Raw genomic sequence first — 130,137 nt, forward strand, 5'->3', positions numbered from 1 at the left:
CTTTTTTACTCTAAATCTCCACTTTCACTTTCAGGTTTAAAAGTGAAAGTGTAGACCTACAGAACTGAGGTATTCTTCTAAATATCTTCGTTTGTGTTCTGCTGAAGAAAGAAAGTCATACACATCTGGGATGGCATGAGGGTGAGTACATGATGAGAGAATTTTTTATAAAATATTCCTTTAATATAATTTTTCCAACAGAACTGCTTGGCAAAGTTATATGAATATGGTAACATTTCAGTATTATATTATGCAACAAAGTACAACGTTATTACCATCTAAAATCATCACTGTACCAGTGAACTACAACTACGCAATTGCAGAGTTGTGTGAAACCAGCTGAGTTACTATTGCTGGAGGATCAGTGTTATTGCAGAAACACTAACAGTCTGCAAACTGCATGGCTCAGTGAGACTTCCTCATTGCTGAACTGACCTGACCTTCCCAATCTGTCAGTGGTCTCTTTTCCTGGCCTCCTCCTGCTCTCTCTCCCACTCCTCTAACTCTCTTTCTCCTGGAAACGCAACATCAATCATCCTCACTACACCTGACACCTCTGCCAACCCAGACAGAGTTACAGGAGACAGCAGTGTGACAATCTATACAATGTTTAAATTCAGTTTAATGCATGAAGTTTTTATGACCTCATATTTGAATTATGAATGTCATTTGACACATTAATTTAGTATGATTAATTACATTTAAAAAAATGTATGCATTTCATCATGCCTCAGGACCCTTACATAAATTCTGTAATATAAGTATTTTCCTAACATTAGAGCAATTTAAGCTTGAAGTACATGTAACTGTGTTTTTGCGAGCTGCATCAAATGAGGGCAGTCAGCGCACCTCAACAAACCCACAGAATGACCCTGATCACAACTGGTATTAAAATGTGTTTCAGTTCCTTTCAGTTGATGTCATAATGAAACAGACCCTCCCCTCCAGTGAAATTAATTTGTTGTATCAGCCAAAAACTAAAATCTTTCAGAAGTAGAGATTTTTATAACCATAATTAAGATTACTTTTTTTTATACGATGACTTGCATTAATGAATCATGCACAATAAAACGTGTATTAAGATTAAGGCCATTTTGTTTTCATGTTGACTTTAACATCAAGATTGGACTGAACTAATGTTTATACTGTAGACCACCAAGAAACACTTTAAAACAGCCAAAAGGCACAAGGACATAAAACATGTTCTAAGGATGTCAAATAAAAACTAGACATTCAAATAATTATTTATAGAATGTAAAATAAAAAAGCACATTCGAATGCAAAATCTGTATTAAAATGTTTAATTGTCAATCACTGACGATGACTTAGTGGAGGCCTTTGAGTCTTGCTCTCTTATCAGCGCCACGTAGCACAAGGGGCCGTTTACACAGAACTGGTTTTGCGCCCGTCTGCACTCTTTTCACGTTGTTTTTATATAGAAACATGCACTAGTTTTTAGCTAGAGTGCCGTGTTTTTAGATGCTGTCTGTAAGGCAAAAAAGAACGTACATTCTTCATAAAGTGCATCTCGAGAACCCTGAGTTCTGTTTAATGCGTTGCACAGCGTCTAGCTTTTTACCTATTCTCTTGTGCACTTGAGACAACGACAATTTAAAAATCTCACGATCGCTGAAGTCATGTTTTGCCCTAATTGAAATAATCTCTTTGAAGTTAGAATATAATTCGGATTTTGGTAATATTGAAGTGAAAAAATGAAGTGATTTTATGCACTGCACTGCTGCCACATGATTGGCTGATTAGATAATCACATGGATGATTGTTTATCTGTAGTGCATCCTTCATTAAAGTTGCTAAAGCGGATCAAAACAAGCACAAACTGTGAATCTGAATTAATGCTTCACTTGTGATGGCTTGAAATGTATTGAATAACAACTCATGCATCGTGATGTGGATCTTATTGTGAGGCAACTGGCAATAACCAACTCTGTTTAGAAGAGTTTTTTTTGTCAGATCAAGATGTTCTGCAAAAATTTGTGTTTTAATGAGTCTTTTTTTGACTTCCTTTTCCAATGAATATATCTAAATATCACTTAAAACAACATTTGCATTTGGTTTCTGAGAAAGAATCTTACTGCATTGTAACTGTCAAAGAAGTGAAACAATCAAGTGCCACAAGACACAAGACACTTATAGTCAATATACATTCTCTGTAAACAATTGTGCAGTGTTGCTTCTCAGGTAGTCTTTGAAAATGATTTTTAGATATTTTTACTGAGGAACAAGAACACAATATTTGCAGTGTATTTTTTCAGCGACTGAAAATATTTCCTGTACGTGTTAATAGCAAACAAATGCATCATCTTTGACCCCGGTGCTATTGTCGATGTTATAGATGTTATTTGCACCATACAGTATAGGGGCATTACTGCAGTGTGTTTATTGCTTTTATTTAGCATCTAAATACTGAAAATTTAAAATGGTTTTACTACAGTAACTAACCATAGTATCGCCATGGAATGTTGTAGTGAAGTCATAATAACACAACATCAAACATGTCTACTATATTAACACCATATTACTATAGTAAAACTATTTCTGCCTGTAATTCAGTAAAGGTCATTTAGAAGGCATTATTAAGAACATTTGTCTTTATTTTTAGAAGCAAATCAAAAAGCTGAATTGTCGGTTAAGAGCTGCAGACTAATCGTTCACCCAAATATTCGATTAATCATTCCAATTATAGTTAAACTTGTTGATTCTCAAAACTGCTAGTTGTATATATTATATATTAGTACAGATCAGAGATTCCTTACTAGGGGTGCGTACAAGTTGAAGTTTACATTCACCATAGCCAAATACATTTAAACAAAATTTTTCACAATTCCTGACATTTAATCCTAGAAAATATTCCCTTTCTTATGTCAGTTAGGATCACTATTTTATTTTAAGAATGTGAAATGTCAGAATAATAGTAGAGAGAATGATTTATTTCAGCTTTTATTTCTTTCATCACATTCCCAGTGGGTCAGAAGTTTACATACACTTGTTAGTATTTGGCAGCATTGCCTTTAAATTGTTTAACTTGGGTCAAAAGTGTTGGGTAGTCTTCCACAAGCTTCTCACAATAAGTTGCTGGAATGTTGGCTCATTCCTCCAGACAGAACTGATGTAACTGAGTCAGGTTTGTAGGCCTACTTGATCACGCACACTTTTCAGTTCTGCCCACAAATGTTCTATCAGATTGAGGTCAGGACTTTGTGGTGGCCACTCCAATACCTTGACTTTGTTGTCCTTAAGCCGTTTTGCCACAACTTTGGTGATATCCTTGGGGTCATTGTTCATTTGGAAGACCCATTTGTGACTGAGCTTTAACTTTCTGGCTGATGTCTTGAGACGTTGCTTCAATATATCCACATCATTTTCCTTCCTCATGATGTCATCTATTTTGTGAAGTGCACCAGTCCCTCCAGCAGCAAAGCACCCCCACAACATGATGCTGCACCCCCATGCTTCATTGTTGGCATGGTGTTCTTCGGCTTTCAAGACTCACCCTTTTTCCTCCAAACATAATGATGGTCATTATTGCCAAACAGCTCAATATTTATATCATCAGACCAGAGGACATTTCTCCAAAAAGTACGACCTTTGTCCCCATGTGCACTTGTAAACTGTAGTCTGACTATTTTATGATGGTTTTGAAGCTGTAGCTTCATCCTTTCTGATCAGCCTTTCAGGTTATGTCGATACAAGACTCATTTTACTGTGGAAAACCAGTAGTTGCAGTTCAGAGTCCGCTAAAAGAGGGCGACCAAGCTCCCACAACTCTCCAATCACTCTGTCCACCACGGCACTTCTAACACTGTGAATACATGGACACACACATCGTGCGATTTTTCATAACAAGTCAGGAGGTTTGAATCTATCATACTATAAGATTATATGCATACCATTCATTCTGTGCAATCCAGAATGTTGCCATGACTCCAGCTGCTGCTTTCACTGTTATGCCATCAGTCAATCAGATGTTCAGATCTAGTCCTGGAGCTCCAGTTATCTGCACCTGCCACTCAAATAAAGACTCGAAACCCCATAAGCACTCGGTTAGGCTGGCAGATGGCTGCAGCTGAAATCAAGAGAGGTGAAATGTGAGAAAGGAATCCAGAGATCACACATCACTCATTGTGTAAATATAACAAACTTTCATTATATGACATTATAGGGCAGGTTTAAAGGAATATTCCTGGTTCAGTACAAGTTAAGCTCAATCGACAGCATTTGTGGCATAATATTGGATTACATCAAATATTTATTTTGACTCGTCACTCCTTTTATTAAAACTGTTTTTATGTAAAAATGTGGGTTACAGTGAGACACTTACAATGGAAGTGAATGGGGGCCAATTTTGGAGGGTTTAAAAGGCAGAAATTTGAAGCTTATAATTTTTTTAATGCACTTGCATTAATTCTTCAGTTAAAACTCATGTATTATTTGAGCTGTAAAGTTGTTTTTTTATGGTCGCATTAGGGTTTCAGTGCTCACAGTATTACATCATCATGGCAACCAAACTGTAAAATTGGCTATAACTTTAAACAGAAAAGGTTAGTAAGTTAACACGTATACGGTTTAAATTTTGTGGCTATACTTTGAATCAGTGATTATTTTAACATTCACGGATAGGTCCCATTCACTTCCATTGTAAGTGCCTCACTGTAACACAGATTTGTGCTTTTTTTTGGGGTAATCAACATTATGCCACAAATGCTGCCGATTGAGCTTAACTTGAATTGAACCTGGAATATTCCTTTCAGCCTGAGAAATATCAATCTCTTTTGACAGATCAAACTTTAAATACAAGGAAGAGAGAAAAAAGACAAATGAGGAACAATGTTACTAGAATATCATCCATCACAGTCTTTTACGCAAGCATAATAGAGCTGTACAGCTGGAGAAATTAATGTACATTATACAGATTGCTAAACATGTCAGTCTTAACATGAAGAAAAACAATTATTTAAAATAATCCGATATGATACGAAGCATACAATTATGCTATAAACAGGGTTTGAAAGAAAAGTTTCAGGTAGGGTCAGAAAAGTGAATTATATGAATCTAACAATTACTGTTATACAGTGGGGTGCAAAGGTCTGAGATCATTAAAATAAAATATTAAATCATTAATAAAAATAAATAATTATTTTACCTTGCAAACATTTTATATATATATATTATACATACAGCTCTGAGAAAATTAAGAGACCACTGCAAAATGATTAGTTTCTCTGGATTTACTATTTATCGGTATGTGTAAATGAGAAAAAAATGGAACAAATAAACAAAATATTCTACAAGGTACTGGCAACATTTCTTCCAAATTACAAATAAAAAAGACAACTGGTCAAAATAACAAAAAAAGATGCCGTGTTTTCAGACATCCAATAATGCAAAGATCATATTCATTTTTAAATAACAATACTAATGTTTTAACTTCAGAAATCAAAATTTGGTGGAATAACCCTTTCATGCATCTTGGAACGCTCTCTCCCAGTCTTTCACATTGCTGTTGGGTGACATTATGCCACTCCTGCCATAAGAATTCAAGCATCTCGGCTTTGTTTGTTGGCTTGTGTTCATCCATCTTCCTCTTGATCACATTCCAGAGGTTTTCAATGGGGTTCAGGTCTGGAGATTGGGCTGACCATGACATGGTCTTGATCCGGTGGTCCTCCATCCACACCTTGATTGACCTGCTGTGTGGCATAGAGCATTGTCCTGCTGGAAAAAACAATCCTCATAGTTGGGGAACATTGTCAGAGCAGAAGGAAGCAAGTTTTCTTCCAGGATAACCTTGTATGTGGCTTAATTCATGCGTCCTTCACAAGGACGAATCTGCCTGATTCCAGCATTGTTGAAGCACCCCCAGATCATCACCGATCCTTCATCAAATTTCACAGTGGGTGTGAGACACTGTGGCTTGAAGGCCTCTCCAGGTCCCCTAACCATTAGATGACCGGGTGGATGATCGGTGATGACCAATTGTCATTTTCAGCAAATAAGTGCTCTAAATGACAATATTTTTTTTGGGAAATTGGGAGAAATGGTGCCAGTACTTTATAGAATTAAACAAAAATGTTCATTTTACTCAAACACATACCTATAAACAGTAAATCCAGAGAAACTGATCATTTTGCATTGGTCTCTTAACTTTTTCCAGATCTATCTATCCATTCATCCACCCATGACATGATTTATTTAAAATTCTCTAACACCCAATGTTATGCAACCATATAAAAGTCTCGTGTGATCAGTGTTTATCATTTCAGAGCATCACTGGACTGCTGCATGTGTCTGATTCTCCTGCACACTGACAGCATTACATTTACACAACACAAGACTCTTGCATTTAAACCAGCGCAGGCCTTGCTGCAACTTCTGCTGCTCTCACTGTCGCCTGACAGGCGGACCATCTCAAGAACAAAGACACGACCATGTTACACAAAATCCAAAGCTACGAGTCCACGTTCCTCTCTAAACAACAAACGTTGACCTCCCTATGCGGGCCGCCATTTTAACGGTACTAAGATGTCATAACTGAAAGAAAAAACGATTGGCCGAAACAGACCGAGGGAGGACGGCCTCAACCAATGAGATGCGAAGCCAGTCTTGCGTCACGAGCAGCCGCTCAATGCACGCACTGACAGCTACATGCACTGGATTTCCCCATGCCTAGAAACACACATTAAATGTTTAAGACAGACCTTTTACGGAGTCGTGAAAATGCAGCAGTGCAGGTTTGTAAACGGCACATTACATCTACTTCCAACCAAAGCACGTGAATGCAAAGGCAAAATATTTTGAAACAATCCCATTTCAAGAGAATATCGTCAACACTTCTGCCTAAATTAGCCTGCTATGCTATATTTCCTGTATGGAAATAAATCTCTCGCGTTACGTGTAAAGATGACACATGCAACCAAACAACACCCTATATACATCTCTACAAGACCGCAGATAATGATGCTGATTGAAATGAGCATATGCACAATAAACAACGCAGTCTGTGGAAACTGATGCAGAATCTGATGGAGTCAATAAGGAATTATTCATGAAAGTCAGCATTTATATTACACGAATTATCAATGACCAAATTTGTACAAGGATTATGCAAACTGGTGTTACCAAGACAAAAATTGCATTTTAGGGATCACAGGTGAATCCTCAAAACTTCCCATTTATAAGTTATTAAATGGGACAAATCTGAATTCAGCAAAAGGTACTGGCCAATAGCAGACATTTAATCTGATCAGCCACAACATTAAAACCACCTGCCTAATATTGTGTAGGTCCTCTCCTGCCACCAAATCAAGCATCTAAGAATAGCATTCTGAGATTATATTCGTCTCACTACAATTGTAGAGCAGTTATCTGAGTTACTGTAGACTTTGTCTGTTCGAACCAGTCTGGCCATTCTCCATGACCTCTTTCATCAACAAGGTGTTTTCACCTTGCCACTCACTGGATTCTTTTGTTTTTGGCACCATTCTGAGTAAATTCTAGAGACTGTTGTTGGTGAAAAGCTCAGGAGATCAACAGTTACAGAAATACTCAAACCAGCCCGTCTGGCAACAACAATCATCCATGTGATTATCTAATCAGCCAATCAAATTTCAGTTAATACTCACATCAACCATCAGAATGGGGAAACATATGATGTCAGTGATTTGTACTGTGGCATGATTGTTGGTGTCAGACGGGCTGGTTTGAGTATTTCTGTATCTGCTGATCTCCTGGGATTTTCACACACAACAGGCTCTAGAATTTATGGTGCCAAAAACAAAAATCATCCAGTGAATGACAGTTCTGTGGATGGAAACACCTTGTTGATGAGAGGTCAACAGAGAATGGCCAGACTGGTTCAAACTGACAAAGTCTACAGTAACTCAGATAACCGCTCTGTACAATTGTGGTGAGAAGAATATAATCTCAGGATGTTATTCTGTGATGCAGGTTGGCGATGATTTGGCAGCATGAGGGGGACCTACACAATATTAGACAGGTGGTTTTAATGTTGTGGCTGATCGGTGTATATTATATTATAGCTTTTCAGACATTTAAGTAGAATAGTTTTAAGCAGGGCACTTACAACCATAGACATTGAGGGGAACATGTCTCCCTGAATATTCATATTAGTGGTCTACTGCTATGGGTTTTATCGCATGGTTGATTACTAAATTATTACATTTGGTCCCCCCCATCCTGAATATGTGGTTACATCCTTGGTATTAAGTAGCCAAATATGGCAAGCTCATATTAATGTCTAATAAATGTGGGCAGCAATGTGAAATACCAAAGGTGTGTAAAGGCAGTTATATTACTATCATTGCCAAATTATGTTTGCAAATTTTGGCATCTGCATAATGCAATCAACTTATCCTTGTCCACATATCAAATTACATACACAATAAAATGGTATCACGCACAATCAGTCGTAATCTTTAGCGTTGTTAAGACTGCACTGGATGAGGATCACTGATGTTATATATTATTTTGAGATGTTTAGCTTGATATGTTTGTGCAGATTCTTTTCCTGACACATTTTTAAATAAGAATCCACTATACAAGGGGTTGGCAACCTATGGCATTAGTCTATTTTATTTATACGACATGCCACACCTGCATTTCAGTCTACATCTTGATGTAGTCCTTCCTCATGATCCCGCAGCATGGTTTCATGAGCTGAATGAGAGGCTAAACAAAAAGTTAAGATGTGACGAGACTGCAGTATACCCAACAGACTCGTGCAGCGCGTGCAAGCCATTCACGCATCACGAGCCGGCAGCGCTTCACTTTCAGTTAATCGCGCAAGTAAACGCGCTGCATTGACTCGGTCAAGCTGTGCGGATGACAGCCAACATTCAGTGTTTCATTTGTTTCTTTTTGCTTTCAGAACAACACGTGATGTAACAAGGAAAACACCACTATTATCCTTGAGATTTCCAACCCTGCATACAGGTACACCCTCCTTAAACCATGGTCACATTCACACAGTCTCATCACACTTTAATTGTGTTTAGACTCCTATTCAGCTGATGAAAACATGCTGCGTGATCACGAGGAAGGATGAAATCAAGATGTAGATTGGAATGAATGTGTGAAAAACATCACATAAATAAAATAGACTGCTCCTCTCTCGCTGTTGCTTGCGTGTTATTACAAGATTACAATGACATAATATAAGAAATATTCAAGATTCCACACAATTTTGTGATCAGTTATCAAATAAGCAAATTTGTGAGATTAACTGTTAACTCATTTTGTAACTCTGAGGTTTTCTTTCAATAAAGCACTTTCACAAGATGCTCTGTGATTCACATGCAGGATCATGATTATATCATGATTTTTTGGGTGTTGCACAAAATTTTCACTCAAACTATTATGCTGAAAATATAATTTGTAATGAAAAAAAATCAACGATTAAATTAGAAAAGTGCAAATTAGAAACATTTTCACAAGTGGACTCATACTTCGGAAAATCGCATACATTTGTCGGCACAGCCATTGACCAGGAAAATAAAAAAAATGGCACTCCATGTCAAAATGGTTGCAGACCCCTGCACTATACCAACCATGTGGCACATATGTCATTTAAGTTGTGGTGTGCAAACCATAATTAGTCCACAGTATGCTGTGTATAATGGAAGTGGTAGAAATAAACATGCACAACAAAAAGTAGAACGTGTTTACACAATTTCACATTTGCTTTTCGTTCAGATTTCCCATTAATCATCCATTTCATTACTGTAGGAAGTCTGCAGTGACCAAAAGAACAAACTCTGTATGCACTAAAGGTCAAGAGGTTGAACTATTGAGTTGAGTCAAGGATAACTTTCTTTCTAAAACAAGTCAAAATGGCATCTCTTTTGTGACTTTAAAGGTTGCTGTAAAACCCAAACGAACAGTCTGTTATTCTAATGATAGAATAATAGAATAATGTCCTTAAGGGTTTATAGTTCATTTAATTAATCCACCCAGACAGCAATCTCTTTCTTTGGTGAGATGACAGAATTACGTTTTGGCAGAAAATAATTATGTGGTGCAGTGACAATGTAAAGAGTGTCATGTTTGGACATAATACGTTAAATGTGTGGCAAAGCTACCTTTGCAAACATTGTAAAATGAGTGTGTATATTCCCTGATAGACTCTTTTGAAGTGAATGCAAATGTTGTACAAAAGACGACACCATATCACGCTCCTAAAATAATCAACATTTCTGAACTTCATGGAAAGAGCAAAGATATTTTGTAGTACTTTAAAGCACGAGTACTACAACAATATACAGGTTATATTCACATTAAGATGAATGTGAGATAAGTGAAATAAGATTTTAAAAGAAGGGTATCCATATTGTTGAGAAAGGAAGTAGTATTTGCTTTAGTTTAGCAAACATTCCAAAAGTGTCACATCATAATCTGAAAGTGCAACTCACAAATTCACACAGTTCAAACATTTGCACATGATAAAGGTTTAAATTTGTCATAATACTAAATCCAAGAGACAGTGGACTGACTCCTACGCTGAATATTTCAAGTACAGGGTGAAAAATGGTATTAATGAAACCAAACTGAAATTCTCCTCAAATTCCTTTAGATGCTATTTGTTCACAGCTGTGTATGTTAGAACACACTGGACATCATCAAGTTCTTAGACATGCAAGAGAAAAGAACTGTTGTTAAAAATTATTCAGGTACATTTGTTCAAGTATGACAGTATCTGTAAATAAAGTCTCCTTTCATTTACTTTATCGACATAATGCTTTTATTAATAAGAATACACGTGAGAACTCTGAAACTTAAGAAAAGCAAAGACGGAAGAACACACTCGGCAACTACTGAGCAGCTATGCCTTTAACACTTAGTTAGCTTATACTGTACGCAGTTTGAGACAAAATCTTCACATCTTGGAGAAGCTTGACAAAGTGACTGTATTTTAGCTTTATGCAGCATAAATATCTCTACAAGCCATCAAGGTTGCACAACAGTTTGTCTATGACTATAATGTTAATAATTGAATCACTCATAAATGAAGCAAAGTTTAAATCCACTGGTTCTTGCTCACAGTGAGAGTAACAAAGGTTTACAGATGAAAAACAGTAGTTAACAGCACAAACGAGTGTTTCACATTGAAAACGACAGAAAAGCAAGTGTTATATGGTGGGAAAGTGAAACAAACAGTTACTGGAAGGAAAGAAACAGGCAATTAATCTATTTACATGTAATCAGAGGAAAGTTATTTGACCACACACAACCATGCATCAAACACACCACAATCATTCTCTCAAATTACACCAAGTGGAATTGAACAGGATAACCACCTTTTGATTTCCTTCATATTCCATGGTTGTATCAGGAACTCCATATTCTTCTCCTCTTAGTTCATCCCTAAGTTATTTGAAACCTTCTCTTCATCTAAGAAGAGAAGTGCAGTAACGTGTGACTGCTATGGGTCAGGGCATGTGTATTTACATGAAGTTAAAGTCTCACGCTGCAATTTGCAGGTGATGCTATCTTTTACTATACTGCCTGTTCTATTTCAGGTGATGTAGAGCATGTTTAGCATTTAAGATGCTAATAACGAGGGGGCAAGAATGGTCTTTTGGATGGGTTAAAAGGGCCACCGCTAAAACTGGCAGCAGGGCGCTTTCCCCCAGGCAGGTGGGGCTCACGGTTAAGAGAGGGTGGTGGTAGGGGCAGGGACCCTCTGGAAAACTGAGGGGAATGCAGCGAGTGATGATGGTTTGATAAGTGGTGGAGGGGCTGAGGAGGCGAGGGGCGACACGCTCTCTGATTTGGGATGTTAATGGTTGGGCGGTTGGGGATAGACAGGAGAGGACGGGGTTCTCCTAATGGAGATGGAGTAGGTGTGGTTGGGGTAGAGGGTGATGGCGGGGTGGGGCTGAGACCTTCTCGAACTCTGCCCAAAAGTGGTGGGGGCACTCCAGGGGTGCCAGGACGATGAAGAGGTGGGGAGTGGAGGAGGGTGAACTGCTCTTTCAACATGCCTGGGCGAGGGGTTCTCCCAACAAGGAAGGGAGTTGGGGTTTGCTGCCTCTTTGAGGGGCACCACCACAGTTTCCATGCCCCACTCCGTCTGGACGGAGATTGGCAGGTGGGTAAGGCAGGATACGGTCTATGGGTACAAGGACACCACCAACCATAACGGTGGAAGTTGGGGAAAGAGGGAAGTCTCTTGGAGGTGGCGGGGCTTGAGGTATGGGTGGAAGCGGTGGTGGAATAGGAGAAAGTGAAGGGGGGGGGAAGAATGGAGGGGGAGGATGGTGCTGGGAAATGGCATGAGAAGGTCGAGTGGGGTCCTCGGTAGCATAGGGTGGTGGTGGGTACTGCAACGGGGGTGGAAGATGACCAGGAACAGACGGAGGGGCCAATCCCAACTCCTCAGAATTCTCAGAGCTATGGCTGCCAGGATGAGGTGTAGGTGGGGCTTCCATAAACTCCTCCTCTTCATACCAGGCCCCACCCACTCTAGAACAAGCACTGCTCCCTCTCCTCAAGCCTCTTCCAATCACACGGATGCTTTCCACTGTTTGGATGCGGTTGCCATAATCAAGGGTTTCGATTGGTGCTCCTTCATTGGAGGCCAAAGAAACAAGAGTCTCAATTTGATGGTAGTTCTCTCCGTTGTGAGCTGAAGCTTTCCTCTGCTTGTCCTTCATCCCATCTTCACCACCAATTGGTTTACGGGAGGCTGCACTTTTCCCTCTAGGTCCTTCCAGCTTTGCTTTTACTGTCTGATCTTGTGACATACAAGCTGATGGAGCGTTCAAACCCACTACTTTTTTCTTCAGCCCTTCTTCTTTGGTTTTGGTTATTGCCTTGACTGGTTTAGAAGCATTCAAGACCGCAAGTCTTGAGGCTGGTGGTGTGCGGTAATCCCTGTCTTTCCGTTCGTTCTCTCCAAGAACCTCACGTGGAGTGATTACGGCATCCCAAGGGTCACTGTGGTAGGCCGTAGGTGAAAGGTTAGGACTTCCAGGCAAACCTGCACTCTGGGGATCATTGACGATCTGAGGTGAGTCCATGATTTCATCTTGGGTGGGCGTGCTACCGCTCTCATCGCGGACAGGGGTGCCATACAGGTTGTCCCCTCCAACAAGGAGAGGGCTATTGCTACTCACATCATCCAGACCAAGTCCGAGAGCACTAAAACCAGGATTGCCCTGAAGGAAACTGTTGATCTTTGACTCCAAGCTAGGCACTGCCACGGTAGAGGCAACTGCCTCTTTCCCGCTTTCCTTCTCTCTTTCTTTTCTTTCTCGATCTCTTTCTTTTTGGATCTCCTTCGCCTTCTCCCACTCTCTCCCTTTCTCTCGCTCAGATTCTCGCTTGAAATTGTTGCCAGTGAGCTTCTGTGTCTTAGGTGCTGTTGGTGTAGTTGTGGAAGAGGTTACTACTGGGGTGACAGCTGAAGAGGAAGTTGTTGATGAAGAGGTAACTGTGTCTGGGGTGGTAAGAGAGCCTGAACGAGCAGTGTCTGGGGTGTTAAGAGAGCCTGAACGAGCAGAGGAAAGGAGAGAAGACAAACCTGCAAGAGAGAGATTTAAAAGATATATGTTAGGAAGAGCCATAGCATTTTTACTTTCAATAACCCCAGACATTTTCTACGAAAAATCTGACATGTGTTGCTTTTTAAATCAACAGTGCACCAGTAATATGTGTCCTACCATGCAGCTTAGGGCTGTGAGTCTGTGTTTTAGTGAGAACATTCAGGATGCTCTCGGGGGAGATATCCACTTTGGATAGGATGCTGGCTAGAGAACTGGATGAGGGAATGCTGCCAGGGGTTGAAGGAGGGGCTTTGGAAGAGGTGTGGTTAGATGGTGTGGTGGGTGTACCAGGGGAAGGACGAGACACAGGACTGACACCTGGGTGAGAAAGAAGGTAAGAGCCACACTCACTTTCATGGCATGGGCTACATTAAGCAAGGCAACAGAGCGTAACAGTGACTGCTCACTTTCACAGCGGCCTTGGTTCTGGCAGTACATCATATAGTGTATATTCCCTCATTAATTTTCTATAAGGGGATTTAAAATATTGCTCAACAAATGTTCTAAGCATTCAACCAAATTAATACCACAGAAAACATTTGCTAATATGTGCTATTGAACACACTCCTTTAGACTATTTAAAGTTACATTTCAGTGTAAATAATAAATTAAAAGATAAGCATGTTTCCTTCAATTGTTTCTAACACTTGTTTGTTTTTAAGCAGGGCCCTACTGAAATCAGTTTGATTTTCTTCCCCAAATCCTTTTTTCATTTTTTTCCCATTTTTTTTTCCAGAATTGCATGTTTTAAAGTTCATTTCATTATCAAAAAAAGTTCCTTAAAATTTGAAAAACTTTTAACAAGTAAAAATAGAACAATTACTTTTCTACATACCACTGCATTTTTTAACAATCTTTTATTCAGTTGAAGCACTCTTGCTTGTGATATATTGCTTAATTTATACCATTATTACAATCATTATTAATTAATCATCATATATTATTCTGTGATTTAATTATATAAAAATAACACTTCAGAGTGGATTAGTGCTCATCTCTATCATCTCGCATTCAATGCGAATGATTCTCATGGTCTGTGGAGTTTCCAGTGTATGAGCGGCCTGCTTCACACATTCATTTAAAGCTCATGCAGTTCATACGGACTAAGATTGCTGTATTTCACGGTTTAATAATCACACTAGGACATATGATGATTTGAATTTGATTAGTTGTGCATTTCAGTGTATAAAAGGTGCTACATAGCACACGCTCAAAGTGTGAGAGCATTTGAAAGCAGTCGTGTGTCAGGAAGACAGTCTGGCGGTACCGGATTGAGTCGGTGCTCAGTTCTACCGGTACTGTATAGTAACTGGTATAGTTACATCTTTTTTTATTTTAGTACTGACTTGGTACCGAAGTACCGGTACTTTTGACAACACTAGTTTGCATAGAAGCATACATAATCATACAACATCGAAGCTCATGGTAGGCCTATTTTGAAAGTATTCGTTATTATTTAGAGGGAAACAAAAGTCTATTAAGAAAATGTATGGGATTTTAACTTCCAGAACCCTCTTGTTGCACTTTGTAAAAATTCAATCAGTTGATCACTGCTTAGTAAAACTCACCTGTGGTCTTCATTGCATTGGAAAGAGAGCTGAGAATGGAGCTGATCTTGCCTAGATCCACATTGGCCAGGTTCACCTGCAGGGGGGAGGGGCTAACAACAGGGGCAGGTCCAGGTATGTTGGTGATGGGTGTAGTGTTAGCAGGGGGTGTCTGATTGGTTGCTGACCCAGATACTGTGCTTGTGGGAGGTGATGAAGTCTGGGGCGGTTTAGAAACGGTGATCTGGGAGATTTTTGTGGCTGCAGCATTTGTTATCTTGGACACAGATGGAAGGGGTGACTTCTCTTTCCTCTCATCTATTAGAAGAAAAAAGTATTTAATGGAAACAATACATTTGTGAAAATGTATTGTACATTAGCATAGGTGTTACTTTGCATATACTACTGGATACAAACAGGAGTTTCCAAATACAGTCCAAACACGTATGCTTTTTGTATGTGGGTGATTCTTAGGGGCACCTTTGTCAACATGAAATCCAGAAAAATTAAACTTCTACTTTCTGTTAAACCTTTACACTCTCTACTTGGTAATAGTACATATCCGAATCTCTCACCAGTATTTCCAATGTTTGCTGTTGAGTCCTCTTCCTCAGACATGTCCATGTCCTCAATATCTCGGTTGTCTCTCTGCTGCTCCAACCCTCGTCCCCCGGTACCCATGGCGCTCCTGGAGCCCATGGCATGGAAGGGTGACTCGGAGCCGGTGGGGGATGGGGCATCCTCAGAGGGCGATGGGACAGGAGAATCATCCAGACTGGGCAGTGTGGACTTCAGAGCATCCAGTTTACGCTTCAGGCTACTGACACGGTTAGCGAAAGAATTATATGCCTGTAGGATACAGTGAAAGTTCAGAGAAAATGTAAACAATATGAGGGTAGATGTTAAAAATTGATTAGTGGTTGATATGCCAAGATGTGGCATTCTGACACTGCATTAGGGAACAACCATGGCTGTTTGGCTGATTGACAGAAGTCAGAATCGCAGAAAGCACATTTTCTACTTTCAAATATTTTTGAGTAATTAGTGGTGCAAACCTCTGACCCAAAGTATTAACGACTCCAAGAAATCACTTAATTAACACAGTTTTTGCTGAAGCTGAAGTTGGGGTGGGAAAAATCTTAAGTGCTTGTCCTTTTAAGTAGCCAAAAGTATTCAGTTTAAAGGCATTTGCACCAGTGGTGATTCCCACATATAATACTCACACTACACTCCCAAGTCGGACTCCACTCACATCCGACCTATTGTAAAAGCGTGAATGTGCTTATGGCGATCTATGTAAAAGGGCCATTCGCCTCTCATAATGGCATCACCTTTGGTGGGCACAGGACTTAAGTCACAGCCATGACAAATTTTTAGCACTACAATACAATATAGACATCCTCAAATCTAACAGACATGGACTACAAGCCAGAAATTTTGATTCCATGGGGTCCCAAAAGTTTAGCATGTACATTACATTTTGAAAATTCATTTTTGGATAACTGTTGAGGAATATAACAGTTATAAAATGTCAAGGCTACAGAGCTGACTTACGTTGACGACAATTTTGACCTCTTTGTATTGCATCTCATAAAAGATGTCTGCGTTCCCCAGCGCCTCTTGCAGTGGGGGCCCAGCCTTCATCTGGCCCTCCAGGAATGTCACAAACTCTTGCAGTTTTGCACTTCCTTCCTCCAAGTCCTTGGAGAACTTATTTCCTCCTGCTTTATCTATGGATGTAAGAAAGAGAGAAAGGTAGAGTGTATTTGTACCTCCTCTTCAGGCAGTTGGAAAGGGTTGGTGGAAATATTTCTTCACCTTTCAATCTCTTGAGGGCTTCAGTGCTGCAGACATCCACTCTCAGTGCAGCTAACTGCTTCTCTCTCAAATCACTCTCCTCTAAAGAGCACTTATATGACACCAATCGCTCCATAAAATCATGGGGCTGGCAGAGATAAAAACACAGAGTATAAAAATATTAAAGGGCACCTATTATGGTTTTTCAAATATTACCTTTCATGTAGTGTGTTATATAGTTGTTTGTGAATGTAAAAAAAGTCTGCAAAGTTTCAAAAATCAAAGTGCGCGACAAATGGAGTTATTGACTCCCAAAGAAAGAACCGATTCTGAACACCTGAAACGAGTCGTTAGTAATTACCTGTTTACTTCCTGTAATAACCCACGTAATTTGGAAACAAAAAACCCACCTCAGGTCTTCATGGCTGCTCGTGAACAGCTTTGACCCGCCCTCAAACACTACACTAAGCGGTAGACCAATCAAAACAGACTGGGACATCTGACCAATCAGAGCAGACTAGGCTCTCTGAAAGGAGGAGCTTAGAATGAATCATTTAGTACGGATCATTGAACGAGTCAATTATTTATCTTCTTTATCTCACTGATGTATATCTGTGTAGGTTTATATGTATTTTTATATTTATATGTATTTTTTGTTTGTAAATTTTTTTATTTTATAAATTTGACTTTATTTTCTTTTTTTACTTCACCTGTACTTCTTGTCTTTATGTCTCAGTGATAGTATTCATACATTGTTGGATTTGTGTAATTTTGTACATCTCATTTCATATTTATATTGAACCTTCTGCTTTTCAATAAAAATATGTAGACTTCTCAGACAATTCCCTACCACACCCTCACAATATTAGCATGTTTCAGCACAATGTGTGGACATTTCAGATGACCCCTTACCCACCGTATAACATTTTTTAATTTCCATAAGAGATTCAAAGGGGGAAAAATACAGTGTAGAGTTGCTCACGGCAGGAAAGTGTGATATTCCGGTAGTGTTTTTAATACTTGTGTAGCTGGTACAGAACGAGTACTCGATTACTCGAGTGAACATCCCTGATTCATATTTTCAGATACAAATTCCAAATGCAAATCTCTCACATTTAGATCTAAGAAATCCAGATTGTAAACAAACTAGGTCAAGCAAAGCTAGGTTATCTACTTGTACCATTCAGTGTGTATATTAAGAAAATATCATTGGCCAAGATAAATAAATGCTGTAAAAGTTTTGCTCATTGTAGTTGTTTGGCTTGTTACCTTCTTGATAAATGTCACATGTCTAAAATTCTAATTAGCACAGTTTAGGTTCAAATACTTTAGTCATTGTTCTAGCTCCTGCTAGCTTGCAAAACACTGCTAGTTAAATTGTTAATTAAAATAAAGAGGCAGGACAAATTCTATTAATCCTAAAGATAGATCATGACTTACTACAAACTCTGCAACAATTTTAGACTTCAGGGCAGTTTTGGGGTTGACTGGGGCTGCAAAAAGAAGAAAAACAAGAGTTTTAATTATTTGAAAGAAATTTAAAAGAAAAAATAATAACAAATTGACATGAACAGACAACTGAAGAACTCTGTTTTACATCTCAGTTAAATGCATTAAAACTGGAAGGTGTGCAGCTCAGGAACTGACCAGGAGGAGGCTGTTCTTTCTCTTTTGCCTTTTCTTTAGCTTTCTCCTTCTCTTTCGGCTTTTCTTTCTCTTTCTCCTCCTCTTTCTTCTGCAGGTTGGCCTTCAGCTCAGAGATCAACTCCTCAGGATAAACATTCCTCTCTTGCCAAATACTGAAGATCCTGTCCACTGACTTACACACTTTAGCATCCCTTCACACACAGAAACAAACAGTAAGCTGAGAATTTCAATAATCGTACTTATACACACTTGTTATTCACTCACTTGACCAGCAGGGCGGCGTCTGGTAGCACGTCAGCGAAGGTGTTTCTGTAGATAATAGCGTTTCTCCTTTTGCAGTTCTGAATGACATCATTAGCAAGGTAGAAGAGATTGAGCCTGTGATTGGCATCCGCTGCAAAAAAAAGGAAAATGAGGATGAGTTTAGTTATGAAGCTCAAATATCATGATAGAACATTAGAAAGACAGATAGAACCTGCACATGCAACAGATGGTAACAACAAGGGATGGTTCAAGATGGTCCACTGGTAAACAACCATTATTATTATTATTATTATTCAATAGTAATTTATCTCTTTAATAATTTCTTATCTTGCTCATGGCATTGCTATTTAGTCCAGTTAAACTCAAGCCAACATTTTTTGTTAGTTTAGTGACAACAGCCTTTTCATGCAAAAAAAATACTCATCTCCCTTTCTGTCCATAAAAACCCACTCTCATGGGGTTATTTCAGATTTGTATAGTAAATTGTAGTGGCCAAACATGTATGTGAAATTACACAAATGTGCAATTAAAGTGAATCTGGGCCTTCAAATAAAATGCCACATAAATAATTAAATAATAACCATCACTACATACCACAGATAAAACAGCGTTCAGACTATTCATTTATTTCATTAAATCACAGCCTTCATGGTTTGAAAATAACACTGGGTCATATCGTAATTTCAATTTTATTTCGATTAATCATTCAGCCCTAACAAACACTATAATAATGCTAAAAATACTAATAATAATAATACTAGCTACATTGACTAAACCACAGTAATGAGAAGCCATCCATGGTCTTACCTGTGGTTATATATCGTTACAAATGCACGGTTAAAAAATGGTAGTAGTATGGTAAACAAAGGACTATAATGTCTGGACCTGCAAGAAAGTCTGGATACATTTTAACATGTGTAATATATGTTTTAATGATGTTTGATATTAGAAAACAAACTGCCCTGGTTTGACATCAGATATTCCTAAAGATTACTTAAAAATAATTAACAGCTTGATGAAAAGAAAACAATATCTGTTGACTAGGGAACTCATTGTTCAACAGAAACACAGCTCCAACTGACAAAGAAAAAAAAGACAAATAAATTGTATTTAAAAAAAGGTTTCAGATCCATAAATGATAAAAAATAACCAACATAATTTATCCAATGTAAATACTATATATTTTATATCGTAACATTTTGATTGTAAACTACGGTTGCTCGCTCTAACAAGTTCTGCAGAACTCCCCGTTGGAATAAATGGGACACGGTCGAGAACGGTGCGGTTTATGGCAAAATATCCTCATAAACAGAATGGAAAATATTCTTAAATGGGCTGGAACGAAGAGTGACATTCTAAGCCATATTATCTGATGCAAGTAAAATAAATTGTAAAATGACACCTTCATTTGATTGTAAACTGTGGTTTCACTTTGACACGCCTGGTTCACCGCTTGCGGATGAAGTCTCAATTCACTGTGCAGTAAATCGGCTCCCATGTTAACTGTGCCCAGGACACGCACAGCGTGTAATGAATAAGCGTGCACTGCTCCACTCAATCAGTTACTGTGCTAGGATGTGCAGTTGAGCCAAGCATGTATATATGCCCATTTTAGCCACAGAAAGTGGGGGAAAACAATAGTGACGTTTTGCCCATTGAACAAAGGTGCCTGGCAGGCAGCAGATGCCCAAAAACCACCCACAACGTAATCGGAGCCTGTAAGGCTGCAAAGCCTGCCAGGAAAAACTGGGACACCTTTTTCCTATAGCGTGAAGTTTCAGGAAGTAAGAAAAAATTGATTGCATTAATTTTTTGGATGCATTTAAAAGTAGGCCATTGATCACAGAAATGAACGCATTAAATTTCCCAGCCTAATTTTAAACCTTTTTTAAAAATGTATACAGTGTATAGCATAAAATAATTTGCTTTTTAATAAACACATTTTGATAAAATGCAGAATGTATTTTTACTGTTTTTAAAAGCACTAAATAGATAGATGTATCTTTATTGATCCCCCATAGGAGAAGTTTAGTTTGACACAGCATCAGCATACTTATGAGTAGATAACAGAATGAATAAAACATTTCCATAAATACCTATACAAATGTGAAATCAAAATATGAAATAAAATAATAAAACTATAACACTAAAAGATCAATAAAAAGAATATATACACATGTTTAAGTACTCAACATTTTATATACTCCACTACTTCCAATCACTAAATGACATACATATCCATTCGAATAACAATTACTATGAATAGTGGCGTGTGGTATTGCAACTAAAGTCAGTGGAGTGAGAGGAGATACTGGGTAACACGGTCCACTACAGACGTATAAAACAGCCATAGTAGCCTAGAACACACATTAAAAGACCTTTCCTATATGGCCTCAGTATTGTCTGACTGGTCCAATTTGATGTTAAATTGCACCCCAAGGAACTTGTATGTATCCACTATCTCCACTCCCTCTCCTCTTATATAACAGGAATGAAGGGCCTCTTACTACGTCGAAAGTCCACCACCAGCTCCCTGGTTTTCCCAATGTTGAGCTGAAGATGTTTACTTTCACACCATACTATAAAGGTCTCAATAAGATCACTATACTCCTCATCCTTATCATCTGTAATACAGCTGACAATGGAGGAGTCATCCGATAACTTCTGTAAGTGGCATTTTCCTGAATCAAAACTGAAATCAGAGGTGTAGAGAGTGAATAAGAATGGTGACAATACTGTTCCCTGCAGTACACCAGCATTGCATGTCAACACATCTGACAAGCAGCCTTTCAACCTGATATACTGCGGCCTGCCGGTAAGGTAGTCTGTAATCCATGCCACAAGATCCTGATCCACCTGCATCACAGAGAGCTTCTCAGACAGCCAGAGTGGCTGGAATTTGTTAAAAGCACTTGAAAGTTAAAAACATTATCCTCACAATACTTTGTGGCCTCTCCAGATGTATGCACTGAGAAGCATGTAACTAATAGCATCCTCAACACCAATATTAGCCTGATACGCAAACTGCAGGGGCCTAAGGTGTTGCAGAACCAGCCTTTCAAAGATCTTCATCACATGTGACATTAAGGCCACAGGCCTGAAGTTGTTGAGTACACCAGGGCATCTTTTCTTGGGCACGGGGACAATACAGGATGAAGCACTTTGAGCTGCATTTTTTTTATGAAAGGTGCTACACAAATACAATGTATTATTTATTATTATTAAATGTTTATTTATAAATATATTGTTCATTATTAGTTCATAATGCATTAACAGTTATCATACACAACTTTTAATATAAAAATTATATTAAAATATAATCGATTAAAATGTTTTAGGGCTGTTGATTTAACATGTTAATTCAGTGCGATTACATAAAATACTATTGTATAAATATAATTTTTATTTGAGGGGCTCTCTCAGTAAATATTTATCTATGCAATTAATTGTTTTTAAATCAATTAGTTCATCGGCATTAGGGTGTCAACAGTATGAGATTTTCATGGTATGATAACCGTCTCAGAAAATATCACGGTTTCATGGTATACGGTATTACACAATTACTATTATCAGTGAAAACAGAAGGGTTATTTATTTATTTGTGAACAAACACTATTATAATTGAAATGATTTATATTATTTTATATAAGACTCATTTTTACTGTGGATATAGATACTTGTCTACCTGTTTCCTCCAGCATCTTCACAAGGTCCTTTGCTGTTGTTCTGGGATTGATTTGCACTTTTCACACCATACTACGTTCATCTCTAGGAGACAGAATGCATCTCCTTCCCGAGACGTATGATGGAAATCATGAGCTGCTCAGTATCCGAAATGAAAGTGCAAATTTAAGTAGGTAATGTTTCAATGCATAAACATAAATTAAAAATGCTAATGGCGTTTGATATGAAAAGAAGCAAAATCAGATGTCTATTATTATAATCAGAGCTGTTCAGCTCGAAGATGAGTATTTAAATAAGTTGACTACATATCATACTCATAACACACCCGTTACATTTTTCTTTTCTGGACTGCACAGGTATTTTCTTTCTGTGCTTTGTGTATCAGTCAGTTTTGATCTTATTTGGGCTGTCTAATTTCAAGTTTATTTATATCCACACTATAAATTCAAAGATTAGGCCTAATATCTACCTACTGTATGTTACACATCACAAACAATTTAGCTCCAAGTCTCCTTTCTTAGATATTGATATGTATATTACATTCCGCCAATAATCAATTCTTTAACTCAGTGACTATATCTTTGACCCTGCTTGTGAAGACACTACACAGGGCCCAGTAGTAGACAGCATGACTTAACGGGTGACAGAAAACCCTTCATCTGCTCCTCCACTGAACTCTTTTTTTTTTTTTTCCTCTCTCTCTCCATTAACCATTTGTGTTCCTTGCCACAGTCGCTTTTATCTTGCTCACTGGGGTTCCAAAAACAACTATTATTATTTAAAAAATGTTTTTTTAGACACAAAAATTTGTTTTTAAACTGCACAATGACGACTTTTAAGACATTATAGCTATTACAGCTTCATTTTCTGTTCAAGTATAATTTTCTGTAAAGCTGCTTTGAAATGATGTGTGATGTAAAATGCTATAGATACAAATAAAAATGACTAAAAACACGTGTAAATGGCACGACAGCTGAGGTTAATATAATGTATTTACAAATTTATATCATAAACCATATCTTGTAAATGATAAAAGTGATAAAATTTTGGGGGGAATAATGTCTTAAAAACAAAATATATACACACATACATAAATACATACATACACCGATCAGCCACAACATTAAAACCACCTGCTAATATTGTGTAAGCCCCCCTCGTGCCACCAACCTACATCTCAGAATAGCATTCGGAGTTGATATTCTTCTCACCACAGAGCGGTTATTTGAATTTACTTTAGTGCCCGACTGATATATCGGTATCGGCATATATGTTTACTGATATGCGCATATATGGAAAAACTTTTTTCAGAACATATAATGCAGAAAACAATGCTGTAGAATTGGTGTCAATGTAGTTTGTCCAGCAGAGCACGCTCCGACTGCATTGTTTACAGAGCTGAGCTGACGCTGGTTCTGCTGACAGTGTGGAGTTAAGCAGTGCAGACTTAAATGGTGTCTTCACGGTAAGTTGCTAACTAGTTTGTGAAATACATACTGGTAAGTTAATAAACAATGAACCCATCAAATTCCCTTTTCAATATAACATTAACCCTGTCCCTGACAACCTCATGTTAAACAGAGCATCTTTTTGCAGCTCAGTAGACAATGGTGTGGTGGTGAATTCTGTCTGTTGAGTGTTGATTTCACACTATGTTGTTACCTAGTTGGTGAGGCGCAATGCTGGAAAGTAAATAAAGTCCATCTTTTACTCTGTGACAACGAGCTTATAGCTAGCTAGCTAACCACGTAGCTACTTTCATTGCTTGTCAGCTGAGCGGATGCTAATGTGTAAACACTGTTTACACATTAGCTGTGATTAATGTGTAAATCTGTTTTGTTCAGAATTCACAGTTTGGTACCCCCTTCAACCAAACAATTCCAGTCATTGCATTTATAAAATGTAATATTTATGTAATATAGTCTAGTTTTCCACCGTTGGAAGTTTCCCCTGAACTTGTATAGCCGAATGCGGTGTATGCAAATGCTTCTTGTGTTACAACCTGCCCCTAATTGACTGAGAGTATTAATATAGTCATCATTTGACTGATACTAAACAGTACTGATGTTTATTTAGCTATTTATTGTATTTTTATTTATTCTTTATTTAAATGGTCAGCAACTGACTGATACTGAACATACAGTACTGATGTTTATTTAGCCATTTACTGTATTTTTATTTATTCTTTTTTTTTCTCAGTATTCATTTCTAGAATTTGTTTACAATGTATAAAAATAATAATAAAATATTCTTTGATAAAAACATTTGTTAAAGAAAGCAGCATTCTGAGTATGACTTTGCATAGTCATATCTGTGACAAAATTGATTAACAATCCACAGAGAAAATCATTACAGCTCAAAAATGTATTATATCGGCCACCATATCGTTAATCAGTGAATTTCCCCCTCTAAAATCGGTATCAGCCTAAAAAAAAATCTAATATCGGTTCAAACCAGTCTGGCCAGGTGTTTCCGTCTGCAGATCTGCCACTCACTGGATGTTTTTTGTTTTTGGCACCATTCTGAGTAAATTCTAGAGACTGTTGTGAGTGAAGATCCCAGGAGATCAGCTGTTACAGAAATACTCAAACCAGCCCATCTGACACCAACAATCATCCATGTGATTATCTAATCAGATGGATTTAAAGACCAACAGAAAGAAACTGTTGATTTGTTTTGTTCCAGTGTGGATTACTAATTTTCACCAACATGTTAAAAAGAAAATATTTGGGAATTGCGAGCGCTGCAAAATAGTGGTCAACCGGAATATTGCAGAGGCCGTTAAATCTGCCGACATTCTGACAATTTTATTATCGCGTCGGCTGATACATTTTCCCATTTGACCAATTTGTTTCTTGAAGGCACTCAGAATCATCTGCTTGAATGTGAAGTGACAGAGACATGTAAATGACCAGTCACGGTTCGTTTTCTTGTTACATGCTATTTTGTTACTACAATAACAGACTGGTGTGCAACACATTTAAACAGTCCGCATATCAGAGCCACGGCAGATGCGCTTGAGCTCATAATGTTAAAGTGCTCGTCTGTTTCATTCTCCCTCTCTCTCCTCAACAGTTCCCTGTAACTTTTAACGGTCTTGTCACATGATAAAAAGGCAAATATCAATAAAACGAATATCATATACTGTCTGCAAATATGTGCATATCTCATTTAAACTGATGCAATAAACCAACCTAACACAACTTCAGCAGATCCAGCATCCTGTGGATGTATTCTAACAGTCACTCCTCAACAGTTCTCTGTAACCACTTTCATTTCTAATGATAAAATGCAAATATCAATAAAACTTATATACCATTTGCAAATCTGCAGATATCTTGTTTCACAAACCTCATGAAAATCCAGCAGAACTCTCAAGTGTCTGCATGCACGTAAACTCACGTGACCATGCCTTGGTGCGTCCAGTATATTATAAGCTTGCGCGTGTTTGCGAGCTAAATTAAATCACGCTAAATAATGAGATTAGATCTCATTTTCCACTTCATGGTTAGAAGTGACGTGTCGGTTAGAAGTGACGTAACAGCGTTTGCATATGACCGCCTCCAGCACAAGATAACTACGCTTTAAGCGCAAGACAACTACGCTCATTTCGTATCGCCGTGCGCCTCACAAGTGTTCAGTCGATGGACAGCGAGCTCTGACAGAGACTACTTGTGCACAGGAAAATTACGATGCCACACAGATGTGCTGTTCCTGGCTGTGGTCAAACAAAACCTCTGAATAAGCTGCCGAAAGATCCAGACGTCAGGGAAAAATCAAATCAAATCAAATCAAATCACTTTATTGTCACACTACCATGTACACAAGTGCAACAGTAGGTGAAATTCTTGTGTGCAGTTCCGAGCAACATAGCAGTCATGACAGTGACGAGACATATACCAATTACAATAAACAACATACTTACACAACAACAATTTACATATCAAATGTACACATACTTACACAAAACAATTTACAAATCAGATGTACACATACTTACACAACACAATAATTATATACAATGCAGAATATAGAACAGAATATACAATACAATACAATAAGTGGGAGTATATGAAATATATATGTGTATATATATATATATATAGTAGTTGTATTGAGGAGAATATGTTGACAGTCCAGTGTGAGATTATAGATTAATAAAGTGCAGTGCTAATTATTGATCCTGATAGATCAAGTGTTCAACAGTCTGATTGCTTGGGGGAAAAAGCTATCATGTAGTCGGCTGGTGCGGGTCCTGATGCTGCGATACCGCCTGCCTGATGGTAGCAGTGAGAACAGCCCATGACTTGGGTGACTGGAGTCTCTGATGATCCTCCGAGCTTTTTTCACACACCGCCTGGTGTATATGTCCTGGAGAGAGGGAAGCTCACCTCCGATGATGTTCCTGGCAGTTCGCACCACCCTTTGCAGGGCTTTGCAGTGCTTTGCAGTTGTGCGCGGTGCTATTGCCGTACCAGGCGGTGATGCAGCCAGTCAGGATGCTCTCTACAGTGCTGGTGTTTAACTGTGTGAGGATGTGGTGGTTCATTCCAAACTTCCTCAGCCGTCTCAGGAAGAAGAGGCGCTGGTGAGCCTTCTTCACAACGGCCTCAGTGTGGACGGACCATGTGAGTTCCTCAGTAATGTGGACACCCAGGAACTTGAAGCTGCTGACTCTCTCCACCGGTGCTCCATTGATGGTGATGGGGCTGTGTTCATGGCGGAGACTTTATTCCGCTTGTAGTCCGTGATTGTGTTAATTCCCTGCCACATACTTCTAGAGTCAGTGGTGTTGAACTGGCCTTCAAGCTTGTGCCTGTACTGGCGTTTAGCTGCACTGATAGTGTTACGGAGGGCATAACTGGCTTGTTTACGCTCCTCCGTGTTAGGAGAATTAAAAGCGGAGGTCCGCGCAGTGAGTGCCGCGCGAACATCGCCGTTAACCCATGGTTTCTGGTTGGGGTATATCCAGTATAGTTTTGGTCGGAACAACGTCCTCTACGCACTTCCTGATGAAACACGCTACGCTGTCAGCGTAAACCTCGATGTCGTCATCAGAGGCGGACCGGAACATCTCCCAGTCCGCGTGATCAAAACAGTCTTGTAGCGCAGAGTCTGATTGGTCCGACCAGCACTGGATCGTTCTGAGGGTGGGTGCTTCCTGTTTCAGTTTCTGCCTGTAAGCGGGCAGAAGCAGAACGGAAGAATGGTCCGATTTGCCAAATGGGGGCGGGGAGGGATTTGTAGCCTTCCGGAAGGGAGAGTAACAATGATCCAAAACCCGGTCCCCTCGTGTGTTGAACTTTATGTGTTGGTGGTATTTTGGGGCGATTGCTTTGAAGTTGGCTTTGTTAAAGTCCCCGGCAACAATGAACGCAGCCTCAGGGTGCGCGGTTTCCTGCTCACTTATACACCCATACAGTTCCCTGAGTGCCCGGTCTGTGTCGGCTTGCGGGGGATGTACACAGCTGTGATGATAACCGCTGTGAATTCCCTCGGCAGCCAGAATGGTCGACACAGAAGCATGAGATATTCCAGATCAGGAGAGCAAAAAGACTTGATGAAATGTACGTTCCTCTGATCACACCATGATTTGTTGATCATAAAACATACACCACCACCTCTGCTTTTACCAGAGAGGTCTTTCGCTCTGTCCGCTCGGTGCACGGAAAAGCCCGTGATTTCGATGGCCGAGTCTGGAATCTCCGTAGACAGCCAGGTTTCTGTAAGGCACATAACGCAGCAGTCCCTCGTCTCTCGTTGGAAAGAGATCCGCGCTCTCAGCTCAGCAATAAGGCAGACAACATCCAAGACAAAAAAACAAAGAACTGTAAACAAAACAAACAATAAACCGCAGTGTTGTAACGGAGCTCGCAACTCAGCAGCCATACTCGGCGCCATCTTGAGTCCAAAAGATGGATGCAGTTTATTTTTTGCGGACGTCCCAGTCACGGCAGTGTTAACTTAAGCGTTTGTTCTGTACATTTTAAGGATGACTGTTTTGAGAACAAATCTCAATATGATGCTGGCTTTGCCAGAAAACTGTTGCTCAAAGATAAGTCCGTGCCGACTATTCTGGGAACAACGACGACGCAAACTGTAAGTAATCTATTTTAAACCTTAAACTACTTTTTAAAGCGCAATTTCATTCATTATGAATAATCACAGTGTTTTTACTTAGTTTACTTGCATATTGTTCTGGCTGGGGCGTCAATAATTGATACATAGGCACTGACGTTAGCCAATCATAACAGTGGGCGTTAACACTGAAGTCTTAAATGGAAAACGCCTCCAAAACAGACTGTTTGAATCAGAGGATGAGAAACAGGGTGGGAAAAGGTCATAAATCACTAGATTTTAAAAGTTTTTCTTAAAAAAAAATATATTAATACTATAATTGCACCTAAGTGAACATAATAATACAATAAAAAAAACCATGTCATGACCCCTTTAATGTTTGAAATTAGTTTTGTAGACAAAAATTATGGTGCCAACATATTAATTTAAGTCATTATAAAAAATTTATTTAATAAAATAGTTTTTGAAATTGATGACTTGGACCAAATAATAAAGAAAAGCAGTCAATAAGTGCCCAACATAGATGGGAACTCCTTCAATACTGTTTAAAAGCATCTCAGGGTGAAACATCAAGAAGTTGGTTGAGAAAATGTCAAGAGTTCATGTCTGCAAATTCTAGGCAAAGGGGGACTACTTTGAAGATGCTAAAATGCATAATATACAAAAATAATTAATAAAGAAAGGGTAAGTGTTTCAAAACTATTGAGCGGTAGTGAATATACAGCGTGCACTGTTATTAGTATTAGTATTAATATATTCGGTGAAGAAAAACCAAAGAAGATCCATACAGTTAAACTGTAAAAAGGCAAAGATGCCACAATATATATCATTGTTAAAATAACTCATATTAGACAATCCTTGCAATACACATAGGCATGTGACATTGTTCGGTACTACGGTATATCACAGTAATTAACATGCACAATATTGTTCTCGTGGGTACTTCAAAATACCATAAATAATTCTAGATAACCTTTTAGCCAAACTGTTAAGATTTTTTTCGAAATCCTCATTCGTTTCTTTTTTCTCCCGTCAATGAATCAAGACTTAAAACACTGTGTCTGTGGCACAAATGACACGTGGGCGCTCTGATCAGGCATGCGATTGGCACAAAAACGTTTATAAAATGTTGTATATTTTAACATATACATGTTATAAATATGGAGCCGACATTTCGGAAGGGATGATTTTGACAGGCTTTGCTATTTGAATTGTAATATCATAAACATTGTGTCATCTCATATTGATGCTGTCATCTCAGTGTTTTCCCGCACATAGCCGCTACATGACACCACTAGCTCGTGCAGTGCTGACTGAAGCGGTCAATAGTGTTTTAAATGCAGATATGGCATGCAAGGCTACGTCGCGATTTCAATTTTAATTCGCTCCATAATGCTGCGGATATCACATGCACAACTTACTAATTACAGGACTCCTACCCCCAACCCTGTGGCGGACCAACGACTGGCTGATGACCTGAATGTGTTTTACTGCAGATTTGAAAGGCCCGATTTCACACCCCACATGCACTCGGACCTTCATTTCAAACAACCATTAACACCTCCTGCAACCCCCCTCCTACCCCCTCCTGCTACACTGCCTGCACTCAAGATCTGTGAGGACGATGTGTGCCGTGTCTTTCAGAAGCAAAGGTCAAGGAAGGCTCCAGGACCAGATGGCATCTCACCAGCGTGCCTTCGTTCCTGTGCTAACCAACTGGCCCCCATCTTCACTCAGATCTTCAATAGATCACTGGAGCAGTGTGAAGTCCCATGCTGCTTCAAACGCTCCGTTATTATCCCCGTCCCTAAGAAACCTAAAATCACAGGACTTAATGACTACAGACCTATCGCCCTGACATCTGTGGTCATGAAGTCATTTGAGAGACTGGTGTTGGCCCACCTGAAGGACATCACTGGACTCTTTCTGGACCCCCTTCAATTTGCTTATCGAGCAAACAGGTCTGTGGATGATGCAGTCAACATGGGTTTGCATCACGTCCTGCAACATCTGGACAGACCGGGGACATACGTAATGATCCTTTTTGTGGACTTCAGCTCGGCTTTCAACACAATCATACCAGATATACTCCGGACTAAGTTAAACCAACTCCCTGTTCCCACCTCTACCTGTCAGTGGATTAACAGCTTTCTGACAGACAGGCAGCAGCTTGTGAGGCAGGGAAAATTTACTTCCACCACCTGTACCATCAGCACTGGTGCCCCCCAGGGATGTGTGCTCTCCCCACTACTCTTCTCCCTGTATACCAATGACTGCACCACCAAGGACCCCTCTGTCAGGCTCCTGAAGTTTGCAGACGACACCACTGTCATCGGCCTCATCTGAGATGATGATGAGTCTGCATATAGAAAGGAGGTTGAACGGCTGGCTTTCTGGTGCAGTCAAAACAACCTGGAGCTGAACACGCTCAAAACAGTGGAGATGATTGTGGACTTTAGGAGGAACACCCCATCATTGTCCCCCCTCACCATTCTAAACATCACTGTGGCAGCAGTGGAGTCATTCAGGTTCCTGGGCACTACCATCTCAAAGGACCTGAAGTGGGAGATACACATCGACTCCATTGTGAAAAAGGCCCAGCAGAGGTTGTACTTCCTTCACCAGCTGAGGAAGTTCAACCTGCCACCAGTGCTGCTGAAACAGTTCTACTCAGCAGTCATTGAGTATGTCCTCTGCACTTCAATAACTGTCTGGTTTGGTGCAGCTACGAAATCAGACATCAGAAGACTACAAAGGACAGTTCGGTCTGCTGAGAGGATTATTGGTTGCCCCCTGCCCCCCCTTCAAGAACTATACACTTCCAGATTGAGGAAAAAGGCTGGTAAAATCACTCTGGACCCCAGTCACCCTGCCCACTACCTTTTTGAACTGTTGCCTTCTGGCCGGCGCTTCAGAGCTCTGAACACCAGAACCGTCAGACACAGGAACAGTTTTTTCCCCTCAGGCCATCCATCTAATGAACAATTAAATGTGATAATTATGTGCAATACACAGTTTAATTTTAATTTATATTATCCAACATATCCACTTCTGCCGTTACTTACGTTGCTCTGTACATAATATACAGTTTTTTGTTCTTTATATACAGATTGTATTAGATTTGCACTACGTGTGTGTATGTGGGTATGTATGAAGGTGAGTGTATGTACGTATATGTATAATTATTTATTTTGTGTTCTTTTTTGTTTTTAATTACCTATGTCTTGCTGCTGTTTTTGGTATTGTTTGTATTGTTGTAGACTGGAAGCTCCTGTCACCTAGACAAATTCCTTGTATGTGTAAGCATACTTGGCAATAAAGCTGATTCTGATTCTGATTATACCAATATCTCAGAGGTCAACGTTTGCAGAATTTAAAGAGATTTCCCTCAACATGTAGTGTTCCTGTGCTGCTTTTACAACGGTCACAATGATTTGTCCACATCAATGTGAAAATGCCAATAAATAAAACTGTAATATTACATGTTCTTAGGAGTACCGACCCCTCTTCATCATGTGGCTAGTATTATTTCAGGATTGTGCATTTTTGAGAGTTTTTACAGTGAGAGGTCTCCCAAAAACTCTGAAACCCAAGTACATTTTTCGATCTATATGGGGGAAAACATCGTCTAGACTGAACATTTTCAAATGTCTGCACAGTATCTGCAGAGTTTTGATTATATATACAAATGGTTGGATAAATGTGAAGATACATTTCACGATTTCACTGAAAATATCACATCAGTAATGCTGGAATTGCAGCAAGCGATTTTTAACCTGTCGGCAACTGTGACAATGGTTCAAACCTGATTTATATCCAACCATTTTATTTCCCTTGATGAATTAAGATATTCCTGTCTTCTTAATCGGGAGCCTCAGTTTCACACATTCTCAACAAAGTGTGTGTGTGACGCAGAAGCAGGTGTGAAGTTTGTGAGTGAAGTTGTTCTGAGGGAAGGTTGAATTACACTTTATTGGGTGAAAAAAAAGCTTATCGAGAATGCATATCGATTAATGGCGACTAATTCATCGGAACAACTTAACAGGAGTGAACTCTTATTCTGTCTCATAGCTACGAGGAAAAACAACTGACGATGTGGGTTGACCAATCAGAAGAAAGGGGTGTTTCTGGGTCAAACACAAGAGCAAATCAAATATTAAACTGTAAATTCTGTTATTGTACCGGTTAGGGGTGGGCAATATACCGGTAGACATGATAAACTGTAGAAAATTGCCAACCGGTATACATTGTGGATTATCATATCTATCGTGGTAATACAAAATTGCACAGTATCTGCAGGGTTATGAATATACAAAATTGCCACACGAGAAATATGTAGAGCACATAACACGTACACACAACACTCTGTCAGATAAATGGAGGAAGGCAGAGTGACTGTTCATTCCTCAAATTCATTTGAATGAGAAGATGAGGAGATTATGAAGGAAAAAGTGCATCCTCCATGATGTGGAATTGGTTTGGCTTTAGAAAAAGGAAATACAGAGCAGAAAACAGCGATTTGCAAGGTTTGAACATCATGTCGATATATCCATGTGGGCATATACATCAGTGGTCAGGGCTTCACAAGAGAAATAATAAAACACAGTTTTTCACTGACAGCTGCACGTGTCATTAGATGAAAATCTTGTCTAGAACGTGCAAAAAACGACACTGAATCTGCTTCTGCAGCATGAAATTTAGCTTGAGTCACCATCAAAGGAAATTAGACAAATTACATTCATCCTGCGCTCCAAACAGGCCTCCCATCCAAACACGTGCAGCTGTGTTTTGTGTGAGTGTCGCACACGCACTCTGAAACACGCAAGTGCTCGCGGATATTGAAGTTATCCCAGTCCCATCATTTGTGCTGCTGCGACAGAAAAAGTGCAGATCAAACCCGCTACTCATTCTGGTTTCCCTCGACGTCAAGTGGGTTTTTAAAATACACATCCATGTATCCGAACAAGATGTTCAGGACCTCAAGCAGAAAAACAGCCCCAAGATCCACCACCATATTTAACCATATAATTGTAGTTTTGGAGACTTTCTGAACCCAAGACCAAACAAATTTCTGCAATTCTCCAGCTGTGATCCTTGGAGATTCTATGGACACTTGAATCATCCTCCTCACCTTGCATAGAGACAATATAGACACACGTCCTCTGATCTAGGCTGATTCTTAACATCTCCACATCTTAATTATTGCCCTGATGGTGGAAATGGGCATTTTCAATGCTTAAGCCATTTTCTTATAGCCACTTCCCATTTTGTGAAGCTCAACAACCTTTTGCCGCACATCATAACTAAATTCATTGGTCTTACCCATTGTGATGGATGACAAAGGGAATTTGGCCTGTTAGTTACTTTATACCCCTGTAAAACAGGAAGTCATGGCTGAACAATTTATTGTTCCTAGTAGGGCTTTTACGGTGGCAATTTTTTTGACCACCGTGGTGTTTAAGGGCCAATCACCTCCAGTGAACGGTGTTATACGGTGGTTGGATGGTGGGGGATGGGCAAAGAAACTTTAAAAAGTGCGTGCGTCATTGAACAAAAAATAAAAATTAAACCATTTGTAAAATATCACAAAATACCCTAAATAACATAAATATAAACATTTTTCATTGGTTTAACATTTCTGTCTGTTATTTCACTATACTGCCAATCTTACACGTCAGTAAAATGGACACGTCAATGCTAAAAATATTCCAGGTGTCAGATTCTTTTGATATCCCATATTCAACATGACTAAATATCACTAAACTGCTGGACAATAATTAAATAGTTAAATCCTACCTTTGCAGAATGCTCTTCAATTATCAGATGCTTTTAAAAATAATTAAACAGGAAAAAAAAAGCTCAATTGTCTGATTTTTGGGAGGATCTCATTTGAGTTAAGATGTTTCCACCTGCACTGAATAGGCGACAAGTCCAGAATGCTGACATTTGATATGGCAGTAATTAGCCAACTGTTTGATTCCATTAACAAAGACGGTTCATGACGATAATTAAACATTTCAAATGATTCAGTCATAGTATTCTGAGGATTTTCTCATATAAAGCTGTGTGTCGTAAGATGAAGCGCTGATACCCAGTAAACCGATTTTTTTATCACAGATTTTCAACTGCGTCATGTATGAGCTTAATAGCCATCAGCCATATCAACAATATAAATATAATATTACAACTTGAATCTACAAAGAAGCGAATGCACAATGGAGCTTGAATTTTAGACAGAGCGCATAAATGGGCGGGAGCTCTTTCATGTTGTTTTTTGACGAATAAATATGTATATGTATACTCCTGTGTGTGAACTTGAAGGGATTTCAGGATTGTAACTTCAGTCAGGGCGAATGGACGTTTAGTTGACACTTAGTTGATCTAGTCTGTGATCAGTCGTGGTGTGTGCTTGAGTTCCACGCAAAATGTGTATTTTGTGAATACGCTGTTGCCATAATGCGCTATTTAGTGCAAACCCAAGAAGTCTCTTAATTAATAAGTCCCTAGGATTAAGAATCCACAAGACAGTAAAAGATCTTATACTCATTAAATTAAATCATCATCTGTAACAGTTCCACTATATAATAGGGCTGGGTGATAGGATGATGTCTTAAAAAGATCACAATGCCTATTGCGAACAGACAATGATCGATAATATTCCGAAATGGTAAAACTATGGATCTGGGAAGTCGCCAAATATATTAAAAAGTGACCAGGGTGTGAAACTAGCACCCACCACCAACAAAATGCTAAGAGGCTGAATCCAGTTCCCAAGCTCTTTGTCCAAATATATTTCACACATGGGTAATTTTGCTCATCTAACCGCAACAGGCGGGAGACCTGTAAGACATCTCATAGTGACACATGACAAGAAATGCTGTTAGTCACAAAGACACGTGCTTGAAGAAACACTTATTATATTTTTAGGAACAGACAAAAAAAAGCAGTCAATGCTCGTCTCTGATTCGCTGTTTGTTCAGAGGTGTGCAGCACGAGCATGTCTCGTGGAACACACGCATGTCGACGTGCAGCACGAGCCCGTCACGTGGAACACACGCACGTCGACGTGCAGCAAGAGCCCGTCACGTGGAACACACGCATGTCGACGTGCAGCACGAGCCCGTCACGTGGAACACACGCATGTCGACGTGCAGCACGAGCCCGTCACGTGGAACACACGCATGTCGACGTGCAGCACGAGCCCGTCACGTGGAACACACGCATGTCGACGTGCAGCACGAGCCCGTCTTTTTGTCGCATTTTCATTTATTGCCTCATGAAACATAAACGGAATATGGGAAATGGCGTGTTGTTCCTTACAGCAGATGATCCCGATTTAAAACCAGATCTAAAACAATGCAACAAGATGCAGAGATATTGAAATAAACCTCAATGAGCAACAAGAGCTTGGCTTTCATTAACACTGACATGCTGTATATGCGCACGTGCACTGTAGCTTGAGGCTGCCCAAGTCTCTGCCTGAAGGAAATAAGCTGCAGGCAGTCAGAGATCTCAGCCACAAGTAATAAACCATAACAAATTATCAGCGAAAATATCAACGGGGTAATAATATTTTTATTTTCCCGGTTATCGGCCAATAATATATTGGCTGCAGCTATATCATGCATCCCTAATAATTAGGCAAGCATCTCTTCAAGTCATTTCTATAAGTGTCAGGATACCCTGTTTCAGCACAGTTGAGTACAATTTAAAAAAATGGGGTGATCAGCAGCGTGGAAAAGGGAGTGAACCCAACATCAGTCTGATCAGTTACTCCGCTTTAACTAACGCAGTTAACAACATTAAAGATTCTCACAATAGCTCATAACAAAATTCACAAATAAATTATACACTTTTGTAAGCTCACAACACAGAAACACACTGGTCATTTTCTATCTGTAATTTAATGCACAAATAATGCCAAGCCATGTACTCTGTTTTGAAAATATGTGAAAATATTTTTTTACACTTTAATAACTTTTAGATGTATTCCAAGATTTTGATTCACAAATATAAGTACTTAGATTGGTTAATACACTAACATTAAGGATGGATGGATCGATCAGTAGCTTTTGTGTCTGGGACAATGAATGTGTTGCGTAAACCGTGTCTCAAACGAGCCCCAGTCCACCCCAATGCATATTTCGAAACACACGTTAATAAACAAACATTTAAAAGGTTTTGCCATTAATTGAAAGCTAAATTGATTGGATGCTTCAATTGTATTCTGTCATGTGTAACACAAACATATCACAGAAAATGTAGTTTAGTGTTTCATGACACTTTAAGGTTAGGGTTATATATTGTTCCGTTTGTGCTACAGCAGGGCTCAACGTTAAGGATTTTTCTACTGGACTGGTTTGGCCAGCGCTTCAGATTTTCACTGGCCCCAACACAAAAAGCTGTTATTCCCATCATGGCTTTAAAAAAATATGTCTGAAGACTTATTTTATGTCTTTAATACAATGTCCCCCAGGGGCCTGGGTAGCTCAGCGAGTAAAGACGCTGACTACCACCCCTGAAGTTGAGAGTTCGAATACATAGTGACTCCACCCAGGTCTCCCAAGCAACCAAATTGGCCCGGTTTCTAGGGAAGGGTAGAGTCACATGGGGTAATCTCCTTGTGGTCACTATAATGTGGTTCACTCTCGGTGGGGAGTGCGGTGAGTTGTGCATGGATGCCACGGATAGCATGAAGCCTCCACACGCGCTATGTCTCCGCAGTAACGTGCTCAAAAAACACGTGATAAGATGCACGGATTGATGGAGGCAACTGAGATTCGTCCTCTGCCACCCGGATTGAGGTGAGTCACTACGCCACCACGAGGACTTAGAGTGCATTGGGAATTGGGCATTCCAAATTGGGCAGAATTATTTTTTTTTAAATACAATGTCCAAATTTTAGCACTTGCAAGATAAGATTTATGCCTTGTATGCGCTTTACAGATATACATTCATAAATGCATATTAACCTCAGCTGTCCTGCCATTTACACGTGCTTTTAAGCCAAGATTTCTGTGGAGGAGATGATGGGTTTTTGGTCACCCGTTTAGTCATGCTGTCATGCAACTTTTGCCCATGTGTAGTGTTTGCACAAGAGGGATCATCAATTTAGTCACCGAGTTAAAATTTTTATTATTGGATGAGACAGACTTGCTAATAAATCGGTTGTGATGTGTAATATACAGTAGGTAGATATTAGGCCTAATCTGTGAATTAACAATGTGTACATAACATGAAATCAGACAACCCAAACAAGACCAACACTGACTGATATACAAAGAACAATAACAAAAATACCTGTGTGGTCCAGAAATGAGACATGTAACATGAGTTTTATGAGGATGATATGAAGTAGACTGTTTGAAATATTCATCTTCACCCTGAAAAACAGCTATGATGATAATAATAACCTAACAGCCGCAGTGATCTTGCTTCATTTCATGTCAAACACATTATAATGTCGAGTTAATGTTTACATTTTGAAACATTACCCAATTAAATGTATACTTACATTTTGGATATTGAGCTTCATCTCTAAAGGCGAATTAATGAGAGAAAATGTGTTTGTTTATTACAGTGGGAAACTAGCGAGAGCACAGTAGAGACATGGATTTTCAGTCCTATAGAAAGAAACTGTTGATTTCTTGTGTTCCAATGTGTGGATTACTAATTTTCTCCAACATGTAAGAACGAGAAATGTGGGGATTTCGCAAACTGTGAACACAGAATGTGCAGGGATACATAAAACTGTCACTGCGAAATTCATTAAGTGTTCTTTTTTTCCTGCTATTTTCTACACATTGGTAATAGCTGCTGCTAAGACACTTGGAAAAGAGCGAGGACAGTATTAGGAGAATCCACTCATTGTCTGCACGATCTTGTGCGTGCTTGCGACTGAGCATTGGCTAGTCCAGTATATTATGCATTTGCACATCTTTGCAAGATAAATATACTTTCCTCCTCGGTTAGATGATGTTGTTCACTCAGTGTCATTTTTGTGCTCTCTCGCTTGTTGTTAGCTTGCACTAATGTTATAAATGCAGCACTGGCCCGATCAGGCAAGTGACCGTTCTAACAACTGGCCCGAATCTCTCACACTGGCCCCGGGCCATCCTTATTGTCGAACCCTGTACAGACATGAACTAGATATGTAAAGATCAAAACAAAGTTTTAAGTTGGCTTTTTTACCACTGTCAAGTCACAGCATTCCTAGAATTCAGATTTTAGCGACAGCTTGTAATTTTGATACAAAGACCTGAATGCTTTTTACAAGTCGGGATCTTGTAATTACTATAAAGTGATGCACCATTGGCCCATTCAAACATTCTGTTAAAGTAAGTCTATGGTACTATTAGCCAATTTGAAAGTCCACTTTCCATATGAAAAGACATGGCACACTATTTCAGATCAGTCTGAAGGACTGTGCCAAGGTTGGTGGATGTAGCTTGAAATCTCTAGTAGAAATTAAGAGTCAAATGTTGTAGACTTGGTTTAAGGATTTTGGAAAAACCCTAACCCAAGTCTGTAGAATAAGAGTATGTTGGCTGTGTCAAGCCAACATTACACTTCAATAGGGCTGAAACGATTAGTCAACATTATCAACAACATCGACAATAAAAAATTTTCAACAAAAATGTATGGTGCCGAATATTCGTTTGATGTCATTTAACGTAACTTGAGATTGCATTAAACTGTAATGATGGCGTGAGAGCAGCACTGCAGCTCGTGCCAGACTGAGGAGAGGAAGAATTACACAGTTCACAGATGCACTCTAAAATTTCCAAACAGATTCAGCTGATGTAGGTCACAAAGTATGAGGGAATTATACAAAAATACTAAATAAGTACACAGAAGCACTCTTGTTGTGGAATAAGCCGAGCCAGAGCTCTTTAAAAGGAAACATCTTAAATGCGGTTAAATTCAATATGTTATAGCTTTATTCAAGTTCAAATGATAAGGAAGCAGGTCATGTAAATAACTACAAACTCAGAAACTGGCATTTCTTTGTGCGGTCAGCACCTCTTCTATGAGCTGCGTGAATATTCCGGTCTAAGGGGGAGAGATTGAAACTCCATTCGTTTGATGCACACTCTGTCGGACACTCGTCCCTCGAACACACACACACTTAATGCAGCTAGATTATAACGTGATGGCTCGCGACTTATTGAATCATAATAAATGTCACTGTGTGAAGTTAACAGAATAGTGAGAGGGTAGTCTATAAGCAGCAAATAAGATATTTAGTCTTGATTTTAGAGAATAGATCTTAAATATGTATACTTTGTCTTTACTGCACTTGCAGAAGTATAACCAAGTGAGAAAATACACGTATACAAAATACACTTACTGTATATTTAAGATAAATTCTCTTAAAGCAAGTTTAAATATCTTATATGTTGCTTCTAAATTAAATGTATCTTGTTTTAAGGATTTTTAGACAATTTTAAATGGAAAACATGACAAAACACTTGATAACAATAGGATTTTTTGCAGTGAATTTCTTTACTGAATTAAACTTAATAAAAAGTATTTTTTCCCCTTTAATTCAGTGAATGTCATTTAGAGGTATTTTTAAAAGATGATTTTGTCCTCTTTATTGTTAGTGAGAATGTTTAAAACAATCTTTTAAGTTGGGGCACAAGCTGAATAATCGGTTAATGATTTGCTAATGATTAATCGCTGCAATAATTGAAAAGTCAAATAACCGTTCTGATAATGGTTAGATTAATCGATAATCAAAATAATCGTTAGTTGCAACCCTACACCTCAAATTATCCTGCTTGTTGAGGACCTGTGTGCAAATCTTTTTCTTTTTTACAAGATTAGATTTATACCTGGTGGACATTAAGATGGAGAAATAAAATACCAAAGACGTACACTGAAGCATGGACCAAAGCCATCTCTACAGACCAAAAATTAAAAAGAAGCAGAGTCTTAAGGGGGTCGCACACCGAACGCGCAGCCATGTCTTTAAAATTCGAACACATTATTCTCTATGAGTGTACACACACCGGCGGCGCCATTCGGCGTCTGTCCGCGGCGCCCAGCTACGGCTCAGGACCTTGTTCAAAACCCTGCCGCGCCACAGAGCGCCATTTACATAGTTGTATATTGAATTTACATTTATTTGTCTCAAATCGTCGTTAATATACATACTGACTTCACCCTGTGCTGCAATATACATTTAGTTTAACATTCCTATTTTAACAGCTTGAATAAAGTCATATTGGAAAAAATATATAACAAACATAGCCCTTTAAATCTTTCATTTTCCCCTGTTGTGCCATTTTTCAATACTCTACCATACTCTCATACTTTTCACTCGGGTTAAACGCTAGCTAAATAAATACTATTGTATTATGTAACATAGTTGCCAAGACAACGGATAACATTACAACAAAATAACAGACTTAACAACGTGATAGACACTTTTACTTGATTAACGTTCAAACATCAGCTATTAAATTAACATAAAAAATAAATAATACATCAAGTTAAAACAGCTCTTCTAGACTTCTACCAGGAGTTGATTCAACATTGAGCTCGCGCGAATAGAATGTGCGCGTCCGGTGTGCGATACCTGCGAGTTGTTCTAGACGCGGCGCGGCGCGGCGCTTCTCGTTCGGTGTGCGACCCCCTTTAGTGTGAGCTTTGTTGACTTGGGCCAGTAAGTTACCACCTAGCAACCATCAAAAACACCCTTGCAACGCCATGCCAACCATATATCATATCTTATTCTTCAATAATATACAAATGTCAATATTTCAAACTTCAGTAAATGAAAAGCAAGCTGTAAGAACTGAAGGTGAAGACCGCAGAGGAAAAGATCTTCTGACAGTCACCACACAAAAGCAGAGAGAGGTAGATGATACTGGCAAGATAAACTGATCAGCAGTCACACCAGAACACATTCGCTACAATATAATATTCATTATTATTTTAAGTCTACACTGACAAATAGCTGTTTATTTATGAGGGAATCGTGTATCTATTACTCTATTGAATGCACCGATCTATTTGTACAAACCTCTCTAAAAAGCTATTCAACTCTCATAAACGTCAAGTTTTAAATGTCCAGGCCTGCAGCATGATCCAGCACTGAGCGTTGCTCTAATATCAACATGCTGGAGGGCGAGACAACATCAACATTAACACATTTACAATACGGTATGCATTGCAACACAAAATGCAAATATAATAAGGACAATGTGTTTTCAGATCCGTTGGTTTGAGTGCGTTTTCGTTTAGCAACATTAGCAACTCACATTTCTTCAGCCACTTCATCCAGTAGCGCACGATGAGACTGTGATGTTTCTTATTCTCGATGCACCACGAGGATAATCCCTGTATGGACTCCATGGTGTTGGTGACTCCTTGAAAACGGCGGTCCAGCGATGACTCCAAAGCGGCCGACGAGCCGCGGCCACCGCTGTGACCACTGCTGGCCGCTCCGGATCCAGCCGCCATCTTTCCTACAGTGTCCCCGCAGCGTCACACTGGAGGATTATAATCACACACGATCAGCAGAGGGCGCTCCGCACTCACATTTATTCATATAGCACAAAGTAAATGTGAAAAAGTACAAGTGAAGTGACAGACTAGTGCGACCCCTTGTAATGACTATTGGATAACTGTATGTCTTAACGTCACACATAAAAATGTGTTTAATTCTTCGATTATTGCTGTAATAGACATATTTAAATGTATTGTACAGACCAGATATTCTTTTGTGCAAATGTAAATTATATTTTCAGTTTTCAGTCAATAACCTGTGTGTATAAAATACATTGGTCTATTTTGATAGGTTATGAGATTCATTTATTATACTACTAGACAGTGTTCATCACACAAAAACAAATCATGGAACAAATATGAATAAAGACCTTCTTAACATCTTATTCATTTAAAAATTAAACCCAGATTTAACTAAACTAAAGCCCTCTGCAGTCTTTGTATGGTGGAATTCAATTCAAGAATGAAATATCACAAATGAGTGAAACACTACATTGTTGGTTCTAACATCAATAAGACAACTGGAGATTTGTATTTATTTATTTATTTATTTATTAAAAATCATTATTTTTGGGAACACTCTACTGTAAGGTTCCATTTGTTTACATTAGATAATAACATCAATCATTCATTAGTTAACACAAACTAACAATGAGCAATACCTTTACAGCATTTATTAATCTTAGTTAATGTTAGTTTCAACATATACCAATACATTTTTAAAATTTGTATTTGTTAAAGTTATTTAATGCTCTCTGAACTAACATGAACTATCGATGACCAACTGTATTTTTATAAACTAATATTAACAAAGATTCACTATAGCTGCAAGTGATGACGGGCTCAAGCACCATGGGTGCATTTCCACCTGGTGGCTTTTGGAAAACAATGCAAGGTGGACACATGCATTTGGCATTATATAAAAAAAAAAAAAAAAACAATTTGGGTAAATATCAGAGGACTATTTTAAAGTCTGTTGTAAGAGCCACACTTCCTGCTGCCAGGTGGTGGTGCTATGACCACCCAAAATAGTCACATCCATGTGATTAGCCCCCAAAACTAAGCATACATCTCAATTTTGATCTAAATCACACATAGCACACAGAAGAGATGACTTCCTGTTTCCCATTTTTCACCAATTTAATGCCTGACCATGGCAACACTGTTTGATATATCCAAAATCTGTTCACAATTTAGCATCTTCAGTGTCTTGGTATAATATTGTATAAATGTGGTGACAGTCTCATGAATCCCTAGGAGTATATCAAAGTTTTTAAAAAATGTCTGACTTCCTGTTGGGCAGAGCTAATAACTACAATTAAGAAAATTGTCTAGCTTGATGAGAACAATATATGTACCGATTTTGTGGACTTTATGTGAAAATTGAGGCACTACAGAATATAAATATACGCTAAATCTGGGAAATTATGAAGCAATTAAGGCAACCTAAATCCATTAAAGAACTGTGTCAAGTTCTTCATGATGCTTGGAACAGCCTACTTTGTCAACACTGTTGAGAAACATTGTGCGTACACTTGCAGGAGAATTAGTGTGGGTTTAAAGGCAAAGGATGGTCACACTAAATACTAATTTAACTTTTTCATGTGTACTGCTCTTAGTATGAAGTTAATTGATAAATAAAAGCTATTTATGGCATTATTTTTGAAAACGCCACAGTTTACTATATTTTTCAGAGATGCCTAATACTTTTACACAGAACTGTATATTAAATGTGTGTGTGTGTGTGTGTGTGTGTGTGAGAGAGAGAGAGAGAGAGAGAGAGTGAGAAAGAGAGAGTAAAGCACTTGCTTTATTCCTGTTTGGGTATATATCAATTATTTAATTAATTTCTGTGCCATACATGAACTTGCATGCAGATTGTCTAAATAAGAGTGACATTCGTAATTTCTTTCATATATGAGCAAATATGGATTAAATAACTGAAATGTATCCAAAATATTCTGAATTGAATCAAGAGCTTGTGAATCATAACTGAATGTTCTCATGATATTTTGATGTATCGTGACATATGTATCGTGAAGTGCCTGTGATACGCAACCCTAATAAAGAGACTGACTATATAAAGAATGATGAATTGATAGGCATCGATTTGAGATGTGAAATCATCAATATGAATACCGGTGTCTGTGCAAATTACAATAATCAAGTATTTTTTCATTTGGAGCATTTTGTATGATGAGTGTAAACGTTGTACAGTAGGCAATACCAGCAATTTGAAAATCTTGAAATGAATGTATGGATTCAGATGGGAAAAATATATTTCTATTTTAAATGTTATTTATTTATGTACATAATTTAATTTTATGTACCTTTACCCTGCAATTTGTTCGACCACCACCTATGTATATATCCTGTAGACAGAGATGTGATGCCATGTACAGTATTCAATGATATGCTTAGAATATGAAAACATAAGAGGCAGTGAAAATGCATGTTAGATCCAGTGTTCACAAGTCCTCTCTATCCATCAGAAGATACCCGTATATCAGAGTTCTGTCTGATATCCAAATCCAGTCAACATCAACAGCTTGTTATGTTAACTCACTCTCCTGCCAGCAGGAGCAATACTGTTGAAGGCAGGAGATGAAGTGATGGTAAACATGAGCAGAGTTTATTGAATAATCTTAACTGTGCCTTTCTCAATGCTCAGTCTGACTTTGTCTGGCCAGCACAAATTCAACAAGTGTTACTATACCATACAAATTCAATGGACAATTACTTTTTCACAATCATCCCATAACATCGAAGACCTTGAAATTGAAACTCTTTAGCTGTAACTTGTGAGAAAAAATAGCACACAATATAAAATTAAATAATTTGACAAAATCAATATGAAAAATGGGTAACAAATTATTCTATAAAAATTATATATATGTGAATAATAAAATATGAAAAATAGAAAGACATGAATTAAGACTTTGTATGTATGTACGTATGTATTTTATGTTTGCTCTCTTTAAGTAACACGCACACACGCACACACACTGTATATGGATCATTATTACAAATGCTGTCCGACATTTGACAGATTCAGATTTCAATGGGAGACTGTGTGATTTCATGACTGCATACATCAATCATAATGACAGTGTGTCTTTATGGGTCTAAACTTAAGAAAAGTAAATGTCCAGCATCTTGGCAGTCATAGCGCGCATGCACCAAACGCCTGTGTATGTGCACACGGTCAAATGGAGTATTTGACAGACTCACGTTCGGCTGTACGCAGACGCTGAGCATTCACGTCAAAATCGAAGTATACTTTAGCCTTAAGTCACTCTTTAAATGCTGCAATCCTAAAGCCTCAAAACCCATTTCAACTCCCAAAATGAAGAGAATCAAACTGCATATGCATACAATTAAAAGACACATATTTGATATGTAATTTGAATCAAATGCTACAACAATAACACTTGTACAATAGAAGAATAATTCAACCCAATACATTCTAAAAAAAAGAAAGAAAGATTTGAGCAAAACATTTATACAGCAGAATATGCCCTGAGCAGGACACAATACAAAAGCATTTCATATCAATGTGGTTTAATTTGGATCAAATACAGCAAAAAAAAATAAATAAAATAAAATCACTGCTGGCACTGAAAAAGGAGCATTTGTCAAGGCATGACAGGCTAATCTCATGGAGACCTACACTTTCATATCCTTACAGGAAGTTATTAGAACTGATTACATGACTGTTCAAAATAAAAAAGAACATTATTTAGGTAAAAAAAACTAAACAAATATACCCAACAAGTGACTTTAAACCAGATATCACACTAATTTAAAATGTACTGACATTAGGGCGTAAAAGCAGGGAAACAAATGAGTCAAAACTCACAATTAAATGGCATTAACCAAATCTTTAAAGGCCCCATGAAATTGCTTTCATGGGGCCTTTAATACATCTTACATCTTTGACACAAAGTCTCGTTACCTCCATCAGGGAACGGAGGTTACAACAGTAACCTAGACATTTTGCATCAAAGCCTTGAACCTTGAACTACTCGCTATTGCTAGTATGAAGTTGGTTTTAGGGAGGCAAACTGTCACTGTAGAAAGCATTTGTGATGCCAGATGAGTCATTAATATTTTTGTCAATTTTCCCAAAATACTGTAAAAAGTGTAAAGGATCTGATGATACAAACATGCCGATTTTACAGCGAAACTTACAAAAACATGGACCCTCAAACCAGTGCTCTTCATGAAGACAGCAGATATTTCTCAAGCCTACATTAAGAAGGCCTAGATCTGTTTGTTTTCTAGTTTGCATCATCAGCTGTGGGGTGTCTTTTATCTGAAACTGATATATGCAAGAGTGTTCAAACACTTGGTTATGAAAAGGTTGCTCGAATCAACTAATATAAAAAAGGCAGTGGCCTTACTCATATTGTGACAATGCAGAGTGAGATAAAACACACCTTACACAGGGAAATTAAAGAATATAATTACCTCTTTGCATATATCTTGTGTAAAGCACTACATAAGCTGCATGCTGTTCAAACCCATGCAAGACATTCTAGTGATCTCTCAATACTATCAAGTCCATTTGTAAAAACAAAATGGATCATCATTGGAAACAGACCTTGCTTAATATTTGACTATTGGTCCAAACACAGGACCTCACAGCTCACAAAAATAATATGAGATCTGGTCACAAAGATGGCTGTGTTGTCTTGATGGAAGTCTGACATGTATATGAGGCCTTTCCATTGATCTGGGCCTCAGTACAGTAAGGAACCCCATTTTGGTTGCTCTCATGGTGTGGGGGAACGAAGGCAGTCACGTGGGCGCTCTCTCAGCATCTTCTAAAGTGTTAAGAAAAATATAGCACAAATTCACTGCATTATGTATTAAAGTGAGTAGTTTTAAAATTCTTTCTCCTATCCTAATTAAATATGCAGATATATAAGGAAGACATTGGTAGGCTAATTCTGCCAAATGTGTAAGCACTGTGGCTCTGTGGCAAAATCAAAACATTGCCCTATTAGTTTGAGCATCCTGACTAGCCTGATACAACAACATTGGCTCAGCCAGTGGTATGAGTTTGGGGCGGGAGCAATCTATTTGCCTGAGTTTGAAAACAGTCATAATTATTTGCAATTCAATTTGGTGATGCTGGTTGCGCAGAAATTATACACTTCACCTTTTAAAAAAGAAAGCTAAGATGTAAATGCAAACTGTGGCAGAGCTGAATAAGGCATAGTTCACCAAAAATGAATGAAAAATGAAAAACAATAGTTTACTCTCATGTTGTTCCAAACCCATCTGAATTTCTGTAACCCATGGAACACAAACAGAGATGTTAAACAGAACAGAATGTCTTAGTCACCATTCACTTTCATTTTATGGAAAAAAGATGCAACGAAAGTGAATGTGACCAGTATTGTGTTAGTTACTCAAATAAGTAATCCACTACATTACATCCATTACTTTTAATCAGATTACTGACATTTCTGATTACTCCATCCAAAAGTAATCACATTACAAATTACATATAGGTTACTTTAAATAAAACAGTTTTCACAGAAAACTTCTAAATTTTCAAGACAAATTCAATGTCTGCATTCCCTCCTTGTACATTGGGGATACTCAATAAAAACACATGAATTGAAAGGAGTAAAATTGGCTATAATTTACACAGAAAATTTTAGAAAATTATTTTATTACCCTGAAATCATGTAAATATGTATATTGTTTATGTCTTGAGGCTATACTTTTGAAACAGAGTATTTGAATGTTTATGGATTGGCCCCATTCACTTCACTTTTACGTGCCTCACTGTTACCCCTGATACAGCTTTTTTTTTTTAAATAAAAGGAGGAACAAGTCTAAATAAATTTTTATGGAGTCAATATTATACCACAAATGCTATCGAATGAACATAACTTGTATTGATGCAGAAATACTCTTTTAATACCCCTATTGTCACACACAAGTTACCGCATGTTTCTGCCTTACAATGACTCGTTAGGGTTCACACGCCCTTCAGCTGTCACAGAAATGCAAACAGATGTCCATATGAATATAATTAATTTACATTCTACATATATGATTTATAAAAAAACAAATAAAAGTGAAACCTAAGTAATGTTCTTAAAAGTCATTACCTTTACTGAATGTCAGTAACTGTAGTCTGATTACAAAAATGTAAATGTTATATGTTACACTACTTTTTTGTACTAAAAAGTAATTACATTTAAATGTAGTCATTTAGCAGACACTTTTATCCAGAGTGACTTACAAATGAGCATTACAATCAATTTGTCCTGCAAAAGTCAACAATATCTGCAGTATCGCACTGCCAAGTTCCTAGAATAGCTAGAGTAGCATAGAAGCTACCTCAGAAGAAAGATTACTGTAATTAATTACTTTGTTACTAGATTGCACCCAACACTGAAAGTGACTGAGACTAACCTACTGCCTAACATTTCTTTTTGTGCTGCTTGGAAAAAAGAAAGATGATACATTAACTATGACAGAATTTACAGTTTGGGGTGACTATCTAACTAGCCCGCTAGCTCACAAACCTGAAGGTGAAGGCGAGTCATCGAATCCTCCGGCAGAGAAACTGTCCGTTCCCAATGCAGCAATAGAGCTCCTGGGCCGTATACACCTCTCCCCAGAGAAACTTCTGCGCAACAGCGCCTGTACAGGACAAAACAGATTTTTTAGACCAAATACAGAAATACACATAATACGGAATGTCATTCCATTTGTGTTGACAATAACAATTAACCATATAGAAAAAAAGAGGGCAAATGACTTTCAGTCGATAAACCCTGCAAGGATTTAGAATCACTGCAATGAGGTCCACTAGTCGGCTGTTAGTTGGTGTACCTTGCGGGTGAGGGGGCTGCTGGGAGCTGAGGCACTGCTGTATAAACTGAGACTGGAGTTGGATCTGCTCACAGTCAGACCTTTAGCACTTCCTCTGCGGCCCGATGTTTCAAAAGGACCTGGTGAGAGATACTTCTCCTTTATCTTCAGGTTTGTTCGTTCCTTTACTGTGTGTAAAGAATGAGAAGAATTAACGTTTCATTCCGAAGCTAATAATGATGTTGATTTATTATTGATTTCATTTAATGTAGTTAATTGAGATTTGTAGTGGTTTTACAATAGCTAAATAGCAAACAAAAATTCCAGTTTAATAAAGAAAGGATACATCTGTACCCAATGCAAACATTGAGGTGTGTTTAATAATAGAGCAACTTTCTCTTGTTTTTCTTCAGTTTAGTCATGACAACTCACTGAAAGATTTAGCATGTAAATGTGGGTATGACATATTGATAGGATACTGGTTTTAGCAGACTAGATCGGCTAAGGTGCTGCTGCTGCTGCAAAACGAGTATAGATATTTGCTACTGCCAAATACACAGACATACGGTTTTAAAGGAATGGTTCACCCAAAAATGAAAATTCTCTCATCATTTACTCACCATCATGACATACCAGGTGTGTATGACTTTCTTTCTTTATCAGAATTCATTTGAAGAAAATTAGAAAACATCTCAGCTCAGTAGGTCCTTAAAAAGTAAGTGAATGGAGATTTCTCTTTTGAGCTCCAAAAATCACAGAAAGTCAGCATAAATGTCATCCATACAACTCCAGCAGTTAAATTAATGTCTTCTAAAGCAGAAAAGATCAATGTTTATTTTGTTTTAACTCAAAATCAGTTTAAGTTTAAATCAGTTTATATCAGAAATACTCAAACCAGCCCATCTGGCACCAACAAACATCCATGTGATTATCCAATCGTGTGGCAGCAGTGCAGTGCATAAAATCATGCCGATACGGGTCAGGAGTTTCAGTTAATGCTCACATCAACCATCAGAATGGGGAAAAATGTGATGTCAATGATTTGTACTGTGGTACAATGATTGTTGTTGCCAGACGGGCTGGTTTGAGTATTTTTGTAACTGTTGATCTCCTGAGCTTTTCACCAACATCAGTCTCTAGAGTTTACTCAGAATGGTAAAAACAAAAACAAAAAATATCCAGTGAGTGGCAGATCTGTGGACAGAAATTCCTTGTTGATGAGAGAGGTCAACAGAGAATGGCCAGACTGGTTCCAACTGACAAAGTCTACAGTAACTCAGATAACCGCTCTGTACAATTGTGGTGAGAAGAATTTAATCTCAGGATGTTATTCTGTGATGTGGGTTGGCGCTGTGTTGGTGGCACGAGGGGGACCTACAGTACACAATATTAGACAGGTGCTTTTAATGTTGTGGCTGATTGGTGTTTACCATTCCCTTCCACCTGCCAGAGAAGTAGACACCATTGTCAGATCTAAACATTATATGTTGTCTGTATCCCTATATATTTTCACAATATTACATTCAAAGTCATTTGATATATCAACTTCTATGTAGGATATGGTATTTTTAACATAAGTGATTACCTCTACTTGCTATCGATCTTTTCTAGAAACACTTTATCCAGATATTAAAAACTCATGCAGTGGTCATAACCATGTTTCTTATAGACATATTACATCAGGTTTTTTATTAAGATCAGACACATATTTCTTTAACTCATGTCCATTAGCGAATATACTCCCAATATTCCATTGTAAAATGGATAAAATCATAACTTTAATCAGTAAACTGAGACATATCTTCATAAGTCAGTTGAGCAAATAGGTCATGTGTAATTTTTTGCCACACTACTAATATTTTAGAACTCAGCAGCTGTTTCCACCACTGTTTTCAACATATCTGAATGGCTCTTCTGAACAGCAGTTAGGTTCATCACATTAACCATGAATGCAAGAAACTTTATTTACACCCAAAGAATCATCAGAAATCTCTCTACATCTGTGTGAACATCTTTGCGATTCTTTGTCAACAAACATATTCTCACCAGAATGACCTGTATTTTGGATTTTAAAACTGGGATGGTGTTATATGATTTCACTGCATCAGCATAAGACGTTTTACTTACAACTTTATTCTTTTGAATCTCTCTTGCTTTCTTTTGTACCTCACATCCCCCATATGCTGCACTATTTTCTGCAGTTACAGCATTGCTTTTTTGTGGCATTACACTGTTTGTATTTGCGTTTCCCTTTTGGATTTTACTCATCTTATCTTCCCTTTACAAACATCAGCAACAAGCCCAATATGCTGACACTTAAAACACCGTAATGGAGGTAGTATGTATTCGTGTATCTTGTAGCTCATTAGCCCCAAGAAAACACGATCAGGCATTGATTCTCGAAAATCTAACAAGATCACCCCTCTCACAGCCGCACCTGATCCTGCTCTTTTGCTAGTAAGCTTTGCCCCATTTAGTTCTTTACATTTCAATATTTAATATGCTGAGCTTGATTATTTGCTACAATTAACACTCTTCCTCCATCTAGACATCTAGCAAATTTGACTGTTCCTAAAGCTTTCTCTATAGCTTTAGATAGTCCTAAGGGATGCAGATGACGCCCAGACTCTCTCAAATTTGAGCAAAACTATATTCTCTTTTGCTTTATTTGCTCAGCGTTATATCCTGCCTTCACCATTTGTGGACCTACAACTGTACTGCCATTCATTATTGGTGACAATCCAAGTTTAACGTTCCTATATCTAACTTCTTGATGTCCTATCTCCATGCCTCCCCATTCAGTATCATCCAAATTGTTGTTGCCCATGGTGATTGCACTATTTGGTCCTCCACCTCACTCTTCGGGAGACATTGTTCCAAACATCATCCATTTCAGGCTCTGGCCAGCCTCAAGTGTATTTAAAGTTCAACTTTCCACAGACCCGTTCTCTGTTACATGTTTCAGAGTTATTTTCAAAGACAGTTCTTGCTCTTGCACTCTCACCCTCGCTCTGTCTATCTATATATAATATATGAATACTTTAATTTGTTGATCCTGTGGCCTTGAGTGTAAGGCCAAATCCCTTGTATGATTGCCAGTGTGATATATAATATGCAGTCAATATGTTATCAATTAATAGTGAACAATTACATATTATTATGTATAAATTAGAATTTGGTTTATTTTTGAGTTCAAGTTGCATGACTTTCTTCATGATGTACACAGGTTTTTATAGACCAAACAAGTCAAACAGTGCAATTATCACCAGATGCTGATCATTTATAAATGCCACAACTGATTTGATCTAGAATGTGCACATATTGAAATATTCACCTCTACAGGGGTCATTCTTCACCAGAAACTCATCTAGCGCCGTCCATCCACCACCAACTCGCACCATCAGAGTGCTTCGTAGAATACGAACCATTCGCAGCTGCTGAGAGTCTCCAAACTAAAGAAAAGTCACAGATTGAACTAGCAGTCAGTGACAAATCAACAGCGGGAATATCATAAGTATAAAAAGATTCCCACTCACCCTGTAGCGGTTTGCACTAATTTGCTCTACTTGAAATCTCTTTGGACAGTTGCACTGAGATACCTGCCGACTCACCTGCAGAATTGTATTTATTTAATTTATTTGGTTAATCATCTTACAATAACAGTTGTTTGAGAGATGAAACCAAACTACAAGTACCTCCTCATTAATTTGGTCAGCATCTAATGTCTTTCTGTAAGGATCTCGGCTTGGGTGGAGGGCACTCACAAATTCATAGTAGTCAATGAAGCCGTCACCGTTAACATCAAATATGTTGGCAACCGCAGTCATTTCCAGGGAGTTGGTGGGGAATTCTAGTAATAAACAAAGATAAATAATGTAATCAGGAATGCAAATGGCATCAAATGAGTCAAAGCAACAAATCAAGAACCAAGAGTATTTTAAAGCTGTGCTCACTCGAGGCCAGAACATTGTTAATGAACTCCTTTTGGGTAATACGACCATCCTGATCTCGATCAATGGTACGGAAAACATCCAAAATGCGGGATTTGAGGTGACTGATCCACTGCATGTACCTTTTCCGCCAGATGCTGAAGTCAAAGTTTGCAAACTCTTCCAACTGCAGGTGCAAAAAGTAGTTCACATGAATCATGCGGATCCCAAGTCTTCTAAAGTCAAACAATAACTCTTTAATGGGAATGACAGTGAGGCTGTGAGGGATAGACTAACGCCGGTTTCACACTGCACGCGTTAGCAGCGCGTATTTTTTTCGGCGCCCATGTTAACAGATTAGAGCATTCAAACCGCACGCAGAGGCGGCGCGGCAGCGCGTAGCAGGAGCAGCAGTGCCGCGATCGTTTCGGCGTCCTGTCTATTTTTGACGCGAGGCTTACGCTGAATTAAAGTGACAATGCATGATCATAGCAAAAATACACAGCAGTTACCAAAAGCGCATTGATGATATCTATTGTGTTTTAAACAGTCAATCAAATGACCTTCATCAATTTAAAAAGATAACAAATGTCCAAAAACAAACTTGTTGCCCAAACTACAAAAACAAGTTTAAATAATTTATACTGCCAGTTTAGTTTAAGTTAGATTAATTTAATGTATAAATGTATATACACATAACTAATATAATATATATATATATATATATATATTGTCATAAGGATGTCATGCTGATATCATGCTGACAATCATAAACAAAAGCACGTGGTGTCACAGCCGGCATGGTCGAGTGCACCTGAAAATATAATAATGGACCACACTCGTCTCATTGTGGAGGTTGAGAAACGTTTAGTTATTTATGATCCACGAAATATGCTTTATAAAGACTCACAGGCAAAGGAAAAGGCATGGGATGAAGTTGCAGTAGCTCTTGGTGCCGATGGTAAGTAATTTAAAAGTGTTTTTGACAACCTTTCCCTGGCCCAAACAACTTAACTCAATATAGAAAGTGAAATAGAATAGACATGTTATTATAGCACACATTCAGTATGCATGATTTTGTTGAATTTTCGAGAAACTGTGCTGTTTGTCATTTATGATTTATCTTTAAGATGTTCATGATGGGTAATGTTTGTAAATTAGATGTGTATCAGACATTTCAACAATCTAAATAAAAAATCTTTCTCCAAGAAACAACAAATGTAAGCATTTATTTACATTTTGCACACAGTAAGCACACATAAATAAGAGAAGCAGATGTAACTGCAAGTCGCTGCATGGGTTCAATGGACTGCCTGTAGTTTGTTGTTTGCCTTTAGTTGGCCTCCAATCAGGGAAAGAATGTGATCCACTTGCTCTGCATTCATCCTGAAGTAGTTTAGGTGTCGGTCACGGTCAAGACGGAGTTCGGCGACAAGATGGTAATATGCACCATATTCTCTCCTTCGTCGGTTCATGGAGTGAACCCAAAGTCTGCGTCTTTTCCGTAGTCTTCGTAATAGCAAATACAGCGCAATGGCCTTCCTTCTATCAACAACTCGCACTACACGGTCAACAAAAACAAAGATGAACCAAAAGTTATATAATATTATATTAATATTATTATAATAATATAAATGTATTTGAAAACGAAATAAAGCAATGCCAACTTATCCATTACAGTGTAGCCTACTTTGTCTGTAAACACGCCGCGCGCGTCAAACGCTGCCAGTATGAAAGCAAAACGCGCGTGTCCTGCTTACGCTCTGCTAACGCGTGCAGTGTGAAACCGGCGTTACAGTCTCTTCAATGGGCTGTACTGGAGTTTAAATTGTTTTAGGATTGTTTCGCAGAAAAAATATTGATAAAATATCTGTCCAAGAACATTCAGTATACAAAGAACACCAGACAACATGAGCTGTGGAAAATCAGATTTGATTTTACACCATTTGTGCCATTAAAGAGACAGTAAGACTATCTGTCACAGCCTCATTATCATTCCCATTAAAAATCAAAGATAGCACTAGCCATTGGTCTATGGTCTCAAACCATGACACCATGGTGTGCTATTTTCCAATCTGAACACAGATGTGAATTATATTTTAGAGGTACAGTAGAGAGGAAGATTTCCAGTGAATAACAACTTACATTTTTGTCTGTTTCTTATACAAAGCTAATATATGACTTCAGAATACTTGCAATATAAAAAAGCTGTATGAAAATTCTTCAAAAATGTCTCCATTTGTGTTCCACAGAAAAATATCAGCATTTGGTTTTGGAGTGACATGAAGGTAAGTAAATAAAGATTGCATTTTCATGTTTAGGTGAATTAAAATGCTTGGATAAATTAATTTCGTAAGCAGAGTTGGGTGTAATATACTATGACTACTATACATCTGTAAGGGAGAAATGTGTTGTGCTGAGTGTTTGACTTGTGTGTGGCAATAAACAAAGTGGAAACATAGACATTGGGCCCTATTTTAAGAGCGCTAGCACAGCTTTATGCCATAATAAGTCATAAGCGCAAAGTCAGTTGGCATGGCCATGAATTTTTGGTATTTTCGTGTAAACATGCGCTAAGTCTAGGTGCATGTGGGTTTGGCGAAATTGCCTGCGCTACGCACAAATGGGCTGTATCCAATGCAATTTAATTCTGAGGTTCTTCTTGGGAATTTCCACCATCTGCATCTTATAATACAGTCCATTCCCTAAAGCACCAGCAATATAAACAAAGACGGCACATTCATAAGAAGTTGGTAGTGTAAATGGACTGTATGCAGGGCTGTACTGGGAAGAGAAATCAGCCAAAGTGCTTCGGCCCACCGGAAAAATGCCCGGTATGCCAGATTACCAGTGCAGCCCTGACAGTATGCAATGAATTCAAAGACTACTTTTATATTCATAGAACATTTTATTCTCATCAGGATATAGATCCGTTAAATTATAGAGAATATAATTATTATTAATCATTTTCATCAACTGACACACAAATCATGGTTAGTATTAACAGTGATTGTAACGGCACGCACTTCTACCAGTCGATTTTGATTTTAAAAATGTTATTCATGTATTCAAACAAGAAATAAATTGACTCAAAATATTTCTAAATTCAAATGACACTTTAAACGAAACAATAATATAATCAAAATAGTGAAGTGGTACAAAAATCATACCGAATCCAAACATTTTACTCTCCTTCTTCCACCGGCCTCTTTTGCATCTCAACAACAGGTGGAAAATTACTAATAGGCTACAAATTAAATCATAAATCATATTGTAAATATACAATGATGATAATACATATAAACATATCAATAAAAATAATAATAAAAATAATTAAAAATAAACCATGAAAGTTTAATACAAATCTCAAGCGATTACCCCAGAAAAGCTGCGATCATCAGGGACATAATTTGATGTTCCACTATATTTTATTAACTTTATTATCACCTGCTGGTGGAATATCCAAACTGCAACAGCAAGAACTGAATTGTAACTTTCCATCGAGTTAAGAAGTGGCAGTGGCGATTTCTCAGGGCCAGCAAAGCCGTCTCTGCTGGCGTAACATGCCTAATAAATCCATCCTTTCATTCTCAATCACCTTTTTACCTATGTATTTTCAATCGCTCTCCACTCCTAATTCATCTAAAAATGAATAGCAAAGTTTATTCAATCAGAATTTATTCCTCGATGCTTATAAGCAAAGTGTGACAAATGTTTCACAATTCAGATTGTCAAATTCATCAGCCAATCAGATTGATTTATTTGTTCTTGGTGGGTGTGGTTTTTAGGATATGTCTCAGTCCAGGCATTCTAGCTGGCCTTGAGTGACACAATCACACTTTAAGTGATGTACGTAATAGAGTGTGAGATCTTGCTGATCAAGCAAATTCCTTTTTCCATTGTTATAGCAACATCAGGAGTTTTCTAAATGTAAATTAGTCAGATTGAGCATTCAGTGTCAGAGTAGTAACTGTGTACCCTGACGAAACAGAATTTATTGCAAGATAAATTTAAATATTTATATACGCAAATATTATTAGAGAGCTTTTACTTGGTATTAGACCTCCTTGGACTTGTTTTTAAAATGTCAATTGGTATTATTAGTTGACTGCCACGTAATGTATGATAGGCATATGGTGTCTTATTCATTGTGAAACTGTTTTCTTAATAACATGAATGGCACTGAAGGCCTAGACTTAAAATGCATGGGCCGCGGCTGAGAGGTGGTATTGAAAGGTCTTAGCGCAACGACCTATTTCTCAGGAAAATGGCAAATTGCAATTGCACCACATGTTTCCTATTTGCGCTAGCATGACAATTGCACATAAACTTAGCGCTCTTATGAAAATTGGATAAGAAATTGCGCATGGTCGTAGCGCGTAGCTAAAATAGAGCCCACTATTTTGAATTCATTGAATGGAAAATCTTGAAAAAGTAGTTTAGAAAGTAACTTAAATGTGAAGTAAATAGTAATGTGATTACTTATCATATGGTTACAATTAAGATAAATAATGAGTCATTTTTAATTAGTCAAGTGGATTACTTTTTGAGTAACTTACCCAACACTGTTCCTAAGAATCCATAAAATACAGATTATAGTGTATACAATGTAAAGAATGTTTTATTTATAAGAGATGGTTTGGTGAGTTTGAAGTAATCATTTGAACAATTAAATGTGCAGTTCAGTCATGATCACCTCTTTGAGCTTCTGCAGATGTTCTTCCAGCTTGCCCTGTCTGCTGTGGGCCAGAAGCCAGAGTTTCTGCCAATGAGTGACCAGCTGGCACATAAGAGGGGTCTGAGGGTCCAGCTTCTCCAGAGGAAGAGGTACTGATGGCTGGGGCTTCACTGTGCCTCTCCTTTCTATGCATACAATATAATCCATGGAGGTTAACATTTGGTGGTGCCATGACAGAACACATGCACCCAATAATCCCATCAATGAGACACTTTTTCAGCAACAGTCCTTTACTCACTTGTTGGTGCCTTGCGACTAGGAGAAACCTGTTGCTTAAGAATCACCTTGTGTTTACAGGATTGTGTGGCGTTCTCAACCTCTGGAACCTTCCCTTTCATCACATCCATAAACATCTGCAAAGAGGAACAGTATACAATTTACTATCCTTGATGTCATCATGCTTTTATTTTGATTTGGACATTGTTTTCCTAAAGCTCATTAGAGGCCACATTCACTCTAATACATTTTTTATTTGGAAATGCATTGATTTCACAATGTTTACAAAGTTACAAAGTTTTTCTCAACCAAAAATAAACTCCAACACAACAGAAACTCTTCTAAATCCCAATCTCAATCCCAACAAAACGTTAACACTAACAAGTAACACCCTTTATATTTGCATGAAAACTAGAAAATAGCACTTAATCTTAACATTTACTCTGCTTTTCGAGTCCAATGAAAGCATACTGGGAAATTGAAATCCTCTGCTCAATTACAGTTACCCAAACAAAAATATTCATGTTGACCCAACAGAAATGGATTTAATTAAACTTGTATTAGTTAAAACAACAGTTACATTAAGTTCACTTGGTTACATGCATTTTTTGAGTAATATGAACAAGGGAGGATTCAGTAAACCTAACAATAGTGAAAGGTAATTTTTTGAGTGTAAGGAAGTTATTTACTAAGCCTGATCTCATGGAATTTGCGTGAGCATTGCAACGTTTTTGCAAAACTGAAATCACGTAGCTGCAGCTTCCCAGTGAAATATCCAGCGGTGGGGGGGGGGGCGCCAAAAGCAAGTGAAATGAGGTTGTAATCAGACAACATTTTTAAAGTGAATATTAGAGGTTTTAATGAGTAAAACGCACCTCACCAACCTAAAACTTTACATAAACCTAACCAATAGTGTCCTAAAAGATAAATGAGAGATAAACAAAACAGACATCCTTACCCTTAACCAACACCTAACCCTAACCAAAGTGTTTTAAAAATGCCAATTCGCAATTTGTGTCTCTTCTATGGCACTTTCACTTTTGAGCATCTTTGGCTGGACTTAAACTGCGGTCGACGAGCCCAAAGTCCAACACTCCGTCAGGTGAGCTACCAACCAAGCAGTTTGCATTAGAATAACTTAAGTGTGTATAGTAGGTGGGTCTGTAATACAAGTTAAAATGTATCATTTTTCAAATCATAAGTTAAAGTGTTTTGATATCATAACATAGCAGTGTGTGAGTAATAAGTGTCTATAAAGCCTTAATCAGCAATTTTACTTGTGATTTGTGTGTTGCTGTAACGCCTCTAGTGTTCATTTCACTAGGAAACTGCAGAAACGTAGAAAGCGGCACATAAAAGTTAGTTTGCAAAAATGTATATAGATCAATGTTCATTCTAAGAGACCAGGATGCACCACACATTGTGGTCAATACAACAAACTATGTTTATACTTGTTGCATGTGTTTTTAACATTGTCTAGATCATATATTCTTTTACATTGAGTACTTTTGTTCATGGTTTTTGAGGATGACGGCATGCCTGGTAAACTGTCCATGATGGCATCTGCCTAATTTGGCTACATTCTACGGATTGACAGACCAAAATCCCCCAGAGTTTGATTGGACACGCAATCTTTGATGTCAACAAGGAGTATGGGAAGTATTTTCTTCTCCCTTTAATAATTAATTTGACTACATTTAGCCTTGTTTCTTCTCTGCCATCCGTGTTCCTATCAGAACAAATCTGTAAATTATTGGTATGTTGTGACCCACCAGTTGAAAACCACTGCTTATTTTACAGTGAAAAACAGTGCTTGATAACAAGAGGAACCTGTGGTGCTGCAAAGAAACACAAAAGAACCGTTACATTTTAAAAGTGTTTAGAAGGAGTATAGTGTTACCGAGTGTTGAGTCATGAGCTCTGCTGCTAGCTCTATGTCTTCAGGCAATGGTTCCTGTTCTTTTAGACTGAGAGACTCCTCAGCAGACGATATCCAGTCTAGTAGTTCCTGAACTTCCTCTTTCTCTGACACTAGAGCAGACAGTATGCTCTGAATCCTCTCGGCCTGCTGCTTCGCCCACGTCTGGACCTGAGAGATTCGATCAAACATATAATACACATGTATACAAATGGGACACTGTCAGAAATGTACACATTAGAACATCAAAAGATAACTGTGATTCATTTGCATTAGTTAAATGAGTCATTTCCTCACCTATATTGTGTCTTATTTCTTGAATATGTCTGATATTTTCAGATTGTACTCACCTCTTCATAGCGAGTCTTTGTGATGCTGATCCATGATTTGATGGTGATGACCGCGTCAGGGTGACACAATGACAGAATCTCTTTGCCCAGTTTACGAATGTTCTCTAGCGCCATCTGTTGACCATTCAAGCAACTCAGCGACTCCTACGCATATTGCAGACACAAACATTGGATATGCTTTAAATATATGTTATATATATCAAACCTTTCTGTTATGATAAGTGAGTCCATGTCCTCCATACCTGATGATGTGTACGAAAGGCCAAAAGGGCCACCTCTTCCTCAGGTAGCACTCCATATTTCAGAACCCTCTCAACATCTGCGAGATGATCTAGGAATGAGTGAACCATTCCATCAAACTCTTCCGCCTGAGAAGGACATGGGTACACAGTGCATAATGTTTTAGGCTTCTCCAATATGTCTGAAAACACTTCACAAGTACATCTAATTTAGAAACATTCATCACCAAGTAGAAAAAGTAAATGTTTTCATTTTATAAATAGAAAAAAGGTTTCCATGATATCATACATCATAGTGGAGAGTACCTGTTGAAGTGCTGCCTCTAGTCGAGCCTGTTTAGACACAGAGAGTTTACACACAGCCTCCCAACGGTCCTCCAGCTCTTCCATTTGCTCCTGCAGCCAGTGGGCATCTGCTGTGCTGCTCCGTGTCAGATCCCTGACAGACCGCTTCAGTGTGCGGATACAGCTGGCACGCTTCCCGAGTTCACGCTGGAACACCTGCAGTATAGAGGTTCAAACCAGTGGTTTGGCTTCAGATTGTACACAGTTTATGGGTTCGGAATCAGACGACATAATATACTTGTGTAAATAGATATAAATGTCATTTAAATGACTATACTTTTATATATGTAAATACGCAGAATAAATTGCATTATTTAAATACACTTCTCTTAAAGAGTAGGGGTGTATCCCCGGTGTCCTGGCTAAATTCCCCTCATTGGCCCTTATCAGTCATGGCCTCCTAATAATCCCCAGCCATTAATTGGCTGTATCACTCTACCCTCTCCTCTCCACCAATACCTGGTGTGTGTTGAGTGTACTGGAGCACTATGGCTCCCGCCGCATCATCCAGGTGGATGCTGCACACTGGTGGTGTTTGAGGAGAGCCCCTTGTTTACTGTGTAAAGCGCTTTGAGTGTAGTGTCAGAAAAGCGCTACATAAATGTAACGTTCATTCGTTCATTCGTTGTGTAATAAATTGCAATCATGTAAAATATATATTTAAATGTATACAATTCTCCAGACTTGTAACCCATAAGATTAGTAGAATATAAAATAAAGGGCTGTCAATCACAAAATGTTTTTTTATCTGATTACACGAAATGCCAATTAATTAATACAATTAATCACAATTAATCAAATATCAAGTTTTGTAGTGAAGGCCCCCAAAGTAAAATTAGTTCCATATATAATCATTACATTATTATAAATAATCATACTTAAATAATGATTAATACATACTTTAAGAATAATAATTAAAATACATTACATTATTGTGGCTGAAAAGTACAGCATAAATTATGCAATACAAAAAGTGGCTTTAGAAGGCAATTTATTGTTTATTTCCATATAAATGCATATCATTGTCCTACAGTGCACAGTAATCCTATTGCAATCACAAAAAACATTTTAGCTGACAGTGAGCATGGTTTGTTGCATGTATAGCTGCAATTGCACTTACTGCCCTCTGCTGACAGGGACTCACAAAATCATAAGGGTGGAACAGTTCTTCAATCTTGAGTTGCTCCGATGATAGGAAAATTCCTTATTATATTAAGTGTCTTGATTGATTGCATTCATTTTTTATATAATAAATTGCACTGAATGTGTTAAATCGACCACCCTTTTTTTTTATAATGGCTGTAACAGTTGAATTTTGCTTTGCACTTGCTCACAACTGCATAGAAGCACAGCTGAAGTGAAGTACGCTGAATAAAAATGCGAGCCTTAACTCCTTTTGTTCATTTTAGCCAACGTACGTGTAATACTCTGTTTTTTCGCAAATTTACCTCTCTACTTCCTGTCAAGTGATATGTTTTGTATGTGCATTTTTTAGATTTTATTTGCTTCTTAATGTTTCCATCCAGCAGTTTTAATATCACTGAATGTGCATAAAATGTACGTTAATGAAAACCCAGCTAGTGAGTTGGAAACATCATCTATTATTGGTTGTGTAGCTTAGACCTAAAATATATGAAGTAGGCTAATTTATGCTGAGAGGTACCTTGTGCTTGTCAATGAGATTGTTGACCAGGTCTTTTTCACCACAGACAGGCACATCTTCAGCTAGCTGTGGCTCAGCTCTGTATAGCCAGTCATTCAGAGCCTGCAGAGCATCAGTGAACCTGCCTGAAAACAGCAGCGCCTCTTCTAACTTATGTTGTCTTGAAGGAAAAACAAAGCACAGTTTAGAGCTCAAGAGTCTTCAAACGCATAACGTCCTCTTCAAATCAATCAGGAAATAAAGCACACGAGACTGACCTCTCGCTGGATTTGCCACCAATGGTGTCCCATGAGTCTCTGAGCTCAGACACCATGTTCTCCAGGTGTTGTGTGTCCTCAGGACTCTGGGCTTTCTCCAGCAGTGAGCGGCCACTCTTCAGACAAGCCTCATACATGGGCCTCTTTGAGTGAAGAAGCTTCTGGAACTCCTGAAAATATACAAATTATATTTTATATTACAACCAACCATGGCAAACTCCTTGTAAGTTTATCTTACCTGGCCAATAAATCTGGTTATGACATTTGCATAAATAATCCATCACAAATGTGTGATGAAGTACAATGTGTTTCCTACAGCAGGGGTTTTCAAACTTTTTATGCTTTTTATGGACCCCCAAAATATGAAGTTTCATTTACAAAGGACATCTTTCCAAAACTATAAAAGCGGATACTGTATATAGTTTCATATACAGTATATGATCCCTATATCCTGTGTCTGAATAATAGTGTCAAATTATAAAGACAATTTATGTTTGTGTCCAAATATTTATTATTGCCTTTCAATTGTCATTGTATTAAAGAAAAAACTAATTATTTTAATATTAACTAGGAAAATATGCTTTATAGAAAGTTCAAATCATGTATTTTTACTACACAATAGCTGTTCCCCTTCTGTCGCTCTCCCCACATTGTGTCGGAGAAGCGACACTAGGGGTCTCTCTTGAGCGCCGATATTTACCTCTGACCTATTGAAAAGGGCCAATGAGAGTTGGCAGTCAATATTTGCATACCCCGCCCCCGCATACGGGTATTTAAGCGGGGCAAATACGGAAGTTTAGTCAGAAAATTTCTTCGGAGCCGATGGTCTGTCTGCAGTTTGCTGCGAGTTACACACCACTCAAACATTCCTGTTTCCTCTGATGATCTGCATGCTGTTGGATCTTGACGGCGCACAACAGCGGCTTTCTCCTTCAAGCATTGCACGACGTGCATTGTTGCCCCTGAGCGCTTCGACAGTGCAGACACACACACACATTGTGTATTTAAAAGAGCAATTTCTATTAAAAGAGTAATTTCTCTAAAAGAGCAAAACACAGCAGCGCTGAACGTCCTTTTCAGGACGCGTCTTTTTCAAGATGCCCTTCCGCCCCTGTGTTGTTCCTGGATGCGGTAGAGTGCTCTCTGCTTCAGACGGCCACAGGCGCTGTCTCATGTGTTTGGGCCGCGATCACACCGAGGCGGCGTTTGTGGATGGCTCATGTTCTCACTGCGAGAACATGACCATGACCACGTTGCGGTCGCGGCTTGCTTTCAACAGAGAGCAAGCCACCCCAGCTGCACCACGCATTGCTCCTTCTTCCCACGGGATTGAGGACGATGCGGTTGGCGCTGGGGGCGGCAGCGGGTGCAGTTTCGCCGGGTAGCCCCCCGCAAACCTCCCGTTCCCCAACACGCTCGCTGGTCCCCGTCTACGCTCGCGGCGATAGCGGCTCGCCTCACGGCCCGGCTGTCTATCCTCCCGAGCCCGAAGCAGATGAGCTCGCCGCTGCATCAGAGAGTGTGATGTCTGATGCCGAGGACTCCCCTGGACTGCCGCCTTCGGGCCAGCAGGCCCAGGCTGAGGCCGACGCTCAGATGTCTGACATGCTTTCCCGGGCCGCCTTCACGGTTGGATGACTGGTTCCTGGGGGCAGCTTGCCGTTCGCGGCCTCGCATCCCCCCGGTCCCGTTTTTCCCGGAGGTGCATGACGAGCTGACGTCTACGTGGAGAGCCCCGCTCTCCGCTCGTCTAGGTGCCACCCGCTCCACTATCACCACCCTCGACGGCGGAGAGCGCCACGGATACGGGGAGATTCCCCAGGTCGATAGGGCAGTTGCGTACCATCTATGCCCCGGTAGCCCTACCTCCTAGCGTGGCCGCCCTGTACTCCCATCCAAGCCCTGTAGGACAACATCCTCGCTCAACGCGAAGGCCTACAGTGCGGCTGGACGCGCTGCCTCCGCCCTGCATGCGATGGCCCTCCTGCAAGTTCACCAGGCCAAAGCACTCAGAAGCATGCATGGGGGTGGACCTGATCCTGATGTGCTGCAAGAACTGCGCTCAGAGACTGACCTCGCCCTGAGAGCGACGAAGGCCACAGCGCAGGCACTCGGAGAGGCGATGGCCACCCTAGTGGTCCAGGAACGCCATCTCTGGCTCAATCTGGTCGAGATGCATGAGGCTGACAAGAACCGCTTCCTGGACGCACCTGTCTCCCAGATTGGCCTTTTCGGCGACACCGTCGAGGACTTCGCCCAACAGTTCTCCCCGGTGAAGAAGCAGACGGAGGCCATCTCTCACATCATGCCCCGCCGCACACCTGCCGCTACGGGCCCTGCCCCGTCTGCTCGCCGAGGGCATCCCCCTGCGGCGAAGAAACCAGCTCCTGCTCCGCCCCAACCCGGGCCCAGCTCTCAGCCCCAGCGTCGAGCACCCCGCAGGCGGCGTACGGCCCCTGTCTCACGAACCCCCTCTAGGACCCAGAAGGCTGCCGGGCGCGCGGAGCAAGGTAAGTGCTTTGAGTCTATTCTCAGCACCTCAGCCTCAGGCCGCAATGAAGCCGCCCGACGCTGCATTACCTGTTCCGCCCCGCTGCGAGGCCCCGCCGGGTACGTCCAAAATACTCGTCCCTTTGGTGCCCCTAGCACAGAGCTGGGAAGCGTGGCTTTCACTTCCCAACGCATCACGCTGGCTGCACCGGACCATTCAACTCGGTTACGCAATTCAGTTTGCCCGGCTCCCGCCCCCCCTTCAGGGGCGTCCGCTTTTCCGCAGTATACAGCTAGCATGCCAGTTCCCTGCGCACGGAAATCGCGACCCTCTTAGCCAAGGGCGCGGTAGAGCCCGTCCCTCCAACCGAAATGAGGAAGGGTTTCTACAGCCCTTACTTCATTATACCCAAGAAAGGCGGCGGCTTATGACCAATCCTGGACCTGCGAGTTTTCAATCGGGCCTTGTTAAAACTCCCGTTCAAGATGCTCATGAATATTCTGGCTGGTGTTCAGCATCTAGATTGGTTCGCAGCGGTAGACCTGAAGGACGCGTACTTCCACGTCTCAATTCTGCCACAACACCGACCCGTCTGACGGTTCGCGTTCGACGGCCAAGCGTTTCAGTACAAAGTCCTCCCCTTCGGCCTGTCTCTGTCCCCTCGCGTCTTCACGAAGGTCGCAGAGGTGGCCCTTGCCCCGCTACAAGTAGCCGCCATCCGCATTCTCAACTACCTCGACGACTGGCTCATCCTAGCACACTCTCGAGAGTTACTATGCGCACACAGAGACCAGGTGCTCCGGCACCTCAGCCGCTTGGGGCTTCAGGTCAACTGGGAAAAGAGCAAGCTCACTCCATTTCAGAGCATCTCTTTTCTTGGGTTGGAGTTAGACTCAGTCTCAATGACAGCACGTCTCACGAGCGAGCGTGCTCAGTCGGTGCTGGACTGCCTCGCTTCCTTCAAGCCAGGCACAGTGGTTCCTCTAAAACTTTTCCAGAGGCTCCTGGGGCATATGGCGTCCTCCGTGGCGGTCGCGCCGCTGGGGTTGATGCATATGAGACCACTCCAACACTGGTTCCAGATAATTGATCCAGACTGGATCGGGTAAGGATCACCCCCGCCTGCTTCAAAACACTCCGACCCTGGACAGACCTCTGCTTTTTTCGGGCAGGAGTGCCCCTGCAGCAGGTGTCCCGACGCATTCTGGTCACAACCGACGCCTCCTGGTCTGAGTGGGGTGCTGTGTACAGCGGGCACGCAGCAGCGGGCCGTTGGAAAAGGGCCCCGCTGCGTTGGCACATCAATTGCCTGGAGTTGCTGACCGTCCTTCTTTCTCTCAGGAAGTTCCTCCCGTTAGTTCGGGACAAACATGTCCTCGTGAGATCGGACAGCACCATGGTGGTGGCGTACATAAATCGCCAACTCAAGTCGCTGCGTGCCACTCACATCCCCGGCAAGCTCAACGTCGTAGCGGACGCGCTATCACGACAACGCCTGCCCGGCGGGGAGTGGAGGCTTCAACCCTAGTCGGTCCAGCTGATTTGGGAATGGTTTGGCAAGGCCCAGGTAGACCTGTTTGCCTTCCAGGAAACCTCCCACTGCCCACTCTGGTACACCCTAACAGAGGCTCCCCTCGGGACAGACGCGCTGGCACACAGCTGGCCCTCGGGGCTGCGCAAGTACGCATTTCCCCCAGTGAGCCTTCTTGCACCAGTGCTGTGCAAGGTCAGGGAGGACGAGGAGCAAGTCACGTTAGTGGCCCCCTACTGGCCCACTCGCACTTGGTTCTCGGAACTCAGGCTTCTCGCGACAGCTCCTCCCTGGCGAATTCCCCTGAGAAAGGATCTCCTCTCTCAGGGACAGGGCACGCTCTGGCACCCGCGCCCAGACCTCTGGAACCTCCACGTCTGGTCCCTGGATGGGATGCGGAAGAGCTAGCCGGCTTACCGGCGACCGTTGTGAATACAATCAACCAAGCCAGAGCCCCTTCTACCAGGCACCTTTAAGCCCTAAAGTGGCGTTTGTTCGCAGATTGGTGTTCTTCCCGAACTGAAGACCCACAGAGATGCGCGATCGGGTCAGTGCTCCTGTTCCTACAGGAGAAGCTGGACAGGAGGCTGTCCCCGTCCACCCTCAAGGTGTATGTTGCCGCCATTGCCGGCCACCATGATCCTGTAGACGGCAAGTCTTTGGGTAAGCATGACCTGATCCTCAGGTTCCTGAGAGGCACCCGGAGGTTGAATCCCTCCCGGCCAGGCCTAGTTCCCTCCTAGGATCTCTTGGTAGTCTTGGCAGGACTCCAGAGACCTCCCTTCGAGCCGCTTGAATCAATTGGACTCCTCTCTCTTAAGACGGCCCTGCTGATCGCGCTCGCCTCTATCAAGAGGGTCGGGGACCTGCAAGCGTTCTCTGTCAGCGACACTTGCCTGGAATTCGGTCCAGCAGATACGTCTGTGATCCTAAGACTGCGACCGGGCTATGTGCCCAAGGCTCCTACCACACCCTTCCAAGATCAGGTAGTGAACCTGCAAGCGCTGCCCCGGGAGGAGGCAGACCCAGCCCTTTCGTTGCTATGTCCAGTGCGCGCCCTGCGCATTTACCTGGACCTCACACAGAGCACTAGACGCTCTGAGCAGCTCTGAGCAGCTCTTTGTCTGCTCTTTGTCTGCCGTCTCCAAACAGAGGCTCGCCCACTGGGTTGTCGACGCCATCACACTGGCTTATCACACCCAGGCCGTGCCCCTACCCTTGCGGGTCCGAGCTCACTCAACAAGGGGTGTTGCGTCCTCGTGGGCACTGGCCAAGGGCACCTCCCTGTAGCAACTCCCCCCTTTCGTGGCTGGATCTACCACCGCACCATACTTTCCACACGAGCCCTAAGACGGCCGTGTGACGTGCCTACCACTTTTCCTCCCCAAGAAAAAGGGCAGGTGTGGTCTCCGCAGGGTCTGGGTAAGACCCCCTTCCCTATATGCGTGTAAGGGCCCCGGCCGTGATTGCTCTATGCGAGAAACATAGAGAGAAAAGAGGCCCAGCCAGGCTGGCCCGTTCCCATGTTGGCAAACATCGCCTTGTTCCCCTCCCAGGGTAACTAGAAGGATTCCGATGTTCTTATGGGGCATTGGGGAAGGGTACGTGCAGCCAGGTACAGACGATGCGCGGCACTGGATGAAATCCCTGCCCGCCTCTGTATCGGCGGTTCACGTACACGATTCAGCGCATGGCAAGATTGGAATGGGTCCCCTAGTGTCGCTTCTCCGACACAACGTGGAGAGAGCGACAGAAGGGGAACGTTTGGTTATGTATGTAACCTCCGTTCCCCAAGGGAGGGAACGACACGTTGTGTCTTTCCTCCGCCATGTCGCTGAACCGAGCCACTGTTGTGGCCGGACCATTTCCGGCTCCTCAGAAAAATCCTGACTAAACTTCCGTATTTGCCCCACTTAAATACCCGTATGCGGGGGGCGGGGTATGCAAATACTGACTGCCAACTCTCATTGGCCCTTTTCAATAGGTCAGAGGTGAATATCGGCGCTCAAGAGAGACCCCTAGTGTCGCTTCTCCGACACAACGTGTCGTTCCCTCCCTCGGGGAACGGAGGTTACATACGTAACCAAATGGTTTTTTACACAATATTAGAACATTAGAGTAACATTTTCAGTTCTAATAAATTTACAGCACTTTTCACATTAAATATAAATTATTTAAAACTTAATTGAAAAGATAACAATAATACTAATTATTATTTGTTTAGCGCCTTCCAAGGACACTTCACAAAGCATAGACATAAAAGAACCCCCCCCCCAAACATCCATCCATCCATCCATCGTCAACCGCTTATCCTGTGTACAGGGTCGCGGGGGGCTGGAGCCTATCCCAGCTAACATTGGGCGAAAGGCGGGGGACACCCTGGACAGGTCGCCAGTCCCCCCAAACATATATAGAAATATTATTTTTTAGTCCTTACTGTTAAAATACATTTAGTAAAAGATTCAGAATAATTTTGTAAACTTACATATATTATTTGTTATTTGATTTAATATGTTTATTTGAAAAAAAAAAAATATATATATATAGGTTTAATGAGTATTTAAAACATAAACAACTATAATCGAAAGGCAAAATGTAAACCAAAAATGAACGTAGCTGCCATATTTCATTTACAAAGTTTTATTCATGATTACATTGAAAGTAAATAACAGCTTACATTTTGTTCAGTTCATCACGCAAAGTGATCATATTGCTTGAAGACTTGGAATATAGTCGCTAATAACTTGCATGATATGACAATTAAACCCAGTGAAGACTTTTTAAAAAATCCCTTTTTCAATTCTGCAGAAGAAAGAAAGTTTTGGAGTAAATTATGACCGAATTTTCAAACTATTAGGCAAACTATTCCTTTAAAATAAGCCAAACTGGGGAGGTTTAGAGTCAGAAGTGAGCATGTATAGAGTCAGAAGTGAGCATGTATAGAGTCAGAAGTGAGCATGCTGTACCTTTTGTTCAGTGAGCTGTTGTTTGATCTCCTCTTGTGACACAGCGATCTCTTTGTGTGTATCCAGCGTCTGTTCTACCTCTGTCATCCAGTCCACCAGGAGATGCCACAATTCACTGAACTGTGAGGGATAAATACACAAAGCTCATCAGAAGTTTATGGTTCTTTAAGATATGTTAGCCAAATTTGCTAGTTAATATAATTTAAAATAAAGGTTTGTTCACCAAAACCAAGGACTAATCCCCCAGACAAAGAGAATAGAAGTATTTGGGTAAATTGGAAAGGTGATTCTCCATTCAAAGTCATCTTGAGTGTTGAAGTATTAGTTCACATGAGAAGTAACTAACCTGTTTGGCATGTCTTTTGACATCCTCCAGTGTTTTCCCTCTCTCTGAGGTGTGTTGGAGTAGTTTTCTGTATCGGTCCTGGACGGTTATGATCAGGTTCTGCATGACATCACAGTCATCCTTCCTGCTGAGTTCAGACAGACGTGTGGCAACGTTCTCCATACTCGTCTTTCTGTCACCATAAGACTGCACCTCACTCACCAGCATCTGCAAACAAGATGACTGCATCAGACACTTCCTCAGCCACACGCATATATAAACACAGGCACAAATACACATACCCTGTGCTCCTGGAGCTGTGAGGAGATGATGTCCAGGATGAAGCTGGGGGCAGGTAAAGTGGTTATGGTCTCCTCACACTTGGCCATTTTGGTCAGCAGGTCTTGGACATTACTGTTAAACTCTTTAGCAAGACCAAGTCCCTCTGTCAGCTTTGCCTAAATAAAACGAAAAAAAAATAAATAAAAAATATATATATATATATTTTTTTTTTACAGTTTTTTTTTGTTGACAATGTAACCACTAAACTTGAAATTTCACAAGACTTTTTTTGTGGCCAAAATAACAAAACACACAAATTATTGATTACTTATTTTCTTGATTATTATAAATCATAAAAACATAAATTGCCAATATAAATATGAGTACAAATGATATAGCGCTACCTTATGGCCGATTCTCACAAAAGTTGGTGCCTAACCTGGAAGTGTATGTCAAATTTCATAATGATTGATCATTCACTATACATGTTAGCTGCTGAAATGTGATTGGCTGCATTTGAGTGGCCATTTTTGTTGATTTGTCAAAGAAGATGGCAACTTACAAATTCCTTGATAGTTAATACATTTTATTTGTTTTTTATGTCATGGTTTGGAACAAATGAAGGTGAGTAGTGATGACAGAATTTTCATTTTTGAGTTAACTATCACTTTAAGAGTACAAGTCAACACTCAGCAGTTACATTATAAATGTCAGTTAAATGTTGACAAAATGCCTTGAAAATGTTAAAAGGCGAAATCCTGAGAGAGAATCTTGCTTATGTAATATGTACTGTATTCTAAAGATAGATAATAATATATTTTCACATTATGTATAATATTAATATTTGAGTATTTATATTACTGTATGTATACAGTATATAAATATAAAGACATATATGGCCATTCTCATGTTGAATTAACAGGTTTATAGGACGAAAAGTCTGACAGCTCTCGTAACGCTTGTTAAATCTCTCAAAAACTCTAAAAAACTCATTTGTCACATGTCTGAGGTATTACTCATTTTTAAAACAAAATATGCATTTTTCTTTTAAAAATAAGACAGGTTAGGAGATATTGTATATTTTCAAATACTCTCTAACAAGTTAAATAAAATATTTATGTGGTCTTTTTTATTATTATGGAAGAACAACAGATGCTGCCAAATGTAGTGTCATTTAATAACAGGATAATAGAATATCCCGGATTTGAAACACATGTTCAATGCTTTGAACTTTTAGATGTTTTAAAATGAAAAGTTAAACTTAAACACTCAAGGCTTCAGTTTGCTAAAATACTATGCCGAGTGTACAAACAGCACAATCTCATCTCTCTCATCACCTTTCGTTCTTGCATTTTGGCATAGACAGAGCTCCATTTCTGCTCCAGTATGCATAAGCTGTGCTCAGTACTGGAGCCCCGGGCCACGTCACTGCCCTCAAGCATCCTGTTGATGGTGTTGCGTACATTTGTATAGGCATGCATTTTAGAATCCATCTCATTACACAAATCCTGTGGCACAAGACACAGAAACTGGTAAGACTTCATTATAAAAGCATACTTAATTAGTTTCATACTTCATTTCTTAATGTGTTTGCAGTGGTTCCATTATTCTTATTTCATTATTAACAGGTTTGAGACTCCATAAAGTTAATCATGCACATCAAATTACCAAGTGAGCATTCAGTCTCTCGTTGGCAGAGTCTGGCATACCCCACACTGTCTTACTGGACGACAGCCTCAGGTCTGTGTGTTCCAGCCACTGCAGGATATCTTGGATCTCCATGGTTACATCCTGAACCTAAAGGAAGATTATAAATGCTGAATTTAAAATATGCATCAGAGTGGATTATCTACAATTATTTTTTAAATATTAATTAAGAGGCACTTCTGAGTACTTGTACACATAAAGTAAATTCCAAATGAATACAAAATGTATACAAAAGTTCTTAAGGGAATAAAAGAAGAATGTAACAGATTTTTTTATATGTTTTATTGAGCTGTAATTATCTGTCCTTTAAAACTAGAATGATTATTTGATTATAGAAAAAAACATACTACGGGACAGAAAAGTTCCTATTTAAAGAGTCTATATATACTGTATATATGTAACTGTCTAAGGCATTCTTTTCTAATCTGGATAAACTGTTCCTGGTGTTTGTGGTCACCTGACTGAGGTTATTTTCTAGCTCTAGCTGTCTGCGCTCGGTCTCACAGCGCACAAATTCCCAGCGTTCATTCAGCTTTTCCAGACAAGTCTGTAAGACTTGTGAGCTGTCTCCAGCCCTGGACTCCTGCAGATTCCTGCCAGCCTGGTTCAAAGAGTCCACCGTGTGCACATGGGACATCACGTCATTACTGAGAACCTGAGTGCACACAACAATCCTGTAGCTCAACTGGTAAATTGAATACAATAAATATAATTATCCAGATAATTAAAATACATTACTTTATTAAGGCAGAGTTAAAATAAAGCATTGACTATGCAATAGAAAAAATGGCTTTAGAAGGCAATATACTGTTTATTTCCACATCACTGAACATAAGCCTATCATTGGCCTACAATCCATTTTGCAATTTAATTTGTCAATCTGCCTGAGACAGTGTTAGGAATTCCTTGTCTTGTTTCACTGTTGCCCTCTGTCTGCCATTTTTGTCACCTTTGCATTCCATAGTTTTCACTCACTGTGTATTTAAGCCCTGCTTTTTGTTCACTCCTTGTCGTTCGTTCTGTCACGATTGAGCAGCAAGGCAGACGAGGAGATGCGGATCTAAACGCAGTTACACTTTATTAAATAAACAAGCAAGAAAAAACACAAAGGAAAACCCTCAATGGGGAAATAAACATAAAACTAGAAAACACAGGCAGGGAACACACACCAGGCTAACAACATTCAACGAACGACAAGGAGTGAACAAAAAGCACTGCTTAAATACACAGTGAGTGATGACAGAATGAGACACAGGTGAAAACAATGAACAAAATGGCAGTGATGATGGCAGGTGGATTCTGGGAAGTGTAGTTCTAAACAATGACAAGTGAAACAGTGGAGCTAAACAAGGGACAAAAGTGAAAACTATGGAATGCAAAGGTGACAAAAATGGCAGACAGAGGGCAACAGTGAAACAAGACAAGGAATTCCTAAAATAGCCCCCCCTCAAGGATCGGATTCCAGACGATCAAAGTAACATAAAACAAAACAAAAAATGTCCATGACTGGGGGGGAGCTTGAGGTGGGCAGACAGACCAAGGGGGCAACGAGGGGCAGACAGACAGTCCAGGGAGCAATGAGAGGCAGACAGACAGTCCAGGGGGCACAAAAAGCAGGCAGGAAGTCCAAGGGGGCACAGATGGCAGGCAGGAAGTCCAAGGGGGCACAGATGGCAGGCAGGAAGTCCAAGGGGGCACAAAGGGCAAGGACAAGTTCAGGTGGTCAGGGAGCTGGCCACCGGGCAAGGACAGGTTTGGGGAAACTGGGAGGAGGCCACTGGACAGGGACTGGGTCAGGGGGCCTGGGCAGAGGCCATAGGACAGGGACCGGGTCAGGAGGCCTGGGAGGAGGCCACAGGACAAGGACTGGGTCAGGAAACCTGGGAGGAGGCCACTGGACAGGGACTGGGTCAGGGGGCCTGGGCAGAGGCCACAGGACAGGGACCAGGTCAGGAGGCCTGGGAGGAGGCCACAGGACAAGGACTGGGTCAGGAAACCTGGGAGGAGGCCACTGGACAGGGACTGGGTCAGGGGGCCTGGGCAGAGGCCACAGGACAGGGACCGGGTCAGGAGGCCTGGGAGGAGGCCACAGGACAGGGACTGGGTCAGGAGGCCTGGGAGGAGGCCACAGGACAGGGACTGGGTCAGGAGGCCTGGGAGGAGGCCACAGGACAGGGACTGGGTCAGGAGGCCTGGGGGAAGGCCACAGGACGGGAACAGGGTCAGGAGGCCTGGGAGGAGGCCACAGGACAGGGACAGGGTCAGGAGGCCTGGGAGGAAGCCACAGGACAGGGACAGGGTCAGGAGGCCTGGGAGGAGGCCACAGGACAGGGACTTGGTCAGGAGGCCTGGGAGGAGGCCACAGGACGGGAACAGAGTCAGGAGGCCTGGGAGGAGGCCACAGGACAGGGACCGGGTCAGGAGAACTGGGAGGAGGCCAGAGGACTGGAACAGGGTCAGGTGGCCTGGGAGGCGGCCACAGGTCAGGGACAGGGTCAGGACCCCTGGGAGGAGGCCCTAAAGGCGGTGACCTGGAAGGCTCTGGCGGCGGAGCCGTAGGAGGCTCGGGAGGCGGAGCCGCAGGAGGCTCGGGAGGCAGAGCCGTAGGAGGCTCGGGAGGTGGAGCCGTAGGAGGCTCAGGAGGCTCTGAGGGTGGAGCCGTAGGAAGCTCTGGAGGCGGAGCCGTAGGAGGCTCTGGAGGCGGAGCCGAGGGAGGCTCAGCTGAGGGAGGCTCTGGAGGCGGAGCTGAGGGAGGCTCTGGAGGCTCAGAGGCCTCAGGGGGCAGAGCCGTGGGAGGCTCAGGAGGCAGAGCCGAGGGAGGAGGAACCATGGAAAGCTCGGGAGGCTCAGGGGGCAGAGCCGTGGGAGGCTCAGGAGGCAGAGCAGAGGGAGGCTCGAGAGGCGGAGCCCTGGGAGGCTCGAGAGGAGGAGCCCTGGCAGACTCGAGAGACTTGAGAGATGGAGCCCTGGGAGGCGGAGCCCTAGGAGGCTTGGGAGGAGGATCCCTGGGTGGCTCGGGAGACTTGAGAGGCGGAGCCCTGGAAGGCTCAAGAGGAGCCCTGCAAGACTCGAGAGGCAGAGCCTTGGGAGGCTTGAGAGGCGGAGCCCTGGGAGGCTTGAGAGGCGGAGCTCTGGAAAGCTCGGGAGGCGGAGCTCTGGAAAGCTTGGGAGGCTTGGGAGGCGGAGCCCTGGAAGGCTCGGGAGGCTTGGGAGGCGGAGTCCTGGGAGGCTCGAGAGGCTTGAGAGGCGGAGCCCTGGGAGGCTTGAGAGGTGAAGCTCTGGAAAGCTCAAGAGGCTCAGAAGGCGGAGCTCTGGGAAGCTCGGAAGGTGGAGCTCTGGAAAGCTCGGAAGGCGGAGCTCTGGAAAGCTCGGAAGGCGGAGCTCTGGAAAGCTCGGGAGGCTCGGAAGGTGGAGCTCTAGGAAGCTCGGAAGGCGGAGCTCTGGGAAGCTTGGGAGGCGGAGCTCTGGGAAGCTCGGGAGGCTCGAGGGGCGCAGGCTCTAGGACGGGCATGACCATTGCCGCTGGCTTTTGGTCAGTCCTGGCTATTGGCGTTGGCCCGGGAATGGTCGAGGCTACAGGCGCTGGCTCAGGGACGGTTGAGGCTACAGGCGCTGGCTCAGGGGTGGTCGAGGCTACAGACGCTGGCTCAGGGACGGTCGAGGCTACAGGCACTGGCTCAGGGACGGTCAAGGCTACAGGCGCTGGCTCAGTGACGGTCGAGGCTACAGGCGCTGGCTCACTGACCTCTGAGGCGACAGGCACTGGCTCACTGACCTCTGAGGCGACAGGCTCTGGCTGGGTGACCGTGGTATGCGCTGGCTTGGGTTTGCTGACCGTGGCTGACGAGGGCTCTGGCTCTGGCCTGCTGACCGTAGCTGATGAGGGCTCTGGCTCGCAGACCGGGGCAGGCGAGGGCTCTGGCCCGCTGACCGTAGCTGACGAGGGCTCTGGCTCGCAGACCGGGGCAGGCGAGGTCTCTGGCTTGCTGACCGTAGCTGACGAGGGCTCTGGCTCGCAGACCGGGGTAGGCAAGGGCTCTGGCTCGCAGACCGTAGCTGACGAGGGTTCTGGCTCGCAGACCGGGGCAGGCGAGGGCTCTGGCTCGCTGGCCGTGGCAGGCGTGGGCTCTGGCTCGCTGGCCATGGCAGGCGTGGGCTCTGGCTCGCTGGCCGTGGCAGGCACGGAAAGCCCAGTGGCGGAAACCGGGATCGAGAGAGGTGGTTCCCCGGCAGCGAGTACTCCCAAGACTAGATCCACATATTCCCTCCATGTGAGGTCTCCGGAGTTCGGCAATCCCCTCAGCTGGTACGTTGGTAGCCCGAGCTGGTAGATGGTTTTCAGGGATGTGTCGTCGAAGCCGGTGTGGATGGCAACAGCGGAAAAGAAGTGGGAGTACTCGCGGATGGTCAACTCCGCCTGGGTCAGTTCCATCAGGTAAGCTGCTAGATCCATATTGGTTCGTTCGTTCTGTCACGATTGAGCAGCAAGGCAGACGAGGAGATGCGGATCTAAACGCAGTTACACTTTATTAAATAAACATAAAACTAGAAAACACAGGCAGGGAACACACACCAGGCTAACAACATTCAACGAACGACAAGGAGTGAACAAAAAGCAGGGCTTAAATACACAGTGAGTGATGACAGAATGAGACACAGGTGAAAACAATGAACAAAATGGCAGTGATGATGGCAGGTGGATTCTGGGAAGTGTAGATCTAAACAATCGACACAGTGAGACAGTGGAGCTAAACAAGGGACAAAAGTGAAAACTATGGAATGCAAAGGTGACAAAAATGGCAGACAGAGGGCAACAGTGAAACAAGACAAGGAATTCCTAACAGACAGACTTATTATAAGGGCTTTTCTAATGATATGTCAATGTAAACCTGCATCAGATTGATGCTTTGATCATCTCACTTTGGTTGCATCACATCATAAACAGGGCTTTTAGGACACTGTCAAGTTAAACACAGTTTGAAATTTAGAAAAACATGTCTCAAAAACCCTACGTTTGGAGTTGCGCTCCGTCCAGCTTTGTTTGAACGCAAGAACATGTTCTCATTTTATGCTGTCTGCTGTCAGTAACCCAGTGTTCCAAACAGCATAGATGATGCCTTCGGAGGGCACTTAGAAGGGAGAACAATCATGCCTATTGTACAAAGGTGCCTGATTTTGTTCCTGGCAGGCTGCAAATGCCCTATCCACGCACCATCCCTAATCCTAACCATATGGAGCATGTAAGGCTGAGTAGACTGCCAGGAACAACTCGAGACACCTTTCTCCCATCGCAAAGTGGGTGTGTAGAATAAGTTAAACATCCAAAATGTATGGTGCTAGTGGTACTACAGGAAAGGATTGAGGAACACTGACCTAAATAAAATGCTCTCATCACTGCAAATGTGGGGGCACAACTTTGGGTTGGCACACAATGCTCATTTTAAAAAGAAATCACTGCTACAGACAGTTGAGAGTTTTTACCTTGTGTTTGGCTAGCTCTATCTCACAGGTCTGGAGGTCGATGCTGTTTGGCTGAGAGGCCTGCATTAGGTCAGCCGTGTGGGAGAGCCAGGCATGCAACTCATCTAGAGTGTTCTGGAATTGACCCAATCCTAGCAGTGCACACTCCAGCTGGTGCTGCTCAAATGCACATTGTGTTATTGAAGTACCATTATGATAAAACATGTTCAAGTCGTTTCAGTTAGGTGAGATGTTACCTGTCTGCTGACAGTCTCTGACTCCAGGCTGTCCCATCGCTGGCGGAAGTCACACAGGGGAGAGATAGATCCAGGCCTTTCAGTGCCCGGAGAAAGACGACACACAAAACGATGGTTTAGACTCTCAATCTCGATCTTCTTCTGATAGAGCTCTCGCTTAAATTCCTGACACAAGAGGTGATGACATTATCAGTGTCTTGGACAAACACTGAAGAACTTCAGATTCATTGGCAACACATCTTTCAGTTTCTCAAGGTAAGTTGTTTGCTCAGTAAAGTCTCACCTTTAGGTCACATAGCTGCTCTTTGATTGAACCCAGGTCTGAACCCACTGAAAACTCTTCAGTGGATTTCAACTCTGCAGACTTCAGCCACTCAAAGAGACCCTTCAAGAGAATGCCAAAGTCTTATTTGCAAACCTAGTTTTATAAAACCATTTGTAAGGATCTCTTAGCCCCATGATCTGAATATTTAGTGGGTCAATGAGCACATTTACATGCACAATCTCACACCGATTATGCTTAATATGCCGACAACATGTGTGGTCATGTTAACAAATTAAACGACATAAGAATGAACCGACAATCGGTATGGGTAGAATTTTTCCCATTACCCGATTCCGCATGGCATGTAAACACCTTTACCGACATTCTTACTGACTTATACAATGTACTCAAGTTTTGCCACATGCCTGTTCAGGGTTTGATGTCAAAGTCTTAGTAGTAGTGGAAGACATTGACACATGAGTCATGTGACTCTACCCTCCCTAGCAACCGGGCCAATTTGGTTGCTTAGGAGACATGGCTGGTGTCACTCAGCACACCCTGGATTCAAATTTGCGAATCCAGGGGTGGTAGTCAGCGTCAATACTCGCTGATCTACCCAGGCCCCATTTTGAATAATCTTTCATTATCATTTATTTAAAATATATAAATAAACATAAATTGTCGATGTAGTGACACTAGGGGTCGCCCTTGGGAGCCCCAAACACCTCTGATCTTTGCAAAAAGGCCAATGGGAATTGGCGAGTGGAATTTGCATGCCACTCCCCTGGACATATGGGTATAAAAGGAGCTGGCTTGCAAACACTCATTCAGATTTTTTCTTCTGAAAAAAGCTCTTTGATTTACGGCGCATTACAGCGGCTTCTCCCCTCTTGAACCGGTTGAGTGCAGAGAACCCCCCTGGGCACTTCAGCAGCCTAAAAGAGTATATTCTTCCTCTTAAAGAGTATATTTCCCTTCTAAAAGAGTGGCACTCACAGAGAGCGTATTTTTAAAGATGCCTTTCTGTTTGTGTATATTTCCTGGTTGCGATTGTTACCTCTCCGCTTCCCACGGCCATGATCGCTGCCTCACGTGCTTGGGTGCTGCCCACGCGGGGCCAGCGTTCGTGGACAGATCATGTTCTTACTGTGAGAGCATGATTACAAACGTTGTGGTTGCAGCTTTCCTCAGAGTGATAACCACCCCAGCGGCTCCCCACTGCGGTCCTTTTACCTATGGGTTTGAGGCTGCGTCGGTTAGCACTGGGGATTTGGGGATTTCAATGGGAGCCGCTCTGCCGTGTAGGCCCCCACGGACCTGCCATTCCCCAGCATGCTTGTTTGCCACAGCAAGTTTTGCGATGGGACCACCGGCTTGTCTCAGGGCGAGTTTGCGAGTCACACCTCTATTACAATGTCCCACATAACCATCCTTGATAGTTTTCCTTTTCAAGAACTTCCATGTTTTCTGTCCATTTTAGTTGTGTGTTTACTCGTAATGTTTGAAATTCAGCGTGGAACCACCCGCAGGAAGCAGACACCACCCGTCTCATGGCCAGCCACTAAGAACCCAAAGAAGGCTTAGAAGCGCCCCTGAGATGGGCGACCCAGGGAGTCAGAGACACGCTATACAGGAGTAAGAAGACCACTCCATCCCCCAGTGGAGTGCCGGGTGGAAATTACTTGTTTGCCTTTTCTTTTGATTTCACCCACATTTTCAAGAAAAGAACGGTTTCCTCGTGACCGCCGGGCAACTTTCCTTTATGGCAGGAATGGTGCTCCGGAGGTGGGCACCACGCCCCCGAGCGTCCAGCTGTGACACAATCACGGCCATGACAGGACAGTTGCGACAGGGCACAAGGACACTTTCCCTCCTCCCCATCCTTGACTGCTCCTACGGTGGGTATATGGAGGGAGTGCTTCATTGTCTCCGGACTCACCACGGCCACATGTGGTGCCTTAGGCTCAGCCCCGCTGCGAGGCCCCACATGCCGGTATGTCCAACGCGATTGTCCCCTTGGTCCCCCTCGCCCAGAGCTTGGGGGTGTGGCTCGCGCTCCACAACCCATCAAGGTGGCTGACCAGTACCGTCTGACTCGGCTACGAAATTCAGTTCACCAGGTGCCCGCCCAGGTTCAATTGCGTCCACTTCAATTCGGTGATGGGCGAGAATGCTGCTGCCCTTCGTCCCTTCTATGGAAGGATGCGATAGAGCCTGTCCCTTCAGCTGAGAAGAAGAAGGGGTTTTACAGCCCCTACTTCATCACACCAAAAAAATGTGGTGGGTGCAGCCAATCTACCTCAGGTACCTCAGCTGCTGGGGCTTCAGGTCAAGTGACAAAAGAGAAAGCTCTCCCCAGTTCAGAGCGTCTCTTTTCTCGTGCCTCTCATGTGAGCGCGTGCAGTCGTTGCCGGAGTGTTCAGGTGGAGAATGGCTGTACCATTGAAACAGTTTCAGAGGCTCCTGGGGCATACAACATCCTTGGCGGTGGTCACGCCACTCAGGTTGATGCATATGAGATCGCTTCAGCACTGGCCTCAGACTTGAGTCCCGAGATGGGCATGGTGCCACAGGGCACATCGCGTGCTCATCACGGCGATCTGCCGCTGCCTGTTCAGCCCTTGGACAGACACAGCATTTTTATGGGTAGGGGTGCCCCTAGAGCAGGTGTTCAGGTGCGTCGTGGTTACGACCAAGCGTGGCTTGGGCACCGTGTGCAACGGGCGCGCAGTCGCCAGCTCATGGACAAGGCCATGGTTATGTCGACATATCAACTGCCTCGGGATGCTGGCAGTATTGCTCGCCCTGCGGAGGCTTTGGGCGTTGATCAAGGACAAGCACATGTTGGTCCGGACGGACAACTCAGCAACAGTAGTTTACATCAACCGCTCACGCCGCATGTTGCAACTTGCCTGCAGCCTCCTCCTCTGGAGTCAGCAGCGACTCAAGTCGATTCACTCACATCCCGGGAGACCTCAACAGCATGGCGGACGCGCAATCGCAGCAGGTCATGCTCAGGGGAGATCCACCCCATGTGGTCCAGCTGATTTTTAGTCGATTCAGTCAAGTGCAGGTAGACCTGTTCACTCCCTGGGATTTCTCCCACTGCCCGCTCTGGTATTCCCTGACTGAGGCTCCCCTTGGCACAGATGCGATGGCACACAGCTGGCCCCTGGGGCTACGCAAGTATGCATTCCCAGTAGTGAGCCTATTTGGACAGACGTTGTACAAGGTCAGGGAGGACAAGGAGCAGGTTGTCCTAGTAGCACCCTACTGGCCAACCCAGACTTGGTTCTTGGACCTCTCACTCCTCATGACATCCCCCACCCCCAGGCAAATTCCCCTGAGGAAGGACCTTCTTTCTCAGGGATGGGGCACCATCTAGCACCCGCAAACAGACCTCTGGAATATCTACATCTGGCCCTTGGATGGGACGAGGAAGTCCTAAGTGACCTACTTCCCATGGTGGTAGACACGATCACTCAGGACAGAACTCCTTCTACGAGGCACTAAGTGGTGTTCTTCCCGACGCGAAGACCCCCAAGGTGAAGACGTGCGCTTTTTAGTCATGAACCCTCGATGTCCTTCCTTCCTAGCCCTGTGGCAGGCGAGTTTATGGAGAAACTCACTGCCAGCCCAGTATGTGTGCTAACTAGGCCCTGTACTGGGTTAGGTGCTCCACATGTGCTGGTTTCCCGTGGTAACCCTGTGTGATGTATCTCCCACGAAATGGTTTCTCCATTGGTAAACCCGCATCTTCCTTGGGCAGAGGCCCCTCTGGGATTGAGAGGACATATTTCCATCCGTTCCCCATTTTTTGGCAGTCGACTTGTCCCCGAGGTGCAGAGGACTGTATGACGCTGTAAGAGCATAGGGGAAGGTTACGTGGTGGCCAGGTGTGCTGGCTACGAGGCACACAAAGGTCTGTCCGTTTCGCACCGCAGTCCATGTAAAACAGTTCTGTTAGTTGTGGTGTTTTGTATAGGGACCCTAGTGTCACTACATCGACACAACGTTGAGTGAGTGAGTGACTGATAGGGAACGTCCTGGTTACTTTCGTAACCTCTGTTCCCTGTTGGAGGGAACGAGACATTGTGTCCCTCCTGCCACAACACTGAACTACCCGCTGAAATGGCTGGGACCTTGTCTCAGCTCCTCAGCACAAAACCTGAATGAGTGGTTGCAAGCCAGCTCCTTTTATAAATGTACAGTGTTTGGGCCTCACAAGGGCGACCCCTTCACTACATCACTAAATCGACACAACGTCTTGTTCCCTCTATTAGGGAACGGAGATTATGGAAAATAACTAAAAGGTTTTTAAAAAATATAAATACATCAATACAAAAACTACACCTCTAAGCACTTGCATTTTGAATTAAGATTTCTTATTTTCTTCACCTGAGACATCCTTATTTGTAATTTACCCAAATACACAATTCCCTCTCTTTTTATTAATTTCACATACAACATTGCTTCACAAGGTCAATACAACATAAAAAAAAAAAATTATTAACAAAGTATGACTATAATGCCACTGCAAAAATAATAAATTTTAACAGTAATAACAGTATATTTGTCTTATTTTCCAGTAAAAATATTGAAACATCCTCAAATAGGAAACGAATACTTGAGAAACAGAATGGCATGCCATTTTAAGTCTTGTTTTCAGAAAAATCACGCAAAAATTGGTGGGGTTCAAACTATTTGCCAATGTGGTTAGAAAAATAAACATTGTTCTCTTTGAATCAAGTTTTTTTTTCTTACACCTCTGGCCAGCAACAAGGCAAAATATCCATATTGCTTGTATTTTTAATTCTCAAGAATGTTTTGATATTTTTTTTCTGGAAGACAAGTAAAAAATTACATTTTGCAGTGCCCAAAAATTTGCTTTGGTCTCTGTCAGAAGGACTTCCAAATGTTTTGTCAGTGGTCAGAAAATTGCCCATCCTGTCAGAGACTCATCACTATAACCACAGGGAGGCATTAATATGGAGATACTTTACATAGAGACTACAAATGAGACCATCCAATATGGGGGAAACAAGAAAGAACAAATGGTTTGCATCTATCCTGACTGATGAACACACCACTCTCTGTGATTTAGTTTCAATGTGATCTATGTACACCCTTTATTACAAATGCTCTGAAAGGAATAGTGGCTTGCATCTCATGACTAACTCACCTGCATGCTGTCCTGATAATGGAGAGTCATTCGCAAATATTCCTCTAACTTACTGTTGCACTCTGTCCAGATCTTACTGAGATTGTTCCACGTGCAGTAGAGCTGCGGAGAGAATGTGAATGATCTGTATGATGTATAATGAATTCCTATGCATTTAAAGGTTTAGTACTTTAATAAAAAAACAAACCTCATCTAAACTTTTGGTGACCTCCGGTTTGTCTGTGTCACCACAAGCTGACATGAGTTCCATTCCTAGAATTCCTAATGTGTCCAGGTCACCTTGCAGTGAGTCAATGTCCTCCCTGAGTGTCTGAAGAGGTAGGACAAGAGGTTGGAAGGTATGAGGTAGACCAAACCTTTAAGAGCAACCAAGTGCCATTACACTACGTTTTTTTATTGTACCCTACCTGCATGGTCTCTTGGCTCTGTCGGATGGTCTCAGAATCGGATCGACTGGAGTTAAGGTCCAGAACAGCCTGCTGTGTATCATACAATCCAGATGTCATGTCACTCACATCATTCCAGAACCTGACTGCCAGATCCATAACATTGAGAAGCCACTTCTCCCTCTCCTGAGCTTGTCTCTGAGCCTCCTCCCAGTGGCTTGATAGACTGCACACCCGCTCCTGAATGGCTGGATTTCAAGGGGATGTTACAAAGATTAGCATGGAAAGGCTTTTCTTTCACTTGTAAGTCCTAAGTAATGTGCCAAGGATAAGTAAAACACAGTCATTTAGCTGATGCTTTTATTCAAAGCGTCTTACAGTACACTTATTAATTAGACTTTGTTCAAGTGCCTTGCTCAACCCTTACAAAAATCTAGAGTTCTGGAAAATAATGAGTGAATATGCCACTCGTTATTTTCACATGCAAATGAGCATTGCCCCAAAATCTTCTTTGTTTCCACAGATTTGCAATGGAGGCGTTTGAATTGTTCATTGTTGCCAAAGGTTTGCTGCAGGTTAACAACCAGTATGAAATATATTAAGAGTTTGAGGTACCTGTGCCAATGGAACTTTCCCCAACAGCCCTGGTATTGGTTAGGAGCTCCTGAGCTTGTGTCCTCACGCTGCTGAGGTCCAGATCCAGTTTGGAGAGCTCAGTCAATGTGTGCTTGTTGTCCTGCAGCTGCTCCCGAATTCGTGGGGTCAAGCTCTGTAGAGTCACTGAGGCCTGGAGGTGACTGCACAGATGCCCCAGTCTTTCTCCAATCAGAGTCATCCTCTCATTCAGCTGATGAAGACATAAAGTGTGTAAGAAGTGGGTTAACATTCATGAGGCTGAGATGTTGCAATGATGTCTTTATGAACAACTTTAGCAATAAATCATTTTAGTTTCTAGGTCATACCAGCTTTAGGTGGTCAAGCTGGATTTGAGATCACGGTAGATGTTTTTTGTTAATCTAAAATGGTCTAGAGAGCCAGCTCTAATCAGTTTGGCCAAGATGGTCTACCACAGTGTTTCCCAACCTTTTTTCTGGCACGGAACACTATTTATGACTAAAAAATTCTAGGGCACACCACTATCCCACATAGGTTAATGTCTTTTCCCCACAGTGACAGCAGAAGCCACTAAAATATGAACAATGCAATATTACAAAAAAGAAATATAATTAAAAAGAACTGAAAAGAACTCATTCGACAACTCAAACCTTCCTACTGGTCCGCATCGACTTAAACGTGCTCGTCTGTGTGTAATCAAATGCATCAAAGGAGACTGATGCTGAGGCAATTGTCATTAGATAATGTGTCTTTGCCTCGGACAGAAGACTTTACGAGTTTGCCATGTAAAAAAGTGGGAGGTGTGCACAATAAACATTGAAAACATGTTTGTAAGAGAGAAACAAAGCTTGCAGTTGCTTTGATAGCAGAAAGTAATAAAAAGACTTGTTTATGTTTAGGTCTAAGCGTTTTCTTGGTGAATTTAAATTAGCTCAATAACTGGGGTTTCTGACATTTTTAAACGATAAGGTAATATTTAATTATAAGAAATTATGAGACAATGTCTCCACAATATTTTTTTTCTATTTATTGTTGCTTAGTTCTCTCAAAGATATTATTGGTGAAGCAAAACATATGTGTGAAACACTTTGGTGTAAAGTCACTTCATAGACTTCAATGTATTCTGCAGCGCTGACGCGAGTCATGTGAATGACCCTTAATGCGTATAAATATCACTCACTTTTGCACATTAATCATTGCTCTGAACAATCACAAAAGTGACCAATTATGCTTTCAAACTGCCAAATTTCTCCGAAAGGTGAGGAGTTTGGATCCCTGAAATTATTATTTTTTTCATGCATTTATACTTTTACATTTATAGTTGGGGAACACTGGTCTACCAGGTTAAAATCTGGTCCAGTTACATAGCAACCATCTAGACTAGATAATGCTAGAAACCAGTAACCATCAAAAGCTGGTATCAGTTGTATTTCCCACCAGGGTATGCAGCAGAGATCATTACATACATTATCAAGTTTAAATATGTATTACCTGTGTGTAGCGAGGCAGAGACTCCTCCAGTACCCCAGCAACCTCTCGAACCTTGTCTCTGATGGCCAGGTGCTGCTCTTCAGAGTCTTTGGCTTTCTGGCAGAACTCCAGTCCCTGATCTGGATTCAGGTCTGACAGACGCTTGGCCAGCATGCTCAGGCGTGCCATCAGAGGCTTATGCTCTGCTATGGACTCCCTGACACCCTGTTTGGAGGGAATAGAGCACCGTGACCAATTGATGATTTTTGTACTGAAAAACTGAAAATACATTACAAAATTGAACACAGAGACACAGCTATTTGACAGTGTCGCCCATATCCCCCATGTCCTCATCAATGTCTGTTGTGGTTATGGCCCAGATGCTAACTACGCCATCGTTCAAGTATAATTATGATATCTGGTCAGTCAATAAAATCGTGAGATAAATTCATAGAGAGTGTCACACATTTTGCAACTCTGTTTCCACATCAATTTAGCCCATTACCAAAAATTTACCATTTCTTCAAATTGTGACATGCAAGAAGTAACATTATTTGCATTATACAGCATGGTATGCTAATAACTAATCCCATTCCATTTTCTCACATTTTGTTGGGTATTAAGTCGATCCGCACCAGTGTTTACCATCCACAAACAGATGTTTAGGGTTTAATAAAAACCCCAAAAATATGGTTCGTAAGTTCGTGCAGCGAGCAGTGGGGATTTCTTTAAGACTGCAAGGGAAGCTCAGCTTCCCCTATAATGTCAAAAAAATAATAGTCAAATATGTACTATTGTGTAAACAATTTATTGACTAAAAATGCGTTAGAACACGTTCATCTCGAAGACAAGTTCGTTCAGAATCAGCTACATTACATATAGCAGGTCGGCTGACTCGATTTACTTCTCATACATTCCTGTAGCGTCAGTGCATTTCCCTGTTGAAGCCGAGCGTCCATTGACTTCAATGGGGCTGCTCTGAACAGTTTTTTCAGTGCTCGAAAATAGACGGTCATTGGATAAATGCTGCGATTATGTCCCGCCCACGGATGCTCAGCGTCTCTGGGGGTGAATGAGGAGTGGGCTGGCCCGGACTCCGGGCTTCCGCGTGATGATTGGAGGATCTGTTGAAAGACTGCATCTCCTTTTGATTGACAGCGAATCTGTACTATAAGAAGTCACTGAAGCTATTTCAGCTCAGTCCCATCGCGGATTTCTCAAGTGTAGTCGAAAGAAAAACTGCTGCAACCTATTTCTTTATATTTGTTTGGCTGAAATTGCTAGTCAATTTGCATAATACATTTCACACAATTATACACCACATTCCTTGTTTCAGTTTTACCAAGTTTAATATATTTTGTTTTAGAGCGTTCGTTCGTTCATTCGTTCGTTAGTTCGTTCGTTCATTCATTCATTCATACAGTAGGCTAGGCTAGCGTCGTACGGGTGAAACTGCGCACGATGGCAGACGGTGCTAATATTGTCGACCTGATTTTGGCGAAGCCATTTGAAAGTCTTCCTTACGAGGAAAAAATTAGAATTAAACAGCAGGGCAGATCAACACCTAAGATTGATTTAGTGCAAAAAATAGGGAAAAATAACAGGTCTTTTCAGCTCTCCTGGTATGACAAAGTTAGCTGGCTGACTGAAAGTGCTGTGACAAATAAAATGTACTGCTGGCCATGCCTCTTGATGAAACCATCTCACGGATGTGTTGTTTGGTCAAAAGTGGGGTTTGGAGATCTGTCTAACTTTGACAGGGCATATAAAAGACATGAAAAGTGCAATGAACATGTGAGTGCATGTGCAAGATTAAGTTGCATGGGCAGGATCAGGGTTGAGCATGCAATCAATGAAGGTGCTCGCATTCAAGTGACTAAACATAATGAAACAGTCAAACAAAACAGGGCCTTCCTAAACCGCCTTATTGATGTAACATCCTTGCTTGGCCGACAGGAGCTGTCATTTAGGGGACATGATGAGAGTAGTGAATCATCCAACAAGGGAAATTACAGGGAGTTCACAGAAACATTATCTAAATATGACTCTGTACTGTCCACACAATTAGAGTCCTCAACTGTGTTTTCTGGTATGTCCCATACTATTCAAAATGACTTGATCTCTGCTCTTGCAGCCACCATTTCTGATCAGATCAGAGATGAAATTCAGGATGCTCCCTTTTTGGATGGCAGGTGGATGAAACAACTGATATATCCTGCCGTGCCCAACTCTCTGTCATTGTTCGCTATGTGGATAGTGCAGGTAAAATTCAGGAGCGCTTTATTGGATTTTTTGATGTTTCTGGAGGGCTGAGATGCTCAGTCCGTTTTTGATGTTTTAAATGAGAACATGCAGGCCTACAATTTTAAGGATAAGCTTGTGGCACAGACCTACGATGGGGCTGCTGTCATGGCTTCAGCACTCAATGGTCTGCAGGCCAAAGTGAAAGCAATAGCCCCAAGTACAATGTTTGTGCATTGCTATGCACACAGACTGAATCTGGTGCTGTCACAGGGGGCTAAATGCTTGCCTGAGTGCAGAATTTTTTTGCATCACTCTCTGGGTTTGGCACATTTTTTCAAAATCCACAAAGAGGACGTCTTTTCTGGAGTCTGCAGGCTGTTCAAGGTTGCCCAGAAACGCTCCTACTCGATGGAATTTCACATCACGGATAGTGAGCACTGTGGCAAACAATTATGATGGCCTCCTGCAGACATTTGAAAACATCATTGCAGACAACGACAATTGATGATGATACACTGGATTGTGCCAAAGGCTTTCTGAGGAAACTGGAGGATTTTGAGTTTGTGTTCATGTTGTACACATATGAACAAATCTTCACTGAGACTGATGTGGTCTTTGATGTTGTCCAGCAGAGGGCGATGGATGTTTTTTACTGCAAGAAAAGAATTGAATCTCTTCTTGCATTTGTCAAAGAGAAAAGGTCAGAGGGGCTTTCCAAGCTGTTTATGCCAAAACAGCAGATCTCACATCAGACCCACGAGATGAGCCCATGAGAAAGCCTGTCTGACCCAATTGCAGGATCCCCAAGAGCACTACAGAAATCTCTACATGGCCATCCTTGATAACATCTTGGAGCAGATTCCTCAACGTTTTTCAAATTTGGAAAGTATGCTCTTCTTAGAATTAGTCAATCCAGGGAAATTTGATGACATGAGACAAGAATTTCAAGAGGAGGCCTTCCAAAGTGTCCTGAAAAGTTATGGCCATCACTTTGATTCAGGGAGACTGAGGTCTGAACTTCAAGTCCTGTATTCAGATCAGGACTTGCAGGGTAACAGGGGAAAGCTGTGTGATTACTTGGTGTTCCTCAAAGACATGGAGTTGGACAGTGCAATGCCTCAGCTTTACAAACTGTTCTCATTAGTGGCAACAATTGGAGCTACATCTGCAGGTGTAGAAAGGAGCTTCTCCTGTTTAAAGCGTCTCAAGTCCTACACCCGTAACACAATGGGCCAAGGTCGTTTAAGCAGCCTAGCTCTGCTGGCCATTGAGAAGACACTGGTCAAGTCACTGGAAAAGACGCCTAGTTGGTACGACAGAGTCACAGTGCATTTTCTCGAAAAGGAACGTAGGGCAGAAGTTTATAATGTAGGCCGAAAATGAGTTTCCCCTCTTTGAAAGACCAGCAGCCGCCACTGTGCACGAGGATGCTAGAAATTGGGATATATGGCTCTATCACCTGCTGTTTGTCACGCAAGCCTCCACAGGGTTTTCCCCATTCGAGCTGCTGTACAGGTGGCGCCCATGCGGTGTGCTCAATGTCATACGGGAAGCTTGGGAGGAGGGTCCTTTAAACAGTAAGAATGAAATTCAATACGTTCTTGATCTTAGAGCAAAACTCCACACTTTGGGGCAACTAACACAGGAGAATTTGCTCCAAGCTCAGGAATGTCAAAGCTGACTATATAACAGGGGAACTTGGCTACGGGAATTTGCACCGGGAGACATTACTTCCCATAATGAGCTCCAAATTACTCCGCAAGTGGCAAGGACCATTTGAGGTCACACGACGAGTGGGGGATCTTAATTATGAGGTGAAACGAACCGATAGAGGGGGCGCGTGTCAAATTAACTACCTCTACCTTCTGAAATTATGGAGGAAGGCGGTCTCTTTGACGTTATCTACAGTAGTTCCGGAGAGGGCGGAGCTCAGGCTGGAGGTGATCACAAAACCCAATCAAATCGCCCGGTCACTTGTGGAGACATCATATTAAGTTACAGAAGTGACCAAGTTGCAGGAAGATTTTGCGGATGTGTTTTCTGGTTGGCTCGTACAAATATCATACAGCATCATATTGAGACCGAGCCAGGGGTAGTGGTACGTAGATGTCCCTACTGACTACACGAAAACAAGAAAAAAGTATTCCGGGAAGAATTAGACACAATGCTCGAGATGGGAGTAATAGAGGAATCCCACAGTGATTGGTCTAACCTGGTTGATCTGGTTCCTAATAGCGACGGGTCTGTACGGTTCTGTGTGGATTACAGAAAAGTCAAAGCATTGTCTACATTTGACACCTTCCCAATGCCTTGTATTGATGAGTTGCTCGATCAGTTGGGCACTGCTCGATTTTATTCGACACTGGATTTAAGAAAGGTTTATTGGCAGATCCCCTTGACACCAATATCCTGTGAAAAAACAGCTTTGAATTACAACAATTTGTGCGGTTTGTTTGGTGCCCTGGCTACATTTCAGAGCTGCATGGACCAAATCCTCAGACCACCTTTGGCTTACGCCACTGCCTAGCTAGATGACATCATCGTTTACAGTAATGATTAGCAGCGGCACATGCAGCATCTGAGGGCAGTTCTGAGATCACTGCAGCAGGCGGGACTCCCAGCAAACCCCAAGAAATGCGCAATTGGATGGGTGGAGGTACGGTATCTGGGGTTCCACGTGGGCCATGGGCAGGTGCGTCCCCAAATTGACAAAACTGCGGCGATTGCAGCCTGTCTGAAACCCAAGGCCAAAAAGGTGGTGAGACAGTTCCTGGGACTGGCTGGTTATTATTGGAGGCTTGTGCCTAATTATTCGGACGTCACCAGCCCACTGACTGATCTCACTAAAATGGTAGCTCCAGACCCGGTCCAGTGGACGGAGCAGTGTCAACAGGCGTTTACACAAGTTAAAGCCACACTTTATGGGGGGCCGCTTTTACACTCACCCGATTTCTCTCTCCCTTTTTTATGTTACAGATGGACGCTTCAGACAGAGGGCTGGGGGGCGATGCTCTCATAGGTGGTGGAGGGGGAGAAGTGCCTGGTGCTGTACATCAGTCGCAAGCTCTAGCTGAGGGAGACTAAGTTCAGCACTGTTGAAAAGGAGTGTCTTACCATCAAGTGGGCGGTCCTCACTCTCCGGTACTACCTGTTGGGGCAGGCCTTCACTCTCTGCTCAGATCACCCCCCACTCCAATGGCTCCACCGCATCAATTTGCAAATCACGAGAATGAAACTGTTCTAATTTAAGAATTGGTAGGATCAGCTATGTGCATTGCAACGTCCAGATTCTAGGCTTTAAAATGACACCTATTTTGTTCAGATCAAGCAAGTGGTTGTTAATTTATTATGTAATTATTATAATTTTGTTTTTTGTTTTCCACAGGGAGTGACCCCCCCACTGGCCCGGTTTAATGTCAGATCAATTAATCGTTCTATCAATAATATTATCAAAAAAGGAGTGCAAAACCTGTCACAATTACTACAATTAAGTTGATAAATGATCTAATGCAATATCTTGTTATAATATATGCAATATGAGAGATTATAAACAATCTTAGTGAGCCGGTTATTTATGACCAGGAACACAGAATGTGTTAGCAAAAAACGAACACAACACTAGGGTTAATTCAGATGTTTATTTGATGTTTATCAGTGTTGGATTAGGAAGAGTGGACAGTTCTCCTATGATCATGCGCTATTGGATGGATTTCGCTGCTGTGCACAGTCTCTGTGTTTGTATCACAGTCTCCTGCTAAACATGCTTACATGCGCTCCTCCCGCCAAAGTTGACAGGGAGAATAGGGTGGTAGATGCCACGAATGAGGCCCCCCTACAGCCGTGGGCCCTGGGGCTTAAACCTGTGTGTTAATACGGCCCTGATCATATTCATGGAAAGTGCTAATATGTTTGTAGTTGTACTTTTACTGTAGCAAATTTGACTGGACTTTAGCTGCAGCTGGTAACTGGACAGACAGGTTTTTGACGGCCACAGGGAGCTGGACAGACTGGACGTATGTGGCCACTGGGCAGAAAGTGAGGTATGTGGCAGCCGCTAGATGTTGGACAGGGTTAGACTGGGTGATGGTGGCCACTGAGAACTGGACAGGGTTAGTTTAAAGGTCTTAATGGAAAAGGAGGAGGCGAGAACCGGCTTGACAATATAAGTAATGTTTTAATGAAGAACTGAAACAAAAAGATAAACACACAAAGGTGTCGGGCAGCTGCCCGTAAATCTCTCTCTCGCACTGCAGCTTCCAGTCGTCCATCCCTCTGAGGCGAGGCTTGATTAGCCTGATTAGGGGCCAGGTGTGCAGCATCACGACCGGCCCTACCCTCCGCCCTGTCACATTTAGACTGGTCATAAATGATGAGGACAGCCCCAAAAACTCCAACAAATACCCCCTTCACCGACTTGTCATCCTGCCGGAGTCTGAAGAGTTTCCTCGCCTGCTTGGCTCTACGTCAAGTGGGAAGAATTTAACAAAAAGAAAACTAATTCCTGCTGGGTCCATTTTGGTCAGATTGTTATGGAATGTGTCAGGAATGAGTGTAAATAAAAATAATTGTATTAAAACAACTGAAAACTAAACAGGTAACACAAAACTCTCACAGGGAGAGAAAACAAATCAACATATATATTAGAAAAAGGATAATAACTAAGACCGATCGGGAACGGGAGCAAGACGGGAACCAGAACAAACAAACTATCTAGCAAAACAATCTGACAAATACAAGAGGAAAGATGGCACAATATATAGAATAGGAAAAGCACATGAGGAACAGGTGAAGGCAATTAACATGACAAGGACTAAATGAGGGAAAGTGACAAGGGTAACGAAGAGGCGGGGACAAGGAAGCACATGGCTAACAGAAACACAGACAATTACGCATCCACATGACAAACACACACAAACATAAAACTGACAGGAACCGGAAGGCAGACAGAACAGGATCATGACAGGCTTATGTAGTACCTGCAAGAGGTCCTGTTGTTCTCGGAAAGCCTCGTAGCTGATGGTGTTCAGGGTAAACTGGCCAATTAGTGCTTTGGTTTCCTGTAACCATGGTAACACCTCAGCGTAGCCCTCTGAGAACTGAGACAAGAGCGACTGAGCATGTTCCAGTTGAAACACAACATGGGAATTAGTGGCAGCAGCGACCTGACACTGCTCCTGTAAGGTGTCTAGGTGTGACTTTGGAGAAAAAAGGAGAAAGATATTAACATGTTGTAGTAATATTTTTGGTGGTCCTCATATTGGACTAAATTATGAGTAAATCTTGTATATTAGAAAAGGTAGCATGAATGAATAGTACCTGAAGACTCAAAATCTCCCCATCCTCACTGTACATCTGTAGGAGTTCTAAAATCTTCACCATTTTCTCAATGTTAAATTTGTGCTGCAGAATCTCTACAGCAAGTATCTACAGAACAAAAGAAAAATATAATTTACATTAATGCAATTCACAATTTGACACACCATAGATTATTTCTGACTGTGCAAGAACTCACTTTCTGCTCATTGAGCTGGGTTGTGATGACATCTGGGTCTAGATTAATGGCACTGAGCTTCTCCAGAGCCAGTGAGGTGTCTCTGAACCAAGACAACTCCTTTTCAACAGCCTGTTCCAGCTGATTAAAAACAGATAGATTGATAAGAAAATAGTAAGTAGCCAATGAATAGAGACTTGTCCCCAAAGTGACATATAGTCCACCTGAGTTACACTGTAGGTGCCTTGTTTAAGGGGCGATGATCATAGCTCATTGACCGCTCTTTACAGGGACTGAACCAGAACATTTCTGGTTGCCAGCCCTCAGATTTTAACCACTACACTCTACAACACCCACTGCACTGAATATTGTACTACATTATTCGGCCGTTTTTGTGTCATCATGTAATAACACACACAGGAGGTCATCAGGAGTTTCCTTTCTGGACATCTTGTGTTTCTGTTTCATAGTTTAATGGAACAGTTTGCCCACATTTTGTTTTATTGTGTTTACTCACACTACTGTCACTCCAAACCTGTACAGCTTTTATTTAAATGGAACACAAAAAGAAAAATCTCAATCTTTTCACATTGCTTTTTGCCTTGAATAGTGACAACAAAAAGTAGACTCTTCCCAATCCAACACTGACAAACATCAAATAAACATCTGAATTAACCCTTGGGTTGTGTTCGTTTCTATTCAATCTCAGATCAAATGATAGATTGATTCCCAGTGGCAGCACCCAAATAAAATATGTCAACCCTGTCACAGCTTTGATGTCTTGACATTTAGTCAGGACATACGCAACAGCCAATGAGGTTTGATGTTACTGAAGTTTAACCTGCATTGTAATCACCATATTTGATTTAAGGTTCCCATTCGTATGAACTTCTATGCTGCCTAATGACGCAATTGGGATCCGTCATTATGCAGCGTCTTATTCCCACTCAGGGAACCGAGCTTATGTACGAAACCGAGAAGTTTGTCTTGTTTCGCACTCAGGAGAGAAATCTATTTGTGCTCTCTTTCAGAGAAATGTAGTGTCTACATGGTCCATGTACATTTGGATAATTTGTTGTCTTGTTTTTGTCTCCAAAATGTAATAACCAATAAACTGTTGATTTATTTCCGTTATCTCTTGTGAACACATTTCAACAATTTATGTTTTATCAGTTTGTTTTTCATTTAAAAATAAACAGCCAAAAACAAGATGGTTTTTTTTCATTCATGCATATAAACTGAGTTTATAACTTGAATAACTTTGAACTTGCATGTTTATGGATTCGACAACCATTGGAATTTACTTTTGTTATCGTGGGACAGTTAGCATGATTATGAAATGGGATGTTGTGCATAGACCTAACTGGCCATTATTGAGTTCCCGGAGGGGGATTTCCATCTAGAGCAGTCATCCAATGAGAGTAATTGATGGCCAGCAGCTCCAGCCTGATGTCGCCCTCACATATCCGTATTTTTCAATTATTAGGGACAGGTTTTATTGAGTGACACAAACGCATGAAATACAACCCAGTTATTAGTCCTGAGGAGCCGTCGGGAAACACTTTTCCAGGCAGCTCACTATAATCTGATGGCGTGTCACTTAGGACACGAGAGAACACTGCACCACTTAATGGCCTGCTTTTATTGGCTGGGCATTCGCGGGGATGTACGCAGATGGTGTACGGCATGCCGCGAATGTCAGTTGGTGAATCCACGGGGCCACCCCAAGAGCTCCATTGCACCCATTACCATTGATCGAGGCCCCCTTTGAAAGAATTGGTATGGACTTCGTTGGGCCATTAGAGTGGTCAGCACACGGATATCGGTTTGTATTAGTCCTGGTGGATTATACATTGCGTTATCCGGAAGCGTTGCCTTTACGCAACATCTCAGTATGCAGTGTTGCGGAGGCACTCTTCAAAATAATCTCCTGGGTGGGGATTCCAAAAGAAATCCTCACCGACCAAGGCACAACTTTATGTCACGTACACTGCGCAAAATGTATGAATTGCTGGGGATTAAATTGATTTGCACCATTGTTTATCACCCACAAACTGATGGGCTGGTGGAACTATTTAATCGAACCCCTCTACACTTGGTAAATTATGTAAAGTGGAAAAAAGTCTGTAAATTATGTAAAGTGTAAATTCTCCAATCACAAATCACATTTTATGGCATTTGTTAACAAAATTAAAGTTTTATGTTTATGTTACACTGACACCTAGTAGCCTGGATGCAGCATAATTCAAACGTGATAGTTCTCATTTACTGATGTTATTGTAGAAATTCACTGTTCACAATCAGATATGGTTAACTGAATCCATCAGTGAAAGTGTCCAATAACAAGAGGGTATAAACTGAGATTAAGTGAGTAGTATTCAGATGGTCATGTGAATTTAAAATGGCAGCCCCCATAAGGGGGCCCTCTCCAAGTAGACTACAACTCGTGAATGCTCATGATTTTATAAATGTGTTTCAAAATGACTACGAATTGCTTTAGGGGTAAAACTTTTTTCAAAAGGAAAAAATTACTGAGTGCACCTTTAAGGAGGACTTTGAAACGCTCTCTGCGTCTGACAACAAAAACGTTAGGAAAATATATCTCTATTATTTATTTATTTTATTATTGTTTATTTTGTATTTATTTATTTATTTATTTTAACTCCCTGGTTGTTGGTTTGTTGATTGTTTTGTTGTTCAATATATTGCAACAATATTTATATTGCATACATTTTATCGACTACTTTTTGTTTATGTACTTAAACACAATTTGTTTACTTTATGTACTTTTTGGAGCTTTACTTTTCAAATTTTTCCTTTTGTGTTCCATAGAAGGAGAAAATCGTACATGTTTGGAGCAACATTAGGGTGATTCAATAATGACAGAATATTCATTTTTGGGTGAACTGTTTCTTTAAACTATGAGCCAAAATCTCAAAATGTCCATAAATACATCCTGTGTATGTGAAGAAAAAATGGCTAAATAATATTACAAATCAATAATACAAACCATGTGTCTCTTACCTTCTGTCTCTCAGCAGAACACAATACTGGGTCTCCAGTCTGGCCCTGGTTACCAGGGACCAGCAGTTCTCTCTCGATGCGACCCAGCCACAGGTGCAGGTCCTCCTGACTGGAGGTACATCGACTAGATGCCTCGAGAGCCTGTTCCAGCCTCTGCAGGACATCAGCACTGCCCAGACTCAACACAGAGTACCGGACCCGCAGACTGTCTACCCGCTCCTGCACCAGCTGCGTTTCCTCCTCTATAGAAGAGCATGAGAATGATCAGTATTGAATATGGGTACTACATGAGGTTTAATTTACTAATTACAATAAAGGTAGAAATGTAAAGAAGCACCACCTGAAATATTTTCCATAAGCTCATGAGCACACTGTTGGAGTTTCCCTAAATCGACACTCTTTGCTTTCATCGCATCCATGACTGCCTGAAAGATTATGGAGAAACTGTATTTATTTCTTGCCATACTGTCTAGTAGTATGAAAACTAGAAGTTTTCATACTAGTAGAACATATTATTTTATGTGTGATGCTAACCTTGGCCTGTCCGGTGGCTTCTTGCAGATGGATCATCCTTCTCTCTGTTGAGCGGAGCTCAGCTAGGTCCTGATCCACAGACATGAGCCATTGCTGAAGACTGTCTGTTCTCTCCTGGAATAGCTGAGCCCTTGGCAGAATTACCTCCAGAATTGTATGCCTATCAGAGTAATAAAATAAAAAAAATCACAAAAAGCATGCATGCTCTAATCTCATTGGTTGGCTTCAAACACTTTGCAGGTATCAGCGTGCATAAGAGGTTTTTTGGAACTTCTGAGGGGGCACACATTTGTCACTATACCTTCATTAAATGTAACACTGCTTATATGAGTGTGTGTGTTCTATCATTGCCTTCTGAAGAACTGGTAAAATTCACAGCTTTTGTAGACATGTAAATCCCTAAAATTTTACCAAACGTTCAAAATAAATTACATTTAGTGTGAGGGATCAGTGAAATCAAAGCAAGTGGGAAAGTGGTTTACATGTCAGTCAGATGGCCTCTTCCTGTCTAAGTGGGCATTTCTTGGCTAGAATCATCTGCAATTTGGACCAGACATTATTTTGATAGTCAAGAGGTCTGGCTTACCTGCTACTGGCACTCTGAACCAGAGCCTCCCACTTGAGTTTAAGTTGTGCAAGCTTGAGTTTGGTCTTTTCACAGTCATCTCCCTGAAGTCCGTCTGCCAGGTTTGGGCCTTCCTGCATCATTGTCTCCATACTAGGTCTCCTGTCCTCTAGTAGGCGCTGTAGGAGCTGGACAAAAAAAAATAAAGTGTTCTCCGAGGGCATGCAAGCACTAAATCTGTCCTAATTGGCATGCATGATGTGGATTTGTAGTCCTGTGGCATTTCTATGCACATACCCATGAAGTCTACATAGGCTGTCCCATTTTTCATTTGATGGTTCAAAAAGGTGCTCATGAACACACTCTATATGCCACAATGCATTTTGGACATGCACCATTTTCAGTCTTTGGAATCTATGTAGGCCCACATTATGCAAACACATAGTATTGGGTTTACAGAGGTGTTTCTAGTCCTGAGAATCTTCAGGCTTTACAACATGCCTTGTTCTCTCTTTGTGGCACTTAGGCCAAACACTTGTATCATGTGTCAGAGGAGCATTGTGGACATACTGTCGTGTTTCACCTCACTCGCTCAACTAACAAAGACGCCTATTTTAAACTGAGGTAAATTACTTTTTTTTTTATCTCTCTCTCTCTCTCCCACTCTTTTCCCATACTGTACACAAAGGCATTCAGAGTTTCATTATTAGCATGAGCGTTCCAAATACACTTCTCAATTCAAAAATGTTTTAAAGGACAAGGAGCTTCTAAAAGACTTAATTAAAAGGATTAATGGTGACATATACAGTATAAATTAAATGGCAAGAATTTTAATATGTTCAGTGTTGAGGAAGTTACATTCAAACTGTAGATTGTCATAGTTTAACGACAGTTAAGTTAACCCTAACAATTTTAATAAAAAAGTAGCTAATTACACAACAAGCTATTTGGGGGTTGGGTGGGGCATATATATATATATATATATATATATATATATATATATATATATTTTATAATCTATAATGTATAAAAAAATTAGGTATGATATACTGTAATCAGAGTAGTATTTATCGGGCACAAAACAATGAGGATCTAAATTAGAGTGACAACATTAAACAGTATTTGAACAAATTAATTTACATTAAATACCACCAATGAATTCGAAAATGCTTTATTTTAAATAGCCGTCAAAAATAGTAATGAACAGCAGCATTTGACTAAATATTGTATTAAATAAATGTTATTTTGTAAAGTTATTGTAATTAATATTACACTGTTTGTTTATAAATGCATAAAAGAAGACATAAATGCTGCATAGACATCTGCAGAGGGACAAGAATGAGTCAGTAAATCATTTTTGAACATTTAAATTAACCATTTGAACAAACAGATTCACTAAAAAAAGAATTGGACTTTCCAGTGATTCAAATGACAGAGCAGTGGTGAAGCAACGGGTGTGCCAGAGCCTGCAAATGCCACCCAAAATGTCAGCTGGATCACCCAGATGAAATTGTTATTTATTTTTTATGCTTAATACCTAACAGTATGAGTGAAAAAATGCATTAAATTGATGATAAAAATTCAACCACAGAATTTAATAATCGAATATAATAGCTAGAATACCTAATGTGTTACAGCAGCTGTCTCAGATTATATGCTAGCTCTCACAACAAATGTGGAGTGTGGACTGCAGGAAACAATGAAAATTAAGAAACTTTGTAGTACCGGCTTTCTGCATCATTTTACTGACATGTGTGTGTCTATATAAACAAAATAAGTTATTTGTTGTTTGTGGAGCGGAGGGGGGCGGGGCCGGTTCGGAATATCGCGCGCCCGGTCCCCAATCGGCCTGATGAGGCGCGCGAGGGATAAAGGCGGCCGGTGACGATGGTTCGAGAGAGAGAGAATTACGGGCATGTCCGTCATGTGTGTGTGTGTGTGTGTGTGTGTGTTTAGGGCATGGCTGGAAGGGCAACAAACCCCCCCTTCCCCTCTAGGATGGGCGATGGAGGAGTGTGATGAAGAGGAGTGTAGGGCCAGGCCATGAGGACACATGGCCGACATTGAATCGGGCTAATCAGCCAGGAGGGGGATAAGGACAAGTCGGAGGAACCAGTTCTAAAGAGATGCACATGGGCGCACTGCATGTGTGTCTATTAGTTTATGTTATTTTAAGTTTGTTTAAAACATAAAATTTTATGTTGACTTTTCAGCCAGTCCCTGCCTCCTCCTTGCCCATCCTTATACTTTTACAATTATTAATTGTTTTGTTCATGTACAGATTTTGTTTGATTGGTTGTCTGCCATGAATACCAGTAACAGAGTTTTGGATTTACCTTTTGTTCTTGCAGTTGGGCTTTCACCACCTTGAACTCTGAGGATGGTGGTTTTTGATTGGCTGTCAGTTCTTCAATTTCGCAAACCCATGTCATCAATGTTTCCAGATTTTGCTGGAATGCCAACGGATCTCTTAACTCATCTTTCAGAGCCAACGAACTTCTGGCACCCTTAACATAAGACCATATTATATGCTAAGAATTCAGCAGAATCCGTATTATAAAGTAGAAAAATACAATTTAAGCAAAGATGAACAAATTATAAAATGTGTACCTTCCATTGTTCTAGACTTGATTCCTGCTCCGAACTTGACTGACCATCACTTTGCAGCTGTGAATCAAAACAAAACAGTGAACAGCCAGTAAACAAGGTGGATATTTTAGCTTCTTTTCTAACATCAGGCCAAAATGGTTCTGAGTATGGTGAAGAACGTTTCCAGTAGCATTCCAGTATGGTACTCTTACAGTCCAGATTTCTTGGTACGTTTAGGTGGTGGAATGAATTAAGTGTCGTAGCAACACACAATTGGTAACTTGAACAGTCAGTCCATTCTAATCCTGATTGTGCCACAGCACAATGAAAAAAAAAAATCATAACGTGTGAATGAGCCCGGATTGGTATAGAAATGGTATGATTTAACAATGGAACCATGTGGCCCGATGATGGAAAAGAACCTATTGACTTCAAAGTCACACTCCAAACTGAATGAAAATAGCAAATGACGTACAAAAGATGGAATGGGAAATGGAAAAGACAAAATGTTAGGCCCTTGATGATGAACCTGGATTGTTAGTTTGGATGATATTATCAATATTATAAATATAATAACCTCTGCAAGTTCCTCAGCAGCTCCAGTAAGGACTCTAACTGTTCTGGTTACAATAGGGTCTCCTCCCTTCCCCCCAAGAGGATACTCCGTCACCTCCACAATCTCTGTCACAATAGTCTCTGTCACCTCTGTGACTTCAGTAACCTCTCGAGTGCTCAGTGGCTTCCAGGACCAGGGACTTCCAGAATCCCTTCTCTGAAGGCTGGCTCTCCTGTCCACAGATCCATACTGACTGAGGGGTGATCTTCTGTACTCTGGAATATTAGAACTTCTGGGCAAAGATCCATTTCGTTGAGTTTTAACTGGAGACGGAGTGCTCCGCCAGGCATTGTCCAAAGTACTGGTAGTGGTGACAGTAGGGGCTGGGGAACTCCTCTGCTTGTCTGGTGTTGGAGTTTCTCTGAGAACTTCTTCCACATCTTCTTTCCTTGGCTCTTCTTTAGGAGGCTCCGGGAGTGGCCATTCTCTCCGTTGCTGGTAGCACTTTTTCAAGATGCTCTCATCTGACTTTACATGTTTGGACTTTTGCCCCAAACAACTAGGTCTGCTAATGAGGTTGCCCATTATACTTCAACCCACAGGTCAATCATGTATGGGGTACAAGTAGTTCCCTTTGCCATACATACAGGTGTCGCCTGAGCTGCCTACAACACAAGGAAGTTCAAAGTGAGAAAATACTCCTCTAACACACAAAAACACCCGTTTTCTACTTTCCATGTGTCTCTAAATGAAAAAGAGAGATTCAGCTAGCTCTAATAAAGTCCACTAAGTTTAAATCTCAATTAAATGTCTTGTTCCCCCACAACGGAGCATCTGTTACCGATTTTACTCCAACAAATACCACCATCTTTATACGGTAGAGAGGAAAATACTTGACTAAACCTCTGTTCTGACCAAGAGGGGCCAGATTACTGTTGGAGAACTACAACATGAACACAGAATTGCCAGTACTTGCTACACAAATGCAAGTGACAAGCCTGTTTATGAGGGCAGTCTCCTCCAGGATGCCCATGATTCTTCCTGGCAGCCAGAGCTACTGTCTCTGCCAAGTTTCTCCCTGGGATGGGCCTGGGAAACCATTTAGCTGCTGATCAAATATGACAGGCATAGAAATGCTGCTTCATTTCCTTGGCACAAAAGAATGAACGGTGTGTTTTGTGCACGTGTTCATGGTTTAGTGGGATACAGAGACCACATGCCTAAAGAGCAAGACAGAGACAAGCCTGGAGACACAGACACAGTCTACTCTGAGATTTTTCACACTGTGGAGCTGGGCTGAATGTTTTGGCGCTCTTTTTTTTCAACTTAAGACAAACCTGAAGACAAGTAAAAATGAAGATAAAAGAATAATGACAAAAGACTTCAATACAAATTAATTGTGCTCACAGACAGCACGATTTATTTGCATGCACTGCCTGCATTGTTTTAGCTCCTGATTTACTTAAGGAATTATGCAAATCAGGTAGCAGCAATAAAAATGTGTTCACAAAATTAGTCAACCTGATCTCATGAGAATTATGTGACCGTGACAAAATGTTTACTAAATGAATTTACATGGATCAAGGATCATGGCAGGTGAAATGCCCACTGTGTGCCGCTAAAGATGATGCTGTCCCAAACAATTCTCCCAAACGGATGAGGTTTATAAGGTTAATGCTCTTCCTAAACCTTAAATCTAATCAATATTGACAAAAAGTAAACTGCTGGACCAACCACACCATTTTGTGGTGCTTTTATAAAGATTTTGGCTCGCGTTTTGACTCATGTGTTCTTCAAGACTTGTACCCACATCTCTGGCATAGCAAGTGCAATGATCTATCATTTGAGCTACTGCACAATTTGATCATACTCAAACAAGCTTGTAAATAAAGTTGGCTAAGTAATGCAAATGCTAAAATATATCATTGTTGTTGTAGAGCCTCTAGTGTTTATTTTACCAGGAAACTGCTGCTATACGTAGAGCGAAATGTGCAAAAATGTAGCTATACTAATGTGATTCTATGAACCCAAGGCTGAATGCTATGTGCATGGTGCAGTTCCCAATTGTGTGGGTTAGTTCTATGCGCAAGGCTGTGGAGGATGCAGCAGGCAACCACAATCTGGCACACATGTCGGGATCGTTCAGCATCGCTCAATTTCTTTTAAAAATTGAAAGTGCGCTTAGATGTACTCCACATCTGGATATATGATGCCAGGTTATCACTTTGTTCTCCATCATTTGCTCATCATTTTTAGCACATGAAGTACTTGTAGTACTATGTCCTGTTACTGACACTACTTTATTGTCTACATGTCTTCAATGTTTCAGAATAACTGGCCTCAGTTATAAACAAAACACTGAAACAAATAGCACATTCACTATAAAATGTTTTACTCACAATAACTGAATTTTGAATAGCGGAATACAATTTTAAATTTTTCGCGGAAGCGGTCTCAACTTCACCTTCAAAGGTATTCTCAGTAATTTTTCCCTCATTAAAAATGTTTTACTCCTGAAGAAATTAATAGACATTTTGAAACACATGTATAAAATCATGCACACTCACTTGAAATGAAGACTCCAGTCATATCAGTAACTTGATAAAAGTTATATTCTACATGGCGAGGGTCCCTCATGGGGGCTGCCATGTTAGAATCACATGACCAGTTGAACACTACTCACTTAATCTCAGTAACTGCCCTGTTTTTTTAACAGTTTCACTCATGGATTATATGAATCATGGCTGACAAGCTGTGTTTCTTTCACACACAGCTTGAGTTGTAGGCTTATTGTCTGATGTGTTTCCCCACCCCCTTTTGACAAGAAATAATCAGCCCTGCCACTGATCACCAACTGTTTTTAAATAATCGACCAATGTCCAATAGCACAAAGTAGCTTCAAGCTCAAGCTCTTCCTTTATGGACAGCAAGCCAAATTTGTTTACCCATAACAATCTGTTTACCGTTTCCAACTGAGGTGAAAATGTGTATGGCTAGTTTGCATAAAAAAGAGATTTGTGTGCTTTGAAAAGAATGACAACGATTTAAGTACTCATGCCGAAGCATTATTGCAGTTTATGTTACATCTTGTTAAACTAGATTGTGGGTGGTTCGGGAAAATAGCTGAAATCCCGCAGGGAAAACTTTTAGTTTCTAAATCTAAATCTGAAGATTAACCCTAAAGAAAAATTATATTTCTCAGAGAAAAATGAGACAATTGTTGATGTGTAATAAAAGTACAAATTGATGTTGATTCTAGCACAGCTCAGATATTTCGGTCTCAGAAGAATTTTATGGAATAATGCCTGCTAAATGTATACATGCAGGTAAATGTAAACCTGTGTTAATTTAAAAATATCTGGCATTTGATTGCAGACTTTTTTATCTTGGCAGACTCGAGAATATGTGTGAGACATTGTTGAGATCTCTCTTGAACTCTAGAGATGGCACGTGAGATTTCCAATAAATTGCATTGCTGTCTGGGAGAAACATTTGCGATATAAAAAATAATAATAATTCTCAGTTGTGATTTTTTTTTACCTATGTGTGATACTTTCTTTCATAGGAGTGAGATTTTAGATGACTACAATTCTTGAACTTCCTGTTTTAAGGAATACAATGACATTTTGACCCTTTGAATTGGACATTCCAGGCACTATAAGCTGGACCATTGTGTTTGGACAAAGGCTAGTGTAGGTAATACAGAGCTCTGTTGAGTGGAGATTAGAGGGTATGTTAATTGGACCAGGTGATCTGGGGCCAGTCCAGGTCATTGTGGATCACTGCATGCTAATGATGGGTGCTAAGAGAGCTGGCTCCAGACTCCCAGACATACTCAGGATTTCTGGATCACTGGAGCAGAAGATTTAGTATCAGCAAGGTGGATGAGGTTTTGTACTTGGTGAATTGTCATCAATAACTCGTGACAGTAAATATTAACAATCGATCTGGTGGTCTGGACTTTGTCACTGTCATAAACTGATTGAGTCACTTTTTAAAACAGATCTGCTAAATAATAATTAGTAGCTATTTAATGAATTCAAGATTCTTTGTTCAGAATTGAATACTAGCATACTACTTACTGCATACTTCACAGAATACAGCCTACTTTATAGAGCCTATTAATAGAGCCTAATATCAAATACAGTATGGTAGTTTGGCGTAGTATTGTTGACACATGACCATATCAGGATGTATTTAGAGTGGCAACCAATTTTTGTTTTGGAATTAAAAACTGTAATTTCCATTTTTAGTCCTATTTTGTACAAAAATGTCTTAAACATTGGCAGTCAGATCAAATCATGAGTCACTAAAGAAATCTTAACAAATTGTGGCAGATATTACTTCAAATTAATTTGTCACACTGAAAATGGATGGTCGATGACAAGCGCATTACATTATGGAATACAATATTCCATAGAGTGTGCTTCACTGTACGGTGTACATTTTAGCCAATGTATTAGCTAATCTGGGTATTAATTATACAAACTGTCTGTGTCTCATTTGGAATGCAACCTTCTTTCACGGGAATTTGGAGGATGAATGAGGTGTATCCTTCGTGGCCACTCACAACCCACAATACTTTTAAAAAAATGACGGCAATTTGCCCGTAAATATGATGTTCAAATGGAAGGAATGTTAATTCCCAAGTTGAAGTACCTCAGTAAACAGGTGCAGAGTATACAATATATATATAATTATATTAATATATAATTAAAATAAGGTATTAGACTAAAAGTACACATGTAAAATCATTATAACGCTCCTAAAATGTACCTCATACATTCCCTTCTAAAGGGACTTTGTTCCCTTCTCACTCAAAGTGCTCGCGCTTGTTAAAGAGTGGTGTGCTGTCATAGCAACCATGTTACGTTACGTTACCGTTTGTCCTACGAAGGCCATCTCGTTTAATCGAGGCTTGTTTAAAGGAGGACAATCGGTATACTGCAGCCTTCAAAGGATGCATCCTACCAAGCATGCAGCCTTCCAATGGTCACAGCCACTGTGTACAATATACAAACTGCTACTGAAGAAAGCATGAGAATAGCATGGTAGTATGCTATTCCAAACATAGAGACTCATTGGTTATGTTTTAATAATACTTTTTCTCCTTAGATGCTTCTTAAGTGATTTATGCATTGAGCACTTTAAAAGAGATATTGGTAAATGCTCTCTTTTAAACAATATGGCTTTTAAGCAATACTGCTTCAAAAAGCCATAAAATCTATATAAAGATAATAACTATCAAACAATATCACCATTGACAAATACACTGCCTCTAATCTACTTTAATTATATTATCTCACCCATGCTTGGCCTAAAGCCCTGATGGATTACATGGAAAGGGTGAGAGATACGAACAGAATCACCTCCAACTCTGACCACCACAGCCATTTGAATACAATGATTTACAAAAATGTAGACAAGGTGTAAAATTGGGGGTTTCCATGGAGTTAGAGGTGACACAACATTCTACACCTCCATGTTCGACAAGAGGTTAGACCATCTTTTAAAACTGAACTTCTAAATTAGCTATAGTTTTTACCCTGCTAAAAAGATCAGCATTAATCGCTATGCTGGACCAGGCTGGTTTGATGCCAGTCAAGCTGGTGGATGGTGTTCACCAGCAAAATTGACCAGCGTGGTTTTTCTGGTAATACTGGTTTACCTTACTGGAAATGCTAATCAAAGAAGCTTTGTTTGAAGACCAGCAGGGTCCAGGTCAATCCCTACATGAATTGAAGTAATCGTTTATCTAAAGCTCATGATAAAGATACAGTAAGATCCTCTGTGGAGGTGAGGGCGTGGTCGAGCGCCCGTCTGGAGAGAGAGAAAGTGGTAAGGAGTTCCACCTGAGATGAATTGCTTCTAATAACTGTTTCTATGTTCACAGTGAAAGACGGGGAGTTAAAAGTAACCCAGTCCACAGAGAGAGAGAGGAGAGAGGTACACCAGTGACTCTGTGTCTGCGATCAGAGAGTGTTCATGATTGTTGCTGAAAAGCAGTCTTATTTTGTTTGATACAAGCTGGAAAGCAATTTTTGTTTTATTTCAATAAAATCTGACTCAAGTGGTTTGTGGAACCCGCCTCCCGCTTCCTCCTTCCGCCTGACAACGAACCATTGTTCCATACTCCTTTGCATATTTATCAGGGCTGAACCATAATTCCACTTAAACTTACTCTAATGTGGTCTGATTTAAGACCACCCAAATTAACTTCTTGAAATTGATTTATGAGTCAAGTCACAGACTGGTCCCCCAGCGAGAAAGATTAACCACCTTGATAGACTATTTCATGCATCAACAATCCATGAACCATACATTTTCCTTTCCCAAGCTAATGAAAATTGAGTGAAACTGAAAGATTCTTTTGTCACATAAAAGTATGGACGATAATAGTATGCTAAAACACAGAGGGCATAGATCTCCGTCTACCAGGAAATGGCCCTGGGTACTGTGTTGAATGACACTGATAATACCATTCCCTAATCTGACCTCAATATGGCAGCCAGACGGTGTATGCTGGTGTCATGTCACACTTAGCTGGTGGATTAACTCGTTTCCAGAACAGTGAGAGTGGTAGCTCTCTTGAGACGTAAGTCTTGTTATGGATTTCCTAATAATTATAAATCAACGGTCTCTGTCTAGCTGAGTTTGTGCGGCAATCATGATAGTGGTCTTTCTAATTAACGAGGAGAGCTGTGTGCTCAACCACTAGAAACTTACAAGTCTCTAATGATATTAACCAGCTCTACTGTATATCCAAATTGTGTGAACTTTCAAATGTATTGTAGCCTATATAGCTCATAATAATGCATTTTTAATTTTTTTGCTATTTAATGCATTTAAAGTTTTAGTAAAACTACTGTTCTACTGTGCTAAAATATAGAATGCAAAAGCTGATTGAAAAAACTTATTAATAACATAGAAATTGCTAAATGGGTAGCTCTGTTTTGTTATTATTGATATGTTGATTACAAAGTTGTATCTGTTTGAAATGAATACTGAATCATGGCTATATAAAGGAAATTGTACATTGTTTTTGCTGTAAATGGTCACCATTTCTTTCAACCATTTTTAATCTTTGCCTTTACTATTTTTTTATTATTATTATTTATTTGTACTTTTTTCCCCAATTTGGAATGCCCCATATCCACTACTTAGTAGGTACTCATGGTGGCGCGGTTACTCACCTCAATCCTGGTGGCAGAGGACAAGTCTCTGTTGCATCCGCTTCTGAGGCAGTCAATCCGTGCATCTTATTATGTGTCTCGTTGTGCATGACAATGCAGAGACTCACAGCATGTGGAGGCACATGCTACTCTCCGCGATCCATGCACAACTGACCATGCACCCTATTGAGAGCGAGAACCACTAATCCCGAACACAAGGAGGTTACCCCATGTGACTCTACCCTCCCTAGCAACGGGGACAATTTGGTTGCTTAGGAGACCTGTCTGGAGTCACTCAGTACACCCTGGATTCCAACTTGTGACTCCAAGGGTGGTATTCAGTGTCAATAATCGCTAAGCTACCCAATCCCCTGCCTTTACTATTTAACTTCAAAATGGTCATATGGTGTGACAAATAAAATTTTACTTGTTTTCAGAGAAATCTAAATAATGTTGGTGTGGTTTACTTTTGAAACAAGAAAATATTTGCCAATGGGGTAAGAAAAATAAACTTGTTTTTCATCTGACTCAAGTTTTATTTTCTTACTCCTTTGGCAATGCTTTTATTGAGCTAATTTTGCTTCAAGTACATTTATCTTGTTTTAAGAATGTTTAGACATTTTTACTGGAAACAAGACAAAACAATTTTTGAAATAATGTTTTGCAGTATTCCATGTAATCTATCCATTAATGTGAGTTAATAAAAGCTGCATGCACAATTATTATACATTTAAAAAATGGGTTTTTTTAAGTAAATACATTTCAGTTTAAAATAGTTTGAGTATAGTCTATGACACTGCAGTACATGCCAACTTCCCCAAAATATTTAATGTTAACTTCTTAAATATAAAAAAAGAAAATTGCAATTGATGGTTTTTGTTAATGCAGTTCAGAGTAAGACAGCAGCTGAATATGCAATTAAAAAAAATTATACTCACAGTAGAGTAGAAGCAATTTCAACCACCAGCATATGAACTAAGTACAACCAAAACCGTCTGTCCCAAATATGTGCCAAAATGCCCTTAAGCCAAATCTGAGTGGTTCAAATAGCATCACTGACTCCCTGCATCTCAACCAGTTAGCGGTTTCATTCAGAAAGTTTGAATGAGCCCACCACAGACTGAAAGAGGTGGCGGTTGTGGCCGTTGAGGTTTCGGTGGTGCATACTTACCCCTGTGCGCAGCGGAGGACAAACGACTAACTGAACAATTCCACAAGTCCTCCGTCATCATTCAAACAGGAGAACAAAAAACCTGTCTTCCACCGGCATCCTTTAAGTGGCCTTCCATTCCAGCGTGACAGACGTAGAAGCATACACAAACCTTCGCATTCACTTACTCAAACAAGACTTCACTTACTCACAAATCCTGCTTTACACACACACACACACACACACACACACACTTTTTGCAAGATGACCCATGCTTTTCGGTCACCCACAGCCACATGCAAACAATGTCCCTGTTTCCCTCTGTCTCCCCCTCCCAACAGCGGTATTCTCTCGCTCTCTTGCCTTTGTTATACACTCAGATAGTGGAATTCCTTGCTGAGGCAACTGATGGGATGTAAAGCTCTCAGTGAAGTCCAATAGTTCCAAGAATTCTGTGCATTCAATTCCAAGATACCGTATATTCCTCGTCCGTCAATTTTGGTAGAGTTAAGGTAGATCCATGAGTCAGAAGCCTGTTGTGTGAAGTGTTGTTTCTCTTGTGCCAGACATTTAGACAGTGGAGAACTCCCCTCCCAGTGTTAGCCCCTCCCCCAGGTCCTCTTTTGGCTCCCAAACTCTGCTTCTAATAAAAAAGAATATGAACAAGCTTTCTAAAGACCCCCAGGCTGTTCCCAAAACATTTACATGTTAAGTTACAGCTGCCTCCAGCCCGTTGTGCTCTCTCTCTGCTTTCCCCCCCTGCGGGGCAGACCGAGGCGGGCCACAAAAGGAGGGACCCCCAACCCAAGTATCCCCACACACAAAACCCCCATCAATATTCAAAGCCCCGCCACAGCTACAAAGACAACTAATTACTGTAAGACATCTCTGATTACTTTGAAAGTAAATTCCAAATCCATAATTTCCAAACAAACAAAGAACAGTGGAGGAACCAGTTGAGAGGAAGGACTCGGATGTTTTTGACTAAGTTACATGAGGTTGAATCTGCACTTTTCTGCTCAAATGCTGTTTAAGAATGGACGAACCTACCAACATAATGTCTAGGTGTCAGATCTCAAATAGGCCCCTGATTGGTTCCCATGGGTAAGAGAGTGAGGACAGGTTAATAGCAGGTGCTCTCGGGCCTTGCGGGGTTGGGAAGCAGAGGATCAGGTGTGTATGAAATCACACACACACTCACACACCCCTCCCCCATTCTTTTCACATGAAGACTACTCTGCCCAACACCTGCACTGTTACTTGGCTTTACCCTTTGTCTCAGGAAAGACGTAATTACTCAATAGAAGGGAGAGAGAGAGAGAAAGTGTCTGTGCCAACCTCCTGTTATGTTCAGGTCATTTTTGACAAGTTTACAAGTTAAAAACAAATCTTAATCTTATGTTTAGTTAAAATGCATTTGGATACTCCACAACAATGAAGTAATGAATAGGTAAAAAACAACACCAACCATTTTTAATTATACGTTATAACATTTATGCATTGTGAGAGTGTTTTGGGTGATACTAGGATGTTGCTAGGGCATTATTAAATGGTTGCAAGATGGTTGCAAGAAAGAGACTATCCCCAAGTCTGATCAATGACATGTGTGACATGACATCCTGATCACTGTATGTGTGGGGACATTGAAATCACCAAAAACAATGAAATCTATTTTTCTCTCTTCCAGGCAGACATAAATATTCACATATATATATATATATATATATATATATATATATATATATATATATATATATATATATATATATATATATATATGATTCAGTATTAGTTTCAAACAGATTCAACTTTATAATCAACATATCAATAATAACAAAACAGAAAGGTTAAACATGTCACTGGGTGATGATGACTAAAAGCAGCCGTGGTCAGCCAAACATCACTTCAGTCTATTACGATGGACGTCAGAGGATGAACTGATGCCAACTTCAACCATAAGACATATATAAGGGATACTTCATATGCCATTGCCTCAACCATGGACTTAGGATAGACCTCACCAAAATGATGGGCCAGGTTGAACTGTGATGCACTTCACTGATCTCTGCCTGCATCGCCTCGGTTTATTGATGGACTACACACTTGAAATGGAATACATAGACTATCAATTGCCAACAAAAGCTTCATCATCCAACTAACAAGGACAATTGCATCTATGTGAACTTCCGCAGTTAATACAGGATGAACTTCAAATACATTAGTCATTAAACTTACAGTTCATACAAAATCTTTGTTTAGACATGTTTAATTCATGATGTTAGTCAGAGGGGAACTGGCCCCCACAGTGAGTCTGGTTTCTCCCAATGTTATTTTTCTCCCATTAAACAACATCTTCTATAGTTTTGTGTTCCTTGCCACAGTCGACTTCGGCTTACTCACTGGGGTTATATATACAATTATTATTTAATTACTAATTTTTAAACACAATTCACAATCATATTTTATCAAACTACACAATGATTACTCATAAACATTACAGTTTTATATTCTGTTAATGCCTGATCTTCAATAAAGCTGATTTGAAACAATATGTGTTGAGAAAGGCGCGATACAAATAAAAATGACTTAACTTGTGTGGCAGGGCGGAGCCGGGTCGTGATTCTACACACCCGGTCCCGGGTTTCGGCACCAGTGTAAAGGGATCAATGGAAAGGAGGAGGCAAGAACTGGCTTGACGATGTAAATCATATTTTAATAGTAAACTTAAAAGACAACATAAACACACACATGACAGACATGTCCGTAAACGATCTCTCTCTCCCGCACGATCCTCTGCAGTCAGCCTTTATCCCTCACGGAGGCTTAATTAGCCTAATACGGGACCGGGTGTGTAGGATCACGACCCGGCCCCGCCCTCCGTCCTGCCACAACTTGAAACTAGTTTACATACACTAACCCCAAAAAGTATTTGGATGCTTAAGCCACACTTAAAAAATTTATTAATGCATTATTAGGTAACTAAATACCAAGTGTTTGTTTTAAACAAAAATAGCACAAGCACACTATTTCAAGCAAAACATTTCACAAAAAGAAGTGTGTTATGACCCTTTCTGGTTGTTAAACGTTCGTGGAATATGTTCATAATTAATGTGCTGAACTTCACATGTGGTTACTCTGCTAGGACGTCTGTGTGAATTTAAGGGGAACTGACTTCATACATCCACAAAAAAATCACTGCAACACCAGTTGATTAAAGCTAATGCAATAAAAAATGGCTTAGCAAAATGAAGTTAGATCTGAGAAAAGTCCTAACAGCATATGATTGCAGATGCCAACTGGGATTGATATTTTGTTATCTGATGCAGCAACACAAAGAAATGTTTAAGAACGGCTTAAGTGTCCAGATACTTTCTGGGGCCACTGTATTATTCAACTTAGTGTAATATACCAAGGCTTAGAAGGAACTAAAAAGACATCAAAACATAAAACTTGATGCTGGGAAATCTACCAGAGTGCACTTGCACATTCAGTAGTGGTTAAAGCTAGTGGTTGATACTCGTTGGGAGATGCCTGTGCTTGGTTTTAGAGTCAATGAGCATGTTTACATGTGCATTCTTACACCAATTATGATTAATATGCCCACAATGTGTGTGTTCATGTAAATGCCTTCATCTGCTTTCCGTTATCGGGGCTATGGTCATAGATGGATTAAGCATTAACCAATCAACACTTGTAGATTTTTGCCCACTACCCCGATTTGTAAACACCTTTAACGCCAATCTTTCTGGCTTATCCAATGTGTGCAAGTGCTGCACATGCCTGTCTTTGACATCAAAAGCAAGTACTAACCCAATGATTTATGTAAATGCATGTAAACACAGTTACTTGCATTGCAAGATTTTTTGAGTAAGCTGATTTTTGGTATTTATCAGCCTTTTGGTGTGCTTAAAACATTTTTTTTGGTGGCTGTGAAATTTCTTTTTTCCTTTGTAGCCAAGTAAAACAAAACTAAAATGTGGTTGTCACCCAAATAACAAGGAACAAACTTAGAAATGTTGGTAGTACCTTACATTAATGTTCCCTTTGTTAAAGGTGCTCTCAGTAATATTTTTAAGTATGCCAAAGTGTCTTTCATTTGCTTACACTGATACCTAGTGGCCTGGATGCTGCATCATTCAAACACAATAGTTTTCAGTCACCAATGCCATTGTAGAAATTCACTATGCTCAGTAATCCAGGATTAATTTAATGTAGAATTGTAGAATTAAAGAGCTTTTATAAGGCTACTGATATGGCTGAACTCTTCATCTCACATGAGTGCTCATGATTTATACATACGGTTTAAAATTATTATTAATTTCTTTACAAGGAAAACTTTTTAGATGAGGAAAAAAATATAGAGTGCACCTTTAAGGGTTTATAAAGTGGTTCATTAATTACAACTAATTAAATTAAGAATGCATTATAAATAATCAATATGCAGTTATAACTGTATGCAATGAATAAAAAAGGGAAACCTTCATGCAATACTTGACAATTTGCTAAATATTTTTAATTACATGTTATAAATGCTAGATAAATTCACTTATTCAACATTAATAACATATTTAAATGTACCTTATTGTACAATGGACACTTATTTATTATTTAGTTGCAAACATTAGTACAGCCGTGGCCAAAAGTATTGGCAGTGACATAAATGTTGTGTTTGCTATAAAAGGAGGGAAGAATTGCTTCCAATCATTGTGTTCTTGTTCGCAATGGATACCTCTAAAGAAAGACTTTAGAAAGACTCATGTGGCCTCACATGCAAGAAAATTGCAGAAAAGAATATTGAACCTGAAAGAACCATTTACTGGATCATCAAGAATTTCAAGGAGAGAGGTTCAACTGCAGTGAAGAAGGCTTCAGGACATCCCAGAGTGTCCAGAAAGCGCCAGTATGAATAAGAGTATTTATTAAGCATTTATAACATGTAAGATCATAATGATCACTATATGGCAGGTATTGCATGAACGTCACCCTTTTATTCGTGTTGTATCAATGGTTTAAAATGCATTTGTAAATTATTCAAGTCATAAATGAACCCCTTTATGAACTCTTAATAAAGAGAACATTAATGTAAAGTGTTGCCGACATTTCTAAACATCTCAATTTTGTGGGTAATGCAAGTCTGACAATTGAAGAACCTGGGCTGTGGACCTATGAGATTCCCCCTGTAGGTGTGTATATGGTATTGTCTTGATTTGTTTCCTTTCTCAGTGTGAACAATGAGTGTGACCAACAGAAGATTTGGAACTGCTTGAAAATATCAGGTGGTGTAATTGATCACAGAATACAGAGTCTGAGAAAGTGTCTTTGAGATTCTTGATCGTAAGTGTCAGGGGCTGGGGCGATGCTAAATGGCTGTGGCATTGTGGGGTATCAGAGTGGACACCACCCACGTTGGCAGGGAGGGCCATGCCCACCAGAATGAGGGGGATTGGAGTGAGAGGGGCAGAGACGTGGAACGAGGACCAGGGGAAAATAAAGATGAAAGCTTGCTGAAGAGAGGCAGAGTGCACACATCCACTTTATGATGATGAATGCATCTTTCTAATTCAGTAGAGTTCTGCAGAAGAAGGGACAACCCGCCACTACACTAAGCACAGCACTTAAATTATGAACCCCTGCCCATCCCCCTATCACTACAGGCAGGAAAATAAACCAGACAAAAAGAGGAGATGGAGGAAAAAAGAGATATAACAATGCCTGTCACCCTGACTGTCCTGGGAAAGGGAATTCAGTGGTGTGATCCCATGAGGTCAAGTTATTTAACCTGACCAGGCTCTTAAAAAGAGAGAGGTCACCCATGTCTGTCGTGAGTTATGGTCCTAATAGAGACTTGAAATCCAGAATAGTGAAGTATCTAGCCTGGTCCTACAGAAACATGTTAATATACCAGTTTTTCTAAATGATTTTAACATGACTTGTTGTACATATTATGGCAGTCTCTTGGTGAAATGAACACTAGAGGCACTCCAACAATGAGTTTATTCACTTTCACACAAATAACTAGTTAAACGGCAGATTATCAAAAACACGTACTTTTCGCCCTGTTCCTCATGACATGAAAACAGACATCATACATGAAATCTTTATTCTAGCGCATTGTAAGGCGATATATATTTTACATTTGCATTACATAAACTACAAACTACATTTACACGTGTTTTTCATCTCACATTTGCTTTTTATGACACTATCGGCTAGGTTTAGGTTTAAGGTTTAGGGTTGGAAGGAGTGTCTCGACATGTACATCCTTTCTTTCTCTGCCCTTTAAGACAGAATCCTAAATATCATACACCAATTTATAATATTCTAAGCATATCATTGGACAGCATGTATCACATCACACAGTCTTATTTATAGGGTGAATATGAGTAGAATGTGACACTTGGTTAAGTGGGACAGTTAAACTTAATTATCTATCATTATTCCATTACTAAATATCTGCATTAAATTAATCATAAACTTGTGCAGAATAATAAAAACAATGCCAATGTAAAAGTTTCGGAAAGTGCCACACTTTACCTGTTTTCACCCAGTGTATCACCCTATAGCCTACAGTATGAACCACCCTAAATAGGTTTTTGCAAACTGTGTTTTAAGGCTCGTTAAAAGTTTTTCAGACTTTCACATTTCTTTTTGATTTATTTAATTATTATACATTTTTCTGAAAGTCATAAAAATGTTTTTTTTAAATCCCACTACTGTCATTCCCAGCACATCTCAAATTCAATGTGTTACAAATTGTGTGGGAAGGAGGAGAAGGCAGACGGGAGGTGCAGATCCAATCGCGGCTTTTATTAACAAACAAATAATAACCATACAAACTCAGGAACAAAATAAAGGGGTCCACAATGGGAAAACAAAACTAAAACACGGGAGAACATAGAGGGGCAAAAACATCCACAACGAAAAGGGAACCTCGAGCGAAACAAGAAGATGCAGGAGCAGCGAACATGAACAACATATCAACATTCCACAAACGACAAAGGATCGTGAAAACAAGCGGGTTTAAATAGACAGGACACGGTGATAACAAAATCACAAACAGGTGCGGACAATAACACTGTGCTGGCGGAGAGGGCCGGGAAAGATGGGAAATGTAGTTTTGACACAAAGACAGTGAAACACGGGGCAGACAACAAGGAAAACGTGACATGGAATGTGAGCAGTGACGAGTGAAACAGAAAACACGGGGCAGACAACACGGGAACGTAACATAACCCCCCCTCAAAAGGACCGGATTCCAGACGGTCCTACAAAAAGAAAACCCACAAAAATAACAAAAACAAGAAGTCCAAGGAGTGAGGGGGTAGAACCGAGGAAGGTTCGGGGGCTCAGGAGGCGGAGCCGTGGGAGGCTCAGGAGGCAGAGCCGGGGCCAAGGGAGGCGATGGCTTAGAAGGTTCAGAAGGCGGAGCTGAGGGAGCCACTGGAGGCGGAGCTGGGGGAGGCTCAGGAGGTGGAACTGAAGGAGGCTCTGGAGGCGGAGCCATAGGAGGCTCGGGAGGTGGAGCCGAGGGAGGCTCTGGAGGCATAACCAAGGGAGGTTCAGGAGGTGGAGCCGGGAGAGGCTCGGGAGGCTCAGGGGGTGGAGCCGTGGGAGGCTCAGGAGGCAGAGCAGAGGGAGTCTCAGGAGGCGGAGCCGAGGAAGGCTCAGGAGGCGGAGCCGAGGAAGTCTCAGGAGGCAGAGCAGAGGGAGGCTCAGGAACCGGAGCCGAGGGAGACTCAGGAGGCGGAGCCAAGGGAGGCGGAACCATGGAAAGCCCTGGGGGCTCAGGAGGCGGAGCCGAGGGAGATGGCACTGTAGGCGGCTCTAGAGGCGGAGGCCTGGAAGGCTTTGGAGGTGGATCCGAGGGAGGTGGCGCCGTAGGGGGCTCGGGAGGCGGAGCCGTGAAAGGCTCGAGAGGCGGAGCCGTAGGAGGCTCGGGAGTCTCTGGGAGAAGAGCCGTAGGAGCCTCGGGAGTTGGAGCCGTAGGAGGCTCGGGGAGAAGAGCCGTAGGACGCTCAGGAGGCGGAGCCCTAGAAAGCTCTGGAGTCTCTGGGAGCAGAGCCGTAGGAGGCTCAGGAGGTGGAGCCGTAGGAGGCTCTGGAGGTGGAGCCGTAGGAGGCTCGGGAGGCGGAGCCGTAGGAGGCTCGGGGATAAGGGCCATGGAAGGCTTGAGTGACTTGAGAGGCGGAGCCCTGGAAGGCTCGGGAGGCTCGAGAGGCGGAGCCCTGGAAGGCTCGAGAGGCGGAGCCCTGGGAGGCTCGAGAGGCGGAGCCCTGGAACGCTTGTGAGGCTTGAGAGGCGGAGCCCTGGAAGGCTCGAGAGGCTTGAGAGGCAGAGTCCTGGAAGACTCGAGTGACTTGAGGAGCGGAGGCCTAGGTGGCTCGAGAGGCGGAGCCCTGGAAGGCTTGAGAGGCGGAGCCCTGGGTGGCTCGAGAGGCGGAGCCCTGGAAGGCTCGAGTGACTTGAGGAGCGGAGCCCTAGGAGGCTCGAGAGGCGGAGCCCTGGAAGGCTCGTGAGGCAGAGCCCTGGGAGGCTCAAGAGGCGGAGCCCTGGAAGGCTCGAGAGGTGGAGCCCTGGGAGGCTCGAGAGGCGGAGCCCTGGGAGGCTTGAGAGGCGGAGCCCTGGAAGGCTTGCGAGGCTTGAGAGGTGGAGCCCTGGAAGGCTCGAGAGGCTTGAGAGGCGGAGTCCTGGAAGACTCGAGTGACTTGAGGAGCGGAGCCCTAGGTGGCTCGAGAGGCGGAGCCCTGGGTGGCTCGAGAGGCGGATCCCTGGAAGGCTCGAGAGACTTGAGAGGCGAAGCCCTGGGAGGCTCGGGAGGCGGAGCCCTGGAAGGCTCGGGAGGCTCGAGAGGCGGAGCCCTGGATGGCTCGAGAGACTTGAGAGACGGAGCCCTGGGAGGCTCGAGAGGCGGAGCCCTGGAAGGCTCGAGAGACTTGAGAGGCGAAGCCCTGGAAGACTCGGGAGGAGGAGCCCTGGAAGACTTGAGAGACTTGAGAGGCGGAGCCCTGGGAGGCTCGGGAGGTGGAGCCCGGGAAGGCTCGAGGGGCGCTGGCTCTTGGACGGTCATGGCTACTGGCGCTGGCTCTTGGACGGTCATGGCTACTGGCGCTGGCTCTTGGTCGGTCATGGCTACTGGCGCTGGCTCAGGGACAGTCGAGGCTACAGGCTCTGGCTCAGGGACAGTCGAGGCTACAGGCGCTGGCTCAGGGACAGTCGAGGCTACAGGCGCTGGCTCAGGGACGGTCGAGGCTACAGGCGCTGGCTCAGGGACGGTCATGGCTACTGGCGCTGGCTCAGGGACGGTCATGGCTACTGGCGCTGGCTCAGGGACTGTCGAGGCTACAGGCGCTGGCTCACTGCTGGTGGTGGCGACAGGCGCTGGCTCACTGCTGGCGGTGGCGACAGGCGCTGGCTCACTGACATCGGGGGCTAATGGCTCTGGCTGGTTAACCGTGGGTGATGTGGGCTCTGGCTCACTGACCGGGGCTGACGAGGGCTCAGGCTCGTGGACCGTGGCTGACGAGTGCTCAGGCTTGCTGACCGTGGCTGACGAGGGCTCAGGTTTGCTCACCGTGGCTGACGTGGGCGCAGGCTCGCTCACCATGGCAGACATGGGCGCAGGCTCGCTCACAGTGACAGGCGTGGGCGCAGGCTCGCTCACAGTGACAGGCGTGGGCGCAGGCTCACTCACAGTGACAGGCGTGGGAGCAGGCTCGCTCACAGTGACAGGCGTGGGAGCAGGTTCGCAGACCGGGGCAGGCGTGGGCTCTGGCTCGCAGACCGGGGCAGGCATGGGCCGGGAGGCGGAAGCCCGTTTTCTCTTCCTCCTCCAGGCAAACGAAGTGGACCGCGCTGGCTCGTGGAAAGTGACTGCCATGGGGTGAGCTCGCTGACAGATGGGGCTGGTGTGACAGGAAGTACCATGGGCGACTGGAGAGTCGCCACTGAGGGAGGAGAGGTAGGGTCCTCCTCAGCGGCGCCCACGGTGAATGGTGAGCCACTGACCAGTAAAGTTACCTCCATGAAGTCGCAGAGCTTCCAGTAGCGCGTTGCCGGTGGCAACCGCTCATTTAGCCAGTCATTAAGGTTGTCCCTGAAGAAGACCACAAGGGAAGAGTCAGGGAAGTCCGAAACGCTCGCCAGAACGAGGAAGTCGCGGATGTGGTCTTCTACCGGTCGGTCCCCTTGTTTTAGGCATAGCAGCCGGTAGCTTGCCTGTTGTACCACTGGATCCATAGTGGTGGTCGTTTGTTCTGTTACGAATTGTGTGGGAAGGAGGAGAAGGCAGACGGGAGGTGCAGATCCAATCGCGGCTTTTATTAACAAACAAATAATAACCATACAAACTCAGGAACAAAATAAAGGGGTCCACAATGGGAAAACGAAACTAAAACACGGGAGAACATAGAGGGGCAAAAACATCCACAACGAAAAGGGAACCTCGAGCGAAACAAGAAGATGCAGGAGCAGCGAACATGAACAACATATCAACATTCAACAAACGACAAAGGAACGGGAAAACAAGCGGGTTTAAATAGACAGGACACGGTGATAACAAAATCACAAACAGGTGCGGACAATAACACTGTGCTGGCGGAGAGGGCCGGGAAAGAAGGGAAATGTAGTTTTGACACAAAGACAGTGAAACATGGGGCAGACAACACGGGAACGTAACACTATGTTGTGTTTAATATAGGGCTGTCAATGGATTACATTTTTTTATTGAATTAATTACATGGTGTCCCGATTAATTAATCGAGATTAATCGCATATACAAATATTTGCTGAGAAAGTCCCTCATATAACAATAACTCAATATATAATGATTATACATATTTTTATCAATATATAATTATCTTTGAATATTTAAAAATTTGTAATTTAATACTCAATCTTTAAACACATCTTGAGATCCATTAGTTCGCATTTGCGCTCCTTCGAGTGTTTTGAATGCAAGAATGTAACACATGTTTGTGTTGTTCTGCCTACTGAAGTGTTTTCTTCACTGTATAAACTGTGTGTTGTTCATACAGCTGAAGTTTCAGTTACTGCCCTCTAGAGTAAACAGGTGGTACCACAAGCTTGCATTTTTCAGGACTCTTCCTTATTATGGTCCGGGGGGCATTGCGATTAATTGCGTTAATTTTTTTAACGCATTATTTTTTGTAAAATGAATCGCACTGAATTAACGTGTTAAACCGACAGCCCTTGTTTAATATAAATGTGCATAAATATACTGTATAAAATTAGGTGAAAATAAGTTTGGTATGGTGGAAATAATGCCACAACTGTGGGACATTCGTAACGTTTTAAAACATTTATAGAAATCTGTTTTGCATAAAACATTTTTAAACGGTTTATGTTAATTTCCCTCTTTTTTTAGATTATCATAGTTTCAAACATGTAGTATGAAACTATGTAGTAAATTGTGTTTTTTTTAATGGGTTTGAAGGCCTGCTAAAAGTTTACAGTTCCGTTGTAATGAGACCTTCATATTACAAAAAGATAAAAGGTGAAATGGGTTTGTTTGAATAAAATTGGGACATTAAAGTGCCCAAAGTTGATGAAACACCCTGAATGTCTTGTACATAATGTACATTTAAGCATTATCCTTTATGCCTGTGCATTTGCTTTTATTGGGAGTCAAAAGCGACTGACGTAACTATTCCCATTTCATGGCTGGGTTTTCAACTGAGAAAATAAATGTCATGATATAACCATTAATTTTAATGTTATGAACAAATAATGTCAATGTAGGAATTATAAGAGAAAGAAAAGTCCAGTGTTTAGCACTGCTGTTCCTGCCACAAAAGCCCCAGTGTAAGAGAGAGAGAGAGAGACACCTGATCCCACCTCCACACATGTACATCCACACAAAGGGCAAATCAAATTGTCCTCACTTTGTGACAGACTGTATCCTTTACCACTTAACATCATTTCTGCAACATTCACACCTAGAAAGCATATAATAAACAAAATGACAGACAACACAGAAGAGCTAAAAATGAATATATCTCAGAAATGTATTCTGCAGCTCACATTATACGATGAGTATACATTGTGCACATTGGACTGTAAAGACTTTATAAAAGCCCAGATATCAGTAATAACTCAGGTCAGATCCATTGTCTGCCTGGCAGGCTGCTTTACATGTGAAATGAATGTGGCTTTTATGTTTAGGGAGTACCAGATGAATCAGCGTAATGCCAACTGGGTTGCAGATGTGGCCAAATTTGATCACAGGTCCCCAGTGCCTAAATACCCAGAGAGTACTAAAGTGGACTAATCCTGCTGCCGTGTTCTCCTCCCCCACCACTACTCCTCTCAAATCAAATAACACACCAGTGGCTCCTCCAGTATATAATTAGCACCTCAGTGGACAGAACACACTCTGATAGAGAGGACCAGCCATGAGCTGTGTCATATAATTAATGAAAAGGTCCAGAAGGACCCACTCCTTTAGGTGGCCAAATCAACGTTTTATTTCCCAAACACAGCCTTGTGTCACCGTATCGGTCACTTCCCAGAATAGATTGGCAATGACCTGGTCAGAGTGAAGGGCTTCCCTGCTGGGCTTTTTTGGGATACTGGAAACTGGGCCATGACAGAGGATTAAAACAAGCAACTTTAACAATTCTACTACTGTTAAAAGGCTTTATGTGAACCATAAAGCTTAATGTCAGCTTGCTTTATTTATTTATTTATTTGACAAATTATGATATCTATTTCATTATTTTAGAAAGTAGTTGATAAAAAACTTTATTTTGTAAGGTTAAAATTATATATATTTTTTAGAATATACACAAGCTGGGCCCTATGCGCCAACCACTGGAGTCAGTTGATTAAAGGGATTTGGATTAGGGCAGACTGGGGCTAGTTGTCACACTTTTTACTTGATTGAATATTTCTCAGAGTAGGTTTATTTTTAAATAATTTTTAAAAGGTCTGTAGTCCCAGCTCACACAAACATTGCAGATGCAATATATGCACTATTACAATCATCTAGAATGTATTACAATATAAACGCTACAATGTAATACAGTATGAGCAGTAATTAATCGACAGTAGATCATCATTCATCGTTAGTAGATCATCAGCAATCACTTTTTATAGGCTAATTGTCTGGTATTCAGATAATCCTTTTTGCCTTATCTCTATGGACACCATCAGTCAAAATAAACAAGAACATTAAAATGAAATTATGATTATATCTCAACATAAAAACTTAATTGAAGTGCTCATTTTTGTAACATTACTTTAACATATTGGACTCCCCTAAATCCCTCCAGTTTCGACCACAGGGGAAGACTACTAGCAACTATCGGCATTCATTTTTGATGTAAAACCAATATATCCATCAACCTCTAATAGATATAGTTCATTGAACACACGCGGACCTTATATGACAGCTTGCCACACTATTATGAGACATGTTGTCACACTATCTTGGGCAAATTGTCACAGAGCAACCTGTCATTAAACCAACGGCGTAACTTTCATGATAAATTTAGTGGGTTAGTGGTTGAACACATTCCCCCATTACCCCCAGCACAACCACCAAAATCTATGCCTCTCTTTAAATTTACAGCCAATAATAGGCTTTACAGAATAAAATAAAACAGTTATGAGGATAAACACAATTTTTTTGCTTCATGAAATAAAATATCAAAACATTGTTTTGGACTACAAACATTGTTACTCATAAATTGTACACATTTATGACATTTAAAACACATATGACAACATGCCCCGATAAATAAATGACGACATGCCTCGATCTGACTACCTTTTGGTAAAAGACTGCCTTCATTATATAGCTGACCCATGCCCACTGTGTGCCACCATGGTTTGATTATGTTTATATTGATTATGAAAATTTCAAGGGTAGAGTTAAACTAGTGTTTTATATCAGCATCTGCGATATTTGCATAATTTTAATTTTGACTGCAATATAAGTGAAGTGCATGCCGATACAATCACTGTTAAAGTCATGAAATAATTAATAATACTTACATCTACTTCACTACTTACTTGATAATGGAGCGTATTTCCATTTGGACAATCATCAAGGACGCAGTACATTTTTGGGGTACATACCCCAAAGAACATAATTTTCACTTCTTTGAATTCATTGCATACAGTCCATTTACACCATGAACATCTTATGAATGTGCTGTCTTTGTTTATTTCGCTGGTGTCTGAGGGAATGAACTATATAATAGGACACAGACAGTGATATAATAACCAGAGAAAACCTCTGAATGAAATCACACATAATCCAGCACATTTGGTCGTTGCGTGTGCGATTTCACCAAGCTCACTTGCGCCTAGACTTAGCGCACGCTTGCACGAAAACACCAAATCTTCATGGCCATGCCAACTTGCGCTTATGACTTATGCTGTGACTAATGCTAGCGCTCTTAAAACAGGGCCCCAAATCTTATCGTTACTGAGATAAAGTCCTTGTGACAACTAGCCCCGGTCTCCCCAATATGAAGTTATCGCCAGCATTTTTGAAAAACTAGTTGATTGAAATAGAAGGTTCACGTTGAAGAAGCATATATCTACACATGTAACTTAAATATACAATAATGAAGTTGTCAGACAGTTTCATCCAAAGAGACTTACAGTGCATTCAAAATCAGAATATGTCATACACTGTTGATAAAAGAAAATGTCATTTCTTAAGTAGGCGTGGTGGTGGTGTAGTGGTCTAAACCACATAACTGGTAAACTGGTAATCAGAAGGTCGCTGGTTCAATCCCCACAGTCACCACCATTGTGTCCTTGAGTAAGGCACTTAACTCCAGGTTGCTCCGGGGGGATTGTCCCTGTAATAAGTGCACTGTAAGTCACTTTGGATAAAAGCATCTGCCAAATGCATAAATGTAAATGTAAAATGTAAGTTATTGGAGGCAATGATATTTTGCTGCACTCTGGCAAAGATTCTGCATGTCATTAGTATAAAATATCTATGTAGAGATACTAAATAACAACATCTGAAGGAGAGTTTACTCTTGTCTGTTACTCAGACAATATATTATATGTAAGTTGTTCTTGGAGGTGGTCTTACGGCTTTGTCCTTTCATAATAGCAGGTTGCTGTTAAAAACATGGTGGCCTACTCAGGAGAGTTTGGTTGTTGAACAGTAATTGAACAAGTTGTGGAGGTTGTGCCAAAACAGGATTCTGTCACCATTAATCATTAGATTCATTCTGTTTGCCAGATGATCTCTGAGCTTCAGATGGGTCACATAATTAGCTTGAAGTATGAAACCAGCCCTTGGTGCTCATCTGCATTTGACATGTCATTTCTCTGTATGTTTCTTTGTGTAAAATAGCCCTCTGCCTTCATAAATGACTTCTCTGAAGAGCAGTGCCCAGGAGAAGGGGTCCTGATGTTTGCCTACTGTCATAAAGAGTAAAGACAGAGAAGAGTGCTGAAACCCTTCACCCAGCTCCATCACAGGCCTGTTTGCAGGATATGTGTGCAAGGCTTATTTGAGATGCAGACTGAGACACAAGCTCAGGATAAAGAGAGTTCAATCCACAGACACACAAAGACCTTCCCAAAAGTTTACCATTAGCAGGAAGTAACTAATGGATGAGGCCCTTGGGGCAAGAATCAGACCCCATGAATGAAGCTGTTAAGCATCAAAATTGAGGAATGTACAAGTTTTAAGTATGTTCTTGTACATACAAGAGTCAGAGAAAGGAACTTGTTTCAATTAATACATCACAAAATATTCAGAATAGTGATTAATGCTTGTTAAGGTAAGCATCACTATTACTATTGCTCACACTTAGGGTTAACTATAAGGTTTTGTGATTCCTCACAATAGTTATACATCCCCTTACAACACGTTTTGCATTCCCTCACAATAATGAATGCAAAACTCTTCCAAGGGAACGCAAACCAATGCAAAGGAACGCAAACCATTGCTAGGGAATGCAAAACGATTTGTGTGAAAATGCAAAATTACAGTATTTCAGAAAACAAAAATTGTCCCTGTCCTCTAAGGAGCTATGTAGTTTTCACCTGGTGGACAATAAAATTAGAAAAAGTCCCATAGACTTACATCGAAGGAGAGACCTGAGACATTTCTAGGAACCAGAATATCAGACTTCGTAGTGGGGTCTTTTGACTTGGGCCAGTACAGAACCAACTAGCAAACACCCAGAACACACTTGTAGCCACCTTGCAAATGCCCGAGCAACCACTCAGAAAACCCTTGCAACCACAGCGCAATCAGAATACCCTAACAACCGCATAGCAACACCATAACAACCACCCAGAACACACAAGCTTCTCTGCAGCAAGATTTGCATGAGCTCCATTCACATTGACTATGTTCCTGAATACACTACATGGACACCATAAACAGTGGACAATCATATGTTGATGCAATTTAGACGAGATCAAACAGAGAACTACAACTTTTCTATTGTGAACAGATAAGAGTTCTCCCACTGTAGACCATGTGTTTTTTCTTACTTTTCACCCTCCCATCTGAGTGTAATGTGCTTTCAGAGTGTTCTCTCATGTGTGCAAAGGGCCCCAACACAAACCTGCACCCCACTCTCCTCAACCACTCTTAACACAAAAGCCCTTGCCTCCTCTAAGGGGCTGCACCTCTCTCTCTCTCTCTCTCTCTCTCTCACTCTCCTCTCATAGGGGCTGTAGGCCTCCTGGGCAATGGGGGTTTATGGCTATAGCTGGAGCATATTCTTTCAACATATTTGATAGGGATGCTTAGCTGAGCACCATGGGGACAGCGTGTTACAAGCCTCAAATCGCCGCCTTTGATCAGCTTTTTTTTCTCATCAGAGAGGGATTTTTCTTCTATCAAAAAGGCCCCTGCCCACACAATTACCACTGAACTGAAGAGCTGTAGGAAATTCATCATGTTTTCAGGTATGGGATTTCTGTTGTTTGTATCAAAAGCTCACAAAAACATCTCCAGGTTACATTTGACCCCATAATCAAAAGAAGAAATGTAAAGAGAGAATAAAGAGAATGAAGACTTTATTTATTTATTGCAGTGTGGTAGTAGTTTCTTTAAAAAGAAGGGGTGGAAGTGTGCTTCATTGTCATGAAAATAATGTAAAAGGTAAAAATAGGCATAATTTTCACTAAGCAAAATATGAATTGATGGTGATTAATTTCTTAGGGTTAGAGGTAATTCATGCTCAATCTTGAAAATGTTTATTAATGAATTGATTAAATTGAAGTATCTGACATTATAATTTTTATTGAATATTGAATATTGAATATGCCTGAGCTTTTAATATGATACTTTTTTCCTATTGTTCATCCTCTTTTTAATCGACCTCCACCCAGGTTTTGTTATTATTATTATTCTTTTGGTCTTGTGTTGAACAAGTATGATATCTAATTTCTAATGACATCATACTTTGTGAAGGGATAATGACTCATAAAATGGTGTCATGTTTCACCTCAAACAGAAGGAAATAAGAAACTGTATTTTCTGCCATAATATGAACTTGGACTCTAATAGAATATCAAGAACAATATCTGATGTTACAAATGGCCTTTTTTGTCCCCGCTCTTTACATTTTGGGGACATTTTTGTCAGTTTAGCTGGTCACTAATCAAAAAAAGCATTCTCAAATAATGCTGGGATCCCATGGGTCATCAGGATTGTGCAAATTTGTGGAATCTTTTAAAATTTTAATTCAACTTCTCACTCAGATTGCTATGCTGGAAATATAAAAACTTATATTGCTGTAAATGCAAAATATAAGAACTTTTACTTGTGGTCTTTGACTTTCAGGACCCGCTGTATGATATTTTACTCACAGCAGGATCCAGTGTTGGAAGTCTCATCTCCATGGCCTTGAGCCAGTGTCGCAGTGCTCTGATCTGCCCTCTGAACTCACTCTGCCACTGATTCCACTCCTCTGCCTCCATCCTGTGGAGTATGTAAGAAGTAGAGCAGTTACAGTATACAGTGGCCTTCAGTATTATGAGACCAATTCTGTGCGTTATCTGCAAGTCGATTGTGTTTATGTATTTGTATTCTTTTTTATTGTCTTAATATATTGTGGTGTATTTATAAAATTATATATATGTTGTATAGAGGATCGGGTTAATCAGCCAAGGAGAGGGATAAAGCCGAGCCAGATGCAGCAGTTCGAGAGGGAGAGAGAGAGACACACGCAGCTGCCGTGTGTTTATGTTTGTATCTTTTTTTCTTATTATTTTGATTCAACTTCCAGGTTCCGCCTCCTCCTTTCTCATTTTAAACCTTGTTACATTGATGCCAAAACCCGGGAGGGAGGAGGGATGTGCTGTTGTTGTAGAGTCCTTGCCACTGCCGCTGAGGAGGGGATCACAGCCAGCTGCCTGGAGCGGTGGAGCCATTTGGTTGTAGTCGTTGACCATCAGTAACTTTCACTTGGTCAAAGGCATGCCTAAGGCAAGTTTCATCTCTCAACTGCTCTAGAGGGAAATTCCTTTCGGAAAATCCTCTAAGGACGGGAGGGGCCAAAGCCTCCCCCTCCCTTACATCATCCTGAAGTGGCGCTGATGAGGACCGCCCCAGCTCTGACTCCCCTGCCAAGGCATTGCACATTTAAAAACTTTCTCGCAGGACCCATCCACACATATTACCTTTAATACACTTTTAAACTCCGGCCAATTAGTTCCCAAAATTAGCGGATGGATGAGGCGGGAACTAACTGCCACATCCACTCTATGCTTTTTCCCCAAAAATGTAATAACGAGTGTCACTACAGGATAGTTGTGAATATCCCCAAGCACACACCTCACCCTTACCCTTTTGCTTGTGATGCCTTGTGTTGAACCAAACATGTATCCATCAAGGCTTGATGTGTACTCCCCTTGAGACTCACCGGCATTCGGTATGCTCCGGCTCGATTGGGGGCAACCTGTGGAGTATCGGGGACCTGGATCACAGTTCCCAGCTCCATCACTGGGTATTGGTCTCGAAGTGCCATGGGTTCCCGCAACTCCATCAGGCTGGCCCAGGCGTTTTATCCACACCTGTGTTGGCCTGTACATCCACCTGAGAGGGAGAGCAATGAGACACTGTGGCCACCGTCAGCGGGACAAACCCCTCCCGATCGTGGAGCTGGCTTCGGCGGCAGGATTCCACACCTCCAGAGAACTGGGATGGGCTGCAGTGAAGGGACAGAGTAAGAGGAGAGGGGGGGACATAGGGGGAGGGGAGCTCTTTTGTCATCTGATATGCCGACATATGGTCCTCCGCCTGTTGGACGGCCTCCTCCAGCGACAATGGGCAGTAGCACTGGACCAACTCCACCATCCTTTTGGGAGAAGATGGATAGGCTTCTCCAACACCATGAGATCGATGACTCCCTCAGCGTCGCATTCCTCAGGCATCAGCCACTTCCGGCAGGCGTCCCAGAGCTGTTGAGAGAAGGCAAATGTGCGGCCGCACCCATCCATCTTAATCGACCAGAAGAGTTGTCGGTATTGCTCCGGGCTGCGACTGACCAGCTGCAGGATGGTCTTCCTCAGATCATCATACACCAGGAGACTCGCCACCGGAAGTGTTGTGCCGCGAGTTGAGTCTGGCTGCCCCTCAGGCACACAGCCAGCCCCAGCCGTACTTTATCTTCTGCCCCCATCTTCATGAGGTCAACCGGGGGCATGGGGTTTTCTGGGTCCAGGGTCGCGGCCTGGATTTTCTCCTGTAGTACGCTCCGGATTGCATGCCGGACCTCTACTTGAGTTTGGAGCACCTCCTGGAATTGCCGATCCTGGTCCTGGCGTAGCTCAAGCAGGGCCTGATGTTGTGCATGGTGCATACTGGCGAGGGTCTTGATGTCTTCCGCCAACTGCGAGGACTCCATGCTGGTGTATTTCCTCAAATTCTCCCAGCACCAGTGTAAAGTTTAGTGATAGGAGGGAAAGGAGGACACAAAAACTTGGGATTCAACTCAAAGGTATAACTTTTAATAAACACACTTTTCAGCACATTCATCAGATGAGATCACATTTTTAACAGTCTTTTCTCTCAGGTAACTCGCTCTCTTTCTCAAACTGCCAAATCCGGCTGGGCTTTATCCCTCTCCTCGGCTGATTAGGCCAACTGGGGGACAGCTCACGGCCTGGCCCTGCCCTCCTCCTCATCACAATATATATATATATATGTATATATCAGGGCTGTCAAGTTAACGCGTTAATAACGCGCGATTAATTATACAAAAAATAACGCGTTAAAAATATTAACGCATTTAATTGCAGTACTACCTTTTTTCTCCAGAGGGCAGTAAGTGAAATTTCAGCTGTGTGAGCAACACACAGTTTATTAGTGGTGGGAAGTTCGGATCATTTTACTGACTCGGATCTTTGAGTCTCGTTCAGCAAAATGAACGAATCTTTTTTCGAGTCATTTCGTTCATTTCAGCAGAATATAATTAAATGTCATGTTAAATAGCCCAAAACATCAAGTAGTCTACTTACGAAAATGTTGATTCAATTTGAAATAAATAAATAAAAATAAACTATAGGGTAATGCAGCCAAAGCCAATTTATAAGAAACCGAAATGTTAATTTATTAATTGGGTCTTAAGTTTAAGCTATTGCAGTTAGTTCACCTCACCTCCTTTTTCTCCGCCTCTTGTGTCATCGGGTTCGAACTTCAAAACGTTAAAAATACTTAGTTGTCGATGTCGACTCGTCAGTGTCTGTGTGTGGGCCGTGTGGTGTGACACAGCAGCCAATGCACTCACTGACTGCATGCACATGCAGCATACCGGTCCGGATCCGGAAAGATAAATGATTAGTTCAAGTCTCGACTCTCGAGTCTTCGGGTTTGGGTTCGGCCGGGTCCGAGTCTTTCGTTCTTCCTGTCAGTCCCATAGAGACTATGCTGTCATATAAACGTGTGTGTGTGTGTATGTATATATATATATATATATATATATATATATATATATATATATATAGGCCTATATATATCCTAATAACAATAATAATAATAAAAACTAAAAACATATTAACAATAAAAAAGAGATGGACAGGGACAATAATAAGATGGACCTTTTTTATTTTTCAGATGATGTTTATTGTACATATATTTTGATAATTGTATGTTAATTCCCAACATATAAAACAATGTACATTCAGACGCAGTCAATAATACGAATCTAATGTTTTATTTGATGCGAGATACCAGCTGTCACGTGACAAAAGAACGAAGGACTCAGACTCGAAAGATGAACTAATCATTTCTGTCTCTGCATAGTGCTATGGGTTTGTG

At 41.3% G+C, this 130,137-nt stretch overlaps 2 protein-coding genes across 2 annotated transcripts; both read right to left on the reverse strand.

Moving 5' to 3' along the window:
- Positions 1-10,542: 10,542 nt before the first annotated feature.
- LOC127658021 (regulation of nuclear pre-mRNA domain-containing protein 2-like) lies at positions 10,543-42,077 on the reverse strand. The gene is given in 11 exon segments (XM_052147088.1): positions 10,543-12,029; positions 12,032-13,558; positions 13,698-13,898; positions 15,149-15,445; positions 15,703-15,976; positions 16,682-16,857; positions 16,946-17,072; positions 18,365-18,417; positions 18,572-18,762; positions 18,836-18,965; positions 41,866-42,077. Coding segments are annotated over 11 exon segments (3,624 nt in total). The 5' UTR covers positions 42,068-42,077; the 3' UTR covers positions 10,543-11,583.
- A 2,693-nt stretch (positions 42,078-44,770) lies between these two features.
- On the reverse strand, positions 44,771-101,129 carry LOC127658263 (microtubule-actin cross-linking factor 1, isoforms 6/7-like). Its single transcript, XM_052147463.1, has 39 exons — positions 100,566-101,129; positions 100,010-100,066; positions 99,736-99,906; positions 97,421-97,587; positions 96,835-96,994; positions 96,641-96,725; positions 96,301-96,542; positions 93,298-93,417; positions 93,102-93,209; positions 92,762-92,980; positions 85,563-85,820; positions 84,072-84,303; positions 83,478-83,704; positions 83,258-83,380; positions 83,071-83,172; positions 77,907-78,008; positions 77,624-77,788; positions 77,388-77,543; positions 72,364-72,561; positions 71,868-71,996; positions 71,537-71,707; positions 70,220-70,375; positions 69,939-70,145; positions 69,593-69,712; positions 62,605-62,774; positions 62,348-62,507; positions 60,646-60,840; positions 60,343-60,468; positions 60,101-60,244; positions 59,733-59,921; positions 57,855-57,969; positions 57,575-57,741; positions 52,903-53,065; positions 52,645-52,799; positions 52,473-52,560; positions 52,284-52,403; positions 48,971-49,137; positions 48,661-48,778; positions 44,771-46,938 (listed from the first exon to the last, which is right to left on the reverse strand). The coding sequence occupies exons 1-39, from the start codon at positions 101,127-101,129 to the stop codon at positions 46,913-46,915; spliced, it is 6,342 nt and encodes a 2,113-aa protein (XP_052003423.1). The 3' UTR covers positions 44,771-46,912.
- Positions 101,130-130,137: the final 29,008 nt, after the last annotated feature.

Source organism: Xyrauchen texanus, chromosome 17 (assembly GCF_025860055.1).
Source record: "Xyrauchen texanus isolate HMW12.3.18 chromosome 17, RBS_HiC_50CHRs, whole genome shotgun sequence".
NCBI lineage: Eukaryota > Metazoa > Chordata > Actinopteri > Cypriniformes > Catostomidae > Xyrauchen > Xyrauchen texanus.

Bases quoted from the DNA above. Each gene is read 5' to 3' on its own strand.
- LOC127658263 (XM_052147463.1), bottom strand. From the start codon at position 101,129: ATGGGCAACCTCATTAGCAGACCTAGTTGTTTGGGGCAAAAGTCCAAA. The intron at 97,588-99,735 runs GTAAATCCAAAA...TTTTTTGTCCAG, and splicing joins CCCAACTGCAAGAACAAAAG to CTCCTACAGCGCCTACTAGA. The intron at 71,708-71,867 runs GTAATTTGATGT...CTTGTGCCACAG, and splicing joins AGAGACTGAATGCTCACTTG to GATTTGTGTAATGAGATGGA.